We start from the raw sequence: 132207 nt of genomic DNA on the forward strand, positions 1-132207 counted from the left end.
GGGACTTGTCTCTTACAAGGTATGACTCAGAAGTTTAGCTTTACTGTCTATCCTTAAAATCTGTGTCCCATTACAAATGAAGTGACCCTATCACAACAATCACTCCAACATGATGTGACAGAGGTTTATATAAAAATATAACAAAACAAAAACAAAAGTTAATCTGATTTTTTACTTTTCTTTATTTATGTCTGACTTTGAAATAGCAGCTCAGGACAACAAGTAAGGAAAATAGCAACGACATAAATATCTACTTGCAGTTTTTCTGACAAATATTCCCATTAAAATTCAAATTGTGATTAATTTCTTTAAACTTAACTCCAGACCTGAGTTCGAGGTCTACATAGTTTTAAACAAGATGAATTTGTACCAAGCATAATCACAAATTAATTTTGTTCCTATATAGATAATTATTTAGATATTACATTACTGGTATACTAAACATATATCAGTGACATTCAGAAACGGTGTTATAATGTCATAAAACAGTTGTGTTTTTCTTAAAAATTGCTCTCTGTTTTCATATATCTAAATTATATAAAGTATAGTGTTGTTTCATCCTTAAAGAAACCATCTTAAGCTGAGTGTAAACAGAACAGAAACCAGCCAACTATACAGAGAGTATCATATTTTGTGGTCTGGCCTACTCACAGAATCTAGTTAATGAATTATCATCATCATCATCTAAAACATTCACCTCTCAGATATTGATATTTTTAAAACGTTGGTAATTGTGTCATTTCAGTGGAACAGATTATTATGTAACTATAGAATATGTACAGCATTAATATCTGGTGTTTAGGCTCTGATCTCGTCACTCTCCACAAGGAAGCATCAAGCTCAGGGCAGCGGGGAATGGGGAGTGACGATACTAAACAGCAGCAGTCACATTGTGAGAATTTAGTTTTAAATTTCTGACATTGTCAGATTTCAGGAACACTAGGTGAGTGGATTTATGTGTTTGTGACTTTAATGGGTGTGACGTTGAAAAATATCTCCTGATAGGACACCTGCTCAGACATAACTTTCTAGAATGAGATGCAGGCTGCTTCATTTGTTTTCTAAACAGCTGCCAAAATAGAGGTACCTAAATCACTTTAACCCTCTCCCTAATCCAACCATAACCCTAATTCTAATCTTAACCCTAAACATAGATGCTGTTCCCAAACTGTGGAAAATGTCATTTTCTTACTGTTACTGTGTGCACATTCTCTCCTCATACATAACACATACTGTATACTTTACACTCATGCTAGCATACAAACAGATATGCATACGACCAATGTGAATTCATGAACATGGAACTAATAAACATTTGTGATAAGCGTGACATAGGCTTAGATGTGGGTATGGATGGTAGGGACATGTCTCTACCAGGGTGTTGCTAGATTGTTCCTACCAATATTTTTACCAATCACAAACAATCTAGCTGCTTAAGCTCCACCTAATGTTAACAGTAAGATCTCTGCAGAGTTGACAGGTTTGTGTTTTCTGTAAAAAAAAAGTGCACTGTTATGATAAAGAGTGAAAGACATGGGGAATGCTCAACCTGATGATCTGGCAACCCTCAGTTTCAAGCTGTATGCATGATTGACTAGCAGCAGCACCAATGACTTCACTGGACAAAACTATGATCAATTGATATTTATTTAATAATTAATATAAATATAATAATTTGATTAATTTCAGGCGTTAGGTGTTGTTCACTAATTTGTGACTGTTGCTCAGACATGTTGTTTAATTAAACAACTTTATTACTGATGGTGAAAATTCCTCTCAAAAGCAAATTAAGACATTTGGTCCTTTTTAAAGAAGAACCAAAGTGTCAGTAACAGCTGAGTTTAGTCAATAAAAATGTTCTGTAATCAATCCAAACATCCATCTTTGAAATTAGTGGGAGAAATATTTACTATTTAATACCATCTCTAAAATAATACAAATAGTTTTTGAGATGATTTAAAGAAAGGTTTGAGCCTCACTGTGACTCTGTCATGAAACTCTTGAGTCGCGTCGCCCAAATCCACATACTGACAGAAGGACAGAAGCAAGTTACAGAGCAGCACATCACCTACAGCTTTATTTCATTTATTGTGACAGTCTATGATATGTTATTTTTAAATATTAATTTTGGTTGCAGATTTATAATTAAGTAGTCTATCAATAAAATAAAACATAAAAATCAGAGTAAAAATCACAAGTCCAGTTTCAGGCAAGTCAGCCAATGCATATTCATTGAAGTAAACATTTTGCAGAGTCAGGCTCTTAATGTGTGTATGTGTGTGAGCACATGTACCTATCAAAGAGAAAAGAGTGATAGAGAACAAGTACACACACACAATTATTTTGACCATCTGACAAAAAATGTCCTCACCAAAGTTAAAACCAAACCTTTGTCCTTGGAGAGTGATGATGACTACCTTACATAGTGTGAGTTAACATTACATGAGTTAAATCCTCCCAAAGTCGTGATTATTCAGTTGTGCTGAGTGTTTGTTTGTATGAAGAGGCTGGAAACAGCAGCGCAACGATAAGGGAGAAAAACTACAGCTTGCAGTGCACAGTCAGGAGCACAGACACGTCTATAAAGTGAAAGAAGCACTGCACTGTCGGAATATGACAGCCAATCCATCAGAGAAATGGAAGCTGTGTCTAAAGCACCAAGGAGAGAGTGCCTGGAAGTTTTATAAATAGTTGCGCCTTTTAAAGGAAATTGGAAGTTGTCAGACACATGCCATCTGCATTTTTTGAGAATATCTCCAATAGAGGCACTCTTTGAACATGACTGAAACACTTAAAGTGGCAGAGCTGAAAGCCTATCTGGAAACAATTGGATCTCCAGCTGCACTAAGACAAGTCTATTCACAGCCCAGTAGCACAGTGTCAAGATGCCAGGGCTAATGAATAGAGTATCCATGACATCTATTAACCTTGCTTATACTTATGCTGTGTATGTGTTTGTGTGACTGAGTGTGTGTATGTTTGTTATTGTGTGTTGTGAATGTATATGTTTAGGAGGACAGCTAAGGAACATCTTCTAAAGGGGCGGATACTTGGTCTGTAAAAGGAGCAGTTTAGGGTGGGACCATAGGATGTAGAGTTAAGGGTAAAAAATGCAAGTGTTCAGTAGATTGGCCAGCTGGTAAACTGACTGTATGTTTTAGATTCACTTGAAGTGTGTGAGCAAAAACTCTCAGATTTGTGCCTTTTTGAGTCCAAAAGCTTGTAGCTGGCTGTACAGATACAGTATGGTACCATTTATTGTAAGTCCATGTAGTTCTGTGTAACACAGTAAAATTAATCTCTTATTTATGTGCATATTTTCTCATTAGTTTTTATATATATATTTGTCTTTGTTCATATTTCTTGGAGGTTTTGACCCTCTTGGTGACGTGGGATTAAAATTGTTGCACACCACAGTCACAATCTTTTCATCTTGCTGGTGCATCGGAGTAGTCTCCAAGATAGGGGTGTGCTCGAATACAAATACGTTATTCGGCACAAGCACAAATAGTGTTTTTTGGGGGGAGTTTTTTTTACGAATTTTTGTTTCATACAAATATTTTTAAAATTATTAGTTTTATTTTTTGTTTTAATTTTCTAAAATTATAAGCGTAATAAAAACAAAAACAGGATTTTTAAGCCTCTCTCCACTTTTATTCGAATACAAATAGAAATACAAATAATTTTGCTGCCTCAACAAATACAAATACTGGGCCCTCTGCACATCCCTACTCCAAGAGCTTCTCTCTTCAAGCTGCTACAATTATGTATTCTACGCCCTTTGACGCATCTAACACATGAGTAAACTGATTCATTGGTTGCACTTTACTATTGTATTATTTTTTCACCATTTTTACAGCTTTAGTGTTTGGTGCTATATTTTTATAGCATGTATGTATGGGAGTGTGTGCATATGCATTTTTATGTCCCACACAAATATAATTTTGAAAGAAATAACACATCCATTCTCTTATAAATGAAAGGTTGAACTTATAAACAATAAAAGGCTTACTTGGTCTGGTGTGACCAGTAGCGTAAGTTAGCTAATGTTGACAATGTCTATCTTAAGTTAAAGCTAACATTAGCTGTGCAACTGGCATTACTGAGCCACTTTGCTGCCTTCATGACTCATCTTTACTTGCACTACTGTTACACAATGTTTTAGCATAATTATCCCATAATCGCTACTTGTAACCACATTAGCTGCTGGTCAGCAAATAAGCTCATTTCAATGCCTTTTTCTATCTTAGCAACAGTAGCCTAATTTCTGTTATTAGTTAATTAGATAGATATATATTAGATTATTAATTGCTCTGTTTTCAGTCAACATAGCCAATTATGTTTTAGAGTTGTTGGAAGGCTTAACCTAATTTATTAATTCAAGTTGTTAGACTTTTCTTGTGACACTGGATAATCTTATAGACTGAGGGAGTAAATATTAGAATAAATCTAACTGCTACTATTTCAAATATATCTGCTACCCACTGGGTCCATCTTTAACAAGGTTGCTTGTCCAGTTTGACAACCACTGTGTTAAATAATAAAACATTTACTTTCTATGTTCATCAAATTGCATTATCATATTCATTTTAGTGAGAGCTGAAAAATGACACTTGCTTAAATATAATTTGTTCTGCACGTGTCTGAAGTAATTGGTTACCAGCGAACGTGTTGCATTAAGACGTCTTCTGGCACTGCCGTTGGGGTTTTAATACAATTCAGTTTCTCCAGATCTAGAATGAAATGTAAAGGCAGTCCCATAAAGATAAATGCAGAACATGGTGCTACATGATTTACACCATATGAATGGATAAATATTCCAATTTAAATGCAAAATCTTGAGGTGGTTGGAGGCTGTAGATCAACAGAGACATTTTGGTACATTTTACCTTAGGATTCATAAACAACATCCAATGCAATTACTCCTCTTCAAATGAGGTTTTAAACCTTACTTGTCATGGTGCGTCCTTATAGTAATGTTTTTATTTCCTAAACCTTGTGTTATTCTTGCTCTTGATGTAATTGCTTCTGTCCTCTGGCTCATCAAGCTGACTGATATCTGTGGTAGGACAGTTTCTCAAGATCTCAGCTCTCTGCACTGAGCCTGCACAGCCTTTCCTACTGCTCCTCTTAAATCAAACTTCACTAAAGTCGCTCACCACCATCTAGTTTTATCATGTGCTGCATTTCATTCTGCCTAATAGGTTACTTTCCAATGTATACAGTACGGTTTGTGCACCTCATTTGTCCCTTTTAATTTACTCAAGCGCCTTTTTGAAGATTCTAATCACAATTTGCCAAATAAACACGAGTCCATGTGTGATCATTCAGGATACAGTTTCTAGATGGAACATTAAGTCATTCATAGCCTTGTATACTTGATTATATAACATTATCACTGTATGATCATTAGCTGCTGTGTGCACAACTTCTCCACAACTCAACAAGTCTGTTAGTTCTAAACCAATGAGTGTATGGCTTTCTGGACTGTTTCATGTTGTGTATTTAGCTTCCATGTTTTATTTCCAGTGATGAAAGAAGAGATGCACTAACCTAATGCTCTGTTTTGACAGTATGACAGTGCTGATCATCATTTGGTTTGAGTTTCCATCAAACTACAACATCACTCAGTATGTATACAGTGATTATTGGTTCTATTGGATATGATAACACTGTTGTCACAAAGGTAACTGAGATCTGGGAATGCAGCACTATTGCTAAAAAAAAAAAAAAAAGTCAAATAGGGCAAAAAACATGTCTTCAGACCATCAGACCATCAGGTTATAAACAAGCCAAAAATTTATTCAGATTATTTAAACCACTTTATTTGGAGTAAAACTGAAAATGAGCACATAGTCACTGATTGCACAGGAAAACTATCAAGTACAGTAGGTCAGAGTTGAGCTAGTAAGTCAGTCTGTACACTGTGATGAAGGTTTACAATTTTTTTACCATTGGCCTTTGTTTTTTCCTCTAAATACATATGGCTAACAAGAGGGTTTGCTTTGGCCATTTGGGAGCACATATACAAAAATGATGTATTATCATCTTCTAAAGTTGATATGGCTAAAATGTTAGCAAACATTAGCCTAGTTACTCATCCAGCAGATATTATCATTCATTTGGAGCTGTGTTTTTGGCTACCAAACTAATCTATAGTTGGTTGAAGTTGATGAGAGTGGTGAGGGTGAACTGTAAAGGCTGTAAAAACAAAACATTGAGCTGAAAAAGGTTCAAATTCTCTGTATATCTGAAAGTAACTTCAGAGTTGGTGATTAATGTCTGTGGGTTCGTCACTAGGAGAGGGAACTTTTACATTACACATAGTCATTTAATCCGTCGTTAATATAAAAATGTTGATTTGTGCAGTTTAAAAACCAGTCTGATCCTCTAACCGTTCAGGTTTCTTTCCCCATTGCACTCAATTTAAGTGATGTCACTGCGTTCTCAGATGTCAGCAATTTGGCAAGTAAAATATAATCACAAGTGATTGAACTGAAAGTTGTATGTTTCCTTTAAGTCTACCTTTATTAAAGTTTTCTGTGGAAGGGAAAAAACACTGGACACTAGATTTCTAATAGAGATATTTTACTGTGACATTGAGCCTGTTAAAATGGCTGAATGAAAAACATGTGGCTAGAAACACATTCTGTGGAATTAAAATGTTCAAACCACTCTAATGCTTAGAAGTGTAGCCCTTTACTACTCTATTATCCATTTGTACTGCAGCAATTGTATGAACTGTGATCTATCTGGGAAAACAAGGTTGCTAATCAATGAGTGTAATTCTGTTATATTTACACGTGGCCTCAGTAACATTATCACACTGACCAGGGCAATTTCAGAAGCACTACTTGTCATATCCTCCAACAATATCTGGCTGCATCACAGGCTCTATGTTGATCAAAGCAGGGCAGGAGAGAAAACGATGAAAATGCTGATAGTGATGATGACAATGATGGCTACAGTGATATCCCTAAAGTGTTTTGATGCAAGCTGATAAAAAACTACCTCTTTCCAGCACAATAGAGGGCCATTTGTCATCAAGCAAGGACAGTTGTAATCATCCCTTTTGCTTGCCTGCCCCATCAGTCTTCTCCTTACCATGTATCAGGATCAATCTAGGCTCATTTATTTTAATCGTCTCTTATTTGCTAAACTGGCAAAGTCAAAGGAGGACAATAGAAAATGAGCCAAAGTACGTATTTATTCAACTTCATCTTTATAAAGGAACTTAGCCGTTTCATTCAACAGAACGCCTGAAACGTGTATTTATTAAAAAGAAAAAAACATTTTTTGAACAAGATAATTGATTATAATCAAATTAGAATTCAATGGGGAAATTGATTAGACTCATTTTCAACACTCCAGAGAATCCAATCCAAACTAATTCTGGTACCAAGTTGTTCTAAAAATTGCATCTGAATGAAAAATACCATTCTATTTCATGATATTAATGATTAATCATAGTCAAAAACACAGACCTATACTGTATATGTTCAATATTATTTTCATAAAAAAAACAACCTCAAGACCTTTTTATTCAGTCATTTTTATCTCTCTGTTGCTGTTTACTGTCGTTAAAGGACCAGTTCAACATGGCTAGCTGTTTCCCTCTACTATCAGTTTTTATTTTTTATTAAATTAGGCTAACAGTGTCCTGACTCTAGTTGCATACTTAACACACAGAATGAGACTGATATCCATCTGAACATCTCACTCTCATAAAGAAAGCAATACGTGTTCATTTAAAAACTATTCATTTAAGCATCTTAAACTGTATGAAATGATGCTGTATGAACTTGAACTAAGATTTCTGATCCCAAGAGTGAGCACTCCAAGAGTGTGGGTATATTATGTATTTGATATTAAGGTGTGGGAATATTGCTGCATTCACTACTACTGCAAAAACAGCCTCTGCTTTGCCAAACAAGTGAGAGAGAGAATATGTAGGACTGAATTATTTATGATATAGGATGATTTGGTATTAATCCCAACTCAAACCTTTTATATTTAAGATGATTGTAAGATGATTTGAATTTAATCTGTGACCATGATGCTGAACCAGCCACATACAGTAAGTGGTGCAGGGAAGAAGAAGGAAGAGCATTGCATTGACTTATATGACGATGATGTCATGTCTATATGATTGTACTTTTCTGTGTAGAACAGTAATAGCAAATTAAATTAATGTTATTAATAATATTTTCTTCTTCTACATGTAAGACTCAGCAAGCCAAACAGAAGCTAACAATGTGTCCATTATCTCATAGGAATCAAATTAACAATTGACTATTCAGTAAGTAGTAGCACACCATCCTTTGCCTCAACATGAGCTCCAGTCCTCTTTGTGTTGCTGTCTCGGCTCTGTGATGGATGAAGGAGATTGAAATCCGCTCTCTTCTTGGTTTTCTAAAAGTAACACATACACACACTCTGTTAATTAGCATTTAATTTAATATGACTTGCATGTATAGCTGTAATTCTTCTTTTTGAGTCCTATGACATCATGTACTATTCCCATAATTGTGTCCATGCTTTTTAGTCTAAATTATAACTCTCTTATAAGAGTCTCTGCCTGTCTGGCTCAATATCTATATATTTTTCAGCGTTTTCACATTTTGGGAAGAAGTGCATGTTTGTTTCACATTCACCTGCTCAACACTGACTAAATATTTTGTTGTCTTTGGGTTGCCAGCATGTTGCTAATCTCCACGTTTTTATAAATGACAATAGATGGTCCTCACACTTGTACTTTTGGGATCTCTGACAGATGAGACATGCTCTTACAATTTTACAATCTCTTCGGAGAGCAAGGTGAGGCGCTTTAAATCAACTCAGTTTTTGTGTCTATTTTCAGTGTTCTTACTGGGTTTCTTTGCAGTGTTTTATAATTTGCCTAATTTGACTCATACCGTTCTAGGTTCAGCTCGAAAATTAGTATTATTTAAAGTGATTAAATAATAAACACCATGATTTTGTCTTTACTGATCTGTAATGCTTTTTTTCCATTTCCCTCAAATTTAACCATCCTGTATCTTCTTCCTCAACTGTCCCCATGGCAACAACATCCAGTCGTCAGTACGTCACTGCTGTGGTTTCCATTGTCCACATAACATGCTGCTAAAAGGAGACCTGCCTTCTTTTTTGTAGTAAATACGAACTACAAAGTGAGTGCCACTTTCCACGATGCCATGTTTCTCTGCGAATACGTACGATGTTGTTTAGCTGAATTTGCCAGAGCACCGATTCAAACCTTTTATTTACGTTGCAGACTCGAACTGCTGCTAATTAGCTGCTAGCCGGCTAAGCTAGCTCAGCTATGCTTTGTGACTAGCACTGGCTATTAATGCTAATGCACCTTTGTTTTCCTCGGTGTTTGGGGTTTTTGCTCGGTCTGTTGTTGTCAGTCGAGGCAGAATCTTGTTCCCCAGCGTTTATCCCCTTTTTGTTACTGTGTTGAGCATGCTAAAGACGCCGCATCGTTAAACGATAATGTGACGTGAATGACTGCTGCTAATGCTAGCCAGAATCAAGTTAGCTTACGTTAACTGTGTGGGTAGACCTGAATGTGTGACAGAGTCGCAGTAAATATGTCAGTAAGGTTGTTTTTTTTGACGGAATGATTGTGCACACTTAAGCTTACTAAGTTAAAATGCAACTTGACTTTTGGCGGACAGAGCAAGATTTTTTTACCGTGTGAAAGCTGTACCGATGTAGCTGTTATCAAATTTCAGTTTCAACATTATTGGGCTAAATCTGCCTAATAAAACTTACCTGTCGGGTCTGCTGATGGGTATATAAAATGTAAACATCATCCGTGGGGCATTTTCTACAAGAAGCAACATAATTTTACAGAGTAAAACTCAAAACTCCCCTTAATATGGAACAAGGACTGATGGAAAGATACCTCAGTTAATCTGCTTCTTTATATGTTTTGCTATGTTTGCTATACAGTTTATATATATCATATTATTCTATAATGCCAGCACAGAACTAACATCAAATTAGTGCTGCTCACGATGTTGTTTACTATTAAGATTACAGCGCGGTTCTGCCTGCAGATAAAGTGAGTTTACTGGAACGGCGCAACATCAAAAAGTGACTAATACTATGCCACTCTTTTTAATCACATATGTCACTTCTGGAACTGTTGACGTCGTGAGCCCCTGTTATGTTACTGGCATATGCCAATTATGAACACCCATGCTCCACTGGTAGATACCACTTCCTGCCAGCATACACTGATTCTTACTAACAAATACACCACTAGTGATTATGATATGCTGCTGCTGTGTGCCACTTACAATCATGTCACACATGTTCCTCCAACAGATACCAGTGTTCACTGTCTGATGGTGTGCCACTCTTGTTGTCGTGTTATATGCAATTGTTTGTGGTGTTTCACTGTAACTAGTGATCTGCGGCTTCTTTGACTTGGCACACTGCACTAAAACCACTGACAGGTGCCAGTTTTCACCAGCAGATGCCACGTAAAACCGGTACTGTAGATTATGCCATAAGGTTATAGTGGAAGATAATCAGTCCTTGTAGCAAGCTGTCACTATACATTTGTCATCACTAAGTTAGCAGGGCTAGCTCTAGCTGTGTGTGAGCTCTGTATGCCTTCCAGAGAGCATAGCCTTGGACATGGTTTGAGTATGTGTTTATGGTCATTATGTCAATATGCTAGTTAAAAAAAAAACAACAATAAAGAAGTAACAAACTGTTACAACATCAGCCTGTATGTCAGTAAAAATGTGTTGTGTGAGACAGTTTTTACGTGCCATATGCCAGCTGAACAGCATCAGCAAACCACTAATCAAAGTGTATGGCACTTAGAATTGGCATATGACACTAAAACAAGAGTGGTGGGTGTTTTTTCAAGCAAAAAATACCTAACATCAGGTGGTTCCAGGTTCTTAAATTTCAGAATTTGCTGGTTTTCTTGGTCGTACATGAATGTAAATTGAATAATTGTGTTTTTTCTTCAGTGATGTATTTGAGAATGACAGAGATCTGAAGGAACAGGAAGGAGATGATGACTAAACTGATGTTGTTTTGATCATTTTGACAATCTGTGTTTTGTATCTCATTATGAATTGGTGGTACCGAGGTCATTTATTTATGGAGATCTCCATAAATACCGCTGCTTATCTTTATGCAACAATTTAATCACAGCTTTTGCATGTTACAGAGTAACAAGTCGTCTCTAATTAACTGTGTGTTGATACTTTTGCCCATCGCTGCACTTGCAGGAGCCAAATTTGTTAATCCTGCTACACGGAGATCACAACTTTCTCAAGTGTTGTTTCCTTGTTGTTTACAACTTGTTTTCTGCAACTCTCCATTGTTAGTGGACCGTGGTTTGAAACGCCGGCAGGTGAAGCCACTTGCTGCCTCTCTCTTAGATGCCTTGGATTATGACAGCTCAGATGACAGTGACTTTGAAGTGGGAGATGCCTCAGGTAAGCATAGATCTAAACTTATATATAGTTTTATATCTTAATTGCACAGGTGTTCCTAATAAAGTGCCCAGTGAGTGTACAGTATATTGGCTACTGACCTTGATTAAAGATGTTTTTTCCCTGTTACATCAGGTCCACATAGTTTTATCTAACTATCAAGCATTAGCGATTGTGTGTCCCTTCACAGTATTGAACATTTTGGAGGACTCATCATGCTGTTAAAGGAAAATGTGTTTCCTATAAATGTGGCCGTGCTGCTACAGGTGGCTAGTTTCTGTGTTTACTTCCATTCAGACTCTTGACTCATGGTTTTGTGTTCTGACAGGATCAGACGGCACAGGCAACGGCAGTGATGAGGAAGGATCTAAAGCAAGCGCCGCAGGTTCAGAAAGCGACTCGGACAACGCCGGTTCCGCAGACGACGGCATAGACGAGGAAGAGGCCAAAGACCTGGCTGCTGAGGACAACTTAACGGAAGATGAAGAGAAGAACAAACAGCAGCCTTCCTCAGACAGCTCCACCAAAGACACCCCAGCCGTCACCCCACCCAAAGGCCGACGTAAGAGCAAGAAGACTCCGGAGCCCGAGCCCGCCGCCGCCGCAGCCGCGGCTGCTGCCGGCAGCGGCTCCGCCTCGGCATCTGTATCCGGCAGCGTGAACACCGAGGAGTCACAGGCTGAGCCCAAGAAATGGAATTTCCGCAGGAACCGTCCCCTGCTGGACTTCACCACCATGGAGGAGCTGAACGAGATGGACGACTACGACAGCGAGGACGATAACGACTGGAGACCCACAGCAGGGAAGAAGAAAGGCAAGGCAGCCACGCAAAAAGGAAGCATAGAGGAAGGGGACGGAGGCAGCGCGAGTGACGACGACGACGACGATGATAATGACGACGACGATGATGACGACGACGACGATGATGACGACGACGACGATGACAAGGAAGATGGTGATGACAACAACAACAACAACAACAACAGCAGCAGTGATACTGACAAGGAAATGAAGAAGCCCAAGAAGAAAGCTAAGAGCAGCAGTGCATTTGATGAAGAGCTGACTAATGACAGCATGTCCCAGGGAAAGGGCAACGAGGTGAGTTGTCTCTCATCTCACAAGGTCAGATTCAAAGTCCTGTGGAAATTGAACTGCATGTTTCTTTGTTGCTGCAGCTAACAGGTATAAAACAAGTATCAATAAGGGAGAAATGAGCATTCCGTATCTTTTGGTTCCCCATCTGTGCATTAACCAGCCAGAACACCATTGATTGTCTCCATAAATTGTATGCAAATAGCAAATCAAATTAGCAATCAAATCATTTATTTTAAACTGATTTGCATGAAGCGGTAACTTCACAGCTCTATCACTGGCTGCTCTATCATGGAAGCATTGGGCCTCATTCATATGTGTGCAGAAATGTTCTTTGTGCACAAAATAAGTGAGATTCATGACATGTGCGCACAGGCCAATTTTGTTCTCACCACCGTGAGTATGTTAGTGAATCAGAATCATTCTAAATTGACAGGCGTGTGCCCGCTATCGATAATTAGCGTACTACTACACACTCATTTCTCTATATAAGGAAAGCTCTGTTGGAGTGGTGCAGCAGTGGAGAGAGCTGTCACTCATTGCAAAGAGGGGCTGTGATGGTAAAAATGTAGAAAAACTTTACTGCAAGTGAAATGCAAACACTAGTTTCAGAAGTAGAAGCTAGAAAAGGCAGATTTGGCTGGTGAACATGTCATTAGCACAACTGTTTGGAGCCTGATTGTGAATCCTGTATACAGCCTACATACCTGTTGCACCACCACCACACAGTACATCCATAACAAAATAAAAACTGTGGTTCCAATATACTGTTTACATTAAATAAGTATTGACTATATCATTTTTTTAAGAGGTTTATGATATTATATTATTTACGTGCGTTTCCATGGATCCCACCGTGTCCGTCTGTGTCACGTTCCCTTTCTGACGCAGTTTTGTTTCGTCCTTCACATGATGTCATACCCCACCGGGAGTGTTTCAGAAGCAAAGCGCTACTACAGTACTACTGCTACTACAGTAATTACAGCAGCCAAGTCAAAGCTGAAAGAGTGGTTTAAGGACACTGAGCACGGTGGGATCTGAATTTGTTCACATAGTAAAAACAAATTCAGGTAAGAACATGTTGTTGAATCCCAGACGTGTGCTTAAAACATTCGTACACAAGGTTTAAGCGCAGATTTACGTGTGCGCATTGTTTGTGAATGAGGTCCATTGACTCCCAGCCAGACAGCAGGCTGAGACACAACACAGACTTTGAACCGCAGCCCACACTAGATGTTAAGTTGTTCAGAGACTGGGAAACAAACAAAACCAGCACAGCAAACAAACAACTTCTTGAAGTTGTATAATAATGTTTTTAGAAAGTTTTTGAAGTTCACAGGAACTTTTGCTCGAAATGTTTTCCACAATTTAGTTTGATCATGTCAGCGGTTGCTTTTGGATATTTGGCCTGCACGTTGGCTACTTAGTGTAGCACTCCATAATACCAAACAACAATGTGAGACACAAAGTCATCATATAATCCAGCGAGAGGTTTAGATGGTATCAGAGTGATTCCAGGAGAATGCTTCTCCCTCTGTTGTAATCGACTTAGCATAGTGTCCATCAACATTGTATATGGGATTTGCCAACTGCCAGTTAGTGGATCTGTGCTCAGAACAGAGGGAGGAGGCATTGATAAGTGGCTTTACAGTTGCTCTGTTTCCTCATTCCCCCAGGATGCCTTGCTGGACCGGTCCCAGACCTGGAGCACTCAGCACATCCTCATCTGCTGTGTTTGTCTGGGAGACAACAGTGAGGATGCAGATGAGATCATCCAGTGTGACAACTGTGGGGTGACCGTGCACGAAGGTAAGCTGCACAGTTAGTCCACTACAGCACTGGTGATATATGCAGGGCCAAAAAAAAGCATCAAGCCTACAATAGTGATAGTAGTAAGACTGGTTTGGTCTGATTAACAATCCAAAACCTTAAAGTGTCCTTCCACTCAAAAATGTGTTTTCTTCTTCTTCCTACAGTTGGATGTTTTGAGCTTCACTGTGTAGAATGATGTATGTACAGAGTATGTTTTCACATTCATCTGCTGGAAGTGAAACGTTTCTCTGAACTTATTTAATTTTTTAGGGGCGGGCCTACAAGTGTGATTTGTGACATCACAACTGGTTTGGAGCCGATCGTGGTCCAGTCTGGTTAACCTAAACAAGTGTGATGTGGAAACTTGAAGCCTCCAGTGCACAAACACTGAGAACGAGTGTATGTGCACTCCTTTTCTTTTTCTAAGAGTGAAGTAGGAGACATCTTGTGTCCAGCAGTTAAACTATTAAAATGAAATATATTTGCATATTCGTAGATTCTCACATTTTTAATGAGGGAGAAGGAGTAGATGCCATTTGAATGATTTTAAAGCAGTAATTATGCCCTTTTTTTTGTGGAAAAACCATATTAGACACACATTATTGTTTCAAACAGAGTATTTTTATATGTCTTAATACATGTCTGGAGGGGATCTTTGAGATATTCAATTCATTGTCATGAATGACAAAGAAAAACAACAAACTGCCACATTTGAGAAGCTGAAACCACAAAATGTTGAACAATTTTGCTTGAAAAATGAAAACGAACGATTAATTGATCATCAGAATAGTTGCTGATTAGTTCTCTGTGGAACAACAATTGTTGCAGCTTCAGCCTGAAGTGCTTGTCATCTGTGTCGCATCCTGAGACAACATTAAAGAACCCAACACCTTCTTAAAGAGTAACTTAAAAAATCCTCTCCAGATATGTTGTAAGATGTATATTACTCTACTTTGTATAATAATTTGTGTCTAATGTGATTTTTCCACAAAAAGAGTTAAATTATCTTGTTAAAATCCTTAAAATTACATTTCCTCCTTCTACCTCATTAAAAATGCCAGAATCTATAAATATGCAAATATATTTCATTTCAGTAGTTTAACTCCTACTTCACTGTAAGTCACTGGAGGCTTCAAGTTTCCACATCACACTTTTGTAAGTTGAATACTGGACCAGGATTGGCTTCATACTATTTGTGATGTCACAAATCACGCTCATAGGCCCCGCCCCTTAACATTGGATTTTGAGTGAGCACAGAAACGTTCCACTTTCAGCACATGAATGTGAAAACAAACTCTGCACATATACATCATTCTACACAGTGAAGCTCCAACATTCAAACATTCAAACACTATCTGGTCCCATCTTCTTACTTTATAGTTGGACATTGATTTTCCATTTTCCAGATAAAATCCAGTAATAAAGGGTTCAGAATGTGTTTTTTAAATTTGTGAAGGAGGCTTGTTTAAGCTAATACAAGGTGTTAACATTCAAAAGACTCATCAAACCTCATCAGTTTTGACTTGCTGACATCTTCAGTATATTTAACATTTTTTTATCATGTAAAGTGTATTTGAGAACATTTACAGCACTTTTTAAAATGGATTTGGTATTATTGTTATTGAAGGGCAGGAAACTGATTCAGACTGTCTCATGAATCTGGCTGCAACACAGTTACTCTTTTGACCAACCAATGGGCTGCTGACATGCATTTCCTCTTCTCAAAGTCAAACCTTTCAGACGTTACCCTCAGGTACTTTCTATATTCCTTGCTAACACTGATGATAGTGTTGTTGTTTAGACAAATAGCTATTTAGGACTCTCTTCTTGGAAGCTGTGTACACATGTGAAAACCACAGCCTGTGTGCACTGTCAGAAAGGTCACAGAACATCCTACATGCTTCTTATGCATGTTGTGTAGACACTGTGTTATTTGAATGACAACAGGGAGTGATTTCCCTCTCAGGCTCATACCGTAGCATCCTGTAGAATCTTGTGTTGTTTTCTTATTACATCAAGAATTGTGCAACAGGGGTTGAGGAGGGAATAAACTTCCTGTTTCAGCTCTATCAGCTGAGTGTGTCTTGACCTGCTGGATACCAAATCAATCATTGTGTAAGTCATCTCTTTTAAAGTAGACCTCTCTCAGACATCTATAGTTAAGGCTGACCATGCAAGCTGGATCAATGTGACACCACTAATAAAAAGCTATAACACATTCCATAGTGCCCTAGATGAAGTCAGTGCTAAAAGCTGACTGGAGATTTGAAAATATGAAATGTGTTGTTATAAATAAGTCATTTATTCAACACATGTTTAAAAAAATCAGTAACTATAGCAGTGTCTTACAAATAATCTGACAAAGCAGAGTCTTGGAAGGCTGTGTTTGCAACAACAGCAAAAGAAATTAAATTAAAATAAATAATATGAGTATATATAAGTTTGATACAGACTAATAAATGAAATGGTTTAAATCCAGACAGAAACTTCACCAGTGAGACTAAACAGCTTGTTCTTCCCTCTTGGGCAGTTTAACTGAGCAGGGTGCGTACCTTTGTCCCACTCAGCAAGTAACAGCCCAGAAGCCCCGCCCCACTGTGATGTGACAGTGTTTATATCAAACAGCCCCCACTGCATTCAGACACGAAGCTGAGCAGCTCACTGTTTGCTTGTTTAATCAAAGTTTATTAATATTAAACATGTTGCATGTTCAAATTGCACCAAATTCAACACTGCTCATCCTTGGGTCCCCAGCAATACGCCCGCCGACTGTGAAGTCGATCAGATGACGGACGGACAGACAGCGATGCCTTGCTTTATAGTTAGATGTCAGTAGTCACAGCACAATGGCCTCACAAGACTTTACACCCAGGAACTAACTTGGGACATTCGGAGTGTATTTCCGAATGAATGAATACTTGGTGTTATTTTTGGCGGGGGGTTCTGGAGGCCCGCCAGGCCTGTACTATTATAGGGAAACACTGATCATACTGTATCATAACACAGCCAACCAGTCACTACACGTCTTCATGGAGTCAGTAATCAATGCTCTAAGCCTGTTATACAGCAGGCTACAGCAGGCTATTCATATTCAATTGACTTTTGCATTTCATTAAGTGCAGTAATACAACACAATTTGAACCAATATGTAAGGGATAATCAACAAGTGGGTGTGTGTTAAACAGTAACGCACACTTGTGTTTTTGATAAAGCTGGGAAATGTTGACATGGGTGATTTTAGGAGATTCTCCTCTATTCAGCCCCTGCTGCACTCAGAAGTGAATCTCCCACTCCCCAAATGTCTCTGCTCACTTTCTACTGCACATATCTAGTTCATCAAGAAAGATACTGGAAATGATAACTTTGCAATAAAGATCTAATCAGCTGTGTTTGCCGAGGGAGGGAGACAGATTTGTAATGCTTCCTCCAGGCTTCGTTATGCTCATTACCATCTTAAACCCTTACTTGGGGCAGAATGGGAGTCTGCATATGATGTTAGCAGTTGGCTAACAGGCTAATATAGACTAATATAATGCTGTGCTAATGCTATACTATGATAATGGAGATGAAATGGACATTATCCATGTGCTTATCCAGACATGAGCGTTAGCCATGTTCTAATCTACGCATATGTTATCGCTACCACGCCACTGCGTATATTGGGCGCACCTCTGTTCCGTTGCCGTGACGTCTATCGTCACTGTGCCATTGCCTGTTTTCTCCATCAACACAATCAAAATTAAAGGATTTTTCACCGGGCACTGGTGGATGTAGACAAGTTAGTTCCTCTCTCAGTAAGCTAAGTAATCCAGTTCTGTCAGCTTTCAGATTGTGTTTTTTTACGCTCCGAGCCTATTTCTGTCATGTTTAGGGAAGCATAATCCTCACTGGGCATGTCAACCGTTAACCGTTAATCGGTTAACCGCCGAGAATATTTTTGACCGGTTATGCATGTTGGTCTACAGGTTAATTTGCATACACACTCCACTAACAGCTAGACAACTACGTGTTCACATCATCACATATTCTTTTTGAATGGATAAAGTACCGACTTCTACTCGGAGTGTTGCATTATGGGTTGTTTGTAGCATTAACGTTGCTAGGCTACCTAAACTATCTGTTTATAGTGAGTGTGTTAGAGTCGGTCAGCACTTAAAGTGTTTGGTTAGTCCAGTTTAACCTGCAGGAGTTTCTGAAGGCTTGTGTAACATGTTCTTCTGCAACGGAGGAAATAAATTCATGACGAGCGAAAACGAGTCCAAAGAGTCTTCTGACGTCTCTACTGCAGAAACGGAATATGTCAAGCTGCAAAATACCACTGTCACAAATGACAAGGAGCTCAAAACGACAAACAGGCAGTCTTATAAATATATTGGCAAAATCCCTGGAAAAAATAATCAGTACACGGATAATGAAACAAATTATTAGTAGCAGCCGTGACAACGAAGCTTGATGTGAACATAGCATGTACTTTCATGGTTGTTGCCATGAAGACAGTCTGCTCAACAAACACATAATTGGCTCAACAATATTCTTGTTTTTTCAGATGGTCAGTGTCAGATTAGGTGAACATAGTTATAGATTCTTGCGCCGTCTTTCACAACTGTAATCACATATATTGAGACACACACACACACTCACAATTTGCCTTTACTAGAGAGACAGTACCTCTCACTGTGATTGGTTGAAGTGTTTCAGGGCTTAGCCTTGGAGCAACAAACACCTTTGAGGTTCTGGCAGGACTTGTTCGATAATCTCTGACAGTCTAACTCACACTCACTCTTATGACATGCACGCACACATATGCCCACACACACACACGTGAAGGGTGAGAACAGTCCTAATCACCAAATTCTCCAAAGGCAGACACAAGATATTAGGAGCAGGTCTTTAATTTATCATGTTCGTTTGGTTGGTTGATATTTTCTTCCTCTGAGACAGGTTTAATCTCCATGAAAAGACACAAAGGGAGACTAAGTGGCTTGCAGTAGAGGCTTGAGAGAGAGAGAGGAGGCAGTGGCAGCACTTGCGGCCAGTTCTTATCTTCCTCTCCAAGGACATAGATGGTGTTCCTTTTTTCTGGGGCAGTAAAATATGGAACTTAATTCTATCAATAAGTTTGCCGTTCCTGGGTACTTGTGCTCAAACTGGATAGATCTATTGTGCTATTGGAGTTTTAATTCAAACCTCAGCTATTTTTTGTCATGATATATTATCTCATCCTTGAGATATACAGCACTGCAAATAATGTTCCAGGATAATAAAAATGGATCATTACATGTCGGTTCCACTCTCTGTTGACTCTGGGAGCTGTGTTGTAAGCACCTTGTGGAGCCACCCGAGGCAAACTGGTCCCAGGCGTTGGGGTCAGACTAGGGATGAGGTTTAATTGTGTTTTATTGATTCTGAATCTATTATTGAATCTTCTTATCAAATTTGATTAGAAGTAACTGAAAGCTAAAATAACTACAACAACTCATACAGTACTGTGCAAAAGTTTTAGGCCCTGAAAGTAAAGTGAAGATGCTTTCAAAAATAATGCCATGAATAGTATTTATTAATTAACTCCATGATTCCATGTGTAGTAAACTGAAGAAACCTAAATGAAATCAATATTTAGTGTGGGCAGCTTTGCCTTTAAAACAGCAGCAGTTCTCCTCAGTGTTTCAGGTACTCGGCAGGTCGGTTGCTCCTGCATCTTGGAGAAGGATTTCCACGTCTCAGCTGCTCCTCTCTCTTCATGTTAATCCCAGACTGACTCCATGATGTTGAGATCAGAGACCATCTGTTGCAGGACTCATTGTTCTTCTTGTTGATAAAGATAGTTCTCTATGACTGGCTGTATGTTCAGGGTCATTGTCATGCTGCAGAACACATTTGGGACCAATCAGGTGCCTCTCTGATGGTACTGCATAATGGATAGGAATGTAAACATCTGATGTGCCTAAAAGCTTTGCACAGTACAGTTTGTCTAATCACCCTTTGTTGACTAAGAACAGAAACATGACAAACATATTTTTAGTGTCAGCCTGATTAATGTTCACAAGCTGGAAATGAGCTGAGCAGCATAATATATGAACTGTTTATTAAAAGGATCTGACACATTCAGTCACCAGCTACCTACTCCAAATAATGAAGGATCAGGTTCAAATGTTGATATCAGAAGCAGAGTTTAACTGGGAGACTCTTAAAGTGTTGTGAGGTGATCAGCTGCTCGTTTCTCTGGAGAAGAGCCTCCACTCTGTGAAACTACAAAAACACACAGTGGTACAGTGATGTTACAGAGTGATGTCTCTTCACTCACAAATATCTTTGTCTTAATACAGACGCAGAGAGCACATTAACAAGAGAACAGACTAACTTTAGCTGTTACTACATGGACATTAATTAGCTACAGCTGATCTAATCTGCTGCTGCTGATGTTTGTCACTTTAACCAGAGACAGCAATGGTTTTCTATTGTGCTTTGCTAATAAAAAAAAGAATGAGGAGAGAAAAAAGATCGATAAGGGAATTGTCTTAACAAATCTTGGTATTTTGCAGAGTAGGAACCAAATCCGAAATGGAACCAACTGTCTGAATTCATCTCTAGGGCAGACTAAGAGCAATTAAGGAGAAATAGTTATTGAGAGGAGGAGAGACAGAACAAGATGACATAGCTCAAAGTAGAATTCTGTTCATTTTCAAACTAGGCCTCATAGGTTTCACTATCATGAAGAGGAATAGTGTATTTTTGTGCTTTGGACGGAGCCAGGCTAGCTGTTTCCCCCTGCTTCCAGTCTTTATGCTGAGCTAGGCTAACCATGTCCTGACTCCATTGACACTCAGACATGAGACATATATCAATCTTCTTATCTCTCTCTCAAAAAGTAAGTAAATAAGTGTATTTCCCAAAAAGTTGAACTATTTCTGTAATAGCCTGCTTTGCCTGAGGTAGATGCCTCAGTCCCTGAAGGTTATCTCAAGTTGAGGCTATCCTGCTGGAGAAAAATCCACTCTGTTCTCTTAATTACACCTCAGAGGAAGCCAAAATGGGTACATAAGAAAGCTATGGAGGTTCAAATATTGATCTGATATGCATCAAAGTTTCACAAAACATGGTGTGCCAGCACCTGCTTGTCCGGAGAAGGTTTCTCATGTATCTGATGCTGCTGCTCAGGATACTGCATATGGGTCAGCAGAGTCTGGTTACTAGTCCATCATCTGTGCCCTCAAAGCTACCATTTATTGTTTTTAGTATCCTGGATGCTGACCCATATTCCCCCCACTCCCTCTGAATTGTGAAGTTCTAATCCAGTCCTTTTTGAGTCCTGCACTGTGCTCTAAGGTGTTGCTAGCATTAATGAATTTAGGCCTGTCTATGCAAACATTTTGAGCAGAGCTGAGCTGGAATCTTGCCACCTTGAGATCTTAACTATTTGATTATGAAAAACTGCTATGCTGAGACAGACTAGTTTGACCTGGCACTGAAAGTTTGTCTTTTCCTCCAGTAAGCATAATGGTTGATGAGGATGTGTTTTTGGAGCATGCATCTTAGATTCTGGGATGATTCTAAAATGCTTGTGTACACAGAAAAATAAATAGTGTGTGCTGAGGGGGTGGAGCATTTTACTCTGAGAGAAAGTATCATCTTCAATAATAGTAAACTATCTGAGTTTAGTATTAATTTTAGTTATGTCAGCACTAATGTCCATTTATAAGAGAGATAAGAGTTGAACAGATAACATACGTATCCTGACAGGCAGGATTGAGGGGTAATGTAATAGGAGAACTGAGAAAAACAGCGAGTCATTGTTACAAACTTTCTAAGCAATAGTTCTTGAGTCTCTGTAGCCTGTCGCACCAGCTAGAATGCAAGTTTGATCGTAAGCTTGAGTGCCAAGTCAACACTTCCGGCTACGTTTTAACAGTTGCACCACCTGGACTTACACTCCAACTTAACTAAGTGGACTGTATTCAAAGTGTTGTTGTAGAGAGTGAGGTTTAATGCAGTGCAACATTCAGGTGATATGGGAGAAAAAGCCACTACATACTTGTGAGGGAAACTAAGAGATCTCCAACAGAATTTTATATTAAAAAGAGAAAATAATGTGTCAAGTGTAAGCTAGCTAACACACGATATGTGTTTGTCTAACATCACCTCATTCACTGATGTCTTTTTTGTTTTTGTTTTTTACTACGGTGAAGATGGTGATACCACACAGGTGTGGTCATAAGTAATAATAGACACAACAAAAGTCTCTGCACACATCCATTTTAGTGTAAAAGATTCTATCAAAGTCAGCACCTTAACAGTTAAAAAGTTTCTGTCACAAGTAACTAAGTGCTGGCAGCAGCAATTCCCACCTCAAGTGAATGCAGCAGAAAATCACTCTCGTGCTCTTGTCTGTTCCATAACGGTAAATAAAAATAAATAAAGAGATGTAGTCAGTCAAAGACAATGTGTTCCTAGATATCAAAGAAACTTAAATCCCACTTGATGTTAAGTGCAGTATTGGATAAGACTGACTATTGCTCACTTATTGTGTCTCTTAATTGGCCAGAATTAAGTTTGGAGTGCCTCAAGGTTCAATTTTGGGTCCTTCATTATTTTCTGACATTCTATAGACTACGGTGGCTGACTGGTTAGCACTGTTACTTCACAGCAAGACGGTCTTGGGTTCGGACCCTGGCTCTCCTAGGTCCTCTCTGTGTGGAGTTTGCATGTTCTCCCTGTGTTTGCGTGGGTTTCCACCAGGTGCTCCGGTTTCCTCCCACCATCAAAAACATGTATGTTAGAGTTAATACTCCTGGCAGTGCCGCTGACCACTGGCACTGGCAAAAAGAATTAGACTTGTTCCACGGGTGCTGCACCACAGCTGCCCACTGCTCGTAGTGTATAGGATGGGTCAAATGCAGAGGACAAATTTTCTTTTCAATGTATATGAGTGCTGAGAAATGACAATACAGAAATCTTAACCTTAATCTTGATCTTAAAATGACTAATCAATTAATAGAAAACATAATAGTAGAGTAACTATTAATCAAGAATTGTTAGTTGCAGTCCTAAAAGAATCAGCATGTTGACAGCTCCATTTGTCTATTTGAGCACTTGGAAGCTGGATAAGTAATCCTGATGCTGGAGGAAATATTATACACCTTTTGTTGAAAAGGTGTACTCATAACATGTTTCATAACATTTCGTTTTAGAGATCACAAAGTACAATGCTTAAGGTTAAAACAAGGTCAAACAAAGAACTTCTGAGGCAGAGATGAGAGATGAGCTGTCAGTATCTGGAGCTCACACGAGTCTTGCCGCTTGACTCCACTGCTTTTCTTTGTTCTTGCGTTCGCACCGCTGTCCGGACACCATCACTCCCTCTCAGACGAGAAGAGGGGCTGACATGAAAGGTGGGCACACAAGATATGGGTGAGAGATCAAAAGCTGGAATGAGCAGGAGTCCACAAAGCAAGCATCTACACAGAGCACATAGAGGAGTGCTGTTCTTACCTGTCTGCCTTTTGATTATCTGACTCTCTCCAGTCATACAAGGCAGACATCATTACCATACCAGGAATTCTCCCTTTGCTTTTATTTGCCTTTGACTGTAAATGTCAAAGAAGGCCCTTTTTGTCATTTCTTCTTGTATTAAGGTCTGCTAGTTTTGTCTTATATTCAGTAGTCTGAGGATTCAGTTCTGTTATTTTGTCATGAAAGGGCATCGGTTTTTATCAATGATAGGCTGTTGTAGGAAAGGTAACTGTTAATGTTAATATCACCATCAAGTTGTCATCTCATCTTCAGCTGTCATGCTGTATTCATTTATATTGTCACCCTATTTGTTCATTTTTCAGTAAGTAGGCAATGTTTTTGGCTCTCAGCTCTAAGCCCATTGGTTCCTACTGAATATATATATTTTAAGAGGTGGTGACAAATATACTGTACTGTTTCATTTTAAAAAAAACAGCTGGTCACTGTAGATTTTACAGTTGGTGACTGATTAGTTTGCTGATTACTAGATTGACTACGTAGCCCATAAAATGTAAGAAAAGGGTGTATGGTATTTTTGCTTTGAAGAATGAATCAATAAATGTAATATTTGCCAGTACACTGTATGGCAAATGATGAATTGACTAATTGGTTTCAGACCTGGATGCAGATGGGTGACACATAAATGGAAGCGTCCCATCGCATGTTAATACCAGGTGTAAATGGGGTGATAGGTACGCCATTTACACCTGGTATTAAAATGTGATTTGTTGCTTATCTGGACAAGGAAAAACATGTTAATGCAGGTGTAAATGCATTAACGTGTTTGGATTTCAGCCAGGTATAAATACAATCTATACAGTGTGACCGCATTCATAAGAAAAAAAATTGGCCCAGTAAGTTGAAAGGTCACCTAGCTCTACCTCTTCCTGCCAGCTAAAGCAAGCCCTGCAAAAGATACAAGTAGTAGCAGTATCTAAAAGTCCTCCCTCACAAAACATGATTTAGAAATGAATGAAGTCTGTTTGTGGCAACAGTTTCCTTGACCTGTGATGCGCAGTGGTTGTTAACAAGTCCTCCAACTCCGCTCAGCTAATGTACATATTGAGATCCAATGACAATATAGCCACAACTGAGAAAACGAGAGCACATTTTAACAAAGTGAAAATGCAAAGACCCATGGATCGGATGTCATTATGAAGACATTGTATCCAGATACAGATCACATGTTAATACCTGGTGTAAATGAGGCCATTGTCTCCAAGTGTGTGGAGGGATAAACTGAAGATATTCCCACATTTGGTGTTTTAATGATGATGGTGGATCATTTTCATACTTGTCAAACCATTCAGTTAGCTCTCATGTACTATATGGAAGCATCTGCAGTAGTTATGTTTCTCCACTCATTTATTCATGTTTGTCTTTTAATTTGTCACCAGTTTGTATTATTGGTATTTAGACAGCTATGCCAAGTTGAAAATGTGAGCAATCAAAGTACTGTCAGAATAACAGATGGTTGGTTCACTCTTGTGAGTTGCTCATCATGTTTTTTTTCATCTCATGGACAAATAACCCATTGCCTTCATTGTATGTCTTTATATAAGCATGATTTCATATTCTCACTTTAGGATGAATTTACAACCTAGTTGGTTAGCCTGTGGTGAAAGCAAGCAGACAGCTCTTTCTCAGTTAAAAGTACTTCTCTTGATTCAGTCAACCCTACCTTGCCCCTTCTTTTTTTTCCTGCCAAGCTCGTCATTTCTGACAAGGATAATCTTTCCTTCAGGGATTATCGAGCTATCCTGTAGTCATCACTTTTTGTCAGCTTAGCTCATATTAGCCAGCAACCCATGGCTTAATAGTCTGAGCTTTGTATCTCAGTTCAAAAGGAACACCGAAGATTTGTGCCACGGTTCAGCCATAAGTCGGTTAAACCAGCATGGTGGTCGTTCACAACCCCAGTTCCACGGTTCAAAGCCCAATCTGGGAAAATGAAGCGCCCAACTGTTGCCAGAGGTATCCCAGTAATACCTTTCTTTAAGAAAATAAACGTTGAGTGGAGCTATATTGGAGCAAGCAGGACTTAGCCTCCTGCCCTTGCCACACACTGTGGAGGAAAATGGAGGTGAAAATAGGTATGTTCACATGTTGGGTAGTTAGAACTTAAGTAGTTATTTCATTTTAAAGGTCAGGATGGACCCCAACTGTGACTTAATTGCTACATTGGAGTAATCAGTAGCTTGACTGATGTATCCTGCCTTTGAGTTGGTCTTATGAAAAACCAGCCTATAAAAACTGCAGATATAACCCCCCTCCCACCCCCCAGCTTCTGAAGAGCAGAGTTCAAAATAAGTGATCTACCACGACACACAGCAAATGGTCTCTCAATCAGAAAAGGACATGCACCCACCATACAAAGCATAGCGCTGAATAAACAACTCCGTCTGCACCAGTGTTTGCTTTCGATGGGCTGCCCGACTCCCCAATGTAGCGCACAGTGACAGGCATGCAGAACATTGAGCTTTTGATTTGTGAGTCTTTCCCATTGCTCAAAAAGCCCGAAGGCTGGTTGACTGAATTAGGAGTTAGAGTGTTATCTCCCCAACAGAGGCAGAGTACTGATTGCTGCCCTCATTGGTAGTGAGGAGCACGTTTGCCTGGTGTAATAGCTGCCATAGAAACCACATCAGGCAAGTAATTGTTTAGGAAACCTCAGAAAATTAAGAGGACAACATTAAAATGCTTTCACTTGGCTTCGTTTTGCTTCTCTGAGGGTAAATTTTTTATCAAATGTTCAATTTGTGGGGCTGCAGTGTGACACTAAATTGACAGCAGTAGGTCTATTTTTTAACTTTCTTTGTCTTCTTCTTGGACTCCAGAGAGTTAGAACAGCAAACCCCATGGTTATACACACATTCAATATATATAGCAATACATATAGCAATGCAGATTGTCCAATGGAGACTATTGTGGTGTTACTTCTGGCAGCAGTGAAGAGCAAAACAGCTGAATCTATGGCAGAGTAGGAGGCAAGTCCATATAATCATTTCTTCCCATTCAGTTTTGATGCTTGATGGATTATGTCAAGAAGAATTACACACACCAGAATGTTTCAAACCTACAGTTGCGTAGTTAAAGTTTTCTGGCTGTTGCCAATACTGTACTGTCCATCATTTCTATTGATGTAATAACATTGTACTCACCAAGTTAATTGCTTAGATCTATGAATGCAGCAATTTTTCTAAAAAAGACTGGTCAAGAAACATGAGCAGTCAGATGATCAGACAGGTTGTATACAAATCCCCGGTTTAGAGTTCATGGTTTCCGGGGACAGCTGTGGACTTGTACACACAGACCACGGACACAGATACGTTCCACACGTGTGCACTAGAAAACAAGGTTAGGGCCGTGATAACTTTCCAGAGTTGTAAAATCCAGTCTCTGAATATTATAAACTGTTGTGCAGTGTTTTTCTAGCCGTATATAAGCCTTTAAACACTAATAATCTGTTACTCCAACAAGACTGGATCATATTTCATTGTCTCACCGGTACTTTAAACAACACATCCACATCAGACCCTTGTCTTGAATGCAGCTGAGCTTTTTCTTCACTACACCCTAACCATCCGGCCTTTCTGCCCTTGACATCATATCATTCATTTATTTGTTTTTGACTGAAAACTTCTAGCAGGTCACTGTGGTGCAGCTCTATGGCTCGGCCTAGACTGCAAAGTACACGCAGTTACAAGCAAATAAACTTTACAGTACTGATAAATATAAAATAATTAGTTCATTTTGAACCACTCAACCCTCCAAAAGGAAAAAATAAATGTTGAGGTTTTCAGCGGGACTTAGCTGTTAATTAAGGGGTCAGAGAACACCTGAGAAACACCATATTTTTTGAGATTTCATTTTCATTTTCCCTCTGTGTGCAGCCTCTCTGCCCACTGAAAAGTTTTAACAGTTAGCTCAATGGCCTATATTTACTTTGCTTCTTGCAAAGTAGTGACAAACTGAGATGTTCTCGTCAATGCCCTTTATGAGAGGCAGTCACATGAATAACAGGACGACTGATGTTATCTTTAATGAACAATGTAACTGATTTTGCCACACCGGCAACCCTTTGCTATGTTTCCAGGGTGTTACGGCGTTGACGGTGAGAGCGACTCCATCATGAGCTCCGCCTCGGAGAATTCGACAGAGCCTTGGTTCTGTGACGCCTGTAAGAACGGAGTGGCTCCCAGCTGTGAGCTCTGCCCCAACCAGGATGGCATCTTCAAAGAGACTGACGCTGGGAGGTGAGATACAGAAACACATTGACCCAGTGGTCACTCGCCATTTACGAGAGGCAGCGAGTGGAACGTGTTCAGAAACAAATAACGCCTAATGACCTTAACTGGTCAAAATGCTGCAGGCAGCCAAAGGCTATCTAAATTGTACATATATTCAGTAGTGGGAGAAAAGGAAGTTGGATTAAGGAGGAGAGAGAGAGAGAGCTGGTGGAGGAATGAGAGAGGGGGATGGAGGGAAGAGAAGAGATAGAGGAAGAAAAGGAGTGAGAGAAAAGAGTGTTATGTGAAGCGTGGAGACTTCAGCCACGTTATCGCTGATAGTGCTCCTCAGCCAGGCTGCACCCGAATTTACTACTTCACTAGAGCATGAAAAACACAGCAAATTAAACTGTGAAGCGGTTGCTTGCTAGAGATGGATATCTTTATATTGGACTTCGGATTCTCTTCCCTAAAGTCCACATTTGAAATTGTGTCACACCAAACTGTAGCCAGCGTCTGGGGCTACATAAATCTATGAATCCATTTCTTTTTGAAGTGTCTGAGCAACTCACTGCAGCCAATTTCATGATATTAAGTTTCTCATTGTCTGGAGTAATTCCCCACACTAAATGCAAAAATAACCACAGCCATAGATTCTAATCAGGTATGCAGAAATCAATACATTTTAAATGTCACCTTTTTTAAAAACTACTTTTCATCATGAAACATTTTCAGGTCACAGTTTTCATACTAATATATTGTACTTTGTTCTGTTTTCCTTCAACTAACCAGTTTATCATCCAATTTGATTTTTATTCTTCAATGTTTTCAGATGGGTGCATGTGGTTTGTGCACTTTATGTTCCCGGAGTAGCGTTCGGAGACATTGATAAACTACGACCAGTGACGCTCACGGAGATGAATTATTCAAAATACGGGGCCAAGGCAAGTACTCTCTAACATATTGATGCAGAACAGGTTGTAAGTTTGTTGTTGGTTCGTTTAGGTTTTAGTAACATGCTTAAAATGCCGCCTGAGTCATATTTTAGGCATTCCTTTTGATTATCCAGGGAATGACTTCAAGCTAGAAAAGGCTTAACTTTTTCTGAAAATAATGTCCAGATATTGAGTTAAAGTGTTGTGTAATTACTGAAAACAGTTGGGCTGTCATTTAAACTAAGACATGAAAGCAGTCGAAGTGTCAGTTGATGTGTAAACACTGAAAGTAGTTGAACTGACAGTTCACGTGTATGTGATAAATGCAATTGAACTATCGTTTGAATAATAAGAGATTAGAGCGTAGTCAGTTGAAGTGAAAGCACTGAAGACAGTTGTGTGTTAGTATTTCAGTAGAAGTGCAAGAGATGAAAGTAGTATTAGTGGTATCTGTCTGTTGAAGAGGAAACATCAGTTGAAGTGCTGCTCTGAAAGCAGTTGAAGTGAGAACATTGACAGCGGTTGACATTAAGTAGTGGCATGTGTAAAGTCCTGTACGTGTCATATTTTATACTATTTTTGATGACCTTATCCTGCATATTCACATATAGTATATAAAGGTTTCTTGGTATTTTAATTTAGCCGGGTCACGAGGCCCTGATCACACTGAGTGCCACTCACCAGCATACTACAGCAGGCTTGATTAGACACTTTGAATATCTGTCAAAAGACCTATTTTAGTCAAAGTATGTGTCTCCTAGGGAGAAGAGAATTCTCAGAGGGCGAACAGAGCGCCGAGTTAAAACATTTCATCCATCATGTTTTCACATTTACACATTGTATGATGCAGCTAAAAGTGACACCTTCACTGACTCATAAGAGGAAATGACATTGTTTCGGTGAAGGTGTGTGTCTTTTGTGACTAAACAACTGAAAAAAAACTGTTGTGTTTAACAAGATGTCCTATATGGTCATAGTCCAATAGGAACCATTGTTCAGTGTTGTCTCTCTGTTGTATTCTGTTGCCTGTAGGAGTGCAGTTTCTGTGAGGACGCCCGCTTTGCTAGGACCGGTGTGTGCATCAGCTGTGATGCAGGAATGTGTCGCTCCTACTTCCACGTCACCTGCGCACAGAGAGAGGGACTCCTGTCTGAAGCCGCAGCGGAGGAGGTAAACACTGTTCAAACCATGATGGCTTATTATCACTAACCTTTCTTGTTAAGTTGTGAAAAAAAATATCAACGTTATGTGATTTTCCACTTGGCTACCAAAACCAAGAGCCTGGTAGCCCAGACCACTTTGTTGGTACGCTGCATTAGCACGCAGTAATAACTGTATTGTGTTGAAACCTGAGCTTAGTTATGAACATTCATACTGTAACTGTTAGCAGCGATTGTGCTTGATCACACTGTGACAAACACTGGTGCATTTGGACATTTTGATGCTAAAACATACATACTTTGACCAAAATTTGGATTTTTGGATTTTAATACATGGGACACTAATGTGAAGCTACAGAATGAATTAAAAACCTCAAAAACTCAAAAAAAATGTACCTGCCCTTTAAAGCCAAATCAAGACAACAGTTTGACTTATAGATGAATCAGTCAGATGAATGATGAATCAGCATTTTCTGTCAATTTTAGTGCTGTGTTTACAACAGTTACTGAGGTCAACAGCTCGTGTTAATAGAGTTGTTGTGTAGTCTTAGTATCTATTCAAAGATCTGTAAGTCCTTTTACAGCAGGTTTATACTTTGACTATTGTTTGTGAGGATGTCATTTAGTTTACATTTGGATAACAAATGGTTCTTTTAACATTTTTTAACAACAGTAATTCATCTACATACAGGTGTAAGTCAGACCTTACCAGTTTTTTCTGCCTCCTGCTTTGAGTTTGTTCCTGTCTCTCCGTCATCTGATGCCTGGGCTGCCTCTGTGTGTTTCTCTTTCCTCCTTCAACTTTTTCCTTCAATCTTGAATCCTTCCTTTTAAAAGTCTGACAGAGCATGAAGCAGAACTTGAACTTGCATGGTGTTAATTACAGTAATTGTGGACAAACGACATACAGTGGGAATACATCAGCAGTCAAGCTATCAAACTATCGAGCTACATTAACGTTACTGTAACGTACAGCAGCAGCACCTGATAAACTAGGCGGTTAAAACAACACTAACGTCAATTTAACAAACTAAAGCTTCACTCAAGAGCTTTTCTAGCCACTTACTTTGTTGTCTTCTGTCTGACATTATTATTTAATGGCGTACATGAACTCTGATTTATTCGTCTGTCTCATGAAAGCGGCTCCAGTCTGCCTGCTAGCTTCAGTGAGGAGGGTTAGCATAGCAGGAGCTGGTGGTAGTTTGTTGGTCCGTGTTAACAGTAACAGTCTTCTCTGTTTCTCATACAAGGAGAAAACACAGAAAACAAAACAAGCGCTCCTAGAAGCTACAACAGAAACTGCAGTAAGGAGCTAGTCTGAGCTAACAGCTGTAAAGTGATGGAAAGTTTGCGTAAACACTATTTCTGAGTTTGAGAGGTGGCTAAATGGCGTTTAGCCTCCTCTACAGCCCTGATTACAACACACCATATACAGTTTAAGCAACACACATATGAACACATGCGAGCCTGTTGCGCTCCTGCTATCCTCCTAGTATAAGTTACATTAGTTTTTATTTGTATCTTTCAGGAGGGGTGGGGGTGCTATATACTCCAGCAGAACATGGTTGTATGAAGTGGATGGTGCAACATAGCTATCAGGCTAGGATAGCTTCTTCTTCTCTGTGTTAAGATGGTTCGCAGTAGATCAACTGTGCAAATTCATGTGTCAACTCTCACCAAAGTTGAAACTGACGTGATTTTGGATTTACTTTGCCCCCCCAAACTCTGAAAAGTCTTACCGTTTTCTCTCAGGTAACGTTCCATCCAGCATTGGCACAGTGAAATAAACAGATCAGCCCGGAGCCCTACGGTTAAATAACATGTAGTTGATCAGTAGGAGGTTGAACTTTTCCCCGGTCCCGGTGGGAGGCAGGCCGGCCCGGGGAGACCGCGGCAGGTGGAGGTGATGGCAGAGCTGCAGCTGCAGGCTGCACGCATGGCTGCATTAACTTAACAACAGCAAGGCTATTTTGTTTTATTTTATTGTTGTAGCCTGTATGCTCAGTTAGCAAAGTTTGTGAAGAGTTGATTCTGCTGAGCACTTTATATAAAATACATTTGTTGGATCATAGTGTTTGTGTTCTGTGTTTTATTGCTGTTTAAATGTAGGCTATTATATGGCTATTTAACACATATATCTGCTAGATGTTCTATATGGACGGAATTCTGGAATATTAACGGACATAATGGTCATCAAAAAAAAAAAAAGTCTAGCTTAAACTCTGATATATAGTAATATTTATGAAGATAACCTGTATAGATGACAAATGTTAAAGTCAACAATAATGTACCTCAGCTTCATTTCTTTCCCAGAATGACGTGAACATTTTTGATGGTGTATTTGAACATAAATTGAGGTATTAATAATCACTGCTGAGCAGCTCATGTATGCACCGTACATCACCTACTGCTGCACAATAGAAGTGTCTAGAAAAGTGCCTACGCACTGCAAACTAATGAATCTTGTCAATCGCACAAAAAAAGCTGCTATCAACAGGTGAAACTACTGATTGCATCCACTAAAGAAACCCAGACATTAATGATTCCAGGAAGCCAGCAGCTCAAAAAAAAAAAAAGTCTTCTTCTCTTTTTGTATTTTTCTTCCTGTGACAGAGTGAGAAATAGATGGACTAGCTTGTTAAAGGTCAGTGTAGTAAAAGCTGTAAAAGATAATGGCCCTGTTTTGTTAATACATGCATGTTTTTCGTCCCCTCAGGATATCGCTGATCCATTTTTTGCGTACTGCAAACAGCATGCAGACCGCTTCGACAGGAAGTGGAAGAGGAAAAATTATCTGGCTTTACAGTCGTACTGTAAGGTCTCTCTGCAGGAGAGAGAGAAACAGCTTACACCTGAAGCTCAGGTAAAGTGCAACACTAAATCATCCATTCATATCCGTTTATTTCACGTGAACACTTTCATCTTTACAAATACTTTTTTGTTTTGTTTTTCATGGTTTAGCTTAATTGAAACAATATCTAAATGCTATAGCATGCAGCCATATTTAAGACCAGAGATTCTTAGAGTTTTTTGTTTCTTGCGATCCAAAATGTAAATGTTCCAGGGACCCAAGCTCATGAATTTGTAATTACACAGTGATTAGACATTACGCCTCAGACACAGAAACTGAAGATGCACACACACACATACATACACAAAGACGGTTCTGTGTAGTTTTCATATCTGCAACCAGTATCATATCATTCATCATCATCATTATATACAGTATATTCTATTCATAATAACTCTCCACTCACTGCAGACACTCCTCATTGTTTCTAAACAAAACCCCACAAAAGATATTTGTCTTTTTGTGCTTGTGTTGACATAGTCTGACACACTGACAGTACACTAACATCACATCACAGCCAACTGACAGTGAGATCTTGATGAAATGTCAGTCACACATGCAGCTACCACTCCAATCCTCTGCAATTATATGTTCACGCTCATATGAAATCCAATTGAAAGCCGCTGATGGTTTGGGTTTACATGAATCGCAGTTTATTAGCATTAACGAGCATATGTGTGTATTTTTCGTACATATGTGTGTCCCGCCCGCAGGCCCGAATCACAACCCGCCTGCAGCAGTACCGAGCAAAAGCGGAGCTGTCCAGGAACACCCGGCCTCAGGCGTGGGTGCCCCGGGAGAAGCTGCCGCGACCTCTGACCTCCAGTGCCTCAGCCATCAGGAAGCTGATGAGAAAGGCGGAGCTGATGGGCATCAGCACCGACATTTTCCCCGTGGACACGTCTGACGCCAACGCCAGCATGGACGGACGCAGGAAACACAAGCAGCCCGCCCTCACGGCGGACTTCGTCAACTACTACCTGGGTGAGGAAACACATGTTCCGCTCCAGTCACACAAGCTTTCCAAGAGGTGTTGCTAATATTTTGTCTACCTTAATTCAAATAAATGAGATTGACAAAAAAGTAGGATCACAATGGACGGTAGAGGAGGAGACGGTACAGACGCTGGTACTCGACTGACAAAATGCAAGTTGACTCAGGAGCTTATCAACTGATGCATCCATTCAACCACTTTTAGGGGGCAGATCTAGATATAATATTACCTCTTAGTATAAACCAATAAATGACAACAGCACCACAAACTACAGCCTCTCAGTCTTGGTATACTATAAATAATACAATACAAGACAATATACAAAATACTGTATATTGGAAGTACAGTTTTTATGAATTGGTATCACCATGTAATACAAGAACTCTGAGGAGATTTAAAGCATATCTTCCCACTGAAGGTACAGTACATTGTTCTGGTGCCTTCAGGCTGACTTAAATAAGAAAGTACTCTGTGCCAGGTACTATGGGAAAGGGGATTTAGCCCTTTCACACATGAAACCTGCAATATTGCTTTTCTAGTCTGCCTCCATTCCAAAGACACTAGTACCACTGTTTTGCTTTTTCTTTTCTATCCAGAGCTGAAAACATGGTGCTTATCTGTATGTTAGTTAACGGCCACTCTCATGTTCTTCTGCTCCATGCACTCAGATTTATTGATATGCATCTAAAGCATCAATAAACATATTTTTTTATATATTTTACAGTATCCAAAGTAGAGGAAGGATGTCTGGTATTATAATTTTAAAGAAGCTAGCGCTTGTCTCCATACAGTACAGCTTTAACTGTTGTACAGCTTGTTGAGTTATTGTTTGAATACCAGACTCAAGCATGAAGTCACAAAGGAAAGACATTTTCTCCTCAGATGAATGATTATGATGCCAGATGTGGACGCCATGTCAGTAACCTTGAGAGCATACTCCATTAGCCTGCAGCAAAGGGCCTATCTGCCATCAGTACACTATCTCATGTGCTTTTTCCTGTATATAGATTGTGATCGTGCTATTGATTTTTGTCCCATTGGTATTCAGAGCGGAACATGCGAATGATCCAGATCCAGGACAACATCTCTGAGCAGAAGAACTTAAAAGACAAGCTGGAGAGCGAGCAAGAAAAACTGCATGTGGAGTACAACAAGGTCAGCAGCACAATCCACACTCACAGACACTTGGCTCATTTTTATGCTCAGATGGTCTATCAGAAACTAGTACTTGCTTACTCTGACATTTAAATAATTAGTGACAGTTTGTCTGAAATTAATTCAGTGCTAACACTAAAAAAAATAAGATTATTAGACAAGCAATTACACCAACAATAGACTACATGAACACCTGGTAAAAACCTGAAGTAGCTGTGTTTTTTAATGGGGGTTTGATGTCATTTATTTCAAATATGTAAAAAAAATTTAGAAATCAATCATGCAAAAGGTGAAACTGAAATCTAAACAACACTAAAGCTGTGTCCCAAAACCAAACTACATACGAGACTAACTAGCATGGATTGGTACAAATTTTTCACTTGTGGTTTGCAGGTAATGCACCTTCCTGACTTTCATGTGGCACCATGAGGTCCACATCTTTAGCTCAGAAATGTGAAATGTCTCAACAACCGTTGGATGGCTTGCCATGAAAGTTGGTGCAGATACTTTGGTTTCTGACCAAACTCCTGTAAAACTAATGAGATTCCCATCAGCCTCAGCTAATTATCAAATGTTAGTATGCTAGCACGCTAAGCTAGCACCCCTGTGACTAAGCACAGCCTTCACAGAGCAGCTAGCGTGGCTGTTGACTCTTCGTCTTTGATGAAAATCTCTATAAATACTAAAACCACATGAACCTTAATTATAAATCAATGATTCATACGTGTTGGCTTGTTAGTATGTTGAGAGTGAGGACTGCAGGGACAGAAGTAGCAGATACAAAAACAGCAGTTAGCGAAATGACTCAGTCTCCTGTTGTGTTGTTATGCTAGCTAGCTGTGTTACCTTTCTGCAGTTCAGCAGTACTGCTCTACTGCATGTCTGTAGTTTAAAGTGCAAGATTAAGATTTGGGGAAATATATTTTTTTCAGTCAAAGTAAAATTTGGAATTTTAAGTGGTATTTTACATTTTTGGCCTCCCTGTTCATTTCTGTAATTATTAGCAACTTGTATCGGATGTTGTTGTGAAAGTATTTCACCACAGTGAGCACCGCTTTACTAAGCAACGTGATAAAAATCAAGTGGGCTTCAGGAACGCTGTGCCTTCCTTTCTCCCGTCTCTCCTCAGTCATGTGACCTCTGAGAAGAGGCTGCCGCTCCATCTGTCACCATGAGGAGGGGAACACAACGACAGAGTAAAAGTCACAAGAGTTAATGTTGCGTTCAGTCTTCTGCCGTGCGTGTTAAGCGTTATTAATGGGGTGTGTGTTGCTAATTGCGCTGCTTGAGTTGCTTTTACATGGCTTTGGCCTTGGAGGAAAAGCCTGTGGAGGAATGTCATTACAAGTCCAGCTTTGACTGATACAGTAGCCAAAGTCAAGGTTTACTCGTAACAAAAGGCTCAACCCTGCAGATCATAAAGTGTTAACACCAAACAGTCTTTATATTAGCAGATCAACTTTGCAAATAATATGTTATATATATATATATATGTGTGTTCCAGAAGAAAACCTACTTCAACATGACACTGACATTTGTAATAATTCACATAAATAAATAAAAAAACATAATGCACACAAGAAACTAGCCCTCTTAAGTAACCTTGCTCAACAATATGTTGTGCAGTTCACTCCAATGCTCTAGTTTGAATAGTAAATCAGTCAAATATTATTGTTTGTTTAATATTTCTGTTGTTAGTGTTTCCCACAAACCTCAGAAGTTAGAACCAATTCAACCAAGGTTGAACATCCCACCTCAACTGAAGCCCACTGAGAGCCCAAATAGTCTATATTTAACAAATATGTCAGACATGATGAAATGATCATATGAATAAATACAGACATGAAATTATTAATTAAAAGAAATCAAAACTCAGTTCTTTTTTAAAACTCTCTCCAGGAATGTGATTAGCTGTCTGCTCATTCAAATCAAAAGCAACAGCCAATCACATGACCAGTTCTTCCCTGTTTGTCTTGACTGACAGACAACATTTGTGATAAAAAGTAGTGTTATGAAGTAAAACAATCACACAATTAGCAATAAAGTCTGACAGTGAGGTGAGATCATTTATTTTAGAAATGATCTAGAAGAAGAAGACAGAATGAGGCAAAAATTAAATATAGATTAGTAGGACTTAATAAGAGACTGTTTGCAGTGTCAAATGATGATGAGTAAATAAACAATATGAATGAGTGTCTATGTCTGTATGTGTACAGAAACTGTATTATCCCTGTGTAATGTTCTCTCTTCTGTTACGCTGCAGCTCTGTGAGTCTCTGGAGGAACTGCTGAATGTCAATGGAGAGCTGAGGGGTGAAGGCCAGGCCATGTGGACTCTGCTGGGTGGCATCCTGGGCCAGGTACCACCACCACCATCACCACCATCACCACCACCTCTACACACACACCATCATCTCCTCTCTTCTTCTCCTGTCAGCTCCAACCACCCCGCTCTCCATGCAAACATTAGTTGTTGAGAAACTTTGGGGAACACTCCCGTTTATAGATTTCCCCTTTTTTTTTTTTAAGCGTGCCAGTGATTTGTGAGGGAGAGTTATCCAGATCTCAAACAGCAGCTCGCACGGCCAGCAGTGGAGCCGTACCGCACTCTGTTAATAACTCTGCTGTTTATAAAAAAATTCTTTCATTCTGCACTAACTGATTGACCTGTCATTTGCCATGAAGTCAGACCTGACTGTGAAGGTAAAAGCTGTCTCCCACTTCTCGTTCCTATGGCAACCAATTGCCAAGATGTGCCACTATGGCTGATGGGTTATTTAATGAATGTGAAATGCAATCTACAGAAAGAGTCTGAGATCTCTGTTTTGTAGCTGAGATAACAAACTAAAACTTGAATTTACATGAGATTTTTTTTGATTTTTACATACAACTTAGATCCCAGCTCTATAATACACCACAGTCAGCCACATGAATAATATGCCGGTTATTATGTATCATGAATAATTATCTTAATAGTAATAATTTAAATTATAGTAAATTAAATTATAGCTGTCCTGAGGGCTGTTACATGTTTAGAATTTGTTGTTGCATCTGCTTTTTATTTGTTTTTTTTCAGATTAAGAGTCTTTTTCACGGTGGTGGAACAGTGCAGGGATGTTTTCTTACATTGTTATGTCGTGCATGTACATGTGTTTGTGTTTTGTTGCCCTCGATATTCTTAGTTAGTATTTTCTCATCACCTGTGTCATGACCTTAAAGATTAGAGGACCCTTTACATAAAGTTGTTGGGAAAAAAAAAAACAAAACTGATATCCACTGTGGTGCTGGGGACAGTATAGTCCCTCCTGTCAGGATTTATGTATATGAGTATCAGCTAAATCCATAAAAAGCCTTATTAAAAGCGTGGTCGTTGAGAGTATGGGCCGCGTAGATAAATGGTCAGATGATGTTAATACTGTGGCGAGGCAGCAGAATGGACAGGAACTAGAGGGAGACTGGCAGTGAATCTGCAATGACCACCATAAATCACCTAATTATGAACACGCACGGTTTAAGTAGCAACATCAGTCACAGCAGCACATCCTTTGTGTCATCTATCTGCCACATTTTCATCTCCTATTTGTCATCTCGCCTGTGCATTTGCAGAAATTATTGATGTCCCCAACTGGGACTGTCATCCCTCTTCCAGTACACACAGTCAGTGCTTTTTGTTCCCCCCATGCTCTGGAAGTTTAGCTACTCCTGGCAACTCCACAAGAAAACATTCAAGAGACATTTTCCACCAGCCTCTATAAAAGTTCATGAGGCTCACACAGCTACCAGGCGACAGATATTATTACAGGGGTTAAGTGTTACGCTGCGTTGTATTTAAGTGTCGATCAGCAGAAAACCTCAACTACACAGGGGTCCAAGTATCAAGACGCAGCTGAGAACTGAAGGTGCACTGTGGGGGGACGACCAGTCAAAAACACAGAGATGTTACATTTACAATGATAGAAGATGGTGAAAAGAAGCTGATGGTCACATTTTGAGAAGCTGAAAATAGCAAATGTTTTGTATTTCTTCTTGATAAATGACTTAAACCATTAATCCTTGATCAAAATAGTTGACGACTTTCTGAGAATCAACTAATTAATGAATGGACTGATCATTTCAGACTCAACTAAGGTTGTTTTTTGTTTCTCTTCTGTTTGCTAGTTGTTGCTGCAGTTTGTTGGAGAGTGGACAGGTTGATAATATGCTTAATAACAAAACAGCAGCATCAGAAAGGCTTCCTTCAGTGCTTGTGTGTTTCTTAAACAAAGGAGCAGGTTGAACCAATGTGCCTCGATAGGTTTGTCTTTCATTTTAGAAAAACCTTTAGAAACAATATTACATGATTACAAGAAGAAAAGATTCTTTTGATTCCTAGATTCACATTATGAGAAACTGAATTGAAAACTGACTGTCAGATCAGTCTCAGCAGTCAGCTGAGAGCAGCTCACCACGCTGGACAGGAGAGACAAAAAGATCCAAGACTGTAATAAGCTGGTCCAGTAGTCAAGACCAAGACAAGTCTGAGTCAAAACACCCTCAAGACTGTCAGAAGTCTGAGATAATAGAAAAAATGTACAGACCAAACTCAAGTACTACACTCCTGATTGGTTGTCTGTGGAGAGCAGCTGCCATCACATGTACCCTCAAGACACTCTGCAGAGATTTTAGCATGATAGAATCTGATACTGGATCAGAGAGCTTTAGGGTCCAGAATGGCAGTATTAGTAGATTATATTCACAGCTGAGGCAACACAACTTGCACTCGCAGAGGCACTTAGTGCAGAGTTCTTTTCAAGCCATGTTTTTTGTGCTGCAGCTTGATTTTCATTATTTTACCATCCTGAATATGGTGAAAAAGGCTCTTAGCCGCCACAGAAAGTGGACAGTCTGCTCCAGCGCTGCAATGTTTTGATGAGTTTTTCCCTCAAGACATAGCAGCCTGGCAGGAAGCCAGACAGCTTAAAGATCATCTTCCACTGTCTATTTATAATCTGTGCCTTTTAAACTTCTTCTTCTGTCTGATAAAGCATGTTAACAATGTTAAAACTGCTCCATATCAGCAGTGGGCAACACTTTGCTAGTGGCCAGATGCAGGCAGACTGCAGTCCATGTAGTGGAGATAGCCCCAGCAGCCCCTTGTGCTTTGGTCACCCTGTCCCCCCCCTCCCTCCCCGCCCCCCCCCCGTCTATCAGGCCTCCCTGCGGGGACGCTCCCTCTGCGCTGCAGGCAGAGCGAGCGTGCTCAGATTAGAGCTTCCTCAGGGAAAACCTTGTCTGTTTAGTGACAAACTCAGTCCCTACGAGATAAGTTTTCTAATTAACCCGCATGGCAGCAATGCACCTGAGATGCAGGGGGGGGAGAATAAACTGGCTATCTGCTGCTGCTTTTCACCTGCCACATACAACATGTTCCCTTCTCCTCTCACACAACTTTTACAGCTCTGCTTTATTTAGACAGTCTAAACTCTTAGGCACCAAAAAGGTGACAATCAAATGCCACAAACCACTGGCTGGGCTGTCACTGGTCTGTGCTTTTTATTTTGAAAACAGATAAAATGATCATTGTAAATTTGAGGCCACACAGGTAACAGAAACCTGCTTTATTATCAATGACGCCACATTTTCAAAGATCGGTTCACCCAGATAATAAAAAAACATTTCCTCAGGCAAACATCCTCACCTCTCTTGCAGCGGTACCCAAAGCGGTTGCCGTGGCACCCTGCTGTGATGGAATGAGTGTACCAAAAGATTTGTTCATTTCACTTTCTTTCAGTTTCAATTATAATCATAAAGTTTTAACCACATTTGTGACACTGTGTTTTTTCTTTTCTTGTTTTTGGTTTGTTAGAAACTAAACACTCCAGCTGTTCTGAAAGCTCCAAAAGAGAGGAAACCCAGCAAGAAAGAGGGAGGAAACCCTGGAAAATCATCCAGCCTGCCAGCAATCCTCTACAGGTGAATACACATCTGGAGAGATGTTGAGAAGGATTAAAGACAAAGTAAAAGTAGTTGAAGCAGGGTGCGCTTGTTTGAAATATCATCAAACGCCAGAGGCAAAAACAGTAGGTAGTCTTGCTTGTACCTTACTGCCTACGACTTGTTTTCTTAGAGCATTTGAGTTTGTTATTGTTCATCTGTCACACAGACTTTATCAGTCACCACTAAATGATGCATCCCACTGTTTTCATTGACCATTCTGTACTCCCATGATTTAAAAAATGTCAATAACCAGCCTCGCCTCACAAACTGTTTTACATAATGTGTTTCTGCAGCTGTGGCATCTGTAAGAAGAACCAGGACCAACATCTGCTGGTGCTGTGTGACACCTGCAAGCTCTACTATCACCTGGGCTGCCTGGAGCCACCACTCACACGCATGCCCAAGAAGACCAAGAACAGCTACTGGTGAGTATGGACATGTGAAGAAATATACTAAAGATTGTGGCACCTTAAAGCTCAACAAGGAGTATTGTTTGGAATCGTACAGGCTGGAAAATCCCCGTACGCCTGAGCTATCACAGACACAGAACCAGACTATTCAAGGGAGCCATTAGTGAAGGTTACATAGTTCAAGATTCCTTAAGAAGGAACACTCGCATATCAATGCGGTGCTCTGTCAGTCCTGACCGTCTGCCGAGCTGCAGAGGCTCCGCTGTGAAGCACGTTGCCATGCCTGCGAACATGATTCAACATGACAGAAAGGACACTACAGAGAATACAAGAGGAAGATGAGAGGCAGGGTTTGTGTATGCAGGACGTGATTTTAAAGAAAAGAACAGAGTAGTAGTAGCAAGAAAAACAACACCTACAACTGGAAAATAAAGAAAAATAAAGGTAAAAGGGATAACTATACATATAAATTCCTACCTGTGAACCAAATTCATGCTTTTGCTCCAGCCACACAGATTAGTGAGGAGCTAGAAGGTTCAACCACGTCTGAATGCTATTTCCTATGTACAGTCATCACAACAAAACATGCAGTCAGGGGCGGATCTAGAAAAATATTTATGGGGTGGCAAAAGGGGGGCAGGAATTTTCGAGGGGTGGCAATGAATTAAATCACAGTTTGATAAGACAATAGTAGACATAATTTACACAAACACTTCTGCTTGCAGGACTTTATACATAACTCAAAAACATGTCTCATATGTGGATATAATGGCATGGGCTACTATTTACAAACTCATACAAACTTAATCTCATGCAATCAGTGTTTCATATGAAACAGTCAACTGAATGAGAGAAAGAACTTTGATGACACTGCTGTATGTGGGTCATTATCACATGAAAAGCATTAAGGTAGGACACTGGTGATGAATGACATATGTGTGAAAGGAAGAATAAAACTGTGTCAGAGTGGTAGCATTGCAGGATGCATTTGTATAAGTAACTATCCAAAGTAAAACTTACCCATGACGATCTATGCAGTACGCTGTACTAAAATTAGTATTGCTACATCTGATTACCTCATGTCACTGATGGCCCTGGGTCAACTATGGAAATAAACAGTATTCAAACAAGGACTGGACATGACTTTTAATGGTTACTCAGAGCATACTTTTGACAAATGAGGTTTTTACCAATAAAATCATATCAAATACAGAACATTACAAAAGAGTATGTTAAATTAAAATCTCCACAAACCTGGAAAGGAGTCACATGAAAATAAACCTTGCTCCCAGTCATAAAATGTACAAAGAACTTTTGTGAGTAGACTGTTCCTGGACAGTTTTATACATACAGTGAAAAAGTTTTTGGGCCCATGCATTTTGAACATTGCATTAATAATTGCATATAATAGCTAATACTTAGTTATGGAGTTTAACTTGTGGTATATTACTAATCAATACCAACATTTTCTCTTGTAAATAATGTAAATTGTGTCATGGTTATTATTTTAATACAGTATTTTCTATTACTGAGTTTTTTTTACTCTATTTACTGTCCACTTGCTGCTGTAACTTATCTTATGCATTATCTTATTTCATACCATGTGGACCAGCTCGACTGGAGATAGCTGGTGATGGTTCACTCCTTTCCCTTTCTCTTTCTGAGCCCTGTACTTCATCTTCTCTCTTATTTTCTCCGTCCTCATCTTGGTGGTGCACTCCCTCCATATAATCTCCGCTGTGTTCTGTCACCTCCTCCTGTCCCTGGTCACCTTGGCCTTGAACTCTGTCGCGTTTCTGTTGCCCTTCTCTCTCTCCTTTCAACTCGTCTCTGTCTTCTTTCTTTCCTTCCATCTCCTTTCCCTCTCTCTCCACCTCGTCCTCTCCTCTCTCTCCTTCCTCATCTTTTCTCTCTCCTTTCACCTCATGTCCTCCGTCTACCTTGCTCAATTGTTCATTTTCAATCTCTTTGGCTTTTCTCTTCGGTCCGAAAAAACTGTGTATGTTACCTTTCCTCTTCATTTCTGCTGGATTCACAGACGTTTAACGTTAATCAATGTTAGCTTAAATTAGACGATAGCCAATATTAATGTAACGGTTACATGTACAAAATAACCTTCTTCAACTAGATTTTTTCATCTTAAAAGCAACATAGCAACTGTACAAGTTACACTAACTAACTAACTTACAACTAACGTTATACTAGGACTGTACTTTCATCATTCGATAATTAATCGGTATTTACCTCTTTACTCCCGTGTCTTCTCTCCTTGCTCCTCTGCTTCGCGCCACACAGAAAAAAATAAAATAAACTAAGAAAAGGTCCAGTAGTGCCGCTCTGACGCTCTCGTGCTGCATTCGGTGCAGTAGGACATCAGAGATTCGCGCTCGTAAAAGTCAAGTTGGCCATAACTTTTCTTTGAATTCGTTGCTGCCAAGTGGGGTGGCAGCAGGGGAGGCAAGGCATTATTTTAGGGTGGCAGCTGCCACCCCATGCCACCCCGGTAGATCCGCCACTGCATGCAGTATGATGAAATGAGTCATATCATTACTATGGATGAAATTCTACCATAGTAATGGCAGCCTGACATAAAAGTTAGATGTTAAATGTGTGTATTACTAATGGACCAACATCACAGATATACGTACTGCCCAAACTGTAAAATGCTTTTGCTCTACATCTGACCTCTGCATCCTCCACATGCATCTTTTTGTCTTTTATTTGCTGACAAGTAAAAAAACCAAACTGCTTTACTACATTGTGCCAGCAATAAAAAGTTCATTTTTGTCAGTCATCATGCTTCATCAGAGAGAGTGTTTGCTAGCTAACCTCACTAATGTTGTCATCACTCCCAGTGGTTGTTAGACAGTAAAGTCCTAGCATCACCTTCATTTTAAAACACTTTTATTATGACACACATGAAAGAATTTGAATATTGTGTTTGTATCAACAGTAACTTCATCCTTTGCTTGCCACAGCAAATGAATAGAGTAGGGGGGGAAAAAAGCCTTTGACAGTGGCATTGAGATTGAATGAATGTAGCTGAAACTAAATATGTAGTGTTTAGAGTTTAACCGCTACTGTAAATCTGGAAGATGTCTGCTAAAAGCTTTAAATCTACTGGGCAGTAGTTGACTACCTGACTAGTTGGTGAGTAGTTAGTGGCTTGTTTGAGATGAACTGCGCCTTTCCTGGAAAGTGGACCAAATCAGGCAGCAGCAGCTTCCAACAGCCTTCAAAGAATATACAGGAAGTCACAGAAATAGTTACATCCTGTTTAGACCTGATCCTGATTTAATAAAATGTTATCAGATCAATGTACTCGAGCTTGTATCCACTCAGTCACTGTTTTAATGGTGTTGTGTATGATAGTGTCGGCCTATAACCTATTAGAATGATCTGGAACCTTGTGATCATCAAAACAGCATTTGTTCTGTGATCTCCAGTATTATTAAATATTGGTAAATCAATTGATGGCAGGCGGACCACCTGCCAGTCAGCACATAGACTGTGAAAAATATGGATGTAGCCACTGTGACATCACCCATTGGTTTCTGAAGAGCACCTTGGCAGTGCCTGACTCCACCTAACTCCTGGCTAATCATTAATGGGCAAAGAGGTGGAGCTGAGGCAGGCTGAATAAAACAAGCCACCTAGCGGCTAGCAACCTGACACTTAAAGCAGCCACGTCCTTAGTTATGCAGAACTTTATGGCTTAATAAAATGTAAACGGGTGAGTTATAATAATATTCACATCATGAAAGGGGAAATTAGCTATAGAGGTTCTTTGTAAACTCAACAGAACTCCAAAGAAATGCTCAACATGAAGTGTCAGTTTTCCCCTTTTAAGGTGCCTTCTTCCACATAATTTCCTGAATAGGTGGTCCTTTCAAAGTCTGTTTGCCCAGCTCTGTCCAGACAGGTGCTTTCGTCCCTCTGCTCCCCTTATTCCGCTTCTTTCAAGTTCCCAAGTCCTGCTTTACTGAGGTGGCTTCAGCACCTACACCTACACAACCATTTTGTGATGTGTCAGCCCAATGGCGGAACTCATCACCTATCTGTCTGACGACGGGCAACGGCCAATATTTCGGGGTTTCCAGTGTAGCCAGCAGTTATCTGGATAACGGATATCTGGGCCAAGACTTCCTCTCCTGTGTGCCGGTCGTTGTTTACAGTCCAATTAGCAACTTTAGTCAGTCCAGACGACATTTCACATAATCTCTATAGGCAAGGCAAGACAAGTTTATTTACAAAGCACATTTCAGCAACAAGGCAATTCAAAGTGCTTTACTTAAAACATTAAAAGCAGCGAGATAAAGTGCAAAAGAAACACAAATTAAAAGGACATTTAAATACAATCAAAGTCATTAAAGAGCTAAGAGAAAAGAAAAACAAGCTAAAATAGAATAAGACAGGTATAAAATACAAGAATAAATGTTACAGTGCAGTGTAAGAAATGAATAATTATTTGATTTAATAAAAGGCAGCGACAAACAGAAAAGTTTTCTGGGAGTTTGTTCCAGATATGTGGAGCATGAAAACTGGATGCTGCTTCTCCATGTTTAGTTTTTAGTTTTTTTAGTTCATAACGTAGCAGCAGATCAGAAATGTATTTTGGCCCTAAACCATTCAGTGCTTTATAAACCAACAGCAGTATTTTGAAATCAGTTCTTTGACAGACAAGAAGCCAGTGTAAAGATGTGAGACCTGGAGTGATGTGATCCATTTTATTGGTTTTAGTGAGGGCCTGAGCAGCAGCGTTCTGAATCAGCTGCAGGGAGATCTGTAGACACACCGCTACAGTAGTCAAGTCTACTGAAGATAAATGTGTGGACAAGTTTTTCTCAAATCCTGCTGAGACACAAGTCCTTTAATTCTTGATATATCCTTAAGGTGATAGTAGGCTGAGTCTCAAGGTGGCTCTGAGTGCATGACAACACCAAGATTTCTGGCTATAAACAGATACATGCATATGAATGCAGATACATTTAAAAAAAAATTAATAGAAAGCTAAATTGTTGTCAGATGATAGATGATGAATTCCAAGATTGCATTTCAGCCAATGTGTTCTGCTCTCCACATGGACTATTTACCTGCATGCAACCAAAGCCTGCTCAAACGTGATTGGTCAATACTACTCAGACTACAAACAGAAACTGGAATGCTTCCAGTACCAAAATCTGGTCCTGTTGCCTACAGATTCTGCATTCATATGCAGATATCTGTCATAGAGATTAATCCAGTATGGGAATGTAGCACCACTCTACTACATGTTAGCTTGTGATGCTACAATATTTTAGAGATTATTGCTAAAAAGATGAAAAAATGACATCAGAAGAGAGTGTTGATGAATTTTAAGGATATGTCTGAAACCATGTTACGATGACATAAGTACCTGCTACGCTGGTAAATGTTCTTGGGAGCTGTAGTTTTTCTGTTGTTCAACTTAGTTAAAATCATGAGTGTTTCAATTTCTAAAAGAAAGTGTTGTAGTGGAGCCAATTTTTCCTTGGATATGGAAAGTAAAGTCCAGGAAGACACTTCATTTTTTCAGGACAGATGAAAGAAACGCTGAATGAGAGATTGTATTGAGTTACAGAAGCATGTGGAACAGATGCTAGATAAGAAGTGACTCTCTCTGAAACACTGTTGGTCATTTTAAAGTGTATTTGCTGGTTTTAGGAGTATATCATGGTGCACATGGTCACCGCGGGGGGGAAGGGCGATTAGCAGCTACACATTTTTCGGTTCTCTATTTCTCTGTTTAGCGTCTTCAGGTTAGGCTAACCCATTGTTACTAATTTCAGAGCTAACCCCCTTCAATTTTCCAGCGGTTGTGGGAACAACAGACTTGACTTTTCATGGTCTTGACAAGCTGCAACATTTATTAACTGACACACTGTAGTCTGTAGTGAACATTTACTGTCAGATTGACAACTTACTAACTAATGACAACTAACATTAAAAGTATAGTTAGGCTTTGCTGTCCGCTTCCCAACTCATTTTAAAAAAGACGTGAGAGAGAGAGAGAGCAGCAGTGGTCGAGCGAGCTAGAGGGTGTATGAAGAGAGGGAGCACTGGTAGCGAGAAAGCCGGTGAATCAGACCAATAAACACACCCACACCCCCCCCCAAACCTCCGTTTGACCCTGCGGCTGAACGCCGCACCGCCTGATTTGGTCTGAATACAGCCTTACTGCTAACCTTTTCTGATGCTCACTCTCTCGCTTAACCACTCACTTGCTGGTAGTGCCCTTTTCCTTAAAAGGAGTTACGCTACCTGGAGTTTCCCAGGCAGCGACACAGACGTTGACTCGCGTTTCGAAACAGCACTGCTCAGAGGCTCCCAAACGCTGTTGATTTCCAAATGAATGGATATATGGTGTTATTTCTGACATTTAAAAAAAAAAAATCTTGGCCCGGCGGGGGCTCTGGTTGGTTGGTTGCACTATTATAGGGGAAACACTGCTAGAACTGTGTGGTAGCCTATACTTTGATGGAAATGATAAAATCAGTTTAAAAACTAGTATGTGTGATGGTCATGACCAGGGAAACAAAAATGTGTCACTTCTCTTCATCAAATAAAATATTAAAATGTTTACCATTATGACCATTTTTATACCTTAATAGGGCAACGTATCCAGGGAGATACAACTCATAAAATCCTAAATATACAAAATATTTAAAAAATGTGTTGAAATGTTTTACTTAGGTGCAAATAAGATTAGTAATAACATTATTTTTTACAACTCATTTTCCACTTGTGCCTGTTGAAGGGTTAAGAGATGGTGTGGAATGTACATACTGGTTATCCATTGTTCCATCAATAAAGAATTGGTAGTTTATGAGAAATCAATACAGTCCTAGTTGACACTAGAGCCATAAAACATTGTGTGAATGTGAATAGCAGTTTATCTGCTCGGAGCAGTAACACATTAGGATCTAGAGTTTGTTTATTCATATTAGGTTTGATACTTGAGGCCAGCCGGTGGCAGCAGGATTATCAGATGACGGATTCAGAGATGGTGGAAATGTCACAGTCTCTTCGCTCAACTACTGCAGTTCCTTATCTTGAGAGATTTATTGCATCTGTTTTTCCACATATGATAGTTCTCAAGATATTCTCTTGTGAGTCACTTGAACTACTTTTTTTTTCTGGAAAATGAGAAGCTTTTCTCTTCTTTTCTCTTTGTAAATGAAAGAAATGAAGAGATGCATCTGGACGTGTTTGTGTAGCACAATCTGTCCGTGACTGGAGTAATTCATTTAAATTCTGAATAAAATGAGCATGGAGCTCTTTTGCTTTACTGAGAGAAAATTAGAAAGCATTTGAATGATAAAAGTGCATGGATGCAGAGTCATAGCTAATTACAGAGTCCTGCACGTACAAAAAAGCCACAGAGACTACAGACTGTACTTTGCTCTCTTGTTCAACAAACAGAAGAGACAAAAGTGATTAAGGCACTATAAATTCACAACTTTGACTTTTTTCTAAACATCAGTGTTTGATAGGGTTGTGTATTGGCGAGGACCTCTGACAGAGTTTGTGTCTAGACTCAATAAACCTTTCAAACAGTAAATCAATTCCAGGAACTCAGGATTTTACCTGCATTTTTCTTACCTTGTGGTGAAAATACTAAGTATGGTTCTTGTCTGGGCAAGAATGTGACCCCCTCAATAACAGCAAAACACAGTGATGACCCCATCTCTGCTCAGAGTACACCACTAGACTCCTCAAGGTTTTCAGAGTTTGGGCTTTGAATGCTACAGTATCTGGCAACATGCAACCTGTGTCTGGTTATCTTATCTAGATATGGAAAAATAATGCAGAACACACTGTGACCATATTAGCCAGACCAATCAGATGCCTTGGCTTGCTTTGTCTGTCATGTGACCCTCACATTGTAGATGATTGCAATCATCTTTGCTATTCTGGAGATTGAGTGGAAACACCACTATAAATGCACTAAAAGAACTTGAGCCTGATTGGATAATTAATTGTCATTTTTAAGTTAAAAAAAATCCAAACAGTCAAATGTGTACATTTTCCTTGTTGTAACATTGTAGTAAATTCAATATTTTGGGGTTTTAGACTGTTGGTAAGACAAAATAAGACATTTGATAAGATCACTATTGGCTCTCGGACACTGCGACGGGCATTTCCTCCTGTTTTCTGATGTCATACAGGCCAAACCATTCATCGAGAAAATAATCAGCAGATTAACAGATTATGAAAATAATGACTGCAGCCATAATGATACATAATGACTGATGAGGTCTGAAGGATGAATTGAGTCACATTAGGCAGACCAATGTACACAGAACTGAAATACAAAACTCCCAAGTTAAAGGCAAGACTGTTAGATATCTGCCAGTGATGACTCTGGTGTGGTTAATTATTAACATTAAAAGACATTGATGGCTGACAAATTTGAATTAATTCTTTGGAGTTTATCCAAATCCAATCCTATAAAGGAGAAAAGTTTTGTCCATGTTTGGCAAGTCCTGCTCATCACCATCGCCAACTTAGATTACATGTAGGACAAACAGTATTAAACAGTATTAAAGGACAGTGTTAAATATTGGCTGGCAAAAAAAGCAACAAAAACAACAATTCTTTATCTGAAAGAAGACAAACTGCCACATATTGATGTATTGATGTCCTTTTTTTCTACTCAGCTGCGTTGTGTATCTGGTGTTTTTCAGCATTTGATCAGCACAAGCCTGGAAAAGCTTGTTTCTTTTACAGCAAAGACCAAAGATTTGGGCCTGTGATAATAAAATCAATACCGTTCAGTGAGAGGAGCTCTCTTCCTTCTCCTCAGGCAATGCTCCGAGTGTGACCAGGCCAGCAGCGATGAGGCCGATATCGCCATGGAGACGCTACCCGACGGCACCAAGAGGTCCAGGAGGCAGATCAAAGGACCAATCAAATTCATCCCACAGGAGATGTCGCCGGAGCCCAAGAAACATCAAGTGAGAGGCACGGTGTGTATTGACACACTGGAAAATTCAAACCTGATCATTGGAAAATTGAACAAAAACTGCTTCTGTTGCAGCTAAAAAATAATGAAGTTTGCATGCTTGCCTCGTCCTCCTCTATAATTAGAGTGTAACTGATGTTAGCGTTGGCTAAATGATTGATCTGTATTGATTACAAATAATTAACTTTAGTTCTCATTAGTCTCATGCTCTCCTTAAGGTTATCAGAGAGTTACACAAGGTGATAGTGTGTTCACTCCAGCATGAAATCAACATTTGTGACTAGAAGGACTTCTGTTACAGAAAGCCACATACAAAAGTCAGATATGGATTTGCACCACATGTGCTCCAAATCCACTTGAACAAAAAAAATGTTGTTATTCTTAGTTGTATCACTTCATTTGATGAGAGACAAGAGACAAGAGCATAAAGAAAGAGCCTAGTGGGAAATAACTGAAACAAACACCTTTCCTAAAGGGAAGTTTTAACTCCAGTCTCTCTGTGCTGCAACACTACCAAAACACTCCAGCAGTAACATTCTTGTTCACATTGTTTCTGCATAGTAGTCTAGTAGTTTTACAAGTATTTAAAAAATAGGCTCATAGAAATTAAAAATTAAAATTAAAAAAAAGGATCTAAATAGATGTTTTTTATTCCTCACATCCTTCTTCCTTGTCAAATCCTGGCATCTACATTACCCACAATGCAACTGGACTACCAATAGATTTGTCAGGGTGTGATATAATAGTAGCGGTTAATGCAGAGATGAGGGGACTACAGAGGTCAAGTAAAATCACAGATTTTTCAAACTTGTAGTCTTTAGCCCCAACCAATGCAGACTCAAGTGACATCACTTGAGGCGATTTATCAAATTTCACTCAGGTCCCTCTGGAGACACAAAAGGCTTTATACTACTGTTTACACACACACACACTGCTGAGTAAAATCAGTGGAGTTCCCCTTTAACACTCAACAGACGTCATCCTGCTGCTCAGTCAGGTAACAAAGCCTCAGGCCTTCACAGAGTTCTATCACTGACTGCAGTAGACTAACTGATAAGGAGTTTAATGAAAACAATAATCAAAAGATTTGTGCACTTTACGGTCATTAAGATAAAACCTGTTGAAGATTGAGAAAGAGGAGTTCATACAAATGCTGTTAAAAGTTTACACTTATTAAGAAGATCAAAAAATGACAGAAGAGTGTTCTTAGATTCTGAATGACTAACAACAGAACTTAACAGCTGTTGTTGATTTTAGGATACAACACTGTTTTATAACTGACTCACACACTCCCCCACTTCATAGAAGACAAGCAGCTAACAGCAGAGTAGACCTGCAGATGGAGACGTGTCCTACAGGCAAAGACAGTACTAGTTACTGCTGTTAGTACACCTGCTCCACCTCCAGGCAACACCTTCTATCACCTGTTAAGATAGCCGACTAACATCATAAATCAAATGACAACATAGTTATGTCAAACTAAGTTCTCAAAATAAAAACAGCTCATTTTAGCTTTTGCTAATACATTTATTTTTAATATCGAACATTAACCTGTTTAAATGTACCTCACCATCAGACTAATGAGCTTCATAGTTAATAGCATGGAGCGTTTGTCCAGAGCCAGTGGATCTTTTTATATCAATCTCAAAGATGCAAATCTATAAAAACAAACACAAAAAAGGGAAGTGATGCCAAAAGTACAACACACATTCACTTCTTAAGACGTTTCTATTATTAAGCAACTTGATGAGGACATATTTACTTAAATGTAGGCTATGGTTCATTTTCTATGATTTAAATTTCCCTCATCTTTTCTTCTATGTAATTGCAATTTAGTTTTAAGTTTAGCAGCAGAGATTAAAATTTTCATGAAATATATATCAGTCTTGGCATATTATCAAATCCAAGAGGCTTTTCAGATATTTTTTTTTTATTTTATCCAAAATTTCCTCAAGATTGGACAAAACCAAAAAAACATGAATATATTTCCACTGCATTCTTTTAAACATTTGTTGAGCCAACTAATAAATAATAGATATGTATATTATTTCAGTAACACCCATGAGTACTGTTGAAATGTTGTCAGTGACAGATTCATGCCTCCAGGCTACCACTGTCAGTTTTGTGTCAGTGTTGTCATAAATCCTCTGGGTCCTTGCCTACAACTTTTTTTTTTTTTTGTGGACCATAAAGGAGCCCCAGTGTGTGGACTGTGGTGTAACATTTTGTGTCGGCTGTGAGAGGGAACAGAAACCTCTCTCCACCCCTCACTGGATCTTACTTATCTGTACCGACCACGCTCTGATCCTGCAATACAGAGCTGCCTTCCCGCTCCCTCAAGAAACACTCAAGATTGATATCTGACAGCTGGGTGGTGGGGAGGGGGTGGCGGAGGTTGTCTTTCACTTCCCTTTTGTTTTTCCACTGTCAATGTCTGACCCCCTGCCACTCACCTGGGACTTGAGGGAACTTTCCTCTTGTGACTGTGGACGCTCGCAGCAGAGCCAATACCACTGAAGCTGCTTCTCTGTTACAAATAGAGAAATGAACAAAGAAAAGGAGGAGTGTCTCAGACACTTGTGTGCGCGCTCTGCACTCTATCTGTCTTAGAGGAGAAACAGCGGAGTGCAGGAGCACAGTGCCAGTCTTGGGTTAATGTGTTTTTCTGTTCAGGTTTGGAAACCCTGAGCCTAGACATGTGCCGAGGACCCTGCTGGAGCTCTCAGGGATTAAGCAGCTTTCTGATTTTTCTCGCAGCCACAGCCACTCGGGCGAGGCACTTCAGTGCAGCATTTATCTTCAAATGCAAGGCGTGCAATGGCAGGCGCTAAAAGGGCCCTGCTTTGCATTTTTAATGCTTTTACCAGGGCGCCCAAGCACTGGCACTTCTCTAAAGTCATGTTTCAATTTATCAGGACTGGCTAATCGACCTCCTGCTGGCCTCCAAGGCTGCGTTCTGTGTGTGTGTGTGTGTGTGTGTCAGAAAGGAGTGTGTGTGCGCACATGCACACATTTACATTTGGCCAAAAGGGCTAACACAGCCCAGTGCCTCCATGATGAAGCTGAGAGTCTCCTGGCTGTTATTCATGACCTACCTGTGCCTACCGGAGGAGAACCTTTAAAGTCAACCTTTGAGCTGAATTTTATTTAGCATGTACGTTACATCGCAGCTGTAAAATTAATGCTCCATAGCACACTCTGTCTGATTTTACACAGCCCCGCTAAAGATTTAGACCATCTCAAACACTCCCTTCTATCTGAGCAGCCTGAGCTTCATGCAAGGACAATTCATTAATACACATTTATTCTTCAAACCAAGCAGAATCCTCTCTAACTCTATGATGAATCAGTTTAATACTGACCATTTCACACCATCAGCAGGTTTCATTCCTCCCTCCCTGACCCTTGTGCATTCATTAATCAATGCACTAATTAACTGAAGGTGTTCTGTGAACTTGTAAGTTAAAGCACAAGTAGATCATTTTGAAAATTAAATAAGCTTTCAGGTTAAAATAATTAGCAGTAAATGCTTCTATACCTATTCTTTCCGAGGGGGTCACTGCTCCATCCAAGTGGGACAATAAACAATACTCTGAACACTGTTCACTCATTGAGACAGAGACAAAATATTGAAATGATGGGAGAATTGAAATGGACTATATGGTAGATATACAGCACCAGTCAGAAGTTTGGACTGGGAAGTTGAATGGGAAGTCGGATCCAAACTTTTGACTGTTGCTGTATAAATAATGTGTGTTGCCATTAAGAAATAAAAATTTTTAGGAAATTTATATTCTATTAAAGCATTTAGATGAAAAAATGTCCAGCAAGATACACCCCTCTGTTTCACTAGTGGCTTATCTGGTCCGTACTTACTACGTCCCTGTGAGAGAACAACACACAAGCTACTCACTGACGTTTTAAATATTAGGACAATACAGCGTGATGTTTCCCTCCCCTAGCACGCCGTCTTTGGCCGAGTGTAGGGACACCAACATGTTTACCAGATAACAGCCAACTGTTGAATTTTGTAGTCAGGCTAAACTCCAGGAATGACTGGCTACAGCTGACAACATCTAAAAATTAGACAGCTTCAAACAGCACTGATTCTGCATGTGATTGTAGGGGGACGACTGGGTGCAGGAAGGTCACAACAACAGGATGTTTTATGTTTTAAGGGGGTCATTGTCATCCAGTGCATGCTGGGAGAGGCTACGGCCCCCCACAGTTTCTGAAACAGGAAAGTGCCAAACAGTTGTTGTCACTTGGGATAACTGCAACAGATAATTATCTATCAGCATTTTCAATTGATTGAAGAGACTAATATATGTTTCACATCATCATTTATTGAATCCATTTACAAATGAGCAGCTTCTTTTACCACATTGCCCTCACTTGTGCTTATTGTTCTCTTATTTCATTTAAGTCTTTGAACCCAATTTATGCAGTTTACATCTAAAATGACACTCCCTCTTAACTTGAACACACACATTCTACACAAACTAGTGGAATCAGCACTTACACTGTCAGGTGATAACATAAAGATACACACATCCATCTTTTTAGACATCACAAAACTCACATTCTGAGTTAGTTTGTATCATCTGACTGTTTCTTCAGTATCAGTGTACCTAGCTGATGTGTTGTCTGTACATCAGTGGTTACAGTGCAAATAGAAAGTTCAGTAGCTCACACAATATGACTTTTAATCACCAAGAAGTAAAGAAGGGCTCAGGTGTAACCCACAGCTAACTCACTGACCCCCTGACAACATTATACTTCCTGTTAACATCACCCAAAGTATCGTGGGAACCGCTGTGGTAAAACATGAAACTCTTTTCTTTCCAAATTGAAATAAGAAAAACAGTAGAAATGACAACACTGACACTCTCATCTATTTATTCATATCCAGATATTTCTGTTGTGTTGAAAACCTGTGGACAAAAAAACTTTGTCATTTCTGAGTTGTCTAACGCAATATATAGCCAACCTAGCTAAGATATGTAATGACTATAAGCCTGTACATGAGGGGAGTGAAAACCGAACAAAAGAAGAATGGTGGCAAACAAGACCATACCTTCAGTCTCCATTAAAGATTCAAGATGGAAAAAATCTAAGAACAAATCACATATGACTGTAAATCCAATGGAAAGTGAAATCTAGTTGTTGGACATGCGTCAGTTTAGCTGTTTAGCTAGCTTGCTACCCAGAGATATATTAATATTGTGGTTTTATTTGTAATATAAATCAGTGGACTGAGACTTGTTTAGAATGATTTTATTCTGTCAAAGATCCTGATTACTTCCACTGTAGTTTTTTATTTGTCGTTTGTGGTAAGCTACGGAGGACTGAATACTTTTAGAGAATCTGAATGCGTTTGATGCAGCGGTAGCCGTTTTCTTCCCCCACGGGGAAATTGAGGGTACGTTTAAGGTGGAATTCAGTATTCTAGAGACTAACTGAAGGCGGTGATAAAAAGGTCCTCCTAATTGGACATGATTTACTGCTGCCTACAACCTACCACAGTGCTAACATTAAAACCTCCCATATGAACATATGCCATTAATCAGTTGGAAATTATGAGAATTAAGTTAATATATCTAGTTACTACCACTTCCTATGCTCTGTTAATTTCTCTAATCCTGTGTGAAATGATTCATGCTTGTTAAAGATGCACTGATGTACTTAATTAAAAGATTGATTTTGCCTGGGACTTATAAAGTGCCTGCAGTTTTAATTTCCTCACCTGAGCAGAGCCTGAGATTAGCTGTGTGGCTGAGCTCAACTGCACTCCGCTCCCCCCCCCCCCCCCCCCCCCCCCCCCCCCCCCCCCCCCCGCCCTTATAGATTACTTTAACAGGCACTACTATAATGCAGAAATTATTAAATTACATCAGGCCTTTTGTTTGGTGCTGCAGTCGCAGGAGAAATAGTGAGGGGTGTGTAGGAGCCAATTGGCAGCATTCTTGCAGTTAGCATTCTTAATGATAAATGCTCCATCTGGCGACTGAGCCAAAGGCGACAGATGGAATTGTTTTCACAGTCTGTTTAAATATGTTGTCGATTTTTCTTTCCCCTTTTAAACCCTCCCCAGCAGCTCCGATACTCACTCGCTAGCAACAAGAAGGAGATGTTTGATTTTTATTTTCCTTTTTATGCTCTATTCAGTCTCCTGCGAAGAGAAAGCACGCTTGAAAACCTCTTCGGAGCTGCGTTGCTAGACGTCCACACAGGGCGGTTTAGCGTGTATATAAGAACATGATTGTCATGGCGTGTTCAATGGTCATACTTAATTCCTCAGCATAACTAGTTGTGTAGAGGGTTAGCCAGGAGGGCTGTGAGTCAGGCTGCCTTCATGTCATAGTGTTGAAAAAAAAGAGATTATAACACAGCACAGCTGTCTGTTCAGAATCTAAACTATAACAACTCTACAGCCTTTTCAAATTCTGTTCAGTTTGCACCTTCCGTAACTGAGTGAAATGAGTCCACTTATCCAAAGACACGGGTTTGCTTCAGAAATGGGGGGTTCACAATAAAGTCAAGGGTCTTTCTTCTTTAAAGGTAAAAAACAAAAAATCAATGTATAGACTCATACCAGAATAATCCCTCTCAATAATCACTTATGACCCACTAGAAGTGTGTGGCGGTGTATTTGACTACAGAGACTCTGTTCTCTGCCTGTAGTTTCTTCTTCTTATTATGATTATTGTTTCTGGACATCAACCTTTGGCTGGTGGGTGTGTAGCCCCACAGCCAATAACAGCCTGCAAGGTGTGAGGTTGGGACTCTATAAAAATATAGTGACAAGGTTATATTTCTGTCTCCGTCTCACTCCTCTGCTTTCTGTCTGTGTGTCTGCTTGACCGAGGTCTGGGCTGAGCCACACACACACACACACACACACACACACACACAGAGCAGAGAGGGGACAGCAGACAGGATGAGGTGTGCACTTCGGCTGCGTTCACACAAAATCCGGCAACACAGACACCTTCCCGCAGAACCGTGTGGAGGTGCGGGAGCGTTTATTTGTGCTGTAGAACGTAACTGCTGTGAAATAATCAGAAAATAACGTTTTATTTTATCTGATTGACTGCTTTGTTCTGGCTAGCGCCGCTCCCTCTATTGATTCACTCTCTAGCTCGCTAGACCACCGCTGCCCTCTCTCTCTTTCTCTCGCTCTGGTATCGTTACAAACACCAACTGACAAATTCTCCAAAGTATACCTGAAAAGAAAATCCAAAATCCTGTATTTATTTACATTATTAATTGGCAAAATGACACATTATGAGGAAAATGGTTGTCATGCTCTCTATAATAATAATAGTCAAACCAAAAAAAAAATGTTTTTGGTAAATTAAATGTATTATTACTGCACGTATTCCACTTAAAAATCACATTTATTTTTGTTGGTAGATCGTTTTTGCTATTTACTACAGCTTAGCAGAATTTTAAAGGTGCTCTGTGGAGTTTCCTTGTAAAAAAAACACCAAAACACACAGAGTGTATCCTTGAGGTCTAACAAATCTTCTGCATAAGACATTTACATAGCTGATTAAGTCATATTTTGACCATACTGTGCACTGTTCACATCCATGCACGCATACTTGCAGTCTGGTGAATGAAGTAGTAGTAGTAGTAGTATATTATAGTAGAGTAGAATATTAGGTGTCAATTAAAATTTTGTTTAATTTAAGTATCTATTCATTTATTTTATTTGAAAAACTATGCAGATGATGTAGAAGTGCTCTTTAAAGATCTGCCTCTCAGGTTACTTATGGCTTAAACAAGCTCTACCAGTCTAAGGGAAGGGTAGACTGTATGTAGCCTGAGAGGCAAAATGTGGGGCAAAAAAAGCCCGTAGAATACTTACTGCTGTGAGCGTATGGTAATATTTAGATGAAAGTATCCAATTTTTAATTAACTCCTCTTCTCTCATCTGGATTTTGGGGACTAGACAGTGAGATGACACACAGATTTTTTTTATTGAGGAAATCAAACTGAATCTGTAAAAAGGGTTGAGGTCAGAAATAGGAAAACGCCCCCCCCCCCCCCCCCCCCCCCCCATCCCCTAGTGAAAATTACACTCTTTTGACACACTTAGAGTGGGAGATGTAAGAGTAGGAATTGAAGTGCATCATGATTTTGAGCAGTGCTTAAAAGTGAAAATGTTTGTGTTTCACAGAGAACCAGAGGGCAGAAGAGGAAGAGAATTCCCATCTGTGAAGACAGAGAAGATAAAATTGAGGTTTGTCATTTCATTCAGCTACAGAAAGTTGCTCTAGATGACATTTAACCCCCATTATTTACTTTAGTAGTCCAGCTTCATTTGTCCTATTATCTTGCTCATACAGTATATGAGGCTGATATTGTCTCTTTTATTAAAAATAAGATATCAGTTAATGAATTTCATCAACCCCTGACATGATGGAGGTTTCTTTGTAAACTTCTTTTTATTGCTACTAGATTTTTTTTCATTTAAAGTCAGAGAAATCATTACAGTGTTATGGGAGAAATTTATTCATTGAATTCTAAAATTCAAACAGAAACCTGCCTACCCTTGTTCCAGTTAACCTCACATTTAGTGTAGGATTTATATTGATTGTAGTACAAATCTCAGAAAAAGCTGGTAAAATGATTAATTAATGAATTTCACAACTTGTACAAATAATTAGTTTTAAAAAATCTGGTATCAATTATTTCATGTATAGAAAAAGCAACAAAACCGTTTGTGCTGATTACGAAGCTTTAACTGGCAAATGGTAGTTTTGGTACCTGATGAATAATTAAAACCCCGAATCATTCACTTGTGTCACACGTGTTTTTTCTCTTTCTTTTTGAGAGAGAGATAATATGAGAAGATCGATATCAATCTCATGTCTGTGTGTGAGGTTCAAAGCTAGAATGTGGATGTTATTAGCCTAGCTTAGCATAAAGACTATAAGCGGGGAAACCAAGCGGCAACCTCCGAGGCTGAAAAATGAAGCCAATGCGGAAAACTGCAGCTCCTTGAAAGGCCACTTGAGGCTTCAAAAGCGAGTCAATCCCCATAGACCCCCATGTTAAAATGTCCAACTTTACAGCAGAAATAAACATGTTTACAGCCTGGTACAAAAAGCGATTTTGGTCTCTATAGCTAATTTCCCCTTTCATGACAACTGTACGGGGGGTAAATTTTTTTTATAACTCACCCGTTTAAATTTTATTAAGCTGTAAAGTTATGCATAATGAAGGACATGGCTGCTTTGAGTGACAGGTCCGCCAGCCGCTAGGTGGCTTGTTTCAGCCATTCGGCCCGCCTCTTTGCCAATTTTTGATTGCCTGGCAGTTAGACAGCATCACGTACTGCCAAGATGGTGACGGCCAGAGCAGCTCGCCTTGAGCTTCAAAACCGCTCTTCAGAAACCAACAGGTGACGTCACAGTAACTACATCCATATTTTTATACAGTCTATGGGGGAAACCACTAGTCTGACTCTGTCCAAAGTTTTAGAAAAAGCTGACTCTATCAACTCTAAGTCTCACTAAATAACGCGCTGTATCTTGTTTATGTAACCGGCACACAAACAGAAATATAAAAATGATCAGTGACACAGTGAGTGTGTACAGTATGTTGTCACAGTGACGTTGCCAGGTTTAGTACCACCTGTGCAGAGATCCAAAACCAAAACCTGTGCTTATCAACCATATCTGGCAACTGCTGCACAGAAGAACTGTGCGAACGGATAAACTATTGTTGGTCAAGAAATAGTTCCAGCACATAACACCTCCCAAAGAGTTTATGATTAAACAAGCTAGATACATGGTAATTAGAGAGCTCTAGAGATGTTGGTAGGTGTGTAGTTGAAATTTGGGCAGAGCCAGGCTAGCTTGTTTCCCCCTGCTTCCAGTCTTTATGCTAAGCTAGGCTAACTGTGTCCTGGCTCCACCTCTGTACCTAATACACAGACGTGAGACTGATATTGATCTTCTCATGTCAGTGTTGTCTCGTGCCAGTTTTCATTGAGATTGACTTGTATTTTACAACTAACAGCATCAGAATAATCTGAAAGATGCTTTAATTACATTTAATTTTACACATAAATGCATTTAGTCCAGAAACTGGAGAGTGAAGAATCCACATGGGTCTGACACTAATAGTTATTTTCATTAATTGTATTGGGTTAATATTGCTCCAGTGTACTCCACATCTCTCCCCAGTTTAACATTTCATTCCTTTTTACATAGCGACCATCAACAAATGCCCATATAGCACTTGATTCTAATCAGCTATGTTTCCATAGGAACCACTGCCACGGGAACGCCGACAACGCCAGTCTGCAATGCAGAAAAAACCCAAAGCCGACGACACAAGGACTGAGTGTACAACCTGCAAAGGACCAGGTGACAACGAAAACCTTGTGAGGTGAGGGAACGTGTGTGTGTGTGTGTGTGTGTGTGTGTGTGTGTGTGTCTCCGTGTGTGTGGTGAGGCAGCCATATCCTCCTGATGATTAAAGTTCAGTCTTCATTAGGCTCTCGCCGCCTTGCCTCTGCAGAATGAGGGGGCCGAGGGTATCTTCTCCATAGGCCCCCTATATTGACCTGCCACATACATTTGCACAGTTCATTAAGGCGTAATGAATAGCACAATTTATTCTGCTCCTTTCTTGGGATTTCAGGTGTCAGGCATCTAATAAACAGGAATCTTCTTTGACATTGGAATTCTGGGAAAAAAAAAAAAAATTAGATTACAGCAGGCACCATGTCAGCACATTGTCATGTGATGAATCTTTTAGATGAAATTTTTTCTACATTCTAATCAGACTTCTGACTGAAAAGAATTCCCTTCATGAATTTTGTATGGTTTCCCCAAAACTGTAAATTTCTCATTGCAGCTTGAATCAGTTTCTGGCTATATGAATAGTTGTGCATAATTCTAGGCCTTTTAGCTGTGAAACTCTTCCCCATTTTTTTCCAGTCTGCCAATCAAATATACTGTAAATTTTTAAATTGTGATACAAAGAACCAGACCTTTATTTGAAACAGGCTTATATTAAAGACATCTTACATTTAAAGATTTTTTTATCCCGATTTTTCATTTTTGTGTTTTCCCACTCAATCAATAAATTCAGGATACCATAACGTGCATTAGCACACAAAAAATGCTGTTACTACAACAATAGAGTCATGCCATACTCACCAGTCTGCCGTTAGTTTTTGTTTTTAACAGAAATAGCGTTGTCACTATTTCATTCCAACCACTTCTACTTTGACATTTTTTTGACCGCTGTTAAACTATTGTCCATGAAATAATTCTCTGAAACAATTCATTGACCCACAGAAAATTAATCACAAACTGTTTTGATAATCTAGTCATTTTCTATGTATTTTATGAAAACACTGAATGTTTTTGGAGTTTTGGATTGTTGTTCTGACAGCAAAAGCAGTTTGAAACCATTACTTAGGGCTTCTGGAAAATTTCTGATACAAAACATCAGAAAATAATAGTAAATGACAGAGTCAGAAACAAATGAAATGCATCATTAAACATACATTTTAAGTCGATTGACTATAGATACAGGCATTTTCATACATTCACAAGCATATTTCATCCTTCAGAGACGGAAGCTCGTCAGGCAAAAATAGACTCAGAGCATAAAGAAATGTTTATATAACCGAAAAATAATCAGCAGATTATTCAATAAGAAAGTTATAATTACAGCCCTATGTAGGCTTTTAATGTCAAATATCTACAGGAAGTGTTAAGTTCCATTGACTGTGCCATTTTTTGATCCCACTGCAGCGACAGAAAAGACGGCAAAGTAGAAGCACTTATTATTTTGTGAATGTATTTCTGTTTTAAAAGAGAATTACATGAGTCTGTTGTGCTGATGAAGTACATTGTACAGTACATTGTAATGAAATGTGCATTACACCTAATTTACCATGTAAGGCAGGTAATTTGACCACCTGGCCTTTATTAGCAACTAACCTTTATTTGTTCATGCTGACCTCTTATTTGAGACTCAACCTTTCTTTGAGAGAAAAAAAAAATGAGAATGTACCTTTTCAATTTAGTTTCTTTTGCAGTACTTTACATAGTGGTATGTGCTATCATCATCAAGAAAGAACAAAGGTTGAATCAGAACTACACAAGAAATTCAATACTTGAGATCATGTTCATTAACATCTATGTAGTGACAGCTTGGAAATGATACTATGTCCATGGCAAGAACAGTGTCATGGAGGTGATGGAAAAAAAAAAGCTCAACACTTGAATACTAAAATGTGTGTTTTATTTGTCGTGGTCTTGAGACAGCGTTAAAGTTATAAGGGTTGCTGGTCGGGGTGTGAGGTGTGCTGCCCTGACTCTTTCTATCTTTGCATTGCACAGGTTGTGAGAGCCGGGGCAGCCACCTCACCTCCCATAAAAACTCGGGACAGATGACCGTTGGCTTAGAGACAGAGAGAGGCAAATTGAGGTGTTTGAAGAATGGCGGTCGGGTCAGGCTGAAGAACAAGACCGTCACGCCGGCCTGCAGCGACCTCTGATCCAAACTGGACCAACAACTGTCCAACGAAAATTGAGTGGAACTGTCTGAGTCTAAAATAAGGAATCCAAATCCTGAAAGGTTACTTTGAGCCAATTCTGTTTGGTTAATATTGGACTGCTTTTACACGCTACGAGTAACTTGGTTGATGGGTCATTCTTTTTTGACAAACTCTGGCTCCAGTTGCATGTATGCAATGGTCTTCACTTATAAAATAAAAACAAAGTTATGTATTTATACTATTCATATAAATAACCACAATACGTTTCTTGGGCTACTCAGGATAGCATTTAAAAAAATAAGTAGAGAATGACTCAAGAGCTTACCATCAAACCAACTAATGGACACAACTGTTTCAAATATAATTCATGAGACACTGAGTCCTGTTATCTTTAAAGGTCCCATGGAATGGTACCATCACTTCCTTAACGTAATGTATTTCCTTTTGAAATAGGATGTTGAGACAAGACATCAGACAGTAAGGGACCAGGATAAATGCTACTGAGTGAAACGAAGTGTGATTTGGTAGAACAAAAGAAAAGGCAAAATTCTTGAAAGATTTTTGATTAATTGATTTGACTTTTTAGTTACGGAATATCCAACTGAAGATGCACTGTAGCAGTTTTCCAGGAAACTCAAGAGCCCATTTCATGGGATGTTTAAGATGAACAACTTTCCATTCAAATCTGATGGCTGTTGAGCATAATAAGATTGTACAAAGCTGGCAAGCTTCTTGACTGCTTAAATGGCAGCCAAATTAGTTTGTCTGCTTCACTCTGTAGGAAATAAGTAGAAGATTGTTGATCATGTTGTTTGCAGTGTGGAAGCACAACAAAAAGCTTGAAGTGCTGTAAAACTGCTGCACTGTTTACAACAGTTGATCTTTGCATCTTCTGACTAAGGACTATATTCCCAATTAATCCTCTCTATGCCTCTAGGTGTTCACCTGCATCCAACATATATGGAATTCTATTAAAACAATCTTTTTTTTTTTCCATCCGTACGAGGACAGTGCTTTGCACTTTTGACCTCCCAGCAACTCATCAGTGCCAATCAGTATTATTGATTGAAGTCATCTGCTACCCAATCACCCTGAACATTTCAGTGTGAATTTGGTTAATTGTAGACACACTTGAATCAAGACTTTCCCAGACTTGAGTGTTGTGTTTTGTTTTCTTTAAGTAAGTAGAGGACCAGAAGTATCAAGAAAAGTCAGTGTATAGAAAAGCGAACTGTTTCTGGTGTATCAAAGTGTAGCAGTAAAGTAATGCTACATTAAAGCATCTGTAGTAGAAACAAAATAGTGTAGTTAGCGATAATAGTACTTAAATATTAATACAAATGTCGTTAGTGTCTTTAGGCATTTGGAAGTCTTCCTCTGTCTCCATATCTTGAAGTGACAGTTAAACTGATGCCTCCTCAGAAAGAAGCCCAGCTTTGTCTACATGTCTCTGGTGGCCCATAGTCAGTGCTGTCAAAACAACAGCTGCTTGCTGCTCTGTCAGGGCTCATGACAAGTGTCACATTCTGCCCTCATATGTCACTCTGTTGCCTATCCAGGGCCCTATATGCATGCTTTTGGGAGCAGTCAAACCCATGCAGTTTACTGCTTGTGCCTCTCTGGAGTGTGTCCAGAAACAACACCAAGCTGGGTTTGTCTTTGGAGATGAGATCTCGGTGCAGAATGACTTGCTGACTCCTGACCAGTCCTTTCTCATCACTCATACCCAGTCAGTCTAAAAACTGCTTGTCAGTTCTACAATGCATGGCTATATCTATTTACCCAGATCTGTACAATAATTTTAAACTGAAAAAAAATGACGTGATCTTGTAGAATTTGAATGCTAGGTAGCTAAATAGTGTGACGATGTGTACAGTATTTATTGAAGAGGCTAAACATTCTTGTCTTTTCTTTTTGTGCCTACGTACGTACTTGATTAAATATCATAAGCTTGTGTTGTCAACAGAGTTGAACTCTGATTTGTGATGTAGTCTTGAGGCGACTACCATATATTTTTTTTTAAATTTGCCACATACTTGTTTACATTTGTTTACAGAAATACCTTTTAGGGAATATTTCTGATTTATTGTGTACTGTATTACTGTGATATTGTATGAAGTAAGAATGTGAATGTCGCTGCTGTTGTGTATGTGAAGTGTCTCAGCCTCTGGCCTATAGCTCTTGAAAATTAAGCAGAGCTTTAATAAACTCTTGACTTTTTCACCTTATTGCCGCAGTGATAAATGAGTGTCAGCCAGCTAATTAATTGCTCTAAAGGTGCAGCAGCGGCGGTCCGTTTGTGAGTGTAATGCCCTCTGTCATCTGTGATTTATCACCTGGGAAGTGGCCTTCTTGTTGGCGGGGGGTTGGCTCAGACGAAATGTTGCCTCTCAGCCCACATAGAGTACAGTCCTCAGCTGATCTGCTGGATTCTCTTACTGCAGTCACCATCAAGGTGTGACTAACAGATTTTTGGGGAAAAAAAGTTAAGTTTTCCAACTTGGATTATAGCAGGCAATGTCTAATATCTTGACCTTTACTTTTGGTCATTTTCATGCCAAAGCTTACAGAACAAGTCCCCATGTCTGAAAGAGACCCAAGACCTCTTAAAAATCATTTAGAGCATAGAACCCTAAAGATGACAGCTCCTAACACAACCAATACAACCAATTGATCAGTTTTACAATAATTATATAATCATTTAAACTGAGTTGGACACTTAGGATCTTTAAAACAAGAGTAGAAGTTAGAAATGGGCCGCTGGCAAGAATACAAAAGGGTTTATCTCCTCAACTTTGCCTGTTAGGTTGTAAGATATGTGAGTGTTAAGTTAACATCTTGGCCTCAGGGTGGCTCTAAAAGAAAATGTTATGAAGCCTGAGCCTTGAGGCCAAAACAATATTACATTTGAGAGTTAAAAATCAGATAATGACATATCTGCTATTATTTTATTAAATAAACTGAACATTAACAAACTTTTTCTGATAAGGATCCCTTGAATTTGTTAGTAAAGAATTGTGACAAAGACATATTGAGATGGACAGTTAAAAAATAAGTTTGTTAGTGCTCTTTGGTAAACAAACTATATTACTGTTATAGTGGCACAGGTTCCTAAATGACTAACATATCTTTGGCATTTTTGTACTGACATTTATTTTTTCTTAGCAAACAGCATGTGTGCCCATACCAATGTATCAATATGTGATAAGCTAATATTGGCAGACCAATTATTGATTGGGCTCTAATTTTGGTAGAGCTTGGCACCAGAGCAAAGCTAATGTTGTCACCTAAAACAGAATGGGAATCATACTCTGAGGACCCTGAACATCCACAGCAAATTTCACAGCAATCTGGCCAGTGGATATTGAGATATCTTGCTGTGGACCAAAGTGTTGGCTGGACCAATACTGCTGTTCCCAGCAGTGAAAAAAAGCAAATATCATTACGGAAACATACTGTAACACCAGGTACTTAGTCTGCAGTTTGATAGTCAGCATTTGTTCTTTAAAAAATTGCAGGAGAGAAAGAAAAACAGTCTAGTTTTCAACATGGTGGCAGCATCATTGGTGGCATCTCCGTGAGATGGAATCAACTCACCGTGGCGAACTGTAGATGCCCCAATCCCTCATCCTCGACCCCAGGGTCTTTGGGGACCAAACAGTGGCCGGCAAACCAGAGATCAGTTTGGCTACAGCTTCGTTCTAGTTAGGGGATGAGACTGAGTCCAGGAGGCGCAGGAAGGGGAGGGGCAGAGGCATAAAGAGAGAGAAAAGCTAGCAAGGAAGTTCTGGAAAGCAGTAACCTTTCCGATGATGAGTGCGTTTCCCATTACTGCTCTGACACCGGATCCGGGGAGATGATTTAATGGCGGCATTTTGTTTTTGCTGACTTCACCCTTTTTCCCCCCTATTAAAACAGAAAACACAAGAGCTGGGGCTGGGGCTGTGTGGGAAGTGTGGCCAAGCAGCTAAAATCTATTACTCCCCAGCTTCTTCCCCCATCTCTTTATCCCACTGATTCTGCCACAGTGTGGGTCCGCTCAAATGCTGGTGTGGGTCCGCTTGAATGCATCCTGAGGTACAGGCTCTTCCTTCTCCTCCTCCTTAACAAGTTTCTGTCTTATCCTATTTTAACTGCACTGTGTTGCCTTCTCCCCCATTTTTTTAATCATGACACACTAAAGATGAACCACAAAGCCCTATGGGTGCTTTATATCTTAATTGATTACCTTGTCATAGACTTGTTTTAAAGGAGTTGCAGTGTGCTACAAGCTGTTTGTATCTTTACAGCGAGGTATCGGTAGAGTAGACTGAGTTTCTCACCGGATCAGAAGCTACAGGGCTTGAGTTTGTCCCGCAAAGGTGAGGGCACAGACCTGCTGCTGAAATCAACTCTTCTCCAGCATTGTACCCAGTTCACTGGGGCCCCCTGCTGGAAAATATGAGAAACTTCAGTCACATGCAAAACAGCAGGTGAGAGAGGCAGAGCAGTCCTCTTTCCCTCCCTTCCATCCCAGCTGTGAATGAGTTGTGTCCAGATGAGCTAATAAAGGCCATTCTGACTTGGCTTTTCCATAGGTGCGACTTCAGCAGTCCATTCATTACTTCCCCATCTTGTAAAACAATGGCTCTTTTATAATGTTGCAGTGACCTAACAGTAAATCAAAAAGTAGGAGGCTTGCAAAGTCCAATAATCCACTCCTTTCTATGGAAAGACAGGGGCGCACTTTGTCATGGATGAGAGTCAATGGCTGAGTGCTTTGTGTCATATTGATTTCTGTCACGTGGCCACTCCCAAGGTAATTGCATTGCCCACTTGTGATAAATCCACTGCCTTGTTTCAGCCACTTGGGCTCAGACACTAGGGCTGCTGGAGAGAAAAGATGTTTTTGAGGCCACAAACCCCACTGTCAATACACGGACTCATGACTGTGGACACAAAGCAGTTGGGAAGCAAAAAGCATCAATACTTCACCAGGTTCTGTGTCTCATCATTAAGGTTATTTAGCTCCCTGTTTCATTTCTGTCAATTAGAGTTTTGTCATTGTTTTTGTAATCTGGTTTGGTTTTGATAGGGAAAGGAGAACATGGGAACCAAAGCTTACTGAATATGCGCTCCTCCAGGGGTTCAGCCACAGAGAAGCTTATCAGAATTGGCAAGCAAAATGATTATGCCCTAAACAATTAAACAACAATTACTCACATTTAAATTATAAATTAACACTTAAAGACTGTAACTTTTGAAAGAAGAGATAATACCCACAAATGAAAAGTTAGCCTCAAAAGAAAACTCACCCTCGCCCATTTCAATACACTTAGCAAAATGTATGCAGATATTGCCGCATGACAACCACAACAAACCGAATCAGGTTGCTTACTTGTTATGAGTCTTAGGATCTGCCATTATGTCATAATTGTTATGTTTGGCCACAGTGACAAAGGTGGGTCAGGGTTAAGGCTGGGATATGTTTGAATGGTATGTATGAAGTGCCGTTGGAAGTGTGTATGTCTTCAGAAAGGCCACACTTACATGTTGTGAAAAAGCCTGCCATCATAGAGCAGTGTGAGATGCTATAATCTTTCAAATGGAGATAAAGTCTTGGACATACATACATAGATATACATACTTGGACACACATAAAAGGGAGTAGTTCAACCCTGACTACTTTCCGCACACCTGGCCATTTACTGCTTGAAGTGGGCGTGCTTGTTGGATTGTCATTTTAGAAGTTACAAAGTTACAAAAATTGTCAGATGCAGTCCCCCTGTTTCCAACATTGGAAAGGTATAGGTTTCAAATGCTGTTCAATGACCTGACAACAACTTTACTTGATCTGGTATGACCAGTAGCTTATGGTGGCTAATGTTAGCAAACTTCATGTAGATACTGCTGTATAACAGACTCAGACTCCTCTCATCTTGTGCTTTAGTTATGTTTTATGGCTAGGTTTAGGGTAACAAAACCATTGCAGAAGTTGCATAGACTTTAATTGTTGTTTCTCTATTTTCTTCAGTGTTATTTACAAAACACAGCATGCTTTGTGCAATTCCACAATTCCACTCAATAGATATAAAGGCTTTGTATGAATAAGATAGATAACATTGGCAAATCAGTTTACGAACAGAATGTATGTGTAAAATTCTGTTATTTGACATCATATCTTGCTCTAGATGTGATCTTAATGCTTTTAGGTTCATTCTACTTGGCTTTTCAATACAAACAACCCAAACATTCAATGCAGAAAGCCTTTTGGTTGGAATTATGACTACTCCTCTTTAAATCCACTCATAATATTAATGAAGTAGACCAGGAAATCAGTAAGATTTGTTGCTTCTCTCTGCTTCAATATGGTTCACTTAGTTTGAGTTATCTTGTTACATTTCAAAGTCGGAAGAGTTTGCATTTAGATACATAATTTTCAATTCTATCCAACTGAGTCAATCTGATATTGTGTCATCTATGTCCTCATCAGTGTGATTTAATATAGTTGTAGTGATACATCAGTGAATGTTTCCCAGAAGCTACATGGATGAATGGAGGCACTTTGCAGTTCTTCGAGCGATGACACCTCCTCTTCATGAAACTTGGATAGAAATGTGACAGCAATTGTGGAGAGGTGGATGAGTTCCAACGAAGGCCAGCTTAGATTTGTGTGCCGTCACTGCCGCTCAGCGAGGACAGGTCCCAGGGTGATGCCAGAGGGGAGGGCAGGATCTGAGAACTTCACACCGAGATTAAACACCAGATGAAAGTGGACACGAATCGCCAACCGAGAGCAACACGTGTAGCAGACAAAAGCAATCAATCATGTCCCCTCCACCACCTCACCTCCAATAAGATTACATCAATCAATAACCGCTCTTATGAGTGATTGGATTTTGTCTGCTTCCAAAGTACAAGGGAGAGGGAGGGGGGCTGCTCAATTTTCCCAATGATTAAAGCAGGGCCAAATTGCTTTGATAACATCAAGGACCTTGCTGTGGCGGGGTGTGTAAGGGCAGTGTTGGGAGCAGATAGAGGCTTGTGGTAGCAGGTGACTCACACAGTGAAGAGACTGAGAACAACACTGGTTACATTACGTAGATCAGCCAGCAAGAGTTCAAAACCACCATCCACTAAGGGCCAAATTCCACTAAAATTTGTCTGTGATGGTTAGATCACCAGCAAGGAGCGTCTGCCTCCACACTTCCTGTGTCACCAACCAACCTAGTGCTGGACAAAAACATAGATGTGTTTGTGGTGTGGTGTCACTCATAAGTTTCTGAGTGGAAATCTGACTGACAAATCTTTTGTAAGTTTGGAATGGATCACGCTCCTTGGCTTCAGTCATTTCTCCTTAATTCAAAATAACTACATACAGTACAGTAGAAGAAATTATATGTAGTATCGAGACCTAAGTTCTTGTGGAATATAGTTGACTGTCTATATTGACAAATAAAGACTTTTTGAATAAATTTATATAGGTAAAAAACTATAAAGTAAAGATTGACATAATCTTAATTCAAGGTCCACTTGCTAGATTTTTCTGAACTTTAATATACATCTCACAGTCCGTGGTCTTCATGGATGGAGTTTGAAGAAGTGAAATGATCTGATATATATACAAACAAATACTCCGCGAAAATTGGGCCAACTTATCAGCTGTTAAACTGTGAGATGTGGTTAAAAGGCAGGTATGTCCATGTCAACCAAATGACAAAAGAGAATATTACCCAAAATGTTGGAATGTTCCTTCAGTGTTTCTTCAACTGCACCTGTGGTTTAATGTCCTTTAAAGCCAGATAGTTCCTTGTATAATAGGTGGTGCTGGTGACATAGTGACTACTTGCAGGCCAATTGTGAGCTAATATGGGTGGCAGGCTAACAGGTAACATGCTAGCTAGCCAGTAGCCAGCTAGCTTAGCAGGCTATTGTGACTGGCTACCTAGCATGTTACCTTGCTAGGTAACGAGTTTATCCAAGAAACATATTGAAACCATCCTGACTGACAGCAAACCAAACCTCTTTATACTCCGGCAATACAGTGTTGGGTGAAGATTATATTGTATTAACTTCCTCCATTTTTGGACTCTCCCTCTTTGTGCCCTCAAAGGTCAGCACTGTCAAGATGTTTTTCTATGTATTGGTCAATGGTGGGAATTATCGTGCTAAAGTTTACCAAAGTTGAACTCTAAGTTGATCTGTTTGAAACAGTTAGAAATGCTGGTGTTAGCTGGTCCTTACAGTAGTAGACTATGCTTGTATTGGTCAGCTCCTGGTGTGAATATTTGGAACTGTACAAATTTAAAGCTCAATTTTGCTGAAAAAATGGAGTTTAGCCCACTGTCCCTGAATAAATGAAGATTAAAAACCCAGCTAGCACACACACATACACACAAAACCCTGCGTCTGCATCACTTAGCAGTACTTAAATTCAAAGATCTTCCCCATGATACACAACCAACATTACAAAGGGTTCATTAAGGTAAAGTAATTAAGAGAAGCATGTGTGCAGTCGTCACAGTCATGCTAAATAAAAAGAGCCCTCCTGTGAGTTTGGAAGGTCTTCAAGAGTCTCCAGCAGCGAAACTGAAGAGTTTGCTCCTTCCTTTTTCCCCTTAGTTGGAGATTCATGTGAAATCAATTGGCGGTTTGTGTGGAACAATAGGAGCATGCTCATTAGTGGAGCACCCACACTTTGGTCATTTGTCTTCTATTCACTAGGTGGCCGGAGGGCACTTTAAATTCCCATCGTTTCCTAGGCAGATATGCCTGCTCAGCCTATCCAAAATCCTTTACCGTTTGTATGTGTGTGTGTGTTTAAGTGTGAGTGTGTGAGAGAAATCCACCTGCCTCGGCATATTTGTGCTAATGTGCAGCAGCTGTTAGCTTATGCCCCTACAACTCATAAGATGCCAATTATCTATGCCAATTAAATTTTAACTCTGATTTTAGTAAATCTACCATACTTAATGTGTAAACACTACAGGTGTAATATTACACCGATTTCACCGCCTTTTCTTAGTCTAGTGCCAGTGGGCTGCATTCCATAACTTCCTGCTTATTAGAGTTTGGCTAGTCTCAGTCCAGATGGAGGTTGTATCTCCACTGTGTGCTGTTAGTTACTTAAAAGAAAACAAAGGTGAATGGTAAAATTATTACCCAAACTGTTCAGGTTACTGAATGACTCCCTAGTTTAGCTTTGACCTACTGTATTTACTGTAGTTGTGTGCATTCAGTTTTCCAATGCATTGAGGGATTATTAGCAATATTTCAGTTGTGCTCATTTTCAATTTTACCTCCAAATCAATTGGACTTCGTTGCTACAGTGAATACAGAGTTATCATAACTGAAAAAAATGATGTTAAAACTATGAAACCCACTTAGATATCATCCACTTTTAATGTTCATTGCATTCATTTACGATGAATTCTAAGTAACTTTATTGTGTTCCCTTCTTCCCTCCTTAAAGGGATATTTTTGAGCTATTGATATAAAGTGAACAAGGTGATGTGAGTCGCTCTTTGGTAGTGACAATAGTGTGCAGATCCTAGCTAGTTACCTCCCATTACTTTTTGTTTTTCAGGGTTTTTTTGTTCTGTTTTGTGTTTTGTTAGTTTATTCAACAAGAACAACACAGATACACATTGTTCCATCATTAGAAGCAATGCAATATATATATAGGGCATCTAGCTGAAGCTCTTTTATATACCCTTAGTGTATTCATTTAGTAAACAATATAGTTGTTCAATTTCCCAGTGGTCCAGTGTGAGAAATATACAGAAGTAAACTCAGATGCTTCTATTTTAGGGTTATAATATGACATATATGAGTTGTCATAAAACAGAAGGAAATGTTATGTATGAGGTGACATTAGCCTGCTTTTGTCTAATGGAACACTGCTGTCTTTAGGTTTCACTCTTATATTCAGGTTTGTCTGACTAGAGCTACATATATATATATACACACACACACACATATATATATATATAAATTCCCTCTCTCACCCCCCTCCCTTGGGGGGTGGTGGTGTGTCTTCCTCAAGCTTAATCGATTATCAAAGAAGTAGTAGTAGTAGCAGATTTATTTCTGTTTCATTTAGCTAAAGCAGCTAAACTCTGAGCTAACATATGCAGTATGTGTTTGTCTGTGTTCTGGCTGTTGTTGATGTTTGGAAAGTTCATTAGAAAGTGAACAATAGAATTCAGACTGACCCTCAACAAGCTATTGACTTCCCCATGTTTCAACTGAAGGTGTTCTCAGTCCTTTCCGTCACTTTAGCCTCTTTTCACATTTTCAGAGTCAAAGACTGAGACACCGTTGCCATCCACCATATTGCATTTGTCTGTAAAGCCATTAGATCTGATACCATCAAACTGCCTAATTCCTTTCAGCACAGACATCCAACACAAAGCTGGCTTCATTGTTGAGGACTAGTAATTGATACCCAAACACTTGCTGCCATAAATCATGCACAGACAGCTTCTTGGACAGAGCGTATAATGTGATTTCATGATATTCATCCTGAAACCTCAGCATGAAAAGGCCGAACAATCCCAACAAAATGAAACAGAATCAGTGTGGAGGAGCAGTGATCACTTGCTGATTTCTCAATAAGTCCTGTTCTGAAAATCCTGCAACATATTCATTTATACTTGTTTCTCATGGCCTGACAGGTTTTGTTTTAAAACATACAGTATATTGGTACATTTCAGTAATCAATTAAACTTACTGTATTTCCAACGTTCACACACCAGTTCATCTTTGCATCTGTAATCTGTTGACCACAAACAAACTTAAAGAAATGGATGATGGAAGATTAAACTCAGCCTGCCTGTTTTCTTTGGTCATGTCCATGGTATCAGCGTAGTAATATCTTCCCAGGTGTTTTTATGTAGAAAATAATGGCTTATACTGGTCTGTGCCACATTGTGTTCGCTTACATAAAGGTTTCATTCATCCAAAATACAACAAAAAATATATTTTTATTACCTCTAGTAGTATCTAGCCGTGTGGACTTGTGGTTTTATTTGTCCAGGTTTGAGAGATCTGTCTCTCTGAGATCTGTCTCCACTCCAATACAATGGACTTTATTTTCATAAATGCTGTCCCTGTCAGTGTGTATAATCTACAGGCCCCAATGTAACCAGTTTCCATTGGAAATGCCTTTTAACAAAGAAAAACTCCTTAAAAAATAGGTCCATATAATATTTCTAAACATGAGAGTAGAGTTTCTGCAACCTGCTACAGTGAGATATTATTAATTGTTAGTTCAATGCTTTATGCAATCCTGTATACAGTGCTTGAACGAAAATGAAAAAAGTGCCAGTACTCTAAAACAGCAGTCTGCATAGGGTGCATATGTAACATTTGGGGGTACAAATTATGCACAAGAATTGAGTCTACAGCCACGCTAACGGCTCTGTGAGGTTGTACTTTGGCACAGCAGTGCTTTGAGGTAAATGGGGACATGAGAATGCTAATATGCTCACAATTACCATTTTAGCATGCTAATGTTGATATAATGTTTGCCATTTTTGCCAATATTAGTTTAGTGTTAGCATGTCTATTAGCGCTAAACACAAAGTACAGCTGAGGCTGATGGGAATGTCTTAAGTTTAGGCATAACTAAGTTATTACAGTCTATCCTGAGGGGAGCATGAATGTCTGTATCAAATGCCATGGTAATCCATCCAATAGTTGTTGAGACATTTGACCAAAAAACCATAAATGTGAACCTCATGGTGGTGCTAGAGGAAAAGTCAGGGGATCAACAAAGTCATTAGTATACATCCACTTGGGACCATGAATGTCTTTTTTCAGTCTAGACCAAAATAGTGGGCCGACAGACTGAGAGGCATGCTACTAGCTAAAAAGGTTCCCTGCCTACACTTCAACCCAGGACATGGTTCGCACTTTTTAGGCTGCTAGGCCACCAGAACCGCTTCACATTAATTGATTTTTTATTTATTTGCAGAACATGCAATTGCCCTTTTTCCTTTTTTCAGTTTATCTGTAAGTCTCATTTCCAGTCAGTAGGGCCAGTAAAACACTTAACAACTGGAGATAGTTTAGGGAATCAATACTGCATTGATACACAATATAACACATTAAAAGCAGCAGTCTATCTGAGTGAGTAGAGATTAACCTGTGACCGTAACACAAAGAGAACAGACTTTTCTTTTAATCATTTATGAGGTGGACTGCCCTTCAACAAGCTGCCCCTGCCTGGTAAACACACACACACTCTACAATTAGAGCCAATTATATCCTGATCAATGAAGGAGATTCACATTCTCCAATGAAAATCTGATAACAGCAGCAACAGCCAGGGAGGTCAACCTGAACCCGCTTTCTATTCGTCTCCATTACTGGCTAAAGGAGGACAGCATGGGGGGTGAGAAACACAGCAAGACAACAATAATGACAAGTGTGTCTGCAGGGCTCAACAAGACTTTTTAAGACCTTGGTGATCTAGCCACGATAGAGTTTAAGATCAACTATAAATGAGCAGTATATGAAAAAGGACACTACAGCACCAGTTGGAAGGAAATATTAATCTAAGAGTGGATATGCATTGCAAAGAAATCTGCCATGACACAGTGGAAAAATAACAATTCTCACAAATAGATTTACTTAATCACTTTGTACGGGAATCTATCTAATTTATTTGAAGACTTGCTCCAGTTTTTTAGGGTACCCAAATGACTTGATCCTCCCAAATGTTGAAATCAACCACTTTTGGATGAATGGATTTCCATGTAATCTGTTTTAGATATTCATGGTTCCCAACGGATAAATTCTAATAACCTCACAGTCTTTTGTAATTCTAGTAAGTCTAGTTTGCCTGTTACTTTGGTTTATGACCAAATACCTACAACACTAAAGATATTACCATCAGCTCAGCTGTACTTTGTTTATTCAGATGTCAGTAACTGCTCACCGTCTGAAAACTGCTTCTTGATGACAATACAGTGAAGTTTTTACCATCATGCCTTTGGATTCAGATCATTAGCATGTTATTGAATGGAATGCAGTATTGAATACACTTATTGAATCTTACAAGGTTTATTTTTCAACTTTTGCAGGTAACTAAAGGCTAAAATAACTACAACTTATAATGTCTAATGAGCTTTTTGTGGCTGAGGCGGTTTTTGTTACAGCCTGATTAATATTCACATCCTGAAAATGAACTGAGCAGCATTATATATGAACTGTTCATTGAATGTACTTGACACATTCAGTGAACAGCTGTAGCCTACTGTACTTCACCAGATACTTACTCTAAATACTGACATGAGGTCACCAGCTGATTCCATGATCATTTATCTAGAGAAGAGTCTCCACTCTGTGAAACTACAGAAACACACAGTCCACTGGCAGTGGTACAGTGATGTTACAGAGTGCTGTCTCTTCACAAAAAATCTTTGTCTGAATACAGACACAGAGAGCACATTAATTAGAGAACAATCTTTTCATTTTAGCCGTTTCAGAATTAACATTAATTAGCTACAGCTGATCTAAGCTGCTGAAGATTTCTGTCATTTTAACCAGAGACAGGAATCAGGTTAAAATAAGAAGCTGCCATCTTTATGTTTTCTATTGCTTTTTGCTAATAAAAAAGTGAGGAGAGTTAAAGGTTTGATAAGAGAAGAGCGAAACATATGTGGATATTTTTCAAATACAAAGTGGAAGCGACTATCAGAACCCATCCCTAATCCTGCATGTACAATGACCCAGATTACAACCTGTGCTATTGCTGCAGAAACTGCAAAGAATCACTGGATGGATGAACCCCCCATAAAAAAACACAAATTGTAATTTTTGTATTTCTTTTTTGTACAGATTAGAACAACAAGGTACAATAGAGCCAGGTTAGCTATTTCCCTGTGCTTCCATTTTTTCATGCTAAGCTAGGCTAACCACATCTGACTTCCTCTCTGTTCTTAAAGGGGACATGTTATGCACGTTTCCAGGTTTATGTTTTTAATTTGGGATTCTACTGGAATATCTTTGCATTATTTACAGTTCAAAACTCCTTACTTTTTTCATACTGACCCTTTACACAGCCTCTCAGTTCAGCCTCCATCTGAAACTGTTTTAGTTCCTGTCTCTTGTTCTTTACTCGAAATTTCAACTTCTCAGATACATCCATACATGTTGGAGCCAGAATCTGATCAGAAATATGAGAGTGGACAATGCCTACAACATATGGAAAAACCTTAGTGACCAAGGCTACAGAATGGATGGCCGTTTACGGGCATGCGAGCCATAGTCAACTTGTTGGCAAATTAGACACATGTGGCAAACAAAGTGTTCAGAGCAGGTTGAAGCCCTGGTTTTTGACTTGCAGGGAGCATTTCCACATAAGATAACCTCAAGTTTTGAAACTTTGACCATGTTTAACATCATCATAACAGTATATAAATAACAGAAAACCACAAAAAGCATGATATGTCCCCTTTTCACATACACAATAATGAGATTGATATCCATCGTCTCTTGGAAAGAATGTGGATACGCATATTTCCCAAATTCTTTGACTATTCCTTTGATACATTTTTTGTATCAAAATCTGTAACAGAAAAAGGTTTTCAGACAGTGTAGGACAGAGAAGAAGGACTGTCTGGCTTATTTATTTCAGCAGTTGCTTTTCCTAAACTCGCACTGTTGATGTCAATTTGTCAGACACTTTGGATGTTTATTATGTGAGTGACAGTGTTCCAGCAATTATTTTCATCCATTAAAAGGAATGGCATTTGGAATTATCTGTCGGTACATTTTAAATTTAGTAAATGAGGGAATATCATCAATGAAAAACAACTTTTGAAAGCATATTTTCTCTTGTGTGTCCTCTGTTGTCTGACCCTTGTTATTTCACCTGAGGACACAGTCAGTGCAGCTTCAGGAAGCCCAGCAGGCATTTATCTGACACTAACAAGGCCTGTATTTATCTGGCCGTTGATACGAGCCATTGGACAGTCAATGGCTGTGTAAGGTCAAGGGAGTGGGGTGATTAGAGGAACTTTAGAATGCATTAACAAAGTCTCATAACTGACAACTACCTGCCTTGTCATCATCCATCATTGCTCCTGAGCCGGCCTCATCATTGAAGGCGGCGGCTTTATTTATGTGAGACGTAACACGTGCCCTTCCTGTGTGTGCCTCAGGTGTGACGAGTGCCGGCTCTGCTATCACTTCGGGTGTCTGGACCCCCCGCTGAAGAAATCCCCCAAGCAGACGGGATATGGCTGGATCTGCCAGGAGTGTGACACATCCTCCTCCAAGGTGAGTGTGTGAACAGTATGTGTGTGCATGTCTCAGAAATCAACAGAGGAAGAATTCAGTTGGGGTTTGGCTGGCCTTCTTTGATTTCTTATCATGAGAGTATTTTACTTTGTGTTTGTTTTGACTTGTGTACTCATTTAGTCAAATATTTTTCTGCAGTGATAATTGATAATTTAACTCAATTGGTACAATATCTTTATGGGAAACTTGGGACACTAAATTAACACTAAAATGAGAATAGCTGGTCCACTTTAAAGGTCAGTCCACTTTCAGTGAGCCTGGTCAGATTATGCTAACCCATTGTTGCTAACTTGGGGGCTAACCTCCTTCACTTTTGCAGCAGTTGGCGAAACAACAGATGAGACTTTTCTTTGTCTTGAGAAGCTGCAGCATTTATTAACTGACACACTGTAGTCTGTACTGTATGTTTACTGACAGCATTACAGCTAACCTTTTCCTTTGCTCTGTTCACATTTACCATCACTTTTCTGCCACTCGCTCTCTCATATTCACTCAACCACACACTCGCTATACACAAATTATGCACTGCCCTGTTCCTTAAAAGAGCTACACTACTCTTATAACAGTACCTTTCATGTAGATGTCCTTTGAAGAATGAGAAGAGGGAGGATTCTAGGATTTGATGCACTAGTCCATGACAGTTCCACAATAACGTAGGGTGTTATTGTGCTTGCACAGTGTGCGATTGAAAATCATTAATAGCCCACTGATATTAAAGAGGACCTATTATGCTCATTTCAGCTGTAAATTTTTATTTTTGGACTCCACTAGAGTAGCTCTGCATGAATCAAAGTTCAAAAAACTCCTTATTTATCTTATACTGGCCCTTTATGCAGCCCCTCAATATACACAGTTTCTCGTACACGCCGTTTTAGCTCCTGTCTCTTTAAGGCCCCCCTCCCGATGAGCCCACTCTGTTCTGATTGGTCAGCTTTAGAAATTCAGAGTTGTGTAACTTCACTGTTAATGCAAACCAAACATTTCCTGCTTTACTGCTTCAAATTAAAAGCTTTTCAAAAACTAACTAATGGGAGACTTTTATTGTGAAGAATTTACAGGAAGTAAAAACATGTTCCTCACTGAATTAGCGGAGCTTCGTTAGCGGCGCTAAAAACTGGTCGAAACAACAACATATGGAGCTATTTGGAGCTAATTGTTCAGTGGATCGGTTAGAAATAACGCAGGGATGAAGAGTACAAACAGAAACAACCACAGTGAGATGTTTTATGAAGAGCTGCAGACAACCAGCACACCTCCAACAGGTAAACTATTTATTTCACTTTGCTGTGCTGTGTAATGGTGTCATGGCTTGGCGCAACTACTCCCTGAGTGGAGCAGCGAACTCATGCGCTGTGCACACAGCAGATGTCCACATAAAGAAATCTGTCACAAACTGACGTCAGCTTGGGCCGAAAGTAGAAAAAACAGTTGGAAACCGAGCGCTCAGAGCAGTCTGAAGCTGCAGCTTTCTGCTCACAGGGATTACTCCTACACACGTTTACTTTGTTATTTGACATGTTGGCCACTTTTAACATGAACATCCGACATTGTGATATCATATATATGTCTGAAAATAAGGAAAAGCATAATACATCCCCTTTAATGATCGTGTGAAATTGTAGCAGTGGTGATCATATATGTGAAACACTGGGAAAGCCCTTCAATTCCAGCAGACTAACAAGCTGATTTGATCACTTTTGTATAAGTTTTAATCAGCTAGATAGGAATTACAATAGCCTTAATTAGCTACCGTATTGGCTTGAATATAAGGCGACCATGATTATATGATGGCCCCTCTTTTCCAACACCTGTTTTTGGAAAGATACATCACAGTATAGTCACATACTCACACTCACACACACAGTTTGGGAGTGGTCAAAGCTATCTTCTTCGGCAGTAAGCCCTTTTCAAACTTCCTGTTTGCTTTTTGAGCTCCTCATCTGTGACAGTGGTAATTGGCAGCTTGACAGATTCAGTCTGCATTCCATTTCTGCAGTAAAGAGGAAGAGGCTTTGGATTCGTTTTCACTTGTCTTGGATTTATTTCCTCTACGGCACAAAAACATGCTACACAAGACTTTAGAAACTCTTGCAGGTTAAACTGAGCTAACAAAACACTTTTAGTGGTGACTGACTCTAACACACTCACTATAAACAGACTTTAAGACACTTGGTAGCCTAGCAACATTAAGGCCACAAACAACCCATAAAGCAACACTCAATGTAGGAATTGGTTTTATACCAGTTCTTTCTCCATTCAAAAAGAATATCTGATGTTGTGAAAATATATATTAATATATTGAATATAAGATGACCCCCACAGAATAAAATATCATCTCATATTCGGGACAATACATTTCAGCTACAGAACAGAAACCAACTGAATTTGAGTCATTGTTGGATTTTATTTCCATCTAACTGCCAGCGATGGTGGCTTTGCAGCTATTTAGTTTGTAGATACTGTACGTCTGAAGTTCTTTTTACCAAACGGGAGATACCTTAGCTAATTATATAAGACATTAGAATAGTGGAGAAACATATATGGAGTGCTGAGGTCACAGAGGGCAGACTGTGCTCATGTCATTACTATAACTGGACCTATGCAGCTAACACTAGCTAGGCTGTCTCCTTTCTATAATGAAGGATGAACACAGGACTGAGTGTGCTGGAGCTGCCGATGCCTCAGCAGGTATTCAAATAAGATGGAGGATCTATAGTAGTAGTAATGCAATGTTAGTTAACTAATTTGTATTCTGAGTGGAACACAAACAGCATTACAGTGCTCCCAAATGTTGAATGTTGTAAAGAGATGGATAGCTTGAATTGTTAATAGTTGTCAGCTATCAATATGTGAACTTGCTGAATGAATGAAAAAGCCTCCACAATGTGAGGGCCTTTTTTCATTCTTTATTCTCCTAAAAAGTTGATGAGAAAAACTCCTTAGGGTACCTTTAAGTGCTGATAATTTGATAGAAATAAATAGATGTGTGTTTTAAATCACTACAGACAACTTTCATATGACTCATGCTTCCCTATTTGTTTTTTATGTGATTATTGCAGCTAAAAATGCTTGATTTTGCAGCAGCTATTCTCAAAAATTGCGACACGATTTACAATGTTTTATGTGCTCTTTTTGCACTAAAATTGCAGGAAAAATTGTAAGTAAAGAAAAATAATGTGATTTTTAAAGAACTACCACTACTGAAGAGTCAAATATAATCACATCCTTCAATAAAAAGCATATATATGCAGCAGCTTCAGTCACAGTGATTTGCTTATGTTGTTTATTCATTACAGGCAGTTTCTTAAAGTGATTGTCCAATGAAGATTTCCGCTTGTGGTCCACCACAGTGTTACAAGGAGTAAAAAACAGTTTCCCTCCATTATTGCAAAACATATGGGAATTGTTTTGCTTGGTTTATGTCGTTTTTGTTGCCAGGTGAGATTTGTCCAACTTCCACCTGAATCCTTGCTGAATGCGCTGCAATTACAGAAATTACCACAACATGAAATGCAGCAATTGGTCCAAATCACTAGCGGCTGATTTGGCCATTTCATTCAGTAATTTAGCAAAATTGCAAGCTCTTGTAAATACTGCAGAGATTTCTTGAATTTGCATTAATAATTGCGATTGCAAAATTCCTGGAGGGACTGACTTGTGGTTCTAATATTTCTGTGAATCCTATGTCTGGTCACTGCAAGTCTCCTTTCAATTACTGTAATTGTATGAAAATTAATAATCAAAATTTCAAATAGAACACTGATTGTCTATCTGAAAAAGGGCCTAAAAAGCAGGATTTAATTTTCATGGAAATACACACCAAACATCACGTCATCCTTACACAACTGTTTGTTTTCTTTTTGTTTAGTTGTTTGCTTGTTTTCATTGAATTATATTGCAATAAATGGTTACATTTGGCTGCTTCTCAACCTAATTGATAAATGTATCCTGATTTCCATTTCTTTAGAAACTAGTACTCTGTCCTACTAGGCTCCATCTATGTAGAAAATGGGGGCTGATTGATGGGTGCACAGGAGGTGAATTATAAAAGCCATAGTGGAAATGCAGAATCACATGGCTGAAATATTCAGTTATGAAGAAACCCAAAAGGTTAAAGCTCTCTTTAAATAAAGTGGTCCCCTTATGAAAATGTATAATAATCAAATTTATGCTTTTGCGTGAATGTACAATTTTAGTGTCACATGTTTATTTTATTTAACGTATTGTGCATCTCCTACACAAAATGTAGATACTGTGTGATATAATAAGTAGCATATTAAACTTATTCATTTACTCTTACTTAGCTAAAGTGATGGACCTATCTGTGCTCTTTGCCATAGTTAAGCTTTCATGCTAATGAAGAACAAAACCTGAATATGAGCTGAATATGAATAACAGACCAGGCAGCATGTCTCAATATCAAATGTGAACATCTGTGTTTTATCCATAAAGGGATTTAGGGTTATTTCCTGTCGACTGGGATTACACTCTAACTTCTAATGAACCTCACCACAGTTCTGTTGAGAAGAAACAACCCCCACATTTCAGCCATCTTGATGTGCTTATATCCTTAGTCTTAGTTTCTGAATTATATTGATTTTTATTCATCACTGAAGCTACTTTTTTTTAGATACTAAATTAAATGTACAGTAACTTATACCATCATCTCATTCTGATTCTTCATTGCACATCAAATAATCACATCCCCTAGAACAAAAAAAATAACAGTGATGAATCCTTGACACTGTCTTGTACTCTACGCCCCAGTGTACAACGCAACATCACATTCTCTCAGATCTGAGTCTAGACATATAAAAACTGAAATCAACTCTCAGTGGTGGGCATCCAGAATTCACAGAAGCTTAATTACAGAGATAACTCTTGTTTTGAATCATGATTTGTAAATTGTCGAGATCAAGACCTGCCATCAACAGAAGTTAGGGTTGCAGAAATCCATGAATAAAATGCAGCTGTACTGCCTGTGAAAGCTATACCTAACTACTAGGGGTGTGCCCAAATACAAATACATTATTCGGCAAAGCACAAATAGTGGGTTTTATACGAATATTTGTTTCATACAAATATTTTAAAATTATTTGTCGGGAGTATTCCCTAGAGATAAAGCTGAGCTAATGACACAAGCAAAGTGCTCCCAAGGGACTCTCCATAACCAGTTGATCCCCTTCTCCTTTCCACAAAGTGAGGTTGTAAAAAATAGGCAATGATGAAAAGTGCAAAGCAATAATCACCTTTGAAGTTCCTCCCTACACGTTACACGGTGTGCTGTCTCTGTGTTATGGGTGTATAAATAGGAAGAGGTCTGTCTGCAATGAAGCAATGAGTAAAGTTTAAGCTCAGTAGTCAGCGTAGTCGTCTATGATCTGGGAGACTCCAGTTCAAGACCCGGTGTGGGGACCTCCTTCATAAAGTAGTTTATTCATGAACACTTATTGTAACACTTTAATTTTCTAAAATTAAAAGTGTCATAAAAACAAAAAAAGTATTTTTAAGCCTCTTTCCACTTTTAGTCAAATACAAATACAGATACAAATACTTTTGCTGCCTCAACAAATACAGATACAAATACAAATAGTGAGATCTCTGCACATCCCTACTAGCTACATCTATGAAAAATAGTTATAAAAAATGGCCACAAAAATGGCATCCAGAGCATCAACACAGCTGCACAAGTTGTAAGTCAAAACTAACGACTCTTAAATTGACATATTTCTCTGATTAACATGAAATACCTTACCTGCTCCAAGCAACTGCTACCGCAGCGACCATGGTGACTGAAAATTACAGCAGGACAGATATGTAACTGATTAGATAGCTTACATGAACACAGAATGAATCAATTGAAACAAAGTGACTCTGATTATCAGGCTGCTTTAAAGCTTCTATGTGTAGGATTTAAAATTTTTCAACTTTGGCACCCCAGTGGTAGCCTCAAAAAACACACTGTGGCGCCTGCACACTAGAGGACTACATTGGGATTGGGACCCAGCACAAATCTTGCAGGAGCAGGCGGTTTTAACTTTGCTGCGGGCGGGAGCAGGCGGTCAAAAAATATACTGTGGGTTCTGGGATTTAGGAAGCACTGCAGGCGCAACTCTCACAGAGCCGGGCTGAGCGCTCAGTCAGCGCTCCTCCTGGAACTCCCTGATACCGCTACCTGCTGCTGCTCCTCCTCACACACATACACACACGCTCATGAGTACACACCACTGGCTGCTGCAACCTGCCGACTTCACCTGTACGAGCAAGGAACAGAAACACCAAATAATGCGTGTGTATTACATTATGCGATACCAGAAAATCCAGTGGGAGCGGGATTAAGGAAACAGTCCTGCGCAGGGCTCTACCACACACCCCTACCTCTCTCAAGTATATCCAACCTCTAAAGCAAAACATAGACTGCACCAGTTTTCAATGTGAGTATCTCATATTTCTACAAAAAAAAGTCAGAATAATGCATACAAATTCATGTACAAATTCTTCACACAGTGGCTTTAATAATTCAATACTCACAAAAGACACAGCAGAAAAAAAAAAACTAATTTCCATTTAAATACAATATTGTCTTATAAGGTTAAAATCTCAAAATGAAAGAATAAAGGCTTAAATTGGTTACCTGGTGTTAATATGGAGGGCTGTACTGTTGTTGACAGAAGTTGTAGAGAGAAGGCTACTAGAATAGCAGCAGAAAAATAGCTTCTAACAGCAGCAGTTGAAGGAGGAGGTTTGTAAATGATGAGACAGTAGGGCTCCTAAAGGACCTGCAGGTCCAGTCTTGTTTAATCAGACCTAGCCAGAACATCCTAATACTTTGCATTTTAAACAGAATGTTAATACCTGATAACATAAAACCTGTCAGACATTTGAGAATTTTGTCACATATACAATAGTACTATTAATGTCACATCTACACTCATGGCTCAAAGAAACAATAGACAATTGTTGGATGGAAAAGCAACAAACTGGCAACTTCTCTATGTTTAGAGTCTTACCAGTATTGAGGCTAAAACTATAATTTTTGTTCTAAGGAAAGACAGAAAAATCAAAGAATTTATCCCAAGCAGCAACTACCATGGCTTGTGGCTGAAGCCACTGCAGAAGTACCTCAAACTGCAATGCCACAGGCAGCCACTAGATGCTAGCTCCATCTGACTCCCATTCAAAAAGCCTCAAAAGTCTTTCTATCTTGAAATACTAAGTCGATCATTTTTTTTGAGCAAGTCATTATGGTCTCAATCACTAAATTCACACCCTCTAATAAGACCTCTTTGCAAGGCCTTGCAGTCCTGTTCAGTGCTGTTTCCATATCAGGCAGTGATGGTCCCTGTCGGGATACTCTTGATGGTGCAGGAGTAGAAATTCCTCAGTATTTGAGGAGATACCTGGAATTTCCTCATGCATCTGAGGTGAAACATTCTTGCCTTTCTCACCACTGAGTCAGTATGCAGCATCAAGGTCAGGCCATCGGTGATGTGGACACCAAGGTACTTGAAGTTGTACACCCTCTCTACCAAAAACCCGTTGGTATTAAGGGGGGCGTAGTTCCTTCCCAAAGTCCACTATCAGGTCCTTAGTCTTCCTGATGTTCGGGAGTAGGTTTTTGTTCTGCCACCAGTGGGTCTGCTCCTCTACCTCCTTCAGGTAGGCCTTTTCATTGTTATCTGTGATCAGGCCCACCACAGCTGTGTCGTCAGCAAACTGGATGATGATGTTGGAGTCAAAAGTGGCTACACAGTCATGTGTGTACAGGGAGTACAGCAGGGGGCTCAAAACACAGCCCTGAGGTGATCTGGCATTAAGGATGAGGGAAGAAGAGGTGTGTCTACCTACTCTCACCACCTGGGGTCTGCCCATCAGGAAGTCAAGGATGCACAGCGAGGTGTTAAATCCCAGGTCTTTGAGCTGTATGACTTGTAATCTGTCATAGTTCTTAGACCTTGCCACATGCTTCTGGGATTGCCCTCCTTTTTGCCTCCTTTACTGCTCTTACATTGTCGGCCGCTGCTTTTATGTCCATGTTTCCAGACGTGTGTGTTTACGGCATCCCAGATGGTTCTGGTAATCCACGGTTTCTGGTTGTGGAATGATTTAACTGTAGTTTTTGGGTACAGTTGCTTCTGTCGTTTCACAAATAAAATAATAAAATAATGAATTAGTTAATCAATTCATAATAATTATTATAATGAAATAATAAGTTGACCTGACTACCCATCCTAACCTCCTTTGTAAGAGGTTTTGTGTCTCTATAACGTCTCCCTTCTTCATTATTCTTGCAAATACAAGACGTCGCATAACAAGGAGTATATAAACATACGCTGTTTAAGTGTTTTAAGAACCAACCAATACTGTTATTTTTCTGGCAAGGACAACCTACCTAGCTCTCACAGTTTGGTCTATCTCCGATATAAAAAATATGAAGAATATGAATTTGAGTAATATCTGTAAATATTAACTGCACACTTCAAATCCCCATGCCAGATGAAACCTGTTCTACGCTGCATTTCCTCCTTTAATCATTGATTCCCAAGTATAGACTTAGTTCACATATTATACTTTTATTCTGCAGACCTTTAACAGTAAAGACGAATAGTAAGTATCAAGTCTCTGTGGCTTTCTCCCCCTCAACTCTGTGTCATCTCCCTCGTTCTGCAACCTCTTAGACATTGGTATCTCATTCCCTCTGGAGTATCTTGTCCCTATGAAGTTGCTCCCATCCTCCTCCTCCTCCCTCCCACTTGTTTACATCAAATCGCAGCACCTTCAGGCTTCGGCTCTCTGTGCCCCCAGAGTGGGGTGACATTTCACTGGTGACAGGAGAATAACGTTTGCTGTGTTGACGTGACAAATTAGTGTAAAGGATTTTTTTTTTTTCTCTTTTTCTTTAGCAAGCAAAGATCACTTGTGTCAATAACTGTAAGCCTGTTCAAAGAGTTGGTTATAGCGCTGTGTTTATTTTCTACTTTAGAAAGCCTAGCTTTGGGAGAATGGTTTCCGATTCTGAAAGACTTATACTATTCGATTGGAGTTCATCTGGCACATTGAAGAGGCATGTTTAAGCAACAAATGGATGAAAGAAGCCAACGCGTGTACGCCATTTCTAATATTGCAGGGTCTACATTTTGAGAGGCAGTTAAGAATGTGACATTTTTGAGAAAGCATGGTGTACAGACCTTTTAAGGCGCAAGGTGCTCAGAGTGTCTCAGTAATAGCAAGTGTGGGGAGATAATTGACTCCACTAAGGGCATCTAAAAAGCACTCTGAGATGAGAGCTGTATTTAAGGAAAGTTTTATTATCTGCTTTTAAATGCCAAGCCATGCACCACTTTTGCCTGTGGGGGGAGAATGTTTCTTAAATGCCAGCATTAAGTGCAGAATATTACCTGATCGTTGCAACTGAGATCCAGCTGCTGGCAGAGATAGCGGGGGGTCAACCTCTCCGCCTGACAGTCTGCTACAAAGAATGGTACAGGAAGTGATTTGTCAGAGCTCCCTGCAGCCACTGCTCTTATCTAAGAGGAAGATGTATGACATCTGAAGGAAGAGGTACACAAGAATTGGTGTGGAAAATCTTACAGTATGTGATGCTGACCACAATTTGGTTTAATCTCTTGTTCAAAAATCCTGTTTGTGCATCGCACTTAAGAATCCACAGGATTGCTTGAAATAAGTGTAACATGGATGTTATACTTTGCTATTTGGATTTGCTGCCATTTAGAGGGATGAGGCATGATATTGTGTGCAAATGGGGATAACGGCACACACTTTCAGGCACTTTCAGGCAGTTATGTCCTCATAATAGTTGCACACATGAAAAGAGACGGAAGTAGTAGTTATTTGTCAAATAATGCCAAGTATGAACTGATCAGTTTTTAGCATCATGTGGCCATTTACATAACACTTTACATACCACTTTGTCCAATGATCTAATGATCACTAGATTAGAGTTGGAACGATGAGTTGATCAACAGCTATTTTGATAATCGACTTAAAGACATTATTAAAGCAAACAATCCCTAACTCTGACTTCTCAGTTGTAAAGGTTGTTGCTTCTCTTATAACATAATAAGTTTTGGACAGGTGGGCAGACAAAATAAGCTTGATGACATCACCTTAGGCTGTAGGATATTGTGAAGGGCATATTTCACTACTATTTGACATTTTATAGACCAGAACAGTTCATTGATAAAGTGAGAAAAAAAACTCAGCAGATTAATGGATAATGAAAATAAGCATTAGTTGCAGCCCTACACTAGATGCTGGCCCCAACAAAACAGGCTTTATAAGTTAATAAGCCCCAACTTTTCCAAAAGAAGTTAAGCTTTCAATCCCAATTTTTTTAATGACAGTTCTAAGAAATCACTCTGCCATTAAGGCCTGATAACCAGATGGAATCATTTCGCTTCATTCATGCAGCCATTCATTGTGTTCATGTTTGAACATGGAAGCTGCAGTAGTGGTTGCCAGGAACACTTACCTCAAGATTTTGTGAAACGACTGAAGACACATGCTGATTTACCAGTTGTTATTTCTGTAAGTCGACTCACAACAACCTGCCCACAGTGTCCGGCTGCACCATCTCATTCACACTTATTGCCATTTTTGAGGCCACTATTTTTCATGGACGTAGCTAGCTATGTCAGAAGATGATGTCCACACTCTGTAATCCCACATACAAAGCTCTGATTTTTCAATTGTTCCTCCAACTGGGGAAACAGCCACTACTGAGTTCAACACCAGAGTTGGTTAAGTGGTTAAACAAATCAAAATCAGAATCAGAGTTGTTGGTCAAACGTGGAGTTATGAGAGGTCAACAAAACTTTATGAATCTCATTTGTGTTCCTTTGGTGTATTTTGGTTGTGTGACCAAATCCAATACAAATATACAACAAAGTAATTGTACCTACTGTAATTCCTGCCAAAGAAAACCCTGAGACAGAGGTCTTTTTTGTTTCTGCTGGTGTTTCTTTTATTGTCCCCTGCTAAAGGTCACAGTAAATTGGATTCTGTCTGTGAGGCCTTGATTAATAACAAAATATCATTTTGATGATGATTTGTCTCTGTGATTTGCTTGTATTGTTGAGGTATTTCTAGAGCAGTAGTAATTACAGAGAGGCTGCTGGTTTACAGTGTTGCAGAAAAATGCAGGAGCTGAGCATTTGTGCCATTGCACACATGTTCCTGTTGTGCAAAGGGGCAATAAAAGGCTTTATTAGACAGGCTTGAGTTCATTATAGACGCTGTGTTTCTCTCGGCCTGCTTGGCTTAGATAAACCTCACTCTGACCAAGGCCACATCCCTCCCGCTGTCGCCCCAGGCCCTCACCGAATTGATTTCAGTAATAAAGTGACTGTCTTTCCGTAATATATGGATGGCCTTTAATTCAAGCCTGTTACTGTGCCAAAGGGTGCCTGTTTAAGGCTTTATTTACACCCTTGCAGCGCTGCCTGGCATGCTGGGCTCCATGGTGAATCACACCAGAAGATTTGGATAAAAGGTTTGAAATGCCAAAAGCTCTTAAAGTTGCTCAGGCAGTGTTTAAAGTACTCAACTGTGAACTTGTGTGGGATGCACTACTTTAGCTGCACTTAGACTTGTTGTCATCAAAAGGATTGCAACTGTTGAAATTACTGTCCGTAAAAGTTTCATTTTCTTCACTTCTTCCACAGCCATAGGCCTACTCCTACTCAGCAAACACTTTGTATTTGAAGTTCTGCTATGATCTCAGAGTATTCAGCTCTGTTTATGTATATATGACAGTTATGTGTTTGCCTTTTCTGACTGCGGAGTGTTTATGAGTCAAATGTGTTTGTAATTTTTTATGGTTTGTAGCAGCTAATGTACGTTTTGATGTCATTCCCAATTCAGAGGAAGATTACCTTTACAAGCTGTGCCATCAATCAGAAGCTTCATCGGTTGACCTGTGAAAGACTGTAATTAAGTTAGCCTAATTAACTTAATGAAGTGTCACACTTGGCTGACTTTACTATATAGAGTAAATTGAAAGAAAAATAGGCATCATTACTCATCAGATGTTCTGGTATTTAGAGTGAGGCAGAGGGAACACATTTTTTACCAACTCCTCAGCCAGTGGGTGTCTATCTTAGTGGAAAAATCTAACCTTTAGCCTGTTTTTATTTTCTCAATGAGGCATTTTTCATTAGCAATCTGATTGGTTTAATCAGTATCATTGGTGCATTTATGGAATGAAGATAAATCCCTGTGTGTGAGTGGAATTTGTTGCTCTCTACATTCTCTTATCTGTATTCAAGTTTAATCTTAATGCCGTAAGGACTGTGTGATCAATAGGCCGAACAGTCAAGGCTTTTACTCAAGTGCATGAGGTGCTTAAAGCATGATAACCACATCAATGATGGTTGTCTTTTAGCATGGCCAAAGTTTAACCGTAGTTTAATGTGATTTAAAGGCAGGCAGGGGCAGCTAAACTAGCCTGCAGGGAGCACAGGACATGGTCAAGGGTGGCCAGGCGGGACGCCGAAGACGAAGGGAAAATCAATGGCTAGGAGTCACCTCAATCACTTTAACTAGGCGCTACAGACGCCCATGCTCCTCTCAGGGGCCAATTTGTGGAGTAAACAGGCTACTGTGATTGCTGTCGGGGTCCCCATTGGCCCTGGCAGTCCATTTCTCTGGACCTGGCTCCATTCTAATAACCCTCTTAGCGGAGAGCATACATGAGGCCACTTTTCGGACCCCCTCAGTATTTTATGGCTATAAACAGTGTAGCAGACACTGAGCAGCAGCGCTACCAGCCTTTGTTAAGATAACATTCCTACAAATCCCTGGCTCCTGCTGCATGGGCAGAAAGCAGGCTATAATTTAATGGCATTCTATATAGAGACACAACACTTCAACTCAATAAATATACATAATAAACTTTAGTTTTACATTTCTTTTGGTAAACACTTCACAGTTGAATACAGGGGCACTATAGATATATTATTGGCCATAACTTGTGCATATAAAATAGAGTAGAGCTTGAATTGTTGGTCAATTTATCAATTAGTTAATTAACAGAAAAATAATCTGTAATAATTGGTTAATTGCTTACTATTACCATTACCATTCTTCAATCAAAAATACAACACATTCGCTGGTTCCAAGTTCTAGAGAGTAAACAAAATAATCATTACTTGCAGCCTTAAAGGACCAGTGTGTAAGATTTAGTGACATTTAGCGGAACAGACTTGGCAGAAATGGAATATAATATTCATAAGTATGTTTTAATCGGTGTATAATCCCATGAAAATTAGAATCCTTGTGTTTTCTTTAACTTAGAATGAGCACTTAATATCTACAAAGAGAGTGGGTCCCCTTCCACGGGGGGCACCAAATTGCACCGCCATGTTTCTACAGTAGCCCCGACCAGACAAACCAAACACTGGCTCTAGAGAGGGCCTTTCCCATTTTTTGCAAGTCTCATGGCCACCGTAGATTCTCCTACACGCTTTGGGGGGGAGGGGGGATGGGGGCAGTATTCAGTTGGTTGCAAACTGCAACCTTACTGCTAGATGTCACCAAATCTTACACACTGGTCCTTTAAAGCACAATTAAACACAATGATCTCACTTAGATTTTCATGTTTGAACTCCAACTGAAGTATTGCATGATTATTCCATTGGTTCAGAAAAGTTGTTTTGATGAGAGCTTACCAAAACCAACAACTAAGGCTGGAATAATAGCGCTCCAAAGATGCAGGTGAACATCTCTGTGATCCTCTGCAGAAATAATCATGGGAAAATGTTGGCTGCAGAGAGACTGGCACCCAGACATCCCAAATCCCATGAATTGTGCAGGTTCTCCAGATATGCAAAGGACAAACATACATACAGACAGACAGAGATGCCTTGCTTTATATAGAGAGATGGAAAAGAATTTAGTTAATAATAATGAACATAATACAGTTTCATGAACATCCAAGCAACTTTCCCAACATGGCCCCTGCGTTTGGGGGCACTATGGAACCCGCGGGCCATGCCCAAGCCCAGTCACTACAGAAATTTGCAATTTTCGCCAGTTCTGACATATGTACCAATTTTCATTAGTTTTCAAGCATCCCAAGCCCCTCAAAATGCAATGGTGTACTATAATAATAATAATAATAACAACAACAACAACAACAACAACAACAACAACAACAACAACAACAACAACAACAACAACAACCGTTGAGCCCTGGCATTTTCATGCTTGGGCCCTAATTATCAGCAGTTTATATGATGTTTGGCAATTAAATCTGCAAAAGCGACCGTGAACACCAGCTAATTTACCCGAGTGTTTTGTACATCACTCTTTGCTAATAAAAAAGAGCAAGTAAAGATAAAGCGTTCAATAAGAGATCTGGGAGGATTGAAGATTAGCATATCTGGGTATTGGAACTGGCTGTTGAAACCCAACGCTAACAGCAGGGTTGATGCTTCAGAGGGTGTCGGCAAAATGTTCAGTCCATCATCATTCATCAGTTGAACATCATTCAACGCTTTATTGCACTGACTAATCACATATGCACAAGCAGAAATTTCCAAGTAGAAAACCTTGTAGCATGTACCTGCTAGCATTGTGCTACCAAGTGCATGTTACAAAACGTATTTGCAAATGTTTTACATAATTGGCTTTATATGTCAAATTACAAGTCATTAGATTTTTCTGAGATTAAGCCTCTTATCGTGTTGTATGAGCAAATTGCATCATGATAAATCTGGGCTAGGTGCTGGATTGCTCATACAAGCATGTGTTGTGCCACACACTTACTGTACAGACACATACATTTAACAAAATGCTGGTGTGCAGGACTGTATCTCATCGATGCTATAAATCACACTAATGGGGATCAGCAGAGAGCCTCTTGTTCATAACAGAAAGGCTTCATAGACTACAGCATGCTGAAGTCTCCATTCCTCTGCTACTTATTGCTACTGTACATGTATCTCACTGCTGTCTGCTGCAGACCTTCTCTTCCTGTACTGGCTCATTACAGGAACCTCCAGCACTGAGGCCTGACACACACTCTGCCCTCTTTTTAGCCTATATTTGTTTGCATTTTGGTGGGTTGCAAGTTAAAAAGGCATGCCCAATTTACTATCAGCAGTTCCTGTTTACACTGTTTAAAACAATTATCATTGGATTACTTCAATACTGAAGAAAACTATCAAATGTGATGATTATCAGGCAAGATCTGAAGTTATAAGGAGCAACCTTTTTCTATGATTCCTTAGCCTATTTATGAAGGTTTATCCATGGTGGACATTGGAGATATCGATGTCCCTGTAGAGTGTAAGTCATGCTGAGTCAGTATGTGTATGTGAGTTATGAGTTATGACTTTAAGAAGAGGGGGTGAGAGGGTAAACAAAAGCAGGAGTGAGCTTTCTGTAGACGGTCTTTGTATAACTGACTGAACTGATGTTTCTCAAATTCATGAAAGAATTTAACATTTCATGATGTATTTGAATCATTAATGACTGTAACAGGTGTAGTAAAAGCGTGGTGATGTGCCATGGGCTCTATGAAGAGGAAACACAAGAGTGTTTTGCCCCTACAGGGATGTTGAGTATATATAATTATACCAGGAGTTTACCGTGCAGAAGCCAGACCTTGTGTTTTTGTGTAGAGTTTGTTTTCAGGGAACCTGCATCAAATGCTCTGTGTAGAACTCATTATATCATGTAAGACACATTCACCACTTAGCCAGAACTCTCCTCTCCTCTTTGTTTTATCATACAAGCTCTTTGACATGTTTTGTGTCCTCAGCTCAGGAAAAAGCAGAGACACACAACCAGTTTTCCCACAGTGCCTGAGCACTCAGACCTATTTATCATTCACTGCTTTATTCTAAACGCTTCAAATTGGAAACAAAGAGAAAGTAGCTCTCCTCTTCCCCGACTGTATATCCTCTTCTTGGAAGCATCTGTGGTTATCTGACGAGGCAATAAAAAGAAAAACCTGCTTGTGCATTTTACCTCTGATTAAATTAGGCGTCGCCTGGTAAGTTCACCTCGGTATCAGTCATGCCTCACTAAAATGGAAATACGTTTCTTGGAGAGAAAAAAAATTGGACATTAAAGAATGCCCTTTGTAATAAATGAAATGGGAATTGCAAATATGCGCAGTCATGAAATTTAATTGTGCTCCGTGATGACTGGTTTGTGGGTGCTGAGGAGCAGAAGAGCAGGAGAAGCGCTGGGGGGCAGAGGTGGTTAAATGTAGCGCGTAACGCACTGCCTGAACAGGCTAATGAAGCCACTGTTTATGACCCACTGCAATTGTGTCATCTCTTGAATGGCAACAAGATGCCAGTGCGCACACACACACTCACACACACACACACACACACACTCCATCTACTAAATGTGCTGTTGTTTTTCGTAAATTTTATTAATGTCTTTGGGGGGGTTTAGAGGGAAAAGGAGAGGATTTGCACAGCCACAATTCTTTTCAAGTGCTGGGCCACAAACAGTACAACAATTTACAGTTCAACAGTATACAACATTAGAGTCACTTACAATGACTTCATAATGACAATGAAATGAAATAGGAAAATAGGAAAAATACCAAAAATATACATAGAGACCAAAACACACCATGGCCAAGGTTAATGACATCATGAAAATCCAACAGGGATACTTATGGCCTCATTAACACATACTGTAAATTGACAATGTAAATATATTGACACATAAAAACAGTTGTTAATAATAATGTACAGTATATAGTCTATCTGCAGGCTTCACTGTTTGCTGCTGTTGCATTATAGGTGAAAGTATGGAACACAAACATGACCAACGTTAGATAAATAAAGAAATAAGACATTGTGAAATAAACTAGAGTATTTCCTGCTTGCTATGAGCTCTGATGCTGACTGGCATAAATTTGCCTTCATAATATTTTGAAAACTAATTGATCTTAATGTTCTGGCTGAGTATGGATGTAATGGAAGTGAATGGGAGCTTTCAGCTTTAGGCTTTAATGCGTCACATTAATACTACAAACTGTACGTCATCATAACAAGCTTATTCACAGTTGATCAGTGTGTAATACGAAGCATTTTGAAATATAAATCCAGTTTGTACTGATTATTCAATTAGTTATTAAATGAATCGCCAACTATTTTGATAATCAATTCATTTTTTTCTGATTCCAGCTAGTCAAATGTGTCAAATGTATCATTTGGGTTGTGGACTGTTAGTTGGGACAAAACAAGATATTTGAGGACGTTAACTTGGGTTCTGGGAAACAATGATCAACATGTTTCACTATTTTCTGACATTTTATGGGCTAAATGACTAATCGATTAATGAAGAAAATAATGAAAATAAGAGTTGCAGCACTAAGAAATACAAAGAATGTCTGCAGGATTATGTTTTAAACAATAGGTCAAAAGTACAACAGTTATCAATTAGTCATGAGTCATAGCATCAATCTAAAGAATTATTTACTCTTCAATCTAAGTAGCAAAGAGTTCCAAAAGTATCTTTTTAAAATCCTGTTTTTCAGGAATATCTCATTAAATATGCATGTTATTCATTTAAAATGTAGTTGGTAAAAATTCAACTATGGATAAATACAGACACACATAAAAGATGACATTTTTAATTACAAAATAGCTATAATGAAATAAAAAATCAAATTTTGCTTAATTTATGTTTTTAGAATTGATCTGTTATTATTCCATTTTTTTTTTTAATTGCTCAATTTGTGCCTTGTGCTATTTTGAAATTTCATATGTCTGTATCAGCCCGTGTCTGTCTCCATGACAACTGAGCACACCGAAGAAGACCATAAGATGTGAATGAAAGCCTTGAGGAAGCGAGTAAGTGGGCTTTACCGGTGTTAGTTGTGGGGTTATATTTTTTCATTTAAACCAATCTTAATTTTTCATGAGCATTTAAATTGATCTAGAAGTCATTAAACTGTTTTTTTTTTCTAAAAAAAAAAAAAAGGATTTCATTCAAATAGTTCAACATGACTGAGTTTAAATTCCCATCTGATTTGATTATTTTAAACTATTAACCCTTCTGTTAATATACCTTCACATCTGATGCTTCTACTTACCCGTAATGTTTGTAGCTTTGCACAAAAATGGACTTAAGCGTGCTGAACATATATCCAGCTGTGAGGAGAGTGAATCCATCAAAGGTGAGAGGACACAATAAAGCCGAGCCTCTTCTGCATACACACATGGTGCAGTGTCAGACACACTCATAAATAAATACAGTGAAAGCAGAAAACATGATAAGGAAATCAGTCACACTAATTAACTGCTAATTCTTTTGAGGACTGTATAGGCTTGATTAAGGAAGCCAAAGCTTCTTAAAGTGTGCCGTGTTGTACATTAAGATTATTTTACAGTGTAAATTTAATCCCAAGTTTATGAGGTTGATTGCATAGAGTGTGTGGTTAGCAGATCTCTTTCTTTGTGTGTGAGTGTGTGTGTGTGTGTGTGTGTTGGGGGGGGGGGCATCATTACAGCTGGACTGGTCTTTGTTGCCACCTAGGGCTCAGTCTGAGCTCTTCTCTCTGTGTCACATGACATAAACAACGCTCTGCTTCTGCCCTTTAAAACCTCAACTGGAATGAAAAATGTGACATTTCATTATCATATATGTATATGTTAGCGCCAGAGGGCCTGCCAGCCTATAGAAAGTGAGTGTGAAAAACAAACTTGCACTCCTCTGTCCTCTCCTCTCCTCTCCCTCATCTCCCCCAGAGGGAATTGATGGAGATATCCCACAATGCCAGAGCCCATCAGCTCCTACAGGCCCGTCGGAGGGCAAAGCGTCTGCCTCTCTGCTCTCCACAAAGCAAACATCTCTAGCAGGGGCCACTGATGCAAAGCACAGCTCCATACCTCAGCCTCTTTAGTCCACAGCAAGTGAGCAGGAGGAGGCAGAACATCACTGCTTCAAGTACTGTCTGTGCTCTCTCCCTGGAACAGCAGTAGCTGGAGTCCATCAATACATCAGTCATTTGATTAGTCATTTATCAATCAGTCTCCTGCAGCTTCTCCAATGTGAGAATTTGCAGTTTTCCTTTTTTTTGGACTGTTGCTCAGACAAAACAAGACATTCAAGCACTTCATCATCACGGTTTTCTTACATTTCATCGATAATGAAATAATCGTTAGTTGCAGCCCTAATTTAAAAAGCAAAATTGAAGATATGATGATGGACATGATGCAGTTTACCAGTGTAGGATTGATAAATACTTTGGTTGCTTATAGGAAGATTACATAATATTATAGAATCTGTCATGTGAGTAATCTATAAACTAAAAAACATTCTACAACTAGTTGCTTATCATCCTTCACCATACCCTCTCTCAACATTATCTTTCTTTATCAGTTGGCAATATTGTGACAATGTGAGAAATTCAGAAAAATCATGTGTCATGTTGACCTCTCCTCCCTCCTTAAGTAGAATCAATAGTTTTTTACAGAAGGCAGAAAAGCTCGGCTAGATTCTCTGGTTGAAACATGTTTCAAGCTTCTTCAGGCAGCATCAGCAGGTTTATACTGACATGTGTCTTGAAAAAAGGAGAAAGGAGAAAGTGATGTCATAATTACATCATAGCCAGATAGCTGTAAATACCAAACACTAATAACTACAAACAGTGCTTACACTATTAGAAACTTTAAATGCAGACATAAAGTGGACATATCATGCTTTTCCTGGTTTTCTTTTAATAATATATATGCTCCCTGCAAGTCACACCTGCTCTGAATGTTTTGTTTGTAATGGGTTTTTTTCTACCTTGCCGAGGAGCTGACGTTAGCTTGTCACAGAGGTCCATAAACAGCCGTCTGTTCCGTAGCCTTGGCTGCTAAAGTTATTGCTAAGGTTTTTCCCTGTGTTGTTTGCGTTGTCCGCTCTCATATTTTGGATTCCAGCTCCAACATGTACGGATGTATTTGAGAAGTTGACATTTCGAGTAAGAAAGCTAAAACGGCCCGTTACAGAGGCTGAACCGGGGGCCTGCATAAAGGGTCAGTATAAGATTAGTTTTTGAACTGTAAATCATGCAAAGATATTCCAGTAGAGCCGTGGAATATAAATATAGACCTGGAAATGTACAGATGTGTACAGATGTTATGTCCCCTTTAATGTTTAAAGCTCCACTAATAAACATTTTACATATTAACAATAGATCAAATGGCTGTGTGTAATTTGAAGTGTCCCTCGTAGTGATGAGGACACAGAGAACAATCAAGTCTGTATTTCCCCTCACAGTCTTTTTTTTTTTTTTTTTTTGGTTTTACGCCTCACAACTTAACTGTTTTGATTCAGTCTCACGGCTCTCACCACATCACATTTTAAGCAGCAGCAGGCAGTTGCTTTGTTTTTTTAGCAACAAAGTTCCTTAAAGCCACTGTACATCACCTGTCCAGCACCAAACAGCAGACACACCAAGTTAGCAATTAGCAGCTAAGGAGCCAGATATATTGGACTTAGATTTTTAGGGTGGAAAGATGATTTCAAATGCTAATATTATACTGTGTCTGCTCAATATGTAAATTAGCATCTGTTTGCTAACACATTTGCTATATCAACTTTATAAGGTGATGATACGTCAGTGTTGTGTTTACAGCTTGTTCTGCTGCCCCCAAGTGGCAAAAAAAGCTTTGAATAATCATATTCATGCTCCTGTTCACCAAAAGGTTGAGATCATCTAAATGCAGTAATGGTATCAAACATGAAGGACCGAGGTTACTGAATTATAATGTGACTAACTGCTCCACACCGTCTCATGTGTGGAATTACCCCCCACTCGTCAGACATTCCCCAGGTGATATGTGCATTTCAAATATGACTAACAGCTCATTTTCTCCATCTCTCTGACACTTTAAATTGCACACTGCACAGGCAATTTCTGTAGACTCACTCCATAAGCCTGACTATAAGGGCGGATAAATGAGGAGTACGCCCTACCAGAAGGCAATCTTCAGATCTAGTATCACTTCCAGCATGGCATTTCACTGAAATTCACAGAAACATGAAAACAGATGAAGATTGGCCCGTGTCTCTCCCTGCTGCTGCCCTCCTACCCAGACTGGAGGAGGAGGCTCTGCAGGCAGACAGACAGCAGGATAATACCAGCCACCCGTCTGCCTTCCCTGAGGCACAGAGAGGAGTGATAGGTGGCTGAGGGGTTGGAGTGGGGAGGATAAAGAGCACAGAAGAAATCCTGTGAAGGCCCCGAGAGGCCAGGGGGACTGGTGTCACCCCTCTCCCCAGGGACAGACACTAAATCAGTGGAGGAGGAGGCATGGGAGGCACATTTCTGGCTTTATGAGATAGTTAGCATGCGCTGGCCCCTCCTCCCCTCTTGTTTCCCATTTAAGAGCTGACTGGCCCTCCGATAACGGATGGCGCCACAGGTAATTGGAAAATTGGCAGGCTTGTCAGGGAGATTTGGTGGATGGCACTAGTGTATACGATGGCGGAGTTCATGAGGTGTCACCCCACAGCTAGATTTATATCAGCCCTATGGACCAGCACTAGAAAGTATCCAGAGTTCAGGAAAAAGTGGCATATTTTTCTCCAGGGGAGACTGCATATCAAGACGGCTCCAGAGGCTCCGACAAGGTTCCTGTTAGTAAAGAGATGATATATGGGCCTTCCTTTGCATTAACCCTAACCTTAATTTACAGTTTCGACACATGCCTTAACAACTGCTGCAAATGGCTTCCGCACATCCTCAACTTTGATTTACTGACAGTAGAATGCAGGAAAAACACAAGTTCAGCTCATCTTCATCCCAGGCTGCTTGACATGTTCAATTTCAATCTGCATTATAATACATGTGTTTTTACTGGAGGCTTTACAATGAGATGTTTACAGATATTTGTTTCACTGCCAGTAAAGACTGTCTGGTTCATTTCTAAAGAGTGTTATCTACTGTTTGCTCAACTGCAGCTTTACAGATGATTCACTGTTTAACCAATCTGTCATATCCCTGTTGAAACACTACTCTACACTTTTTTAAGTGAATTTCTGTCCGACCAACTCAACTTTCACTTGTGTTTGAGTGTAAAAGTATAAAAGTATACCATGGTGACACCTCCTACTAAGCTTTGTGTGTCTATAATGCATTGTATATACCTTCATTATACATTATAAGATATGTATAATGCATCGTAAGGCTTCATAATGCAGTTTGCAGTGTTATGAACCTCATGGTGCTTTCTGTAAGCATATTAGAAGGAGTCATGGTTTGACATATTGAGTCTTATGGCAGCTCATAGTCTGCTTCAAGTAGAGGAAAGTGTATATCGCTGTGATACGACCACATTCAGAGCACAGGAGCAGCAGCACAGAGGAAAGGCAAGCTCAAGGACATCTCTTTACATAAATTGATACCAATATGTCTGTGATAAGCTGAAATCATCCAGTAATATGACAATGTAGCTCTATTGCAGATATCAGAGCAGACAATAAGTTGTCATGACAGCCCTATAGCAACCATGACCGCACTGTCTACTTATTATGGTTACAGTTACAGTGTTGCTTCTTGTACTCTAGGTGTAACTTTGTATGATAGAAAAAACTTTAAGAGTTGGGTTGTTTCTTAGGAAATTTTGTTGTCAGAGTGAGTGTTCCACCAATGAAACGTGAGGAGTAGAGGATGCAGGTACTGAGTTCTCAACCAACCTAGTCCACATCTTAGTGTAAAATGTATGAATAAGGCAACTGGCATCAGATAAAAATGAATGACAGGAACAGGAAAGAGTCTTGTTAATAAATAAAATATGTTGAACGTGATAAAAAGAAGTAGAACGTGAAGACATTCAATTTTATCTCAGACTTCGTTTTTGTTTTCACCTCAAAATTTTGGTTGAAAGCAGGTGTGTAATGGCTTTAAGACTTCATAACCTTTTGTGCAGAATGTAGACCTGTTACAAGCTATTGGCTATTATATTGTTGTTATATATTAATTAGTATAATGATCATCGTTGTGGCACCCTATTACCCACATCATTAACTTTGACATTATGATATAATATCTATAATACATTATTAATTAGGGTTTTTGGTAGTTCATGTTCCTTGTTTTCAGCCACACTAGCAGTGTGTTTGGAGGGATGTTGGTTGGTCCACCACTTTGGTCCAGACTGAAATGTCTTGACAACTGTTGGTTGGATTGCCATGAAATTTGGTACAGACATCCACGTCCCCCTCAGGATGAATTCTTATAACTTTGGTGATCCTCTGACTTTTCATCTAGTGCCACCATGAGGCCAAAATGTTTTTTTATGAACATTACACATTGTGTTTAGTGCTAATTAGCAAATGTCAACATGTTAGCATGCTAAACTTAGTGGATAAACATTACCTACTGAACATCAGCATGTTAGCATCCTGACATTAGCATTTAACCCAAGGTACCACTGTCCGAAGTATGGCCTCAAAGAGCTGCTAGCATTGCTGTAGACTCTTAGTCTAGTTAAACTTGCTTAACAGCTTGAAATAAGTATAATTTCCCAGATATAATTACAACTTAAAGAATCTTCAGACCAAATGTTTGGGGAATTGTGGTTTTTAAAGATGTGAAAGTCTTTGTTTTGGTATAACAAAAACATGTACAGTTATGTGCTTCTTTTGCCCAAGAGTCTATTAATAAATGAGTCTGCTGGTGAAATTCCCCATTTCAACATTCTATTGTTTAAAGATGTATTCTGAAGCTTGGCTTTTCAAAGACTTTTTTCTAATTAGCGAGCACACAGTCGGGTGTTGTAGCATTAAAAACTGTTTCCCCAGTGACTGGCCTCGAGGGGCCACAGTCACATACAGTGTGATTTGCTCTTTTGAAGGTAGTTTTTAAGCAGTTTGTAGGCAGGGACCAGATTGTACCAGAATATGAGAAAAGTTTACAATGTTTAAACATCTGTATATTTGGGTGAGTGCACAAAGAATCCATACGGGAGTGAAACCGTGCTTGATTGACAGAGAATTAGAACCTGACTAATGTGTGCTCTCAGGTAGCTGGAGGATTCACGAGGTGTTTCAGGCTGCAGATCCTAACCTGTGATCACACATTCTAGTGTGTAGATGTGTTTATTAACCTCTGGAGGGGGGATAATTGTATCTGTCAGAGTCGTTTAATCACCGCTGCAGCTCTCACCACTGTCACTTTCATTTTATCTGCTTTACTAAATTAGCTGGCTTCTTAGGCCACCCACTATGACGCCTGCTCTCTGTGTGTGACTCGCTTTTTGTTGATTTTATAACTCACATTTACATTTAGAAGCTGTTTTGTAGATTATTGTTGTCGGTGTAGGTTCATCCAGGATGTACAACACTGTAAGTTTGGTCATCAGATGATCAAGGTGGACAATACAACTGTTTTTAATTTTTCATGACAGAATAATCTCAGGTCAGCTCCACTCACTAGATTCTTCAGAGCTTTCAACCACATCTGACAGTCTTCATCAGTAAATGGAGCTGGCTCAGGTGTCATCATGCTGTCTAAGTCAATCATACTCAGATATGGGGAGAAGGTTGTAGTTTAAATGTGGCTTTTTCATTGGCTGGTGAAAGACTTGATAGAGTTGAAAGCTCCGACATTGCAAGTAAGTGAATCTTGAGCTGAGGACTATTTTGTGACGTACTGATGCCAAAGTCAAGAATGAATCTCCATAATTCATCCTTTAATTACTTGAAGTAGTTCCAACACCATCAGTCTGATTTTGATGAAACATTCTGATTTTTTTTTTTTTAAAGTAGAACTGAATAAGTTAATTAAATACATAAAAGTCTAAATATAACATGAATAAAAAACCAGTAGTACAGACTTTTTATAATAGAGTCAGATAGAGTGCTAAAGTCCTGCCTCTTCTCTTTGCCAGCCACCACCATCATGAGGAAAATGAGTTTTCTTTCTGAATTCTAAGCTGATGGGTATTTCCAGCTGCTGCCTAGCTTGGACAAACTCATTGGATATGTTGTTAAATGATAACAAACTCATTTTTGGTGGCTAAAATGAGGCAGTGTTCAAATTTTAGCATTCAGTATAGAAGTAGCTACCCCTTTGGTTTTTAATTCCAGCTGTAAACCAGGATGCACAAGTTAAAGCTTTACTCAAACTCTGATAAAAAGAAAGTCTCTTTGATAAAACCCATATGCAAGTGCAACAGAAGCTAGCTAGCAGAGGGGCAGAACTTCAGATCTCTTTTTTTTTTATGGAGATTTTCCAATTCATTGTTTCACTAAGGTTTAAAGAAAATAATGTTTTAAGGCTTCGTAGGCTTGACTGCCTTGAACTTGGATTTTTTCTTCCCCAATAACTGACACAGATGGCACCGAGCCGTATGTTGAGCTTTAAAGTTGCTACTCCTTGCTTTCAGAGTGATACAGTGCCAGCTCAGATGTGTTTCAGACCGCCTTGTGTCATATATGACAGTACAATGTGTCATGTGTTTGCAGGAGGAAGAGGAGGAGCATCTGGAGGAAAATGACTCTGTTAAAGAGGAAACGACAGAGCAGGAGATTCCAAACTGAATCTGAGCGAGAGGACACAAACACAACCACTGCTCTGTGGCATCACCTCCGGTCTTAGCGTTTCTGTTCAGACAATATAGCACACGCAACTTTCTACTACTAGCCTCCCAAAGTTTCTAGACAGCCAGCAGTTAGCTTTCACTCCAGATAGTTTAGCAAGCAGAGGTATTTTAGAAAACACTATGTAAATGGTGAAATCTTTAGATTCAAGGGTAGAGTTTGTACTTTTTATGGACAGCGCTGGACAGATACCTTCATGAAGCAGCACATCTACAGCAGAGAGAGGCATGGGATCGGATGTGTCTGACTGTTAATGGCCAGCCAGCTGATATATTTATGACACTTTCCATGCAATCTATTTTCATACACTAATGATCATCAGACAGCATGTCCACACAGAGTATCTTATGCATATCTTCTTACTTCCCCCATTTAAAATATCTACTTATTTTCTCATGTACACGTATGTAATACGTTTTTTATCTTTGATTTACTGTATCCTGACATGCTACATACCGATATATTTTGTCATTAGATTTGTAATGAAATCTTCCATGTTTAGGAAATGTGTCTACTCAGAGATTGTATTTACATACTTTGTAAAGTAGAATTAGTTTTGGGCTCTTCTTGTTTTTCTTAGCCAGATGGTTCTTTGACCTGCTAGTAGTCTGCTGTTCACGCTGGCTCTCTAAGCTCTCTGGAAATCATCACTCGCTGTAAAGTTTAGCGACTGAAAATTTGAATTGAAGCAACAAATTGTTCACCAGCTGCTGCACATAATTTGATGCTAAAATAAGGCAGATATTACCAGCAATTAAAAGTAATTAAAAGAGTTGGTTACATTTAGGTTATATGACTGTTATCAGAGAGCTCCTGGATCATTAGATTTGACTACAGACTGCTGTCAGGTCAAAAGACCATCAGACTGTCACAGTAAATCTGGAATTATCCCTTAAAGTGCCAATAAATCTGAACTGCAAAAAATGTTTGCTTCTCTATCACTGATACTCAATGCACATTAAATGTTTGAATTCTTCAGTCAGTGTGGTTCTTGGTGACACATCGACAGCAGTTAATAATTGTTATTTGAAGATGGCAACCAGATTACTCTCATTTGATTCAGATGTTTAATTGACAACTTGAAGAGAGCTCTTGTTTTTACATATTTAAGACATTTTGTGCAGAATATAAAGATACATTACATGCAGCTTTCACTCTATAGACTCTGGCTATATTCAACAGACTTCAGATGTAAAGCTTTTGTAAGAGCCTTCTTGATTCTCTTGTCAGACAAGTGTCACAGTGAAAATCATTTTCACCTTCTCACAAAATAGGCAGTGCTGGAATCTTGGTGACTTAATCACTATTGTTGGGCTAAATGAGAAACTATTATTGCTGGTGAACTAACCGGTAACATGCTAGCAACAGCCAGCTACAATAGCGAACCAGCAGCTCAATCAAACTTTATTTGTACAGAACCTTTCATACAGGTTATTTCAATGCAAAGTGTTTTGCAGATGGCTGATAAGATGATAATAAGACAGTACAAATGTAAACAGTAGAAACTATTTGAGACTAATGCATACGAGAAAACATGCAATCTGGCAGTTAGCGAGCTAGCTAGCTCGATTGCCAACCAGACAAAAAGTTGATGCAGTTTATTCAAAAACTGTATATGTTCGATCAACATGCAAACCATGTCTGATAATCTGAGAATGGGGTAACATAAAATTGTGCTAGTGTGATAACTTCTTCTATTTTGGACTCTCTGGATCTGTTCCACAATCGATTTGAAAATGTGGATGAGCTATAACTGATAGTGATCATTTTAGCAGTTAGTTGATGTGTGAGAGGGATAATGTGAAGGAATGAATGAGAATATTAAGGATAACGGTTGAGGAAAGGTGAGCCAGCTTTTCTAGAAGCCTGATGATCACCTGATGCATCCCAGCATCATTACTGGCGTTTCAGCAGCGCTGTGATGCCCCCCCCCACAACTGACTGCAACCATACGCATCATATGGCACCTCTCCTCTGAGGGTTGGGAATGTGGTTATGAGTCACCACCTGATGGGAGTGACCACTGTGAGCTGCAGGACACACTGTAAGTACCTGTTTCATAATAAATCACAGATCTCATTGGTTAAGTATCTTTGTGGCTTTCTACAAACGATATAACACAACAGCATGAATGTGTTGTGTAATGAGTCATTTGATATTGACACACATATTTAATATTGAAATGAAATGTATGAGAAGACGTATGACTACATCTGGATCAGAGTTTCCATACAGATGTGCACATTCTCCCATAAACTTTCTCATGGGAAATGTGTGCATGTCTTTGAAGCCCTGTTTTCTGTGTACTCAATGCTTGTAAATGAGGTCCCTGGTCAATGATGCAGGCTGTAGTAGGAGATGAAACAGACTTCAAACTTTCAACCAGATACACGCCGTCAGTTTTACACATGTAGAACTGGTCCTGAAGAGTTTCTACTCAGCCTGTGTAAACAGTTGTGTAACATCTTCTGTCTCTCTGGAGGAGCTTTGTCAGGTTCTTGATGTCATAGTGTCACGAGGGCTATCTTGGCCTGAGCTTGAGTGTTAAAGGAGAGTAATTATACGCACATCACGTAGGTGCAAGGCTGTTAAAGCAGCGTCAATGAACGAACCTGCACATGTATTCCAAGCCAAAAAATGTAATCAGGAAAACGTTTCAATCCTACTCAGATCTTTGTCAGGTCAGAATGTTTGTAAAAAATGGAAAAACACACTCATATTTATACATCCACACACACCAACAGGCTGACAAGCTCTACAATGACAGGTGTGGTTAACCATTCAGCTCACCCAGGCTGATAAACATGTCAAAACAACAATTCAATAGAGTATTATCAGAAATTCTTTTTTTTTCCGTTGATGTGCTCAGACGTGCTTGAGTTGCATTATGGGAAATGAAGGAGCCACACAAGGGATTAAAGTTGGGGAATCTTGGTCTCTGTTGTGTCAAAGTGGACCATTCTTTATCTTCTTACAAATCCTCACACTAACACTTATTCAAATCACTTGAGTACTCTTTAAGAACGAGTTATTTGCAGTGTATTCTGGATAAATGAAGACTTTTGAATTAAAAGATACAGACAATTGAGCATTGGTTTATATCCACTTAACCCCTTACACACAAATGTTACAATGTTACAACAACATTTCACCAAGAAAAGTGAGGTAAACCGGAAAGTGGCATGATAGCCAAAAAGAAAAATTGACAGGACTCTGAAAGATGTCTGCAAAATGTATAAAAAGATGGAACGGGATGCGGAAGAAGACATTTAGCTATGCTATGTCATTTTAAATAGTTTGTTGTGGTGCAAAGCGCTCTGTGAAAAATGATCTGAGTCAGAGCACATTATGTCTCATGAGATTATTCAGTATTATTCAGGCTGAGGGGTTTCCCTCTTAATGCTGAGGATTAAACACTTCCAGCCGTCCCTTCACGCAGGCCACACAATGTACCGGCCCATGCTGAGCAGGGAGGGGGGTGTGTGTGGGTGTGTGTGTGTGTGAGACGGGGGTCCTGCATATCTTTATAGCCCCCTCACACTGTCCTCCCCTCCACTGTGTTTCTCAGATCTTCATATTCCATCAACAATCAGACCCGGGACGTCAACGCTTTCACATTGTGACATTAAGGCATCGAGGGGTGTAATTCCAATTTGTTTCAAAGGAACTATTAATTTGCCCATTTCAAGGCCAGGCAGGAGGGAAGCCCTGTAAGACTGCTGAACCGTGAAAGACATTATCTGGAGGCCTCAGATTTGGGTGAGGAGACATGTTGAATTGATGACGGGAGGCGTCGGCGCCTGCAGACGTTTGAGCCAGGCTCCCCGCGGTCGAGCTCCCAGCATGCCATCTGGGAGCGATGTCATTAGGCGTAGGATAACAGCGATGGGTACATTAATGACAGAGTGGCCCGCTCTGCCACCCAGTGCCCCGCCAATCTCCCATTTACACCCGCAGCATACTAAACAGCTCCTGATGATGATAGTAGCAGAGCAGAGCAGGAGCGGTGCTTAACAGCCCGTTCTCACGGCAACAAAGGAAGCTTTGTTGTGCCCTCACATCCACGTTACATCCTCAGCATCACAGAACACACTCCGCTCACGGTGCTGATGCTGTCAGTGTGTGGAAAGAGTGCAAACACTCCTGTCTGTTACAGTCACAGCAGTTTTTACATCTTCAATTCATTTGTTCTATTCTTATTTCCTCATATATCATACTTGGCTGTTACTTTATTTTAACTCCCCTATTTAGCATTTATAAGCATTATATAAACCATTATAAATGCTTTGTAACACACTATAGTGCAGTTGTAGACAGACTTAAGAACATTTTTAAGTGTTAATTAATGTCTTAACAAATATAACCTCTCTTTGTGAAACATTCATTAACATTAACAGTTAATGAAAGTTTGATAACACAATAAAACATAGTTGTAATCATATAGTCTCAGTAGCTTTAATTACATTCATAGAAGAAGAATTTTAAACCTTTTTTTTCTAAGTCATAAGACGTTTTGGGTTTTTTCTGTCTGAATTTTTAAGTTTTCTTGTCATTTTTACACTGCAGATATAATGTCTGCAACAAACCACTGTTAGGAAAGATGTGTTAAAAATAAAAAGTGTTTATTTTACAATGTTCATCCCTGCTGTTACTAAGAAATGTCTACGTAGATATTCACACTGTGTGAGCATCATTCACATCAATAAATCATAGATTTTTCATTTTACCTCACTGTGTTCATACAAATTGGTGAATGTACTAACATGATGAATACTCTTGTATGAGGAAATGTTTCCTCCATAATTCTCCCACATAGGAAACACATTAATGACAAGTAATCTATCGTTACATCCATCCTCATTAATAAAGCATATACAGTGCATACTTTACTTTACGTCCGCCTTTCAGAGGAATAGATGCTTAACAGCTATGTAAACAAACATTAGTAAGTATTAATTAGAGCATGATTCAGGTTTATTGGAGTATCAGGGACTGTGTAAGGTTTTTCCTGAGGTTAAACAGAGAAAAGGTCATGAGGTGATTAAAATCAGGGGATCATCCTCTTGGGAAATCATTAGTTTTTAATTAGTTTTGAATTATTCATAGTGTACAAGTGGATATTTTGGCCTGATTTTATCTCTAGAATAACAATCCAAAAATATTAGGAATCATTCTTCAGTGACCATGAACATCCAGAACAAATCTGATAGCAATCAGGCCAGCAGATGTTGAAATATCTTCCTCCGGATCAAAGTGATAGACTCATTGACTGACATCTCCATCAAAAACTGCAGACACAGTACTGTACCTTACCAATCCAGTTTAGTCCAGAACAAACCATGGCAAGTGAACTACAATAATAATGAAACAGCACAGCAACGAGTGCTTAGCAACAAAGATGAGAGCAAAGTTTCATATCGGCATGTCATGTCAAATGTTTGTAACCAGGAAATGAACCCTGAGGATGCTGCGGTTTGATCACTCTGCTGCGTCTCATTAGCTGTGTGTTCTGACCTCCACAGTTCAGCCCTGCTGCCTCTCTGCCCTGTTTGCTTTCATGGTGACATTTGCCAGGAGATTTGAGTATGTTCTTATTCTGTGTTTCTCCGTTTTTAATTGCTAAGGATAATTCTTGAGATAACATCTCTTCCATGCAGTGAAGATATTTGGGTGACCTTTTCCAGCTTCACTTTTATGACAAACTCTGCTGCTTTATTGCTGCAGCTGCTGTCTGTGTGTGTGTGTATGTGTGTGTACATCATTGTGTTCTGCAGACAGCAGTGGATCTGTGCTGTATATATATGCTGTCTACTGTCTTCCTGCAGGCACATGTTGGTGCTACACTTTGCCTCTGCCTGATATTATGTTTTTATTCTGCTTATTTTCAACAGAAAAAAAGTTTCTAGGATGTGTTTAATTTATTTAACCAAAACCAAAATCTTTACCCAACCATTAAAGTACTTTTGTAGACTAAACCAAAGCACATGTGGGAAGCAGGATGCTGGAGGTATTATAAGCTTATAGAAACATTTTCCAATTTTTATTTATCATCTGCATGAATGTGGTATTTTTCGTATTCACCATGAACTGCACTGATTATTATTTTGTATTAGCCTACAGGTAACCAGGATTTGCTGCTCAGACTGGCTCAGACATGAACACTGCTGATGGATGGAGTTCTAACTCAAACAAGTTTCAAGTCAAGTCGACTTTCGAAGAGAATAAAATAAATTACAACAAATAGCTGCCTGGACAGCGGGAAAATCAACTAAAACACATGTTTTGCCAGTCTGCACTAGTCTATACACAACTGCTAGGAAATGGACTAAGAGCAAAACAATGTTGCAAGTATATAATACCTTTTATTCATGGAGACATTTTCAAGATACACAGGTTCTAAAAAGGTGAGTTTTGAGTCACTTCTTGAAAACAGACAGATTGGTGCAGTCACATATGTGTTCCATGTGTTATGAGACTTCCAGAGTTCCACCGCAGCTTCAGTGTTTGGTCCTGGATGGCGAGGTCAGGAGGTCGGCGTCACAGGAGCAGAGGCTGCTGGGAACCTGGTTATGGAGGGCTTTGTGAGTGAAAGAGCAGGACTTCTTGTAGTAGGTATATGACTTCATTTCAACCCTAACCCCCAAACCCACAAGATATAAGGATTTTAAGTGTTTGTTAATGTTTGTTAACAACTATAACTTTTATAAACAGTTGATGAATCATTTATCTTTAGTAGTTTTAAATACATTTATAATATTGTTTTAAACTAGGTCTTTTACTAAAGCACTTAAGAGAGTCCTCCTCCAGTTTCTTCATTTCTAAAGTCAGGGGATTCATGATAGACAGTTTTAGTGCCTATAGGTTTCTTTCTCTGAAGACCTACTGCACTACCCATGATGCAATTCTTTTCCCTAGGCCCCACATGGCCTTATGTCTTCCCACTCCTATTCGCTGTGTTTGGAGTGAAATAATACACATAACAATAAGCATCATGTATCGTGTAAACAACAATATCCAATCACACACTGCTGATAAGTAAAACATTTGATCAAGTATTGATCAATACATGATTCAGGTTTACTGAGTTATCTGGATATAATGGGTGAGTCATCTCAAGAACACACTCTTACATGAGTCCATATTCCAGTTTTACTGAGGTTCCAGGTTTTATTTATATCTATCTTGGAAAAGACCCTGGATCTAAACTCTAATACAGTATTCTCAGCAGGAAATACACTAATCATAATAATATTTATTATTATTATTATTATTATTATTATTATTATTATTATTATTATTATTATTATTATTATTATCATCATCATCATCATCATCATCATCATCATCATCATTATTATTATTATCATCATCATCATTATTATAATAATCAATGTCCAACAGCACATTCTTGGAAAGTCATTCATAGTTACAGGAGGACAAATCAGTGAAGCACTTTAATTTGAAAAAGGGGAAGGGTGGTGATATATGCTTTATAAAAGACGTGCCACTTACTGCCTGAGTCACTGATTGGCAGGTCATCTCTGGGAGAACACATACTGTTCTCTCAAGAAAAACCACAGCATCAGTCGTCTCAGCAAATAACCAGAAATTACACGTTTATGTTCAAGTGACAAACTCTAACAGAAGCAAAGGAGGAAGTCAGATGATGTTGCTCTTTTTGTTAACATGTCAGACTTTAACACAGGAGACAGCAGTTTGTTTCCAATTTCCAACAGTCAATGTTGATTTCTTTTAACCTGAAATACATAGTTATTGTTTTAATCATCACAATGAAGGTCTCCTAACCTTAACAAAATAGTTATTTTAATGCACATTATGATCATAGCCTAACTAGCAATCACACACATCTTTCATGCCCAGGTCCAAAACTCCAAAACTTCTGCTTATTAGGGGCTTAAAAATGTTTTGCTTTATTACATTTATAGAAAGTACAATGCTTTGAGCCCACATTGGCCCTTCATCAGGTACAGAGGCATCAAACTCAAGTGTGTGCTATTGAGTAAATAGCCTGAAGGAGTCAGTATCCTCCATCCGAATTACTTGTTGGATGGTCAGATAGCTTCAGAAACCTCCTTCCTTTTCACCTTTCTGATATCAGATTATGGGAGGCTGTATCCGACCATTTCTGCCTCTGTCATTCCGAAACCGAAATTTACTTTCAAATCATGATGGACGAGCTGTGCGGAGATGACAATTTCAGTCACTTTTCAATCAAGTGCAACACTATTACCATAAAACCTTCCAGGAGAGACTCTCTGAAAACCTGAGCCGTTATCCAGTATTTAAACTATATCATGTCTCACCCATCTCTATGATGACAAACTTTTCACTCCACTGTCATTTAAAAGCTTTTCATATGAAGCAGCAAAACAGGAAATGTTGGGTTTGCATCGGCAGCAACTTAACACGACTCTGATACGGCTGCCCCTTGACAGGCTTGAAAGATGGCCAATCAGAACAGAGTGGGCTGATCATGAGGAGGCCTCAAAGAGACAGAAGCTAAGACTGCCTGTTAAGAGACAGAAGCTGAAGTGAAGGGCTGCAATAAAGGGCCAGTATAAGATAAATAAGGAGTTTTTTTAACTGTGAATCATGCAAAGCTACTCTAGTGGAGTCCAAAAATAAAAATATAGAGCTGGAAATTAGTATAACCTTTAAGCATAACCCACCCTTAGTCCCTCCTAAACTCATGACCAGTGCACTAGGGGTGTGCCCGAATACGTTGTTCAGCAAAGCACAAATAGTGGGTTTTTTATGAATATTTGTTTAAAAAAAATTCAAAAAATTATTTGTTTTTGGGAAGAAAAAAAAGAACATGTCAAATACCAGTACACAGGTGAGTTACATCACTATCTCAGTCTCTGTTCTCTGCTCCGCTGTTACATCTGTCAGCAGGTCTCAACAAGGGGAGTCACATCTTCCTGCTATATGACACACATTTTCTAATTTGGACATCACTCCCGGAGTTGGGGGTGTTCCCCAGAGATAAAGCTGAGCTACTGACACATGTGAAGTGCTCTCAAGGGACTTGCCATAATCTGTTGTTCCCCTTCTCCTTTCCACCAAGTTAGGTTGTAAAAAAATAGGCAATAATGAAAAGTGCAAAATAAAAATCACCTTTGAAGTTCTTCCCTACACGTTACACGGTGTGCTGTTTCTGTGTTATACAAATACAAATACAAATAATTTGTCTACCTCAACAAATACAGATACAAATATCAATACTGGACTGTTTGTACATCCCTACAGTGCACATTTGAAGACAAGCATCATAACAGCCTATTAGCTAGTAGCTTAGTCTTATTTTGAGGACTATTTATGTCCCCTAACCAAACTTTCCCTAACCCTAACCATGTCATGTTTGCGCCTAAACTTAAACAAAGCTTAAAGAACGATTCCATCTGCGTTTTTTTTTTTCTGCTCAAATGGAAATGCTCACTCAGCTGTTAGCAAAAAGCAGTGATGTGGGTTAGAGTGCTGAGGCCCAACCCGCCCAACAACACACATGCAGTTTGCTGACAGTGTCTTCCTAACATTCTCACTAACTAGAGCAAGAATGTTTCCTTTGGTTTATATGTAGCAACATCACCATGCAGAAACCTATGTCAGGTCACATGGGAAAACGTTTTTAGAAGGGCTTGGGAAAATGGCATTTTGAGTTATAACATACGTACTTTGAGTTTTCGGATTTGAATACATATGGAACACTAATGTTAAGCTACAGTGTGACATAAAAACCTCAAAAATAAATCAATAAAACTAAAATGAAATAATGGAACTGCCCTATAACCACAGCATTGTCTGGACATGAAACAGATTCAACAGCAGATCAGAAAAAGCTTCTATGTGTCGGTCTGGAGGGGTGCAATTACAAACAACACGTATAAATGCATAGTGACCATTCTTCGGGCGAAATTTAGAACATTTAATCCATGTTTCAAACTAAAGCTTAATGTCCACATGCATGTCCAACATGTGTTGTACAAGACCCATAAATGCCCCCCACCCTCCCCTCTGTTCTTATCCTCATCAGACCAACAACCCATAATTCCTTCTGTTCCTGTACCTGCTGCTGTTATGACAGATCCAACAAGCGGCAATCAGAGCTCTTATGCAGACAGCTTTATACTTATGATAAATTTATTCTGTTGATTTTCCCTTACATAGCGTACCATTGGCATCTCATATTAACAGCTGAAAAAGACATACATTAGTTTAATTATACCATCACATATGTAAAAATACTCTTTCAGTTGCATAGTTAATAACTGTCATTCCCTTTTACCTGTGTGGATTTGGAGGTGCAATAAAATATCTTTTTATGTTCATGTTAGGGTGTGACCATTTGGGTTATAAAGGCTGATTATGCTTCATTTTTTTTATGTTAAAAGCTTAAAACTTTAACATCTGAAATAGCATTTAGACCAACATGAATGACCCTGACTGCACATATCTTGTTTTTGCACCATGTGCCCCTGTGAGCTAATACTAAAAGGAACGACATCTGGAAAGAGGCTTGTCCTTGGCACATGTCAAATTTACACCCACATAAAAAGGTAAATACTCTGCAAGGCTGCACAGATACAAGCTGCTGATTGTCTTTCCTATTACAGCTTTATGGAAGGTGTAATTCATACAGACATCACCCACCAGTGAGCCTTAATCGAGAATTGTCTCCCTTCTGAAAATTATCAGCCCATATACAGTACCTCCAAAATACCTCAACCAGTAAAAGACCTCACAGAGGAGTGGATAAGATGATGGAAAATTATATGCTGCTTATGTTATCTGTTGCTGCAAGTGGAGGTTTCTTATATTTCTAATTCTGTATCAAGGGGGAAAAACACTGAGTTTAGCCTGATGTTCAGCCTTATTCTTATTTTCAATGAAACATGTTTAATCATAGCTGTAAATTTACCATCTGAAAATCACGTATCAGCAGTAAACTACACACACACAAGCTGTAGCTGACTGATGAATGTGTAGTTGAGTGTGTGTGTGTGGTAGGAAAAAGGCTCTTGGTTGGGGGTCAGCCACACTGCTTCCCTCCGTCTCATAAAACATCCACCTCAGAGGACACAGCTGCTGAGCACGGCAGACCACCCCCTGCCATTCCTCTCCATCCTGCAAGGACACACACACATCACTTATGTTGCCTTTCCCTCCCGTATGTTGTCCAGACACTTTGCTGTTCATTAGCAAAAAAACATATACAGTACGCTGATGTATCTGTGTGGAGGACTGGCTGTGTGGCGAGGGTAAGGGTTAATAAAGACCACTGCCATGACCACAGACCTGAATTGGACTTCCTTTCAGGCTTTTGAATTGACTTGAGATTTGATTTGAGACTGTTAAATGATTTAAGTTGACACTTTGAATTTTTGTAGTTTGAATTACCTGTAAATTACTTGAGACTTGATCAGAATTATCTGAGACTTGCCTTGGATTACTTGTGACATGACTTGGACTTGTCCTTCGAGACTTGAGAATCGACTTTCTCTAAACTTAGAGACTAGACTTAACTTGAGACTGGTCTTGAATGACCACAGACTTGAATTGGACTTGTTGTTTAAGGCTTTTGAATTGACTTGAGACTTAATTTGAGACTGAAATGATTTGAGACTTGTTTTGAATACCTATAAATTAGTTCAGACCTGACTTTAGACTTGCAATTATCTAAGACTTGTCTTGAATTACTTGAGACTTGACTTGAATTTCTTTAAACTTGACTCGAGACTTGTCTTGAAATACCTGAGACTTTATAAGTATCTTGAATTTCAGTCTTATATTCTGTTTTTAGGGTGACTGTGTAACATCTGGGACTACAGATGAAAAATAGCCTCTTGGCTAACTCTGGCACATTTACAGCAGAGTTTATTAATGTGCACTGTCCCTGTTTAATACACCAACAAATAAAAATAAATAAATAAATAAAAATAAATGGACTTACTTGAGACTTGAATTGAATCATGTGAAACAAGATTTGTCTTGAATTACTTGAGATTTAGCTTTAGACTGGTCTTGGATTAATTGTGACTTGACTTGGACACTCGTGTCCTGAGAGACTTGAGAATTGACTTGAGACTTGCCACAGCATTGTTCTGATGCTATCATGATATAACAGGACTACTATGGCACTGCCTGTATAAAATTTCACTACTGTGTTTTAAAGGGGATTTTTTCCTGGTTTTATTCAAGTACAGCGACTCACGCTCTACAGCCTCGTGTGACAGCCACCACTTGAAAATAATTGTTTATACATTAGACATTAACTACAGTGCATTCAGTGTCGTCCTAGCACCATGGTAATTTATTGTAGCCTTCAGATGGTACATTACATCATCTAAAAGCCCTCTTCTACCTTTTTGTTTTGATTTCTTTTATCATAAATGTGAATTTATGAATATGATTTACCTGAGCCTGATTACTGTTTCTATGCCAGCACTGCAAATATGCCCTCATAGGTTGATAAACCGTATGTGGATGATTTCCAGGTAAAGGCTTTTAAAATTTCAAACTCATATAAGCACATGAACATATAATTTTTCATTCCAAAAGAATAAATGTATATTGTCTGTTGTTCCAGGACATCACTTGTCCTCCTATAGTTTCTTAGAAGATAGTGTGCTTATATCTTTGCTCTTGCTGGCTGAACAGTGTTTCAGTCCTCCTTTTGCATCCAAAGATACACTATTTACCAAAGTAAAGAAGTCGGTGGCTTCAGGGCTTGTTTGAGAGTCATGCTGAGGTTACTCTATCTCACTTAAGTCTTGTCCTGCCAGAGTTTGTTTGAGCACTCTTATTAAATTGCCATACTGTTGTAGCTCTCTCCATGACCTGCCAAGGATAAAAAATCTGTTTACTGTAAATTGCACCCCACTCCCTCTCAAATACCATCTGCTGCCCGAACTGCGCTGCACTCACAACCTCTAAAAATAGGCCTCCTGATTGGCTCCTGAGGAGACGGGGGGTCCACATCAGCCTGAAACCCCTCAACGCTTGTTCACAAATCTGTTTTTGACTTATTGCTGTTTTCATTTCCTCTAGTGCAACATTTTACACCAGGCAGCTCACTGATCTGCTTAATGTCTAATGGAACTGGTGTGTTTGCATTCAGTTTACATTGGGCCGACACGGCTTTTGAAGGCTGACACAATGCTGTTTGATAATATTTGATGCATATTTAAAGTTAAAAGATATTTAGGGTATTTATCATTTCATCATTTACATTAAAGGCTTTGTTTGTTTGCCATTAAGGCAATCTAAAAAAAACGTGGGCACACACAGTCCTATATGGCTTACCACTTGAAAATATGTTATTTCAGGAAAACAAGTAGGTTTTAAGATGTTTTTTTAAAAACTTAACAACATGCTGTTGTTTTCTGTAGAGCTTTGCTAGTGATGTGGCTAAAAATATGACCGTCAACCTGAGGGTGGTGGTAAAGCACGTGACAGGAGAAACTGTCGGTGAGCAGTGTGAGAAGAAATTCAGCTGTGAGTACTTGTGGATATTATTCCTGATTCCTGCAGCCTATAGACTTTGGATAGAGTGGCTGCTGTAGTTGATTAAGTTACACAGCTTTTATAGAGACTGTTGGGATCATTGTGAGTAGTGCAACCTGGTTGCTAGCGGCTAGTTCGCTTACTAGCATCATCCCGTTTCCAAACATTTCAACATGGCCGTGTGTGAGAGCTGTAATCTGGCTAACTCATGACTGGAGGGCAACATCCACTGGCTGGAGAATAAAATCTAGGAAAAAGAAGAGTTGATCGATAGCTTTCTGTCAGTCTCTTTGGCCCAGTCCAGGCATATCTCATATATGCAGGCGTCCCTTGCTCTGTCCCCCTCCTCCCGGCTGTTGTGGGCCATGGTCCCAGACTCTGCCACCACTCTTCCATGGCTGGCAGCAACTAGCGCTGGAGCCAGTGCTGAACCTGGTGCCAGAGTGGAGAGACCATCAAGCCGGGTGCTGTCATTCCATCTGCGCCAGTCCTGGCTCAGCCAGGTGCTGAGTGGGCTGAACAGGAGCCAGGCCCAAGGCCCCAGTTTTTACCTCTACACCTAATCGGACCAACCTCCGGGTGTAACTATCCTGGTCCAACGTAGTTTGTGGTGACAGGAAATGCTCAGGCACAGCGACTTTACAACCTAGCCTGGAACTGTCAAACTGTTCTGCCTGATGATTCCCTGGCCTTCCCAACAGATACAGCTGTGGTCCTGCTCTTACCAGACCTGGATGCAACACCTCTTGATACTGCTGTCTCCCCTCCAGCACCTGCAGACGTTGCTCGGAAGATTCACCAGCCCAACACAGGAAAACAGAGCAAACAACCCCTTCCAGCAGTCAAGTCCTCCTCCTCCTCCTCTTGAAACAGGTTGCTGAGGGAGGCTGTGATCAGGAGAAGTTCTGGAGGTCTCAATCGTACAGAGACAGCAGGGAACCCCTCTGCTAAGAAGGATGCCTCCCCCTCACTGCAGTAGTCCCCGGTTACGACCATCTATTGACAACTGGTAAATGCAACACACACTGTGGATGTTAAATTTGTTCTGTTTTGTCTGGGCAGAGCCAAGCCTACACCCCCACGGCCACTCTTCTCCCCCTGAACACTGATTGACAGTGATTCCATAACTGGGAATGTGCATTTCTTTAATGAGTCACACACTGTTTCCTGAGTGCCAGCCTCTGATATTCTAAAAAAGCCCGTATAAAAAAAGTATGAAGATAATACATACATGATGAAGTTATGTGACTCAGTAATAAACCCTTGGTAACTTTTATTAATCCAGATAAAGCACTAAAGGTGGTTTCTGATGGTTTGTGAAGTACAGGGGCACAGTTAAAATCCTTTAAAATCTTTCATCAGACTAATTTGCTAAATATTCACAGTTATTAATATGTGGTTATAAGGAAGGTGTAGTTTCCCTGCTATGATTACGTGCTAGATTTGTTCAAGGAGAACCCGCCGCAGGTGATCGATCAGAATCACGCAGATGTCTTCAATTTTTAGGTCTTTGTTGTCACCACCACATCCATAATCCTTTTACAACAGTCTGATGACTCAGTGGTTCTGTGTAAATGAACATAATAAATCAGAATAAACATGTCAGGTATCTGTATGAAAATATTACAAGCACATGTTGAAATTGTAAACTACATTGCTTTCTCAAATGTGTAAATTTCCACTGTACAAGGTAATACAATTGTCAAACAGCAAAAAAAATAATGTGGCTATATCTGAGGCTGAAACAGCATATTTCCTCTAACAGCGGATTAATCTCTATCAGCAGTGAAACACCGCCCTCTATTGGCGAAAACCGGCTGAACTATCTGCTAAGCTACACGTATTGTACGTGCCTTGGGTGCCGGTAATATTGGGTCTATCGGTAATATAGTAAACCAACACAAACCAAACATAAAGCAAACAGGAAGTATAACAAACAATCTCAAACACTTCACCCACTTGCGCTACTTGACACCAGATGACAGTTAGTACAAGGCAAAGTCCTTAATCCAGAAAAGCATCTGATACGTGGCAGACTTCAAACTACTTTTTTGAGGGAAAAAAAGGGCCAACCTAGCTCAGTTCTGATTGGCCCAAAGTGTCATGTGAGGCAGAGTTCAGGTGGGGGGAGAGAAAGTGAGGGAAAACATTAAGGTGAGAATGTCGCTGCCAGAGAGGGCCTTTTTGACAGTGATGGAAACAGTAATGAGAATATACATTAGCTACTTTTAGTTCCTAGTTTAGTTACTGAGTTCAGATCCTCTGGTTTCAAAAGTCCAGGATATTTGTGATATGTATCTATAAGCAGCATGCTGATAAATGCGCTCAAGGACAAGCTAAGGACAGTGTTTTGTTAGCATTGATGTGGAAGAATAAGGACCAAACCATGTAGCATCTCAACTGAACCACTGTCGACATTAGCAAGTACATTTTTAAGCTATTCAATGTGCTACAGCTGATTAGCATTAGCTAGGTAATGAATTATCAAGAGTAACATTAGCCGGGCATTTTTCACATTTTCCTAATGGATGTTTGTCTGGTGTATCGCTCAACAAGCCAAGGTGCTGGACAAGACAAGTGTCCATGTTTATATGTTTGATGAGAAGACGTTAGCTAGAAAGCTAATGCAGGTTGTTGTTAAAAGTCTGTGGCTCTTGTATGCCAATGATAGAATGATAAAGTTACAAGTTTATGCAAATAGGGTGAGATTTTGTGAGATTATGCCATGTTCATGTTCACTTCATCTGACAACTCAAAAAGGTTGTATGATTACAGAGTTGTCCTGTGAGAGTTTAAAATACTTACATAATTATACCCATGAAAACTGGGTTTAATTACAGTGAATGACATACTTTGGCTGACATGAGGCATCTATATTAGCTTGGTTTTCAGCCAAATCTGTATTATTAAATGCCAAGTTGGATATATTGGAGCTTTCAAAAAAATCAGAGTTTTCCAGTCCAACTTGGATGTGTATGTCAACGCCATTTACAAATTGGAAACTCGTAATTTCAATAAAACAAATATGACATGAATGCAGCATTAGCCAAACAGCCATCAAACAGATGTTGGACACATGATGACCAGATGTTGAAGTTATAGAAGTAGAGCTGAGGCAGTCTGATATTGCACACAGCACTGTGCCTGACAGCCTTAATTAATTTAAGGTGAAGTAGCCTCTTTAAATAAATATCTCTTTTTCAATCATAACCCCTTTCTCACTTGACCCAGTATTAAATACAGTGCCAACTCTAAATAAATAAAACATCTTCTGATAAGGTTAAATGTGGTTGCCAAGTGCTTATTCATGGGGGAATGTTGGGACTAAATAATATTGTAAAGAATACGGTCTAGACCTGTTCTATTTGAAAAGTGCCCTGAGATAACTTCTGTTATGATTTGGTGTTATTTTAATAAAACTGACTTGAAAGGATTTCAGATTTCAGAAATAAATGTGAATAATATGTGACTGTTTGAATATTTTAAAGTCCCAAATTCTAACATGGTTGCCCATAACCTTCTCTCTGTTCAGAGGGTGGGGTGCAGCATTAAAAATGACAGATACTTGAAAATGCCCTCTGAAATGCAGAACTTTTCCACTGCTGCAGATAAAGCAGCTCATAGAGGAAAAAGGCTGAGGAATCTATAATAATCTTCCAGAGGCACAGCCCGTATCTTCAGCTCTGCACATATTTAAAGGTCATTGGTGGTTTTACAAGTGGAGGTAATGGCGTTCCTACATTTCCATGAATTGGCTGATCTGTCCATGAAGGCTTGTTTATGAGCGGTTTGTTCCTCTCTCAAACCACAGTGCTCATTTTAGCCGCCATAAAATATACAATTGCTCTGATTCATCTTTGAATTAGTGGGATGGTGACAGTTCCCACCAAGCTTCTGATTGAGCGCCGATCCAGGTGCAGCAAAGAGCTATTATTGTATTAACTGATTAGCAGAGATGTGTCATCTTTGGCTGATTGGAGTGACAGAGGTCCTACACGTTCCCACTGTCTGTACATACAGAGCTACAGTACAGCTCAACCATTACTCCATCCTGAACTGCTGCTCACAGCTGATGACACTTTACATTTGACAAGTTATTTGAAAACTGTAATAATGTACTGATTACACATTACACATTGGAAAAATAAATTAATTACTTTAAGTCTGTCAAGTTGAAGAAGGAAAGGTTAAACTGTTATGAAGTTATGTAGTAAATCTGTTAAACTTGGTGCACTCATGACTGTGTGTGTTGCTCTGAGGCTGCAGGTTTTTAGCTGTTTATTCTGCTCTTTTTCAATTTTAAGGTTACCGTGTTAACTCAGGGTTCATTTTGCTTCCGTTTTATCATTTTTGCTCATAAATGTCACATATTCCTGCCTCCTGACCTGCTCCTTCAGCATCCCCTTAAGGTTTTATAGTACCAAACAGCATCTTCTGTTCTTTATATGGCACTATAGCACAACACTGCCACAGACAATGGAAGTCCAGGTATTACATACCATCCCTGGTCATCCACAATTTAATTTTTTGAAAAGACACTTTGGAGTGTAGTTACATGTGAGTGAAACACAGAACTGTAGCACAGAAAGTGTTTTATTTCTTGGTAAAAGTCACAGCACAAGACAAAATCAATGTAGTTCCATGGATAAGTCAGGAGAAAATAGACTGGAAGTGTAAAAATATGCCTAAAGTGATCAAGCTAAAATGAGTTGCTGCACATCCCTACAGATTTTTTCAGTTATTCTGGTTGATTAGACCTCTGCTCAGGTTGAATGTGAGCTCACCAGATTCTTTGAACTAATCAGAATGATAAAGGTGTAATTCTTCCCAACCAACAAAGCTAAACATCAGGAGGATGTCAGTCATATTGTCTATACATGTCCACACACACCTGAGAAGTTTCCCAATCAGCCAGAACCAATGGCTGATTAGAGCAAAAGTGGAATCACCTGTGTGGGTGCACCACAGGTGATTCCACTTGTAACTTAATCAACCCATCCTATAAAGCCCCTGGTTTGGTTAGGATTTCTCAAAAATGCATTCTAAAGTTTAGCCACAGTAATGTGTTAGCAAGCTGTTTTCTACCTGTTGGGACTGCAACTAACTACAAAACATGTGGGATATACCATCAATGCAGCTCATGAAAGCTGTGCTTACTTGAAAAAGCCCGGCTTGAATTTACATTGACTCTCACTTAAGGCTCAAGCTGTTGAGCTGAGAAGATCATTGGAGTCTCCTTTCTCTCTATTTAGGACCTCTACCAGAGCCGATGCCTTCACTAGGCACTGAACATTGTCAGGGACCCCCTCACACCCACAAACTCTTTGATCCTCTGCCATCAGGCAGGAGGTTCTTAAAATAAATCATGTGTTTGCAATTTACATCTATGTTTACATTATTTAACTATTAATATCTACGTTTGTGACCTAAACAGTAATGTGCTGCAAAATCAAAACAACAAGCTAAAAGAAGCCAAAAAGCTCCATAGAGCTGCAGAGTTGGGTAGTGAATTATCAGTGGATATGTCATCGCTAGCAACCTTTTCACATTACATGTTGACATTTGGGCCAATTTTAATACTGAAAATATGAATAAATGCAGCTTTAAGGCTTGAAGCTGTAAAAGAGAATTAAGTAGTGTTAACACGTATTTTAAAAATCACATTTGAGTAGAAATATATATAAAGGAATTTTTTTATTAGGAAGTCAGAGACTCCAATGAAAGGTACTGTCTGATTTAGGCAGTATTTGTGCTTTACACACACTTAAAGATCTGAAAAGATGTTGTTCAAGCCTCTACAGGGCCATCCGAGAAAAAAAGGAGATCTCCATTTCCTCAACACGATGGCTTTAATAATATTCAAGGTAGTGAGCTGATGCTGATTTTTTTACAGCAACACTCACAGGGCTGACATTGAGGAAAAACAGCCATTTAAGCTGAGCGTGGTGCAGAGGACAGATACTGATGCTCAGCTTGCTGTCTGTGTATAATATTGTGAAAGGTCGTTCTTCTTTGCCCAGCATTTTTAGTACAGTTCTATCTCTCACCTCCAGCTCTGCAGAGGGGTGATAGCACCAAGGTGCGCTGTAATTTTCCTACGTTTTCTCATCTTTATCTTCTCGGCTGGTTTGGCTCCGTATGAGCAGAGCATGTCCTACACACACCCCAGAGTGTAATCTTGCATTGTGTAGCAGCTTCATTTAAAGGTCTTTTCTCAGGGTCGTCACCCCACTCTCTCACTCAAACACGCCTCTCCAAAGAGTGACTCAGGGCTGCAACCTACACTGGCCGTTACATGCTGAGAACACAGCCAGAGCAGGGAATCGACCATCTGTGTTCATATGCTTCTGGCCGTGGTGCTGGGAAAGAATCAGATTCAGTTTTCACATAATTTGATGTTTGATAAAGCTGATGTGGAGGTTCAAAACACTCCAAAGGATTCCATCTTTGATTTTACCAGGTTTTCTTTTATAAGATGAAAAATACCGTTTTTAATATTTTATTACATAAAGAGAACCAATATTATGGTGTTGACTGTGGATTCAATGTTAGATTTTTAACCTTTATATTGTCAACTGTTCATATTTTGTCTCTTCACAGTATGTTCATAGTTGTTTTCATCATGTTACTCCCATCTCAATATTCTGATCATTTTAATCTGTAAAGGATGAGGTTGGTATTATTCTGTATTTTTTTGTGCTGTCAACAAATCAAAAGATTAAAGCCAACAATGTGTTAGTCTGTCTCTCAATACTTTCTGACTTCCCTACCCTGTCTGTGGCTCTCATCTGTAACCCCACTGGTTCATACTATAGACATAAACTATTAAAACAGTTCACAGATGTATAGTTTTACTTTTTAAAAAAAGGTTCAGTAATTTCCTAAAACAGCTGGGTGCTGTAGTGATTATCAAACATTACTCAAACAGGAGGAAATAGTACATTTGTTGGGGACTACTTTCAGCTGCGGATTAATATAGATTTGGTGCTGTAGTGAGTATTTCTGGCAGCAGGATGGCACATGAGGGACTGTGACAAAATAGACTCCACTTTGCCATTTGTCACTTATGTACCTGTTAATTTCCTAGACATTTCATAACCACACCCATGTTTGTTTAGTTTCATTACCTGTTATGTTAACCATGAATTCCACCTGATGGCACCAACACACATCACTGTCTGTTTGTTTAACGTTATATTTAGTTGAGATTTCCTAAGTCCTTAAACTTAGGTGAATACAGTAATGACAGACAAACATTATTGTTATTTCAGTTATTTTTATTGTTATTTTCATACACAGCTTTACTAAGTTACTGAGTTAAGAAAATTTATTTTGTCTACTAAGCGTCTTACCTGTCATGGGAAATCAGCGGAAAATTTGAGTTCCTGTAAGAAATGATTCTGTGTTTGTTATTTTCTGGGTTTGGGATATGTAGGGTGCCCACCCCTTTAATGAGGGTGGTGAGGGCCTAATACAGCATACTGAGGGGTATATCAGTATGTATTCAGTTGTCTTGGGGAAGCCAGAGGGAAGGTCAGTCACAGCAGATGCCAGAGCTTGTGCTGTTATTTTGATTTTTTTTGCTGCATGAGTTGATTTGCCCTCAGTTTCTTATATCAGTGGTTTTTTTTTTTTCTATTTTCTTGTTTTTGCAGGTTTCCTGGTAGCACCTGTAAATAAATGTCCACCTATGGGACCTTCCACAAAGCCTCTTGAGTCTGCCTCTTATTTCACAATGGACCCTCTGGCGACAACTATCTTACAGGGATTGAATCAAAATAAACTCCAGTGTTGGTGGTGTTTTAGGAATTTGTTGACAATAAAGCTGAAATTATAGTTTCCACGTCTGCGAGTCCACGAGGGTCCGTGTGACGTAAATTTCGTCATCAGAGGGTGTACGCGTAAGCTCTGTGCGGACATCTGCATATCTGAAATTTGTTGTGTCTGCATGGACCTGTCCGCACCAGTCCGCACGGTCACATCTCTGTCTTCTTGTAGATGATGATCTACTGCACCTGTGTGGAACGTATCCTCCAGGCAGACCCAAGAAGGTAGTATGAACAGAAAAACTACCCGTCCGTGATGTCCATAGCCGTCTGTGTACGCGTCCACTTGGGAGTATAAATGAAGCTTAAGACAGACCAGACTTACCCTTTAACATTGTAGACTTAGTGCCTAAAGTCTGTCCTGTTTTATCTGTGTTTATTTTTATTTTACACCATTCTTTAGTTTATTTTAAAAATTCGTATTTTTTATGTAATTATAGTTGGTGGTATTGTTCTGTGTAAATGCCAATGTCGTCTGCTGAGTCTGAATTCAAAGTTAGCTGATGAGCAAATTGGAACTTGAATTGCGACTATTTTTTCAAACTGAAGTGTCAAAAGTGAAATATGAAAAGTAATCATAACAACTGTGAGACCTTCTTTGGTGGGGGACTCATGACCTCAGTATTTCTAAAACCCTGTAAGTTCTCTAAACAAGTCAGGGAGGCCCGGCGCACCTGTTTGATGGTAAGTGAATAAAGGACAGATATCACTCAATGTTCATGCTTGTAATATTGTTTGTTCTCTCCACATCCATGCAACATGTATTATTAGTCAGCAGGTGCTGCAGGTAGGAGCTCTGTAGGATTTGGTGAAAAGTGGAAGCAGCAGCAGCAGCACTTGAGCATTAGAATGTGCTGGAGCGCAGTCAGCTGGCTGCAGGCCTCAGCTCACAGCGGGGAGCCTTGGCTGGACGGCTCCACAACACTGGAAGGCAAATCACATCACACCAACCGTCTGAACCACACACGATAAGGCTTCATTACCATAAGTTTATTTTCTCCTGTTGAAATGGCTGCTAAAACAAAAGGGCAGTTGATTATTTTTCCTTGATCAGTGTAGCATTCAAGGCGTCTGATTTGAAAAGGGGGAAGGGGGGAGGACAATGAAATCCCTCCCAGGGAAAAGGGGGAAGGCTGACATGTATACAAGGCAGGGAGGACGGCTGGATTCTCTAGGTGGGATCTGCCTGTCCAGCCTCCACAATGGACCCGCGAGATGAGACGGACACACAAAAGAGCTGAATCTGACAGTCGGTCCACTCTGCCGGCCAGCGTCTCCAGAGATGACGAGCTGGCCGCCAGCTCCTCCACCTTCACAAAAGCCTCCTTCAGCATTGTACTGAATATTTGACAGATTTGACACATTAGACTCAGTTCACAGAGCTGCGGTCACACAGGAATAAACTCATTTAAATAGGAGGGGGTGAAACTTTACAGTGTGTCCATGTCTGTCTGGGTGGGTTTTCCATGTGCAGCCATGCAGAAAGTACGTCTGAGCCTGTGTGCTTGAAAACAAAGCACACAACAGGCATGTTTTTAGCATGCAATAAGTATGGCAGCTGGACAAACACTGTCTCTTCAAGTCATAGGAGCAACCTGATAACATCATTTTTATTTTACATGTACACCACAAATCAAATAGTGACGAATCCAGCAGACGGTGGATCATCTGTAGGAACTCATTAAACATGCATTTATAGTCTGCTATAAATGACAGACACTAGTGCACACATGCCAGTATTGACTGATACAAGTAGCATTGTTGTATGCCAGTTGGTATAAGGGTAAGAACTAGGGGTGTGCCCGAATACAAATACATTATTTGGCAAAGCACAAATAGTGGGTTTTATACGAATATTTGTTTCATACAAGCATTTTAAAAATAATTTGTTTTTAGGGAAGAAAAAAAAAACATGTCAAATTCCAGTTCACAGGTCGGTTACATCTATTATCTCCTCTGCTCCTCTGTTACATCTATCAGGGGTAAGTCCCAAGGGACTCTCAATAACCTGTTGTTCCCCTTCTCCTTTCCACAAAGTTAGGTTGTAAAAAATAGGCAATAAATGAAAAATGCAAAGCAAGAATCACCTTTGAAGTCCTACTACATCTTACATGGTGTGCTGTCTGTGTGTTATGGGTGTATAAATAGGTAGAGGTCTGCCTGCAATGAGGTAATTGGTTAAGTTTTAGCTCAGTAGTCAGTGTAGTCATCTATGATCTGGGAGACCCAGTGTGTGAACCTCCTTCATAAGGTAGTTTATTCATGAACACTTATTGTAACACTTTAATTTTCTAAAATTAAAAGCGTAATAAAAACAAAAACAGGATCTTTAAGCCTCTTTCCACTTTTATTCGAATACAAATACAAATAATTTTGCTGCCTCAACAAATACAGATACAAATACAAATACTGGGCTCTCTGCACATCTCTAGTAAGAACATCCACACAAGGAATGTGGTTCTGTCTAGTAGATTGGAGGGTCTGTTTAAGGGGAGAGATGTTGGTTTGAGAAGGAAGCAGAAATGAGAGGATGACAGTGTTAAGTTTGATTTGCTTATATTAATTTCTTTTCTTTTTTTTGAGACACTCCTACCAGAATGTCTGCCTCCTACCATCTTCCAAGCCACTCTGCTCAGTCTTCCTCACACTGTCCCTGAACCTAACCAAGCCTTAAACATACCGTCGTCATGTTTATTTTTCAAAAATGATTTGTAACGGTTTTGGAAAGCACAGACAAATGATGTCGTCCTGCTATAAATCGTTCTGGAGTGCATGGACCAACATATTTTACTGTTTAATTTAGAGACTACAAAAAACAGTTTTATTATGTTGGTGTATCAGGTATATTTGTTACAGATATGAAGCATCCATTTAAATAGGCATATCCCCCCCCCACCCGGGTAGCAACCAATATTAGAAACATGTTCAAGATTCAAGATTTAGTTCATTGTCATTTTTTTGTGTACTTGCATAAAAAAAACAAAAAACAAAATGCTGTTCCTCCAGGCCCACAGTAGTGCAACAACAACAGAGAGGAAAAAGATATATATCTAAAAAATTCCATTAAAAATGATTAAAAAACATATAAATCCTGAGAGAGAAAAAAAAACAGAAAAAGAGCAGTTAGCAGCACTGTGCATTAAAAGTAGAGTCAGTGATTCTAATCCAATACACATTTTGTCAAATTCAGTGAATATCTCCAGAGATAGGCTAACTGTTAACCCACACAAACCAGCAGTTCCAACAATCATGTTGCCTAATGTTCTCTAGACAGTATATGACTCCCCCATCAGTGCTGGTCAGCTGTTGACATGCAAGAACTGTCTACATCGACATGAGACATGTACTTTTCTCTCTAAATGCACTTTAATGCACCGTGCTGCTAACTGCTCGTTCTTTTTTTTTTTTTTTCTCTCTTATGATTTATATGTTTTTATCATTTTTTTAAATTAAATTTTTGGATATACAGTATATCGTTATCCTTTCTGCTGTGGGCTGGTCATTTACTCACTGATCATTTACTTACAGACAGGTAGTAGTAGCTTATAGAATAAATTGGTGTGAAACATGGAAATTGATAATAGCACATTTAAAATGTATTCAAAGTAATACTTAGTGAGCTACTCGATTGAAAAAAGAACTATTGTAGCTGGATGTGATCATTCCCATGTCTTTTATTTTAGTCCTTAAATTGAAAAAATACAAAATGTATAAAAGAAGACAGAACACACAAAGTGTTAAAGGATAGATTCACTATTTGAAAACACATTTGCAACAATTTGTATGGCTTCACATGTGCAGCCACTGTGTTTTCATGGTGAAACACTGTTAAATAATTCCAAGATTTTAAGATCGTCCCATCTATTGACATACCGAGTGCTTGGGCCCCTCTGACTATGGGAATACATCAGACATTCTGATGTGTCCTCAGCTTTACATGTGCCCTGTTCTGTAAGAGCTGTGGCTCCCACCTTTAAGAAAGTTACTACATCTCAGCCTCCAATCTATGTTTTCATTAGAGGCTGAATAAAAGCAGCCTGCAACAACAACATAACCCTCCTATCCAGATCCAGTGGGAGGAGCGCTGTGGAAGTGTGTGTCTAACCTCGCAGCTCTGCCTGGATATCAGCAGGACTGATTGGCTGGATGAGGAGGCTTTGATTTAGGACAACTCTCACTAAGTGGCTGCTAATTTAAAAAGCTTGATTGGTCGAGGTGTGAATTCAGAGTGAAGGGCAAAAGAACCTGTGTGACAGCACAGGTGAACTTTGAATGTCTTCATACAGCCACATGTCACACACACGTGTGTGTGTGTGTGTGTGTGTGTGTGTGTGTGTGTGTGTTTCAGCAGCCGCATGCTGATTCGATGTGTTCCATTATCTTTTTTCTTTGATAAACAGGGATTAGCATTTTGCACAGAGCTGCGTCTGAATGGAGAAACGGCAGCATTGCTAAGAAGGCTAGGAAACAGAGGATTACAAGAGGCTTTTTGCTCCGTAATTTGATTTTAAAAGAGTCTTACCTTTGTTCTATGTGCCCAGTTAGGATGTGCTGGGAGCTTGAGATTAGCACAGAGAATCGAGTTTGTGACAAAGCCGATTAGCAGTTGAAACAGGGCCAACAATGGTTTTCTTGTTAGAGAATCTGTATTTTAAAGTAAAAATTTGTTCTGTCAAGCAAAGAAATATTTATGTTTCCTGTTCCATTTTCACGGCAAAATGGGAATGATACGGTATTGTGTCCCGCCATAATGCACTGCAGCTATAACATGTCTTTACTGTAGCACTCAGTGTAGACAGGTAGAGGTCTTAATGAGAGACCAGGGAGGTTATTTCACCCATTTACACATTTCACTGAAAACTGTGAAAGCTGTGTTTGAGTTCTATCAGAGGGAATTCTGCTTCAGCTTCAGGTGGATTGTGGTTACACACTGCCATCTGCTGGAAACACACACTCCTACATGTCAGATGGTGCACTGTTCCATACATGCATGAAATAAAAGATGTGTCTCAAAACAGAGCTGGTAAAAATGGAAGCTGGTGAACTATAAATGTGCAGTGAATAGAAAAGTCACATAAAATGTTGCAGATTGTACCACTAAGGTTGTTCAGTAATAAACACAGTGGACATGTGTGTCACTGCAGGATGAAGAAAATCTTCAGTAACTAACACATTTTTACTGTTTCATGCTTTCAATTTAAACACACAAAATGTAATTAGTGAATTGTCATATCTAAATATTTAAGGTCCTGCAAACACCATAAATGACCACTTGTTTTCACATCAAGTTCTATACACCGATGATGACAAATGAGCAAACTCCATTCTTTTAAAAAAAGCCCATGAGATGCAGTTGAAAGCTCTGGAAAAAGCAGTACCTTGAGTTATTATTTTGTCAAACTACTTCTGAGATCAAGAATGAACTTTCACATGCAACACCTTCACTGCTTTTGCAAATGAATGATAAGGGTTTGCTTGTTTCTAAGAGTTTCATCATTCAACTCCCTTATTGAAGTTTTAATTAGTTTCATAGACAACAGAGTTAAAGCATTTAACTCATATGGAGAGCATCAGTAGATCACAAAAAATGTATAAGCAATCAAAAATACGTCATGTCTTACCCTGACTTTCACCATCCTCTTATCATTCTTTTGATGATTCATTGCAGTTATTTTGTCCTTATACAGTGGAGACTGTAACACTGTTCAAGCCTCCCATAGAGGCTTCTTAAAACTATTTCATCAAAAGAGAAGAATCTTTTCCATTTGAATTTATTCTGAATAAAATCTTTATTTTTTTGGTGTAGCAGTCTCTGGTTCCAGTTTACTAGATGGATGATGTATTTGAGTATTGCTTGGTCACATTAAAACCTTATTAATGACCATTCACTCCAATGTCCATTTACTTCAGTTAAAGGGTCCTGGCTCTGTAACTGACTCATCATTAGTTACACCTGTTCTTCTCCTGCTATGACATGTCATGTCTGCTGTCACTCCCTGTTTACTACATAGTGAGCAACATCTACTGTGCACCATTTTATTTATCTGTCTGAATGTTGAGTGTGAAAGTTATTAACAATTTAGTGCCCTCACAAATACTCAACCATAATCAGATAGGCCTACTGTATTGCTAAAGCAATGGGTAGGTCTATCTGATATATATATGTATATATATACGTGTGTGTGTGTGTGTGTGTGTGTCTTAATGTATTATCACTCCAGAAAATTGAAGTGTTTGTGTTTTGTACTGCAACAGATTTCACAGATTTCCTTTTTATACTTGAAATAAATATACGTTCAAATAAATGTGTTGGTTGTGTGTGTGCGTGATTTACCGCAGAACACTACACAATAATAAGACATGAGGAAACATACAATTATTAAGATTAGTAATAGAAGAATCTACAAATAAATAACAAAAGCATAATCAAATAAAATCAATTAAGATAAAAGAAATCTGAGGCCTGAAGCTCTATCACACACACACACACACACACACATTGATATTGATATTAACTGTCATGACTGTGGTTCAATCATGCTTTGGTCATTAAAGAAAATTCTTCAATAAAAAATACTTTGAATAAGTTAGTCAGTGAGGTTTTACACCAATAAATCATTATTGTTGAGTCAGAGTGATATTAACAGTAAAGCCATTTCAGACTGTGACCAACAGTAGGCGCACTCCACTCAACTAGACAAAATAATGATACGGATGTCAGAATCTTCAGCCTTCTGTCAGCTGAGTGCATTAAAATATAATTGAATATACAGACCTACCTGGATCTGTCAACAGCAGCCTGAAGCATTTCTCAGTCACAACCTCTACGTTCAGTTATCATTTATCATGATGTGACACAGCTGGATGCACTTCAACGGT

General features: G+C 39.3%; 1 protein-coding gene and 2 long non-coding RNA genes across 8 annotated transcripts; 1 reads left to right on the forward strand and 2 right to left on the reverse strand.

Moving 5' to 3' along the window:
- Positions 1 to 7189: 7189 nt before the first annotated feature.
- On the reverse strand, positions 7190 to 11348 carry LOC122969478. The gene is made up of 2 exons (XR_006399029.1): positions 9778 to 11348; positions 7190 to 8412 (listed from the first exon to the last, which is right to left on the reverse strand). It is a non-coding gene; the product is annotated as an uncharacterized LOC122969478 (long non-coding RNA).
- Positions 9039 to 104956, forward strand: phf14 (PHD finger protein 14). 6 transcript variants are annotated; one of them, XM_044335171.1, is made up of 19 exons: positions 9039 to 9170; positions 11358 to 11468; positions 11794 to 12563; positions 14234 to 14366; positions 27976 to 28135; positions 28941 to 29052; positions 30076 to 30213; positions 32920 to 33066; positions 33768 to 34038; positions 35097 to 35203; positions 37467 to 37562; positions 41048 to 41154; positions 41472 to 41603; positions 50413 to 50575; positions 58757 to 58819; positions 60854 to 60975; positions 78253 to 78370; positions 96160 to 96234; positions 103844 to 103911. In XM_044335171.1, coding segments are annotated over exons 1-18 (2805 nt in total). In that variant the 5' UTR covers positions 9039 to 9169; the 3' UTR covers positions 96214 to 96234; positions 103844 to 103911. The 6 variants fall into 6 exon arrangements, with proteins under 6 accessions (XP_044191106.1, XP_044191101.1, XP_044191102.1 ...); XM_044335166.1 differs by lacking the exons at positions 96160 to 96234; positions 103844 to 103911 and adding an exon at positions 97132 to 97704; XM_044335167.1 differs by lacking the exons at positions 96160 to 96234; positions 103844 to 103911 and adding an exon at positions 97132 to 97704 and having other exon boundaries at positions 50413 to 50563.
- On the reverse strand, positions 42720 to 43883 carry LOC122969477. The gene is made up of 2 exons (XR_006399028.1): positions 43833 to 43883; positions 42720 to 43614 (listed from the first exon to the last, which is right to left on the reverse strand). It is a non-coding gene; the product is annotated as an uncharacterized LOC122969477 (long non-coding RNA).
- Positions 104957 to 132207: the final 27251 nt, after the last annotated feature.

This window comes from Thunnus albacares, chromosome 19, assembly GCF_914725855.1.
Source record: "Thunnus albacares chromosome 19, fThuAlb1.1, whole genome shotgun sequence".
NCBI lineage: Eukaryota > Metazoa > Chordata > Actinopteri > Scombriformes > Scombridae > Thunnus > Thunnus albacares.

Bases quoted from the DNA above. Each gene is read 5' to 3' on its own strand.
- phf14 (XM_044335166.1), top strand. The intron at 11,469-11,793 runs GTAAGCATAGAT...GTGTTCTGACAG, and splicing joins TGAAGTGGGAGATGCCTCAG to GATCAGACGGCACAGGCAAC. The intron at 12,564-14,233 runs GTGAGTTGTCTC...TCATTCCCCCAG, and splicing joins CCCAGGGAAAGGGCAACGAG to GATGCCTTGCTGGACCGGTC.